General features: G+C 42.0%; 1 protein-coding gene across 2 annotated transcripts; it reads right to left on the reverse strand.

Annotated features, from left to right (window-relative positions):
* Positions 1-735: 735 nt before the first annotated feature.
* On the reverse strand, positions 736-87,093 carry TBC1D9 (TBC1 domain family member 9). Of its 2 annotated transcripts, none has more exons than XM_081077567.1 (21): positions 86,104-87,093; positions 48,910-49,020; positions 38,773-38,891; positions 34,087-34,315; positions 33,400-33,661; positions 31,447-31,654; positions 26,457-26,663; positions 25,397-25,567; positions 24,653-24,803; positions 21,533-21,747; positions 19,557-19,674; positions 18,031-18,316; positions 17,615-17,744; positions 13,493-13,591; positions 13,252-13,320; positions 9,282-9,522; positions 6,857-6,922; positions 5,948-6,034; positions 3,921-3,992; positions 3,726-3,829; positions 736-2,842 (listed from the first exon to the last, which is right to left on the reverse strand). In XM_081077567.1, the coding sequence occupies exons 1-21, from the start codon at positions 86,231-86,233 to the stop codon at positions 2,114-2,116; spliced, it is 3,804 nt and encodes a 1,267-aa protein (XP_080933693.1). In that variant the 5' UTR covers positions 86,234-87,093; the 3' UTR covers positions 736-2,113. The 2 variants fall into 2 exon arrangements, with proteins under 2 accessions (XP_080933693.1, XP_080933692.1); XM_081077566.1 differs by having other exon boundaries at positions 3,921-3,995.
* Between the last annotated feature and the right edge of the window lie 28,640 nt (positions 87,094-115,733).

Below are 115,733 nucleotides of genomic sequence, written 5' to 3' on the forward strand. Positions count from 1 at the left end.
AGGCTGAGGAGGAATGAGGCTGTCTGTCTTGTAGCCTAAGCCTGAAATGATCAACGCAGAGACTCAGGGCTCCTCCACAGGCAGTGTTGGGATGCAGTGCAGACTGAAACGCCATTATGGAGTATTTCGCGGCTGTGATGGAAGGCACTGTGACGTGCTTCAACAAATAAGGACAATATTACGACAGCATCAGGAGAGACATATGCTTTCAGAGTTAGAGTCCCTTTCTCCAGGACAGTGGAAAATTCTGGCTCCTCCAATTTATCTAGGGCTATGTATTTAAACACAGACTTATTCCTCTCCCAAACCCATCTTTGATTTTGGCAAGGTTGAGGTGGGTAAAAGTATCAGATTTGAACAGAATTATTTCTCGAAGCATCTTTTAAGTGACTTTAAAGAAGGAAACTCATGTTAAAATAATGTGTAACAATTTTAGGGTTAAGTCAAATTAATAACTAGTCACTCAGTTAAATATATACCAAATGCTATTACATATGGTATACCAGTAAGGATGAAATGGGGGTTTTCACCCTGTAATCACTTATGTAGGGGAAGTTAAATAGTTGCATAACTGATAAAAGTTCCCTTGTTTTAAATATATTCACACACACATCACTACATATTGTATTTTTTCTCTCAAAAAACGGCTGCCTAATATAATTTCGCCCGCAAAGGTGTCAAAAGAATCATGGTATTGCCCTAGGTAGGAACTGAAGCACCAAGATAAAAACCATATCTGAGTATCTGATGTATTTTATTTGTTCACATTTATCCTATTTGAGGTTAACACTACTTCATTTGACAGTTTAAAAATCATTGTGTAAACAAAATAAAAAACGGCAGCAACAGCTAAAAACACAAAAAGGACACAATGTATAATACAGGAATGCATCGAAAGGAATATTCTGAAGAGGCAAAAGAAATGTGACCATGATTATGAATTCAACAATAAGAGAAAAAAACTCCCAACATCTGTACAAGACAAAATGATAACAGTAATAAAAAAGAAGCAGGACTCCAAAGTGCAGGTGTGCTAGTTCTCATTCCCACATCCATTCAGGAAATAGATAGAGCATACGATTCTTTTATATAAAGTGACAAGTTCTGCTTTAAAACATTCAGTTATGTTATCTAGCAGGGTTTTATTTTTTCAGTTTACATTGTCTCTACATTACATTGCTTTAACCAGGAAGATGGTCATATGGGATACATGGTATAATTTCTTGAATCTATGGAGAGTATGGAAATGGTAACGTTTATTTTTTGCTTTATTTGTAATAAGTAACAAGAAGCTGAAAATCCAGTACCAGAAGCATCAGCACTTTCATTCTCTCCCTCCTCTCCACCCCCCAAAAAATCCTGAGCCCTCTGTCATCTTTGTTGCCACTTTCAGATTCTCTGTAACAAAAGACTATTTATTCATTTTCACTGAATTCCGGCAGCTGACGTAAATAATCAGAACCGGTTTCTAATGCAAAATTGGTCTGGGATTTGTCCGAATTGACCAAATAGAAGTGTTATTCTGGCATCACATAAAAATCACACTTTCATAATTGTTTAGCATCTCAAATGTTTTCTTTCCCCTTAGAGGAGAATATCTGTTGAATATGATTTTTGAATAAAGGACTTTTATGAAATATATGTCAAATCTTAAAAAATATTTTTAATGCTCCCCAAAGTGGTCTAGGATTTACCCCAGCTGACAACGCCCATTCCATTTAAGAACCTTTCCTTTTCCTTACAGCTCTGATTTTGTTTCAAAAGCCCAAATACACAAATGGCTGCTGCTCTATTTGGCACTAAGCAGCACGGTTTTTTGTTTGTTTGTTTAAACCACGTGTATAGAGCAAGATCGAGAAGTCATAATACACACATATCAGGGACAGGTTCGTCCTTGTTGGAATTCACTGAACAAACTGTATTCTGGTAAATCCCGCTTCCCCAAACCAGAGAGTGGACTGTCCCTACAGCGAGGTGGTGAAATATTTCTCCAGCAGTTTTCATTGTTTTATAGTATGAAAACACTAGGCTTCAAGCCAGGTACTAATAAATATTTAATTTAAAAGAAAGAAAGAAACCCCAACACAACATAAAAAAGACCCTGTGGGCGCGCTCAGCCGGACATCGCGGAGATGTCGTAGTCACTGGCCGAGGGGAGGGCCTTGCCCATCATCCGGATGTTCTTGGCGCTGGTGATCCTGGCCATCATGCACACGGGCTTGTCAAAGTACTTGACCAGGGCGGGCTCCGTGAGGAGCGAGGCCAGGAACTGCTCGAAGGTGATGGCCCAGTCCCGGTCCAGGCCGGTGCCCCGAGGCAGCGCCGCGGGGCCTTGGCCGCTGCGCACCAGGACGGTGTCCTCGCCGATGTCCTCGCACTGCAGCTTGTCCTCCTCGTGGGAGCCGGCGCTCAGCACCGAGTAGGACGACATGGAGCTGTCGTCCTTGGTGTCGTCGTCGGAGATGAGCATGGAGGAGCAGGCCCCGTTGTCCCGCGGGGAGGAGTCCTCCAGCTTGATGTCCTCCATCTGCCCCCCCAGGGAGTGTTCCTCGCTGTCGCCCGCCAAGCTGGCCGCGTGGGGCTCCGCGGACTCGACGCCCACGCCGTAGGGCTGGCCGGGCCCTTTCTTGGGGAAGAGCACGCCCGGGATGCCCTGGTTGCTGGACGGCCCGCTGCCCCCGCCGCCGCTCTCCTTCGCAGGCTGGGTGACAAAGAGCTTGCCCACTTCCCCGATCTCCAGCAGGAGGCTGGTCACCGCGGCTGTGGCGTGGTACAGCTCCTGCTCGTTGGGGTCCTCGCTGAACATGTTGTACATTGTCTTACACAGCTCAATAAACTGCCCCTGGAAAAGTGATTTGGAAAAACACAAAGAATGTCACCATCTCCTGGGGAGCAAAGGTGGCACTGAGCGCAGAGACATTTCCTATTAGGACCACTAAAGATCCGGGGAAAGCCCTACTAGATACAGCGTGGGCTGATGTGTTATTTGAAGTCTCCTTATGGATGGTTGCATTTTTTTTTTCTTTAATTTGAAAAATTTCCAACATCCGTGAAAGTAGAAAGAATGAAATAAAGAACATTTCAGGTACCCATCCCCTAGAGGCAAGAATGACTATGACACAGTTGCTGCATGAACACTTTTATCCTTTGTTCAATGACCTTAAGTAAATCCAGACCTCATCTCATTTAACATCTCCACACTTCAGTATGAAGGTCACCTTTTCCAAGGTAAGCTCAGAGCCCCTCTCCCATGACACATCTGCTGGTGACCCTGGACAGAAGGAATGCCGTCTACGCCCACCCCCACGCCTACCCAGATGATGTATCGCTTTTCCATTAGGAAGGTCAGCATCTCCATCCTGTGTTATAATTATTTATGTTGTTTTATCTCCCTCATATTTCAGCTTTTTATGGAAAAATATGCCAGACGTTTTCATAGCTGAGCACAATGATTTGAAAGCAGCGCAGTATCTGAGTATATGCGGGTGTTTTTAACGATTGGGATGAGACGTGTGGACTCTAAATGGAATATTTCGTGATTCACCTCTTCTGTGAGGAGGTCATTTTCTCACAGCCAAGCATATTTTTGATGCACAAAATAGATGCAAACAGATAGTAAGTGCCCCACGCTACCATTATCTTTGCATGGTATTTATGCTACATTTATCTCTGACTAGAAGAAAACAGCTTCAAGGTGTGAAAGGAATGAACTGTCGGGCACTTACCTGATTCAGTTTGGGTAAATCCTTTGCATTCTTTGATTTTGACCTATTTTCTGGATTCCAGAGTCTCAGATAATTACGGTTTTCTTGAGAATTTGCCCTCTTCCCTAAAACCCAAATATTAAGAAATAAGTGTTCAAAGGTCAAGAAACCAGTGTCCAACCAGCAGGAAGGAAAACATAATAGAAGAATCTGTACCTCTGTCGGGCTTCAGACTCACGGTAACAAAGCCATCATCTGAGCTGTGCTTGCTTCTGCTATCCAATCCAACTACTACCAAGAAATATTCAGAAGAAAAAAGCAGAGTGTTATGGAATAAACCCACAGATTTAGCATTTGGTAGAGTTGCCTGATTTAGCAAAAAACAAAAAAAACAAAAAAACAAAAACCAAACAAAACCCCAGCACACTGAGTTAAATTTGAATTTAAGATCAACAACAAATCATTTTTTAGTGTAAGTGTGTCCCAAATAGTGCATGGGACATACGTATGCTAAGCAAATTATTTTTTGCTTATTTGAAATCCAATTATACTGGCAGTCCCATATTTTATCTGACAAGCCTATTTCGAGGTGAAGAAATAACTCCCCCCAGAATTCTTTGTCACAAGTGGGGTTTATTTAGTGTATAATTAGGAAATAAAGAGATGATGTCACATCATCTTCAGTACTTAAAAAAACAGTAGTGCTTGTGCCAGTGAATGTTGATTTCCCTCCCACTTTTTATATTGTCATCTTAATTTTGCATACATGAGATTGATATTCTGTCAGGCCCCACAAAAGATCAAAAACTCACTTTCTGAAAGGAAATTAAAATCTATGTTGATAAAAGAAAATGAATGTTACATGCTACAAAATTCCTTCAGAATTATCCCTGAAGGAGTTGCTGAAGCATTCTGAACAAGTGAATCCTTTGCTGAAATGAGTGTCCACTAAGAAAGACACGGCTAACATTTTGCAGCTAAAATACGATTGCTAATGATGTTGAGAATATTGTAGGGTGTGCTAAGGCACGATGTTAAGAGCCTTATTGCATTATCTCATTAAATCCTTACTACACACAAAATGACAGCTATCGTCTCCATTTCCCACAAAAGGAAACTGAAGGCCCAAAGACAGGGGAACCTGCTTGAGGTCTCCTATGTAACAATACCCAGAGTTAAGATTCTGTCCCAAGCTCCGACCCTCAATTTGTTGCCAATAATGATAAGACTGGGTCTGGCTCACTCCTCTCTACTCAGTCGCTTAGGTGCTTGCAGTTTAAAAGGAGGTCTAAGCTGTGCGTGTTTGGGGGTGGCAAGACTTAAGAGGCAAAAGGACCCAGGAGCAACCCATGTTTACTTCCAGACTTAGGTGAAGCCATGAAGCTGCCCTGATGATGGGTAGGTAAGTCAGTGCAGTCACAAGCTGAGACGTTGCTTAGACCATACACAAGAAAGCAGCACACGAGTCAATATATACACCTGGAGATACACACAATGAGTTAGATCACGTCTATGTAGACCTAACAACCACACAGAACAAGGGTGAGCAAACTCTTTCTGTGAAGGGCCAGAGAGTAAATATTTTAGGCTTTGCAGGCCATACAGTCTCTGTCTCAACCCCCAATCCTACCACTATAGCATGAAAGCAGCCAGACATAATGTACATCAACGAATAACAGCTTGGCTGTGTTCCAATACAACTTTATTTATAAGCACTAAAGTTTTAATTTTATACAATTTTCCCCTGGCATGAAATATTATTTTACTTTTGATTTAAGAAATGACATTTAAAAATGTAAAAGCCATTCTGGGTCCACAGGCTGTATAAACAGGCAGTGAGCGGGATTTGGCCAATGGGCGGAAGTTTGTTGACCGCTATTACAGAGCACAGCCATATAAGAGAATGCTTTCTGATACAAGTCCTGGGGCCCATTGTGGATAGCAGCATAACAACAGGATGACATTCTTAATGAGCCTGACCCTAGCAGGGAGAGGGGGGCCAAGTATATAGCTTTTCAGGATGTTTTTTTCTAAGCCAGTGGGACACAATATCCATGGTTCCTTCAGTTGGCGGAAGTACCTGCTCCCAGTAATTGCCGCCCATCTTCAAAAATTTGTAAAGTAACATATTAGGCAACTGTATCCATATACTTTGACTGACTAGCTATGTAGGCAACTTTTTCCAATAACGGGGGGATCTGTGGAAAAGAAATATAGTACCTCTGGGGAGGAAAGTCACTTACCATGTGTGCATTCTGGGGTGATATCTTCAAAGAAGTACTGAGTTGCTTCAAAGGCAGAATCTGGCTCATCTTGATCAGAAGATGGCTCTAGAAAGGGGAAGAAAGAGAATTTGCATATTGGCTGGGCCAGGACTCATGAAAGTGTATTTTACTTGTTAAAGAAATGACAGGGGAAGATGAGAAGCTAAAGTTACAAAGGTGAGGTAGGGTCACATCCAATGCCTACTGCCTCGAAAACCTTACTGGGGGAGGGGCACACTCCATTTCTAATTCCACCCTCCTTCTTAATGACCCTGCACCAAAGTGTCACTTTACATTTTCCTAAATCCGGTGGAATGGTGCTTTACAAACCAAATTTTAGAAACTTGTACACTATAAAGATAATTCCCAAATCTATATTGTTACCCTGTCTCTATCCTAGTGCCAATCCCGTGTTTTGTTTTTTTTGTTGTTGGTGTTTGTTTTTTTGTATTTGTTAGATATATCCCAGCTGGAAGCTAACCTTATTTAAAACTTAACTTACATCCTCACCATTTCTCTTGTTTCTATCAGTGGTAGAACTCCCCCCTAGACTCGGAATCTGAGAGTCTCCTATTCTCTTCTCTCTCTCACCACCCTGGAATCCCATGTGTCACCAAATGCTAGTTATTCTTTCTTTTGCAGAAGCCCGCTCTTTGCTTTTGACACAACTCATAGTTCAGGCAGGTAAATGACCATAGACTCAGGCACAGGCTGACTCAGGAACTCAGGTAGAGTCATTATGCAGTTCATTATTAGTGACCAATGGGCAATTTTGTATGTCAAAAAGAGGCCATCAGGTCACACCAAAGAGAGTGAGAGAGATTGAGAGATTTCAAACCAGGTTGTGGTTACAGGGGCATGTGCTGCTGCTCTGGGCGGCTCACTTACCAGGCAAGACATGCATTTTGTACAGGAGTTTGAGTTTCTCTGTGAGGTCCCCATGGCATGCGGCACCTAGAAGTCACAGAAGTACCAATGTGAAATGCAATGTGTGTGCTAGGAACCCCTCCGGGCTTAGCATTCTCCTGAGACGTCTACTGTTTACAAATTGAAAGCAAGACACCAGGTGACAGAAGGTCTGGCCAGGGCATACGTGGATTAAGAGCTCTGGATTCCTAGATTCCTGGTTTCAAATCCTTCGTACTTAACTCTGTGATCATGGGACAGTCGGCCTGGCTGTAACTCCATTTCCCCTACGTAAGGCAGGATGGTAAGTAAAAGATTCTACCCGTGGTCTCAACATCAGGACCCAGACCTGTGAGAACTCAATGTGCTGATATGTATACAACATCGAGGATAGTGCCTGGCACATAATAAACTGTTATTAATTAGAAAGATCATGTGAATAAACCTCAATGCCCTAAATAGCTGTTAGAGTTCAGAAATAATCTCAAAATATATTTGAGACTGCTTCAAATTACTCATTTTAGAAATCCTTTTGTTGTTTTGAGTTCTCCTAAATGTTTCTTCACTTTAACTTATTCTAACCCGCCATTATATCACCATAACTTCAATCAAAAGAATCATGTTCCTTTTTTCCTTTAACGTCCATATGTATACCGGGAATCAGAAAATCCTTTGTACGTATCTATTCTCAGAGCACCTACTTGAAGATCAGTTAGATTTGGAATAAGAAGAAAAAGAGGAATTATAGAATCTGAGTTGGCAGAGACATCGGGGATTATCTTGTCCAACCTCCCACTTAGCGTAGGGATCCCACAGCCACAAGGTAGGAATCTGCTCGAACATTGTTGGGGACACGGAGCTCATGACAACCAAAGCATCTCATTCCACCGACATACTCTCTCAACACCGGAAGTTCTGTGATGTTTACTTTAGTCTCAGGACCCTTAACCTGCAGACTCAGCTTCACAGACACCATAGAGTGTAAAACTTTTGTCTACGTGCCTACATCCTTTTTTGGGGAAGAAAATGTTCACAGTCCTTATGCGACCTCAAAGGGTTACTTAACTTTTCTGAGCTTCCATCCCTCTAACTGAAAACAGAGATAACAAAAGTAAGCAGGTAGGTGATAAAGCAGAATAGTAACGACAGAATAGTGCCCCCAGGGGGTGTGGGTTCAAACTATGGCTTTGTAGTTGTGTGCCTTTACACGCTTTAAATGCACAGAAAGCATTAGGGCATTAGGGCCGTGCCTGACACAGAGTAAATGATATACATGATATAAACAGTATAAATGTCAGTTATCATTACTGTTGTTACCCCAACGGGCTGTTGTGTGGATTAAGTGCAAATTCTAAGGCAGCACAACAGTGCCTGCACTTAGCAAAAGCTAGTTCCTCTGCATATTTAAAAAACTAGTTCCTTTGCATATCCCCCCTTTGAAGCATATTTATGAGTACTTTATACAAGTACTTCTTCTTACCTAAGAGGACCCATCTACACCCCATTTGCTTTTTAAAAACCATTAGGTTCCTCTGGCCTTGAAGCCTTTCACTTGTTATTCTTAAAGATTCTGGGCACTGTTTGGGGATCGTTGCTGGCTCTATCCTGACTCCTTCATCTGTCCTTGGACATGTCATTTTAAAGTACATGGCCCAAGGTCACAGAGTGGCACAAGTAGAATAAAAACATTTTTTCCTTCTTATCACACTCTGGCAGACTGACCCAATGCCTGCTACGTGCACAACCTCGTATCAGTGGGCCAAGCTCAACTATGATGTAGCGTGTGTTTTTTTCTCAATTATAGATGGAACAAGAGTCCAATAGAATAGAGGGCGGGGAATGGGTCAGACAGCAAGGCTGAGGGCGGGAACTGCAAGCTGCTGTGAGGTGTGGGTGTGCGCTCTCAGGGTGGACCGTCCTTCCTCCCAGCAAAGTAGAGAGGAAAGGCTTCCATCGAGACCGCCGAGCTGTGGTGGTGTTTTTCAGCCCTTTATTTAAAACATCACAAAATGTTTTTACGAAATTTTATGAAACATATTACATATAATAGAAACATATATATTCTTTTTGCCAAAGAAAAGCAATCCATTCAAACATTTCTTTTTCTCCTATAAAGTGACCACATAGCTGGTTTCAGCGTTCAAGTTGGCATTTATTGTCTTGCGAATTCTCTGATAATGTATTTTTAACCAGTGCCAGAGACTATCTAATGTAGAAGGCGATGCTTTAATCATATAATATATCCATGAGCCAAACACGGATTTTACAATCAGTTTGCAAACCATCACACGCACTCCCGTGCCCTCTGACCCCAATCTCCTGAGGCTGTGCGCCTGAAGGCAGCACTGAACCCACTGGGGTTATCCACCAGCCCCTCCCAATTCATGCAATCACATCACATCCTTACTTAGTCCAGAGACAAACTCTCGGAAGTTAATCAGAGAGTCTCCATTTTCATCTAATAACTGGAACAAGCGGGAGGCCAGCACGTCAGAGTGAGTTCCACAGGCCCAGGGAAAGAGAAGAGCAAACATCCCCTTGAACTGCTCAAAGTCGATGCGATACTGTTCGAGGTAAGGCAGGCTGGGATCGTGCCTGTCCAGGGCATTGCTGCTCCCGCCCCAGTAGCAGCTGGTTAGATGCTCTGCCTAAAAAAACAAACAAACAAAAAACCAGGATGTTATTGAGGGCTCTATCTCACAGCAGACACCAGGAAGAAAAGACCCAATCGCAAATGTGGAAAAAGGCTTCTGGTCAACCCGTGTGCATCTCCAGGGGCCCTGCTCTGGTCTCAGCACCCCTCTGTCTTTTTGTTCTGCATAGGTCTCCACTTGACTATCCTCACCAGCTCCATGGCAACCACCTCTGCAGTTAACATCGGGCATGCAAGATCCAGTTCAATTACTGGAGTAGGTGAAGAAAGAAAACAATCCCCCCCCTCCATTTTCTTCCTCCTAATACACGTACTCCCAAGCGTGCTGAGAAATAACTGCCATAAAGATAAACACTTTTTTATTTATTTAAAAGAACTAAAGAGAATGTTAATCTGAAAAGGATCTGTAATTTAGGCCATGAGACCACCTTGTTCTCTAGGTGAAGTCCAGGGGTCAAGTGGCCCACACAGGTCATACAACCCCTTAGCCAAAGCAGATCATGAGGAGATGGTGCGTTTCCCGATCCTAGTTTAGTTTCCCATAAACCCCTTGCCTCTTGTTCACCAAAATCACATACATATCATCATAGCCTTACAGTATTCAAGCTGTAAATGTGTGGTCCCCCTTTTATACACATCTGAAAATAGCTCTAGAAAAATTACAAGCAGCAGCCCCTATGGTGAGGGATCTGGAACCTATTTCTATCCGTGGAAACAAGGCAGCCTCTTTACTCATGAGGTCGTATTGATTCTGGTAGAAACAGTTGCCCATTCTAGGAAGACCACAAAGATGAAACATGTAAAAGGACTGGAAGGACCCTCCCCTCCACACCCGGACATTTACAGCTAGCTCTGGATGGTAGGTGGGGGTGAGGAGAAGGTCATAAAAAGGGGGACTTTAGTTTTACTTTATTCCCCATTGTACCAAGTATTTCATTACGAGCATGTATAAATATTGCAATAGAAAAACAGCACTTTCAGAACAGATCTCTCCCCCTCGTCCAGACGTTCTGAAAAAGGGACAGGGAGTCACTTGAGAGTGCGTACCGTTTCCGTTTTGCTCTCACTTAGAAAGGAGCAGAGAAGACCAATGTCTTTACCACAATGGTTTACTGGGAATTGTAGCTAAATGACCAAAAAAAAGAGAGGACTGGGAGTAGGGAGGAGAGGAGGAAGGAGAGGTGGAGAACACAGCCAAAACCAGGTTTTCTGCAGCCTTGGAAGAATAACGGAAGCCTGTCGAAATTCACCGGGTAGGGAAGTGACAGTGGGGAGGCCGGAGGGAGGGAGGCAGAAGCTGAGCTCCCAGGGGCTGCATGGGTTGAGCTGTATCCTGAATTATCACCGGTGATGCCCAGCAACCCTCTCTGAGAGGCGTGTGTTGTTGACACCTCCCTGGGAGGGGTCCACTTTACGTAACATCAGTGGATAAAGCTTATCCAGAGCATTTCCTCTTAACTAAAGCACCCAAGTGATTCTGGAACCCTTCTGAATGTGATAATGGCACGTTCATGGTGCTCACAACCATCAGGAAAGACAAGCCATGGGGATCATCTCCCTGCTCCGTGATGAGACTCCATGCTCCAACATTGGTGGTGGTGGTGGTGGGGGCGGGGGTCAGGGGCCCAGAGACTGCAAAGGGACTGAAGGACTAATTTGGAAAGAGTTCAAAAGAAAGTAGGGCAAAGGGGCCCTGGATCACGTTTTCCACCAAATCTGCCTCAGGGTGGCAGCCTTTCACTTTTTCCAACAAGTTTTAACCCAAAGCCTTGGAAGACGACTGCATCTTTCCTTTGTATCTGCAGGAAAAGCCCCAGAAATTGGCCTTTTAAAGAACTACAAGGTCTGGTAAGGTGGGTGTCTGACATATAGTAATGTCTCCATAAATATTTGTTTAAATGGATGAAAGTCAATTGAAGTGTTCAAAAGACCCGAAAAAGAGTCCAGAACTGAAGTTTTTATCTTGGTTCCACAGTACCAGAGACTCCTTCCCCATTCCTCACACCAATAAGGGTCTTGGGTTCTTTCTCAGGGGGCTCAGTAGACTTGAGGAACTAGTGTTTGTCAACAAACACTTGAGGCAGGGTTTATGAGCATAACTTGCTTTCTTCAGGCAAATCCTGAGGGTACAAATGACACACCTGGTACCCGGAAGTGCACAGGCAAGAATGGCATGATGCCCAAGTGAGAGGACATGGCTTCAGCGATCTCTGGATCAGGGACTTCTGCACAACCCACCCTGGCCCTTCCTTTCCTCGTACCCCCAAAAGCTGGCCTCTTCTTTCTAATGTCATAGCCTTTTCCACTATCCCTCCATGCTCTTGCTACTTTCAGCTGCTACGCCCGTTTCTGTTTAGTTACTCCTGGCCCTACTTCCTCTCCACCCTGTGAAGCAGATTTCTTCGGGTCCTCAGCATCCCTTTAAAATGTGATCTCAATTGGATCATTATTTTTTGCTCCAAGCTGGATCATTATATGTTTCCTTTATGAAACAAAGAGGGACCCCTTCCTTAAAGACAACGTACACGGAGCAATTAGCTACAGGGCTTTAGATGTATGGATGAAACATGAGTGAAATAGTACACTACAGAGACTTCACCCTCCAGTGCTGAATGGAGGCTGCTGGGGCCATTGGTGTCCACGCTGCTGGTCACGCCACTGGGCTGACGAAGAACACCAACCGGCTCTGAAACCTCCGTGTCTCTGCGCCCAATCAGAAGCATGCAGAGGGTACTAGATTGATAACTGATCACGATTTACCTATGTACTCAACACACGTTTGGAACTCCTGCTGGGTACAGACAGTATACTAGTTACCAGGGAAACAAAAATACGTAAAACAGTGGTAGCCAACAGGCAAGTGGGAATATTAGCGATAACATTCCCAGCGATCACCTTCACTGATTCTAAGATCTATTCGTGTTCAACTCGGATCTTTATGTTTGTGCCTTTACGGTTTGTCCCTGTATTATCCTTGCCATCCTCGATGCAAACAAGTTTACTTCTGGCCGTACAAGACACTCTACACAGGAGGCTACCCAATTCGAGATCATGATAAAATTGGTACCTGCCTAACAGGCATCTTTTAAAATTTGTTTGCTGTCAATTGCCACATTTTTACTTACGATGTTGATAGTGAGGGTTATGAATAAAATATTTTTTCTAGAAGAAAAAAATTCTACCTTGCTTTATTTACTAACATAATATTTTCTTATTTAGGAACAAGATTAGTGTGGGCTGAATTACGAAATGGAAATTACAAAAATTTAACTAATTTGGCTTTGCCTTAGCCATCTGAACAGCTTTATTTGTATTTTAGCTAAATACCTCGTTTTAAGGATATTTTAATATAGGTTAATATAGGAAATTACAATCTACAAGGCAGAATTTAAAGTCAATTGCCATTGTTCCAATGAGTACTAGAAAGTACTACTCTATTTGCTTAAGACTAAGGAGACAGCTAAAATATCATATGGAGTGGAAAAAAGCTAAAACATCAACTAAAGTGGGTTATAAGAATATGTTTATTTTTTCACATTAAGTAGAATGTGTTTATTTTTTCACATTAAGTATTCCATTTTTATATTCTCAGCTCTATCTTTCTATTTATGCATGTTGAGACTCATGTCATCCCTTGATGATTTAACAGAAAAATCTAGAACTAAATTATTAAAGTGAATTCTTTTATTCCCCCGAATGTACACGAATTTATTTGGAAACTCACCTTGAACAGAGCATAAAGTTCCTCTAACTCATCAATGGTAAAGGAAGTTTCTGTCACAATGGTTCGTACCTATAAAAAGAATAAACACCATGAATTTCAGAAACTCAAAAATGCCTTGTCGGGCAAATTCCTGGTCTTCTTTTAAATCATCTTCAGTCTGTCAAGCCAGAATTTATGAGCTGGTAGGAGTGCAGGGAAGGAGGGAGGAAGAGGGCTACACGCCATTTCTCAAAGGACTTACCACATTCCGTTTCGTAGTATCTTCCAGTGTCTGGATCACCTTCAGTCTCTGTTTGAATCTCATCTGCTCAATCAGATCTGCCCGGATCGTTCCAAATTTCTGAAAGGAAGTAATATTGGTATTTCTGAGAAATCTGCTAAAGTGCACATGCTGTGTCTGCAGGATTGATGGAGATACAACCCTGCTACATATGAGAAATTTCTGGTCACATAACAGGTATCCTAGACTATACCTTTATTTACTCTATTACCTTTATTCATTTTAAAGCCATTTAACAACCATAAATAAATAACAGGAAATTCTCATGCTTCTGAACTGCTGAACTAAATTTCAAAGCCAAATGAGTCTTCCTTAAATCAATAGTTCATGAGGGGAAATAAAGGAATTAAATAAAGCTACAAGGGCCATTTATGTACGGAAAAATGCTTTAAAAGAATACTTTTTTTTTGACAAGGAAAAAGGAAATATCTAAAGCTAACTATTAGACTGAGAGGTTGGAAGAAATGTTGATGTGAGGCTCGCTGCCCATGATCTCTAGCTCAATACCATTTTTCTTGGTCCAGAAACCCACCGTGTTTGTTTCAGGATGGCAGACATGGTGAGCTAACTATCTTTTCAAACTCCAAAACACCCAGCATTGCCTGAATGTATGTTGAACTAAATTTTAAAAGCCAAATGAGTCTTCCAATTTGAAGGTAGTAAAAGAATATGTAAGATGTTATGTGTCTTACTTGTGCAAAAGAAAAACAAAGACACTCTGCTTAAAGTATGAAACTTAACTCATGGAAGCAATGGCTGCAATGGCTAAAGACATTAAAGGATAAAGGAAAAGTTGACAGACAATATCAAATGTTGACAAGGATATGGTGTAATCAAAACACTCATGTGCCGCTCCTCAGAGTATCAACTGGTACAACCATTTTGGAAATCTGTCTGGTAGTAGCTAAATCTGAACACATATATTCCTATTACCCAGAAATTCCTCTCCTAAGTACACACCCAAAAGAAAAGTATATACATTTTTACCAATAGACATACAGACATGTACTAGAATATTCGTAGTGCCACTATTAGCCAAAAACAAGTAACCACTTAGATGCACATCAATAAATAAATCGTAGTACTGTTACACAACGTGTTACTATGCGGCAATGAAAATCATCAATTTGGATAAATCTGACAATCATAATGCTGAGTAAAATGAAACAGAACCACAAAGGAACAATTTTGTCTAATCCCATTTACATGAAGTTCAGAAACAAGCAAAACTAATTTTTGACGATAAAAGTCAGAAGAATGCGTAACGTTGGTTGCATAGTGACAGGAAGGGGACATAGGGCACTTCTGGGGTGCTGGTATTGATCTGGGTAACAGTTACATGGTACGTTAAACAGGTTTAAAAAGAGTGCCTTTGTACATTGACACTATGGAATACTATTCAGAAATTAGAAAACAAAACAACTGTTGGTATATACAGTGACTTGGATAAGCCTCAGAGAAATCGTGTGGGATGAAAAACGACAAATCTCAAAAGGACATGTATAGTACATGATTTTATTTTTGTAATGATGATGCAATAATGTAATTATAGAGATGGAGAACAGATTAGTGATTGCCAGGGTTAGAATGGGGTGAGGGCGGGTGGTTGTGGCTATAAAGGGGGTCACATGCCATAGTTTCCTGTGATGGTTCAGCTGAAGTTGTGTGGCGGAGACGCAAGGCTATGCATGTGGTATAACTGCATAGAGCTGTCTTGGGCCTCATGCCAGAGATTCAGATTGAACTGATCTTGAATGGAGCCTGAGAATTTATATTTTTAAAAGACTGGCTTTAAAATTTTTTTGAGTGATTTTAGTGCACAGGCAGGATTGAGAACCACCAATTTAATGGTTAGGCGAGGTGGGGAAATGATAGGCAAAAGTTGGTGGTGTTTCTCTTTAGGGGGACGCGTATGGCATTGCTTGGAGAGCCACTGGAAATTTACGTGCAGGGCGATGATACTAAGCAGAGAGGAGAAAACAGAAAAGCAATCACTGTGCATTGCAAGACCAGGCAACGTAGGTTCTGATGATAACAAAAAGGCTTGTTTTCCCAGCCAGAGGAAGGAAACTGCTGTGTCCTGCCATAGGATATTTGGCAGCCTAACGGCCACTATTAGGGATCAGCCAGACAGCATGTAAATTGAAACCAGCCCTTGGTCTCGTCTCCATTCTCTGCTCTTGCCCATTAAAAATGGGCCAACTGCTGATTTCAGCATGTTAGCTTACCTGCTGTCAAGAATAAAGCTGAGTGTCCACATACTAAGGTGTATCACTTTGGTCTAGAATTCGCTTAACAATAAAGGTTTCAGGTGATGCCTTTAGGAAAACCTACAGGTATAATAACTATTGCCTTTAATCACATGGACTCTTTTTCTGGAGTTTTCTGGAAGAATCATCATCCAAAATTTCCGATAGGATACTTTCCAAAAGTCTTGGGGCAATGATTGTTTTAAAAAATGCCTTATGATGATGAGTTTTGGAGAGACTAAAGTGAAACAGCCATTCTCTGTTAGTGAAAATATAAATTGGGACAATCTTTGTGAAAACTGGACAGTGCGTGCCAAAAGCTTGGAAGCCATCCACACTTTTTGATCTATTGCTGTAAATCTATTCCTAAGAAAATAATCATAGATGTGATATTTGTGTACGAGTTTATCATGTAATATATATCATATCATACATGTCTAATAACACCATATAAGTTTGCCATGTAATACCAAAAATTTGGAAGCAAGTAAATGTCCAACAAAAGGAGACCAGCTAAATAAATGTTGGTACCTCATTAAAACAGAATACTAAGAATGGATTGAAACCATTCCTTCAAACAATATGTAATAGCGTAGAGAATGCTTACATATATTTTAAATGAAAAGGAATGCTACAAAGCACTTTTTAGAAGGAACTTAAGTGTTTACTACAAATATAAAAACATACTTGAGGGAAATATAAAATGCTCATAGTGTATATATATATTTTTTCTTCATATTTTCCCACAGTTCCTACATTTTTAAATAACAAACATGCATTAATTTTATGATTCTAAAACATACTAAAGTGCTTTGTTTTTTAATATACCTGGTGTGTCAATGAAAAAAAATAAAACAATAAATTACCATTCTTTCTCCCATGATGAGTTAAAGACAATCATTTCTGAAAAGATTTCTGGATCCATACCATTTTTTTTTAAAGCACCAGTTTCTTGACTCTAAGAAGGACTTTCTGACCTCAGCTTGTCCCTCACCATTTGTCCCTGACCCAGGTTGTTGGGAGTTGGAATGCTGACAATCACCAGTGCTATAATCCTAAAACATCTGTAGAGGGCATAGTGTGCTCAGCAGAATATTCATGCTCTTTCTTACTGATCATTTCTGTAAAAGTCTGCAGAGCCAAGGTCAGCTAGTGAAGAAACCATGAGGAGCTACGGGCACAGAGTCCTTGGGGGCTCCACACACCAGTAAATGCTATGAGACACATGGCACCGTGGTTCATTCATCCCTAGAAGCTCTACTTTGGGATTCAAGACCAGGTCCAGGGGAGTGAAGAACCAGAAGGCCCCCTCCCCCACCATGTGAGGCAATTCTAGAGGAATCCTAGGCCTGGCTCTTCTCTAGAATGGTGCCCGGTATTCTCCATGTCTTGGACTACAGAAAATTGGCTTATCTATGTCAGAGGAGACCTAAGTACTCGGCATGAGAACAGGAAGTGAACTGATGTGTGTGGGTCAGCCTCCCCAGGTCTGCTCTGATCCACCCTTCCTCACTCCACCCAGCGTTGAATCTGAGGCGCTATTCGATCGGGATTCAGGGTGGGCATAGTAAAGAACGGCAGGGCAACAGCTTGTCATGCCATTGGCTCCATGGCATTACACTCAGCAGAAGTCATGGACCCCATTCAGTGTCCATCTCTGCAGCTCAAAGCTGTCAGCTGGCAGGTGGCTATTTGCTCCGGCAGCTATTCTCAGAAGGGAAGAGGAAGCAGGCACACCCATGGGTTAGCAATGGCAGTGTGTGGCACCCCTCCAGCCGAGCCCCTCATGGCAGGCCCAGAGCGCTGTGACACTCTGCCAGGAAACAAGACCTACCTCATAGGAAGTTCTGATGAGTCTGAAGATGTCCACCTCAGGGTAAGGCTCCACGTCATCGCTGAGCAGGGAGTGCAGGTGAGGAATGGGAGGCAGCGTGCTGTCTTTATTGGTTACACTGTCTAAATACCTGGAAGAAGAATGAATCAGAAGTTTTGGGGAGTCTCCTCTGGAATTCTCCCATTAGAGTTCTCCACCCATTTTCTGCAAACTCTGCATTTGAGAACGAAAGACTAGAATTTCCTTAAGAACAAAATTAAATTCCCTTAACTTCTGAAGGCAAAGCAGATGAAAATAAATCCTCAGCCACAGAGAGAAGTGGACATCATGGTTACCATCGAGCCAATTAAGACCCATGAAACCAAGAAGACAGACAGATGAGAGTACAGGGTTTTCGAGGAGCCTTAGTACACTACCTTCCCAAAACGGTCATGGCCTCCCCGTCGTCCTTGCAGTTCAACAGTTTGTCCACATTCGCATCCAGCACCGCCAGCGCCAACTGGAATATCACCTTGATTCCTTCATAGAAGAAACAGTCGACCACCACAACTGCACTCTCAAAGGGCATCACGCTGAGAAAGAGGGTGAGGAACCAAGACAGGGAGATGGTGGAAATCACGCCCAGGTCCTGCATGCAGTCATACAGCTGTGGGACGTAGTCTCGTGCCAGCTCCTCGAAGACACCCTGGTCCACCAGCGCACCTGCAGCAGGGGACACAAAGGGCCCTGGGTGAACCACCTACACGTTCTTATTAATGCACCCAATCACACGGCTCGACTAAAACAATCCAGTTCAGCACTGCACTGAGACAGAACGCTGCTCCTTCTCTCACTGTTTGCTGTGACTAGTTACTAGTTACTATGTTACTAGTTACTATGTTACTAGACCAAGATGTCATCCCGTCCTCCGGTCACTAGATCAGTTCTGGCTACAGGTTTCCTTCCTGGCATCTTCCTGCCCTGCTTTCCATGCCATAAAAAGCAATAATATGACAACTATGAAGGTTGTTAAAGTCAGTGTACAAAGACGGCATGACATACAATCAGTTATTTTGTTAGCAACATAATGTTTGATTAGGCATGAAATGTATATCTAACTAGCTCCATTTCTTGGCACATTCTTATTAAAAAAAAATCAATTCATATGCATGGCCCCCACATATTGTTTTTTGAAATGGTGTTTTTAAGCTTTAAAGTATTCCAGCTGTATTCCACACCTTCAAGATCAATTTACTGACATTTCTGGAGAATATTTTCAATGAATTAAATTAGGGTGCAAAAGTTTAGAAATAAAGACAGAACACAAAAGGGAAACATAAAGCATGCCGAAAAAAAAAAAAAAGGTAACACAAAGCTAGTCCTGCTAAAATGAATGTCTAACAAACACTTGAGGGGAGAATAAGAAATAATAGCAATAATTTGTTTAAATGCTCCTAATCGTTGTTTGCTTTTGCAATGAAACCAGTTCTGAAAAATCCCTTAGAAACTTAGTTCATGATAAACCGTTATAGCTCTCTTGTCCACTCCAGATAGCACCTCCCCCCCCCCTTTTTTTGAATACTTCTGCTTTCCACAGATTCCATTCTCTTCACAAAATAATTTTTTTTTGTCAGACCCTTTTCAGTTGATGGTTGGTGAGCTTGGTGCAGCTGTCACATGTCACAGAGTGACACCCATATCAAATGTTTTCTAAATAAATTTCTGCAGCAGTGACACAATGTATGTTCTCTTAACATGCAACGTGTGTTCAGTTTTCCACAGGGCTCCTGTGTATACAATCCGTATCGACGGAAGCCCTCTCATTTCCACTTTGGAAAGCTGGAGTAGTCTGAAACTCTTTTGGCCCATGGTGACTGGAAGTGCTGTTCTAGCTGGTATGGTGGCTCTGGAAACATTTCCTGAACGAGATACGGGTTCCAGTGTTCACTACGTCCCCACATACCAACAACTCTGGTGTTGTAGTAATCAGGAAGCATGCGCTCACACAAAGCCACCAGCAGCCAGAAAGCCTCCTCCTCCTTGGCATAAAGCAGCAGCACTGAGGTGACGATATTCATGGCCTAAAGGAGTCAAAGGGATGCCATCACACACATTTTAAGGAACAGGCACTTGGTTAGCCTAAAGAAATTACTGAGTTAGTCTCACAGGGGCCAGAAACCTTTCTCTGTAAAAGGCCAGATAAAACATATTTAAAGGTGCTGCAAGCTGCACACACCTTTTGTTTACAACCCTCTAAAAAGGCAAAAACCCTTGATCCTTGAGCCAGCCACTGGTGAAGATCTCCAGGAACACCCATATCCACCAAGGACTGAGACAGGCAAACCCTCACTCAAAAACTTTGCCCGAAGTTTATTTGACAAAGCCTTTGACCTGCTAAAATCTCAGCGTTTTAATCCCTAATTCAGTGACATAAATCCTTTTTAACCTACCATAATGGCTTCTATAAACAAGTACATAAGGCATGAGGTTCTCCTCAGAGAACAATGAAGTCTTTTAAACTTAGAGCAATTCCCATTATTTCCACCTGGATAAGGAAGGCAGTGATAAGTACCAGGGGCAAATTATAGAGTGACCTACTTTATTAAAAGATATTATCAGATAGCTCATAAGGATACTCAGGGATCAACTACTTTAATAGTCCTCGTAATTAAAAAGAGGAAGATCAAAAGATAAATGTGAACTCTATTATACCAGAAGTCAACTAATTTCTGTACTCTTTGATCTTCTAGAAACCAGTAATTGTTCATCAGACTTCTATATAAAAGAAGACTTCTATATAAAAAAATCCAAAAAACGGATTTTGGTCTAACAGGCTCTTTCTTGTAAGTGTTACCCAGTATTTTTCCCAAGTGAAATCGTTACTAAAATTCCACTTGAGAATTCACCGGCCAATTCTAGCACACGAGACACGATCGTGCTCACGGTTAGTTCCTTCCTCATCCAGCCAAGATCAGTTTTTTTAAGAGTGTATTTTGTAATGGGCTCTGGACTAGGAATTGGGATGGGAAGAGGAGAACACAATGGTGACAAGTCTCACAGGGCTTAAATATTGGTGTCAAAGATAGAATGAAGATGTAAAGGTTAATTAATTAATTTTTTGGTATATTTAAGTGCTATCAAAAAGATAATGCAGTATAGGGAGAGCTGGAGAGCTGGAGAGAGAGAGAGAGAGAGAGAGAGAGAGAGAGTTTATCCTGCTTTATTTAGCTTTTAGCTGGACGGACAGAGCAGGCCTCTCTGAATATGTGGCTTCTAAAACTAAAGCTCACATTGTTTGGAGCTTCCCCAGTCGTGGTATATGTTCTAGTGCAAGAGATAAGAGTTGGTATGTGGGCAACATTTTTTTATAGTGAATTAAGCATTTATTTTAGTGTGTACTGCCATAACCATAGCATATAAAAGTTATATTGTCAAGGGCATTATTGCATAGAAGAATGCAAAGTAGGAGCACTGTGAGACCCAAAAGGCAGAGGTAAAGGCCTGGGGCTCAGGCATGCACCCGTTACTCCAGGAAGGGAGGGGGATGGACCGGAGAGTGACCAGAAGGGACTTTCCGAGGTCCCCCAGCAGGACACTCTCGGCCCTCGGCTCCTCTGCTCAGTGCACGGGTTCTCATGCAGGGAGATTTGGCTGCGCAGGGGAACCGTGGCATTTGTCTAGAGACGTTCTGGTTGTCGTGACTGGGAGGTTCTACCGGAACGTAGTGGGCAGATGCTATTAAACAGGGATGCTTTTAAGCACCCCACAAAGCACAGGACAGCCCCACACAAAGAATTATCCAGTCCACTAAGTTCGCAGTGCTGAGGTCAACAAGCCCTGGTGGAGTGATCGTTCTGTTACCCATAAAGCCTTTCTTCTTTCTATTTACTGGTGAATAATGTTGCTTGTTTTTCAGTATAGACTACCTGTGACATTTACCTGGCAGTACCCTATGTTAGGATTTCGAAAAGCATAAGCTGTTAAGACTCTCCTCAGAGCGGCAATGCCCATCTCGTTCTGGAAGGCGGGGTGCTCCGGGAGGGAGCGGTGTAAGTCCCTCTCGATCTCCTCGGTGGCGAGGTTGTACTTCCCCATGGACTTCTCCACCAGGTCCTCGTAGTACCCAGGGTGGGTGGCCTTCTCGTTGATGGCACCTGGGAAACATCAAAAAGTGGAAGCCCTGTCCTTGGTCTGCAGCCTCAACTTACCCACCCGGACCACTTCACTTCCCAGACCACGCAAAGGAGGATGAAATCCCACAGAGGATGTGCTGGGTTACAATCGCGGCTAGACGGGCACATTTACTTGTGGCCGCCTTCCCTCTCTCAGCTCCATAGTAAGCTGGCTATTTAAAACCTCAGAAAGTGGAAGTTTGAACACTGAAATCTGTGGTCCCAGCAACTTTTCACAGACCGTCCTGAGGAGCTGCTTATGAGCTGAGGAGGGAGGTAAGCAAAGCAAGCCTAGCTCAGGCCTCAGCCCTCCCTTCCAATCTAGCAGCTTGGCTTTCATTTTATTGGGGGGGGGGGTCCTTAAGATTACACTTCAAAAAGGAGATTCTGCCCCTCAAACCAAGTTTGAAAACTGCTTGCTAAAGTGTAAGCTCTGAAGGGCTTAAATAGCTGTACTGAAGAGTATGAAGCCATATGAGAAGGAGGTAATAGACTATGTGGAAAAATTTTTAAAATTACAGGGGTGGGGAGGGGACTCCTAGCAGTGGGGAGCCGCTGCTATCCACAGGAGCTCCTCAGGCGGTAGGCAGGTGGGCTGAGAATCACGGCTGGAGGAAAACTGCATTTTAGGGTTCTTGAAGACAGAAAAACCCTGCACACAAATATCTAAATCTAATTACATATAAGATACTTTCTTGTAAGTTATATAATATTTTATGTAAGTTAGGTATTTATATATAAATTGTATGTAAGTATAAATTATATATGCACATATATACATATACTATAAAAATACATATACATATAAAATATATACATACACATAGATGTGTATGTGTGTGTTTGTATGTATGTACATATATATATATATATATATATATATATATATATATATACACACACACACACATATATATATAAATTAAATTCGAGGGTACACATTCACATTTCACTGTTTAGAAATCAGAGTCCCAGTGCTGGTCCAATCCTTCTCCCCGATGGTCACCCAGAGAACCAGTCCTTATCATTCACGTGTCCAGGAAAAGGCAGTCTGGCTGACAGCCACTTATCATTGGTTTTTGCTCTGTTCTCCAGGGAGATTTGCAAGGATTCCTGCCATTTGGCCTGCATATCCCTTCGGTGGGTACAGTGAGCCAAGTCCTGGGGCAGAGGCCCTCAGGGTCATGGGAATCATGTCAGGATCCAGGCAGGGCTCCCCTGCGAGGAGCTGGGCTCGCCCCATGGGCAATCTGGCTTCCATATGAACCCCACCCTCCGTGAACTGTCTGGAAATAGAGGCTCGGGTACCTACCCCAGGGAGGCAGCATACAGACCACTTTACCCTCTGGCTTCCCATAGCCCTTCGTGGGTATAGAAAACATGGGGTCTAATTCAAAATGTCTGCAACGGGGCTGTGTGCCTTTGTACACTGCTTCCTGGTGTTTGTTTTGAGTTTCATTTCTATCTAAAAGGTGCTATAAATAACTTCTAATCTGAATAAGGAAGATGAAAATGGAATTTGTTGTTTACTCTGTGAGCGATCAGAATCAGGTTGTCAAGGTGACTGGTTCACCAAACACAAGCAAAGCAGAAGACTGGACGGCAGCATTATATTGGGCTGGGTTTGTAATCAGAGATAAATTGACTCAAATCTGGGTTTCTAAATGAGGAGCTATGGTTGGTCTACTTAAGGAAAATGAAAAGCAAGGCATGCGAATCAGGATAGAACAAACTAGTTTTACATGGAATACATAAAACCAATTACTTTTCAGGATTCTATCACCCTACTTTTGAGATGTTAACACATCTCATTATGGGCAATTACCATTGATGTCTACTTTTAGAAAGAACTATGGGGTTTTTTGGTGTTTTTTTAAAGGCTTTTCTGTAACTCTGGAAACTATTTAATTTTAACGTCATTTTTTAAATGTAAGGTTTTAATAACAGCACTGGAGGCAGGCCATCTTAGGTTTAAATAAAAATATTCACATACACATATTTCGAATGATTACATTTCAGGGCTCTCACCAAGTAGAGAAAGTGATTTATATATTAAAGACTGGCGACATCTGAAGGCATGCCCTGATGTTTGCGACAGACTGGGCTGGGAAGAAGGAGTGGGGGCTTGGCCTGCAGGACCTCTGGTTTCTGACTCAGGGCTCAAAGGTTTGACCTGACAGGGTGACGTTCGGGCATGAGCCTAGCTTGCGCGCCAGTGAAAGCGGACACATCTTTCCCACGTGTCCATGACACATCCCTTTCTACCCTTTCTGACATCTCCAGGTTGGGGCCTAAGTATTAGGTTGGCACAAAAATAATTGCAGTTTAAAAGGTTAAATTGCAAAAACCGCAATTACTTCTGCACCAACCTAATACGATCCGGTGAGGCTTTTGGTCCCAGGGCAGACTGGTCTCTCCTCCATGTCTCGAGTGATAACCAGTGAATCCAGGTAGTGGCAAAAGTGAGGGACCAGGCTTTCTTGTTCCTCCCCCTTTCTCCCTCTCTCCACCCCAATGACTGCTATGACCATGTGCCAGCCACACTTCAACACTCTCAATGAAGTTGGCACCGCCGGGAAAGGAAAACGGGACTCCAAACATCACAAAAAATTAAACTCTTTTCCCGCGAGTTCTCTTTTTCCCTAAATAGTGTTCATGAAAACAACGCAATGAGGATGCGAAGGTGGTGGCTTTGACATTTCGGCCGCTGAATATGTCTCCCGTATTTTTATGGAGGGACTCCAACACTCTGGCGAGGAAAGGAGATATAGCTCTGAATTGGGGTTTGGTATCTGAAAGAGCCCCAAGGCATGATGTGGGGGTGAAGGGGAGCCCCAGGGTCCCCGCCGGCTCTGGAACCAGCGCTCACTCCCCAGCCCAGCCCTACCTGACAGCAGCAGCCACAGCTCGCCCCGCATGCTCTCCGGGATGCCCTTCAACACAAGCTCCCGCGTCTTTTCTGTGCGGTACATGCAGATCCCTTGCCCATACTCAGCAAAGTGAATCTTCCAGGCTTGCTCTTTCAAAAACTCTTTGGCCTGAAAGGAATAATGACACAAGACTGCATCTCAAAGTATACTGATGATGGAGAGGAGAAGTTCGATGGGAGGTCAGCACACTTCCCCCTGTGCATAGAGCGGCAAAGTTCTGGACAGAACTCAGAAGAACAAAGAACTCACAGTTTCTGGAGTCTTCCCTAAGTGGACCCATCCATCTATCACATCCTGTGGTCCTGTCATGAAGCTTTCTGGCCCTGACTCAGAATTCCACTTCCCTGAGACAGTTCAGCAGAATACAAATGATATTCTTGGCTTTATGTCTATAACTCCAAGTTAAAGTGGGTTCTGCTGTTTGTTTTTTTTTTTAATGTTGCCTGGGAAATGATGTACTTATTTGTTGGTTGACTTAATAGTTAAATCAAGTCCAAAAAAACGTCACCCGTGTCCTCTCTAACGCTTGTCTCCTTCCATGAGAAGCCACTCTGAAACCTAATGACATATTTAGACAAGATCTGGTTTACTTATAGGAAAATAACTATTGACCTAGATATGGGTTTACTTTTATTAAGGAATGTTTCAAACATGACCTTTCTCATATGGAAAGTTTTGGGGGAAGAGCAGGAGGCACCCACCAATTTCGGGTTGAATTCCTCAGGAGACCGCCGCCGGTACATGGTCATCAGGGTCTGCGTGGCTGTGGGGACGCTGTTGCCATTGAGGTTGAACTGGCGCTCTCCGTCGGCATCGGAGCTCGAGCTTCTCTGGGGGCTGGAGGAAACGAGGCTGCTGGGCCGAGAATACACCTGCCGATGCAGAGAGAAACAAGACATTGGAAGGGTTTGGGCAGCAGCCAGCCCTTCAGCGTCCTCTACAGATAGCACGAGCGCTGTCCTGTTCCCAAGATGTTTCTTGCCATGTGAAGAAACAGCAGGAGGGCAGCAAGCCAGCATTTTGGTGGGGTTAGACAGGTGCATGGGTCATAGGCCACACAGCTCAATCCTCAAAGTAGGTTTCTGCCGTATTTTAGCCGCATTTTTGCAGCAAACTGGTTGGCCATTAGTCTCTCTCGTTAGCATGCAGGCAAAGCATGGCATGGTTGAATCAGCTGCGTATGGGATCGCTTCCCTCACCTCTTGTCTAGTTTCTGGTGCCTCAAATGCTCATATAAGCTCATATAAGGCAGGCAGACAGGGACAGGGATGTTACTCATGGGGCCATCATCTTTACAATATGCTTTAGCTTCCAGTGACTTGCTCTGTTACTTGAGCTAGTCACATATCTTCTGGGCTCCGGTTTCCCTGGATATTGGTCTAGGTGTAATTCAACAGGGACACAGTACTCATTTAGTCATAGTAAAATCATCATGCTGATATTGTGTTTCAGGTCTGAGACTTTCGTGAGCTCTATACCATTCCCATCAATGTCACTATAGGGACCAGGGTCACCGGCCGTGTAACCAGGACAAATTACTTAATAATTCTTCAACTGTAAAATCAGAGGGTTGGATCGGATGATCCGATAAGGTTCTGCCCAGCATGAGATTTAAATGAGACATTGCTCTGGGCATCAGGGTAGGTGGTTTATCTTAGCACAGCTGCAAAGCTTGAAGAGCAAACAAAATGGGCAAGGAGGTGAACACTTCCGGCAGAGTAACAGGACCAACCAAAACACCCGCAGGTGTCTTCCACTGACCTCGTCGTCCGAACTGTTGTAGCTCCCAGCAAACTCTTTGTCCGAGTATATTTTGGAGGTTGTCTGTTGCAGGAAATCAGAGATCCTCTGCACTAGAAAGTCTCTGTCTTTCAAATTGGCAAACAGGAAGGTCATCCTGTTCCTGGTGCTGATGGATAAAGGACTAGGGAGTACGCTGGAGCTGTCTGCCTTTTCTACAATTGTCACCTGAAAAGAAACACGAAACAAGGAGCCTTACTTTCCAAGGATTACTCACAGCAGCCGCTGAGCAGCACTAAGGACAGGTCACAGCACTTTTATGTTCTGTAGGAAGCACTCCTATTTTATTGAGGCAAATTGAGATCCTTTGACTCTGTTCCAATGAAATAAAGCAGCTCATAACAAATCAAATTGGAGCACACACCAGAAGCTAGAATCATCTTGCTAGTTTTTCTAAATCACTAGTTATAAACTGGGAATGATTATGCCCCAAGAGGCATCTGGCAGCATTTGGAGGTGTTTTTGTCACGAGTGGAGGGTACCACTGGCATCTCGTAGATACAGGCCCGAGATGCTGCTAGCCATCCTACAGTGCAGAGGACAGCCTGCCTCCAACAAAGCCGCCCAAGACGTCCATAGTGCCAAGGCTGAAAGACTTGCTTGTAAAGGAATTCTTTGATGTTCATTAAAATTTCACAGAGCCATAAAAGGGAGGACTCCTAGCTGCCACATTATCCATAAGAGACAGAAAACAGCCCTGAGACTGGTTCCTTTAACCAAGTTTAATGTCAGGATGGTTTTCAAAACACTAGCAATCTTTCAAATGTTTCATTTGGACCCCAGGACTTTGCATTTTTCACCTCGTTCCATTTCAACATTTTAAAGGCTTGATTCTGAACAGACATGATGTAAATAGCTTAACTGCAACCCTCTCTGCACTGGCTGTGTGTGTGTGGGGGGGGGGGGAGAGGGCTGAAGTAAGCCTATCACATAGGGAGAAAAGTACAAAAGGGAGACATCCATTTTAGCTTTGAACTGAAGACATATATTTGGTGGTTTGTAATAGGATTTTCATCAACTGGAAACTAGGATAAATGCATTAGAAATTTTTTCTTTAGTACATTAGGGAAAAAAACCCTCAAGGCAAGCCCTAGATAAATGGTTTCTTTGCAGCGGCTCTGACTACATAATTCAAGTTTCTTTTCCCCTCTTCATTTCTACCTGTAAGCAGTCTAGACAGGCCCAACTTTAACCTCTTTCTCAGCATTTTCATGCGAAATGCATTTCCTTCAAAGCAGAACCTTAAAAATGTTCTGTCCCTCAAGGTTAAGAAACCTATTGGAGTTGCCTAAAAGGTTCACGGGCCCAAGTGCAAAGTGCTGTGACTGGGCCATAAATGGACAAACTGCAGGACCCGACTTCTGGTCTCAGATTTTATAAATACATGTATTTAGATGTACTCTTTTAAAGGAATCCTCTGAGATGCCTGGAGTTGCACAGAAAAGCTTTCTCTTTCCCTAATTAAAAAAACAAAAACAAAAACTAGAGAAACAAGAAAATGACCCCTCCTTATCATGAAAAGAATTTTCTCATAACACTTAAGAAATGTGTTAAACAATGCTTATTTTTAAAAGACTCATCAAAGCTCCCTTTCTCACCACAAATTTTTTTCTGATTCTTTTGACCATCCATCAGGTGTTGGGGCCAAATAACAGATGCCAAGGGAATTAAAGGTTTAAGCTTTGTGCCTAAAACCCAGATAGCCATGTGGAGCTTGATAAAATCAAAGTGGAAAGTCCTTTATCTGGCTGGATCAAGAATCCAGGAACAACCAGGAAGCTACCACATAAAACATACAAATGCTCACATGGTTACAAAGTCTTTTTCACTAACAGATTTCTATCCCATAAGCTCTGTACCACCAGGAAAGGGGTAGAGCTACGTTCGAGTATTCTACAGTTTAATGAGACACATTTTCATTACCACTTTGGGTTATAAAATAGACTGGAATTTAATTAAATCTTGGAGTTTAATATGGAACATTTACAAGGTAATTTATGATTGGAAAAAAAAAAGCCTTCATCTGGAATTTCTAATGAGGAACCTGATTAGTTCATTTTACCCTCCTGCTTAGCTGCCTCAGTAATTTCTTTAAAATCTATAGCAACAAGATTCTGTGTAAACATTTAACATCTGTCAATTTGGTCTACCTTAACTCTATGTGTGAAATATGTTAATTATCTCCAGTCAATATTTCAGTTTATTTATAAAAAATTAAATAAAACAATTCCTAATCTATCTAGTGCTAAAAATGGCCATTCCAAATAGGATTTAACGTTCTCACGGAGGCCCCTGCTGATCAATCAGCTTAACTCAGTTCTGAAAGGTACCCAGTCTACAGAGAGACCACTTTCTACTCAGATTCCAGAAGGAGGGCGGTTGGCTTTTCTGTCATTATCGTTACCTAAAGGTAATAAAAAGTCCATTAAGTCTTCTCCTTTTTCCATTAGTCGGGTGAGGGCACTACCATCAACATATCTCAGAGGTTCCTCAGGTGAAGGGAAGGGCACTGCTGTCTCACTGAGCATTTCTTGAAAGCTGCATCCTCCAACCAAAACATGCTTTATTTCTAAATGCTGCCACCATATTGTCTCTGCTCTGATTCCCCCTGAAATCAGACTGTGTTATCTCTGTCCTACTACCAGTTAGGGAAACTAGCAAGCAGAAGATGAGCTGAGAGTATCAGTCACCATTCTCTCAATTCCCCTGGCTCTCACTATTGTATTGTAAATCGCACTAAAATGAGAACGGAGCTAGCTGGACCGCAAACCTTGGCAGGTGGTGAGCAGGGGAGCAGATGTCCTGGAAGTGCTTCCAGCCCTTCTCTGCTCCTCCTTTTCCTCTGGATAAACAGAGTGAGTACTTGCTCAGCTGCACAAAGACCACGTGCACGGTACAGTCCCTACCCCAGAATGGGTTTCCTTAGCTGTTCCAGGTAACTTTGCTTTTACTACATTCAGGTAGTACTTGACAAAGGAAATGTAGGCAGCAACCGTTTATGGCAAAGAAGCTACATTTGCTGGAAACGTTAGGAAACCCATTTCAGAGCTAAATGTAAGGACTGTTGAGTAATGACGCATCTCAGAATTCACCACCAACAAAATAGCCTGATCTCAAAAAGTGTGATAATACCAGTTAGCTCATCCTACAGGAGGAGAACTAGATTGGTCAATTGCCTGACATCTTGCATTCTTCTAGGAATTCATAATTTAGAGTTAAAAGAAAATTATATATATATGATTGGGAGAAAACTAAAAATGATGCAATGGTCCAACCATAGGTAACTGAATGAATAGTCTATCTATCCACTTAATGGAAAATTTGCAGTCATTAAAAGTTACATTGGAAAAGAATACTTAATGATATGGGGGAAAGTTTAAAACATACTCACTGTTAAAGGAAATAAGCAAAAAATAAAAATTCCCTGTTTTATATCTAAATAATATCAGTGAGTACATACAATTCAAATTATTGGAGTAGCCTACTAAATGGTACAGCAGAATGTTAACAGTGGTTTTCTTTGAATGGTGGGCCTAGGGGTGAATTTTGTTTTCTTTTTATTTGTCTGTACTCCTGCTAATTTTCTGTGATAGTGATGCATTATTCTTTTAAAAAAAGAAAAAAGAACAAAACAAAGAACATTTGCTTACATAAATGATTTTTTTTTTTTTTTTTTTAAAGAAAAGGCAGAGGGAAACTTGAATCCTTTACTATAGGGAACCTACCAAAGGGTCAATCTTAATAACCAAAGCTTCTAACTACCTTCATTCTCTTCTAGAAAAGGAGCAGGATAGGTTGAAAGCTTCCAGGTTAGAACTGACAGCCCCTTATATCCTAACCTGGGGTTCCTTCTCAAGCCCAAACCGCTTCACAGGGCAAGACCACTGTGAAGATCTGATAGAACCCCCCCCCCCATTACAACAGGAATGTTTCTTAGTCTTTATCATGCATGAGAATCATTCTGGGACTTTATCAAAATATAGATTCCAAAACTTGCAGAGATTCAGACTCAGCAGATCTGGGGTGGGCTCTGGAATCTACTGTGGCTGGCAGTCCCGGTGGTCCCAGGGCAGGAAATCGGGGGACCACATCTGAAAAACACTTGGCTTTCTGATTCACAACCTAGACCGTCTCCTTTAAACCAAGCTGCTCTCAGGCTGTGAGCCAGGGGTAATAACTACATTTTCTAGTTTCTGTATTTGATGCTTTGACATTTAGGGGGCCTTTGACATCTCTGACCCTGGTAGGACCCCCTCTCTAGAGTTAGCGAACTCCTAGAGATAGTAAAGGACTCCCCCAGGCAGTAGGCCTTTCATTTGCAAACCAACCCACCTCCTTATCTATCTCTCACACTCAAGGCCATTATTCACCTGCCCTAATCACCCTAGGGCCAGATACCAGATAACTACGGACAGCCCCATATCCCAAGAGCCCCTTGAAATTATTCAAAGTAGCCAATATTAAGCCTGCTTACCCTGCCCTAGCAGTTCCTTCTCTGAGAAGCCACAATAAAGACTCTCACCTCGACTTCCCTTGCCCTGTCTGCCTGCTGACTGACCCTGTTGCTTGCTCATGTGGCCCCCAGGACTCCTCCCAGTGGGATCTGTGAGCAGAACAATCTGTCTTTTCAATGGTAGTCATCTCCTGACCTGTTGTTGGCCTCACCATGCCTGGATAATAATAAAATTTCCATTGTAAAACACTAGGCTGCCTGTGGAAGAGCTCTCACAGGTCCCACAGTCACTTAGACCAACAGCAACACACGAAAGGGTGGCAGGAGCCACCAAAGAATTATAAACATCCATTTATGGTTAAAAGCCAGCCAACTGCTGGTAAAATAATAATAATAATAATAATAATAATAATAATAATAATAATAAAAATCCTGGTTCACAAAGAAAAGTGTTACGAATGAAACTCTTTAAAATACTTGTTTTCACCTGGCTCTTACCTCCCGGAGTGGGATAATGAGGCTACACAAGTTCTCTTCCTTGCTGGTAAAGCAGATGTAATTGGTGGACACAAACATTTGCCCCAAAATGTGCATTTTGTTAAATGGAGTCCAGAGGGTGCAATCTGTGTGGCCATCTAATTTTTCATCTTTGGGCAGCCGGAAAAGTGCGCGGTACCTCTCACTCTTTGCCCTGGCATCCAGATCACTGGAAGGCAAGAACAGTAACTTACCTCATGCAAAAGAAATGTGCCAATACCTTCTAAATGAGGCAGCAATGGAGGTTCCCCAGCCCATCTTTCCCCTCCTTGATCTTGCTAGACTTATCCCTACCTCCTTGGCTTTCTATTGGAGCTAATGCCAACCTGTGACCCATAATGAAATTATTGTAATGTAGTTAGGTACCTTGTGTAGTCATTGTATAATCAACATCTGCGAATGTTCATAAATCTTAGGCAAACTAGGCCTGGACAGGAAATTCATTCTTTTTCTAAAGGAATACAATAATTTCTAAAGTGATTATTCCATTTACACTTATCCAGAGCCACTTTGGGGGACCATATCTTTTAAGAAAGACCTAATGAGAATGAAAACGAGCCTCATGAGTCTGCTGGCTATCACTGTCAACCCGAAACAGACAAGAAGTTACGTGAAATGCAGGAATACCTCTTAGGTAACTGGTTTCCAACCTTAGTTGGGTCCTCTGTTGATACAATCTTTTCCTTAATGACTTCCTTTTTTCCTGTTGTTAAAACCTCTCCCCTCAAGCTCTACCTAACCTTAACCCCTTGACGGTCTAGTTTCTGGCTTCACAGAGCAGAGAGAGGCTAAGAAGCAGGGGCGCCCTCCAATTCCCTCTCAATCTCCAAAATTACCTCCATCCTCACTACTCTTACTTCTTTTCCCTGTTTCAAAGGCAGAGATCTCAACACACATAAGCATTGTTTTCCATGACCTATCAGATGTCACCTTTAAAATTATTTGTTTTCTTATAGCTTTATCTCTATGTTCTCTCCTGTCCCTCACCTACCTTCATCAACAAACTCTTCCCATCCTATCCTATGTTCAAATCTTCTCCATTCTAAAAGGAGCAATTCCCTTCCTTTACCATTGAATTTCTTGGAAAAGCAGTCAATACCTGCCTAATTCCCTTCCTTGCCTTTCATTTGCTGTATCATCCACTGCAGTAACCCATTCATCCTCCACCACTCCATTGAAACATGTCTCAAATCACCACACACATCTTCACTGCGGTTACCTGTTGTCAGGTTCCAACGACCAGTTGTACGCCAGGGATTTCCAATTCCGTGTGTGTTACTGATCTGGTCTCCAACTAACTGCCCTGTACCCCACTCAACTCAACCTGATCAAAACTGAGCTCTCACATCCCTGGACATGCTCGTCCCCCTCTCACTCTCCACCTCAGTTTAGGGCAAGCCCACGCGTACAGTCACACAGTGGAACATCCCGGTGCTCTCCCCCTCTCTGGCTCTACTCCATCTTCCAGGCTTCTTGGCAGCCTCTCGCCACTCTGTGCCCCGTCACCTTCCAGATGTGTGATGGATTTCCTTCCCTCTGTGCTTTTCCTTTGTGATTCCCCCCATCATGTTATTCCCTCTACCTGGAACAGCCACTCTGCTGACCCTGCAAGGGTAACTTCTATTAACACTACCTCTGAGAGTCCAGCTCCAAGCAGCCTCCACTCAGAGGCCTTTCCAACCCTCAGCCCCATCTCCCCACGTGTGTGCCCGTGGCCCTCTGCTCACAGACTCAGAAGGGCTCCCGTCACACTGTACCCCTCCCTTTCCTGTGCAGTGAGTACCTCAGGCAGTCTTTTTCATCTTTGTATCTATACCCAGAACCCTGAAGCTGTTCAGAAAATGTTAAATTTCGTGAACAAATAGATGGGTTTCTCATCTCTAAAATCTGTAAAACTTAGCCTCTGTCACCTACCGTTTCAGAGCAGACACTTTTTTAGGTGATTTCTTTTTCAGTTTGGGCAGGGATCGATCTTGTTCAAATCCCTCATTGTCCAGGAGCTGCCTCATGGCTATGTTGGCCAGCTGCTCCATTAGCTTGAAGGTCTCGTTGATGTTGAGAAATACGGAGAAGAAATGTTCGCTGGACCGTGTGCTCACTTTGATCACGTCAGGCAAAAGCAGCGTGGCATTCTTCTCGAGCTGAGTGATGTCCACCCACCGGATTACCAGCTTGGCTGAGCACAGGGAACAAGGCTGGGTCAATACCTGTCTCCTTAAAATCCCTTCAAGATACTGCAATCACACACCCCAGCCCCCACTGGCGCGGAACTCCTCTGACTTTGTGTGTTCATATTTATTATAGTTCTGTTTGTTAGTTAAGAGAGACAAATTCAGACCACATCAATCCTGAGTTCATTAATTATTAGGGACTTAAGTCCGTGTCTACCTTTGGCGAATCTTTATTTCTTAATGACCTTTTTTTTTTTCTTTACAAATAGTGAACTGAAAATAATCAAATTCACCTGTTAAACAGTTAAAAGACAGTGTTGACCCAATTATAACTACAGATTTGTTCTTGGTATTTTGATGTGGTTTATGAGTTCAGGGCAAACCTCAGTCGACTTCACAAAGTTTCCCTCTGAGATTCTAGACAACTTACCTTCCCTTCCCATAAGAAAAGAATAAAAGCAAAGGTGATTAATACTGAGGTACATCCAACCCTGACGGGGGACCTTGCCCTTCCAGTAGCTACAAGAGTAATAGTTGACGAGTTTCTCTTCCTCGGGCATCCCAAACAGCCTATGGAACTTAACAATGGCTTCTTTAAACTTCTCTGTGTCGTCATCTTCCTTCACATCGTTGATTTTGTTATACTCTGCAATGACGCCCTAAGCAGGGATGAAACACAAAGCACACCACTGGTGTTACTACGACTAGAGCTGCTTTTGTTCTGCAGGCCATACATATAGAAAGGAAAAAATAATAATCTCTAAGGCTAGAATTTTTTTTAAAAAACAATGAATTCTTTTTCACAGGTAACCCCCCAAATTTTAAGCTACTTACCAAATAGCATTTGTGTACAAAAAGATTTTTAAGTAACAATATAGATTTTATGATTATTATCTACATATTGGTGCTAATCCTTTTATTAAATTCACTTAAAGCCCATCATTTTATTTTATAAATGAGGAAATGTAAAGATGTTTCCAGTTCTGCTTTTCCTAGCTTATTATGATACAGTCATCCCAAAGGTCAATTTCTGCCTTTCTCAAAAATCAACAATCACGAATGGACAAGGAAGGAAAGACCAGAATGCATGTCACTGACACTTGGCCACAAACCGTGTCTCAAGGGCAATGAATAACATCAGGGAACCCAGAGAAAAGGAACAAGCAGCCATTTGAACAGAAAAAGGGCAAATATGAGAGCAAAAATTATATCAGACACACAATTTTTGGTCAGTTGGACAAAAAATGAAATATTTGTACAGCAAGTGACTAGCTTAATCTACTGTTTAATCATTTTAGCAACGTGAGAGGCTGTTTCATTGTTATCCAATGCCTCCATAATCCCTGAACACTGGCGTCTCTTGATGGAAAGTGCTCCTTTGAATCCCACCTTTGACTTTGTAATCATCAAATCTCCCTCACCTCATCTTCCTTTCTTCTGATATCAAGGTAGCACTGGAATAGCATGAGCTTTCGAGCATGACAATTTTGGCATCAGGTCCCAACTGTGTCACTGCATTGCTCTGCAAAGTTGGGCAACCTTTTAGATTCTCTTTGACGTGACTGAACCCTCCAAACTCAAGAATAGAAAACTGCAACTGCCTCATTCCCAGAATTCCTGCCTTTGGGCAATTATGCTGCTAGTATTCCTGGATGCTTCCTATAAATTTATCTTCCGAAGACTAATTTTGACTATAAGACTCTTATTATAAGAAGCCTAAGTGGTTCTCTACTACTAGCAGTATAAAATCCAAAATTCTAGACCAGGTACTTTTTATATCCACTATAGTAGATTCTTACCTAACGTCAGAAGAAGGAGAATATTAGAAGAGAGCAATGTATAACAAACCAAATGATACCCATAAGTTTTAAGTGGAAAAACATTAAGTTCAGACTATGCCATTTACAGATCTCCTCAACACCACATTCTAGAATGCTCATTTAAAATTTAAAAAGAAAACATTTTTAAATATGAAAGGATTTATGAGGATATAGATCCATCACTCTGAGACAGTCTGGGGTCTAATGCACTCATATCAACAGACAAAACCTTCCCAACTAGTTTCGACAGTAAGGATAATGTCCCTTATAATAATCCCTCCCAACATGCCCACACTTAAGAAAAAGAAAGGCTCAGAATATAGAATCTCTCCTTAGTTTGCTGTAACTTTCTTCTTAGTTTGCTGTAATTTTTTAGCCAGGTGAGCCGGATGATGGAACAAAGGGATAGAATATCTCCTTCCTATATGTTCTACAGGTTCCACATAATGTAAAATAGGTCACCTGGTTCTAGGCAACAGCTCCACATAACTTTGGAAAAATTCCTACAATCCAAATATGCAAGGGACACTGACAGGCAATTCACAAAAACAGGAAAATGAACTTAGCAAACATGAAAAAATGTTCAACCTCACAATCAATCAGAGACAGAAAATTAAACCAGTAAGCTTTGACCTGTTCAATTTGAAAAACCACTTAAACAACTATAATAATGAAAGTAAGCAATGGTGTAATAGCATAGGCATTCCAATACAATGACAATATCTACTAAGGTCCATTAAAAATGTTTAAACTACTTAATCCATTAACCAACATTTTGCAATCTGTCCCAAGGGGAAAAAAGCAAAAAGTACAGGGAGTTATATGAACAAAAGTGTTCACTGTATTATTGTTTGTGCCTGACCCCCACTAGTCTAGAAACCAATGAGACATCTAGAGAGAGGAACGTTAAAGTCAATTATGAAATAGTATTCAGTTATTAAAATAATAACAAAATTATATAATACATAGTGCATACTGGTCAAATAAAAAAGACATGATACAAAATTATATGTACAGTAAGACTATTATGATAAAATACATATTAGAAATCTAGAAAGAAATATACAAAATATTATCTATGGTGTTTGAATTATGGCTGCGTCTGTAGTTCATTATTACATTTATAATTTATAAAAGTCAATTAGATCTCAAAGCAAATAAATTTATTGGTTCTCTTAATTATTGGACAATCCGTGAATGCTTCAACTATTCATTTGCACATGAATGACATTCACACATAATTGTATTAATAGCAATTCCTTCCTCATAACTGGTTTCAGGGGAATTTAATCTGACATTTTTGGTGTAATGAAAACGATGAAAAGAATGGCTATTTGACATAATTCGTCCTTGTTTTGTTTTCTTTTTTTTCCTTCTGGCTGGTGTCACTTCTAAGCTTCAGTATCTTCCTACAGCTCTTTATTTGTACCTGTTTCCCTAAGACGATAACAGGAAAAGGTAACTGAGAACCTCAGTAGTGGCCCCTGGATAGAGAAGATGCTTCCTGTCTATGTTTCCCCACACCCACGGCCCTTCCACTCCGCCCCTCCGACATGATCACATTAGGAATCCTGACTCACTCCATCTACTTTACTTCCCAGAAATTCAGATACATGACTTAGAAACAAAATGAAGACATTATAAAATCAGATTGGTTTTATCAACAAAACAACTCTCAATTATTCTAGAATAATGTGTGTGTGTGTGTGTGTGTGTGTGTGTGTGTGTGTGTGTGTGTGTCTGGGGGCTGCCATTTCCTCTTAGCTTCACACTGATCCTTTGCCATGTCTCCCCCTCTCACTTTTATGCTCTTTACTACTCTTATAGTCTCTTTATTAACGATGGAGAAGAAATTTATATCACCAATCTTGAAGCAGTGATAAAATATTCATTTTGAGGGGTTAAGGGTGGCAGTAAGGAAGCACATTATTACATGTGCTCCTGGTCTTCTCAGTCCTAACTAATTTTTTGTGGTCCAGTTAAGATTCAACTCTCTCCTTCAAAAACATCAGACTCTAGAGAACAATGAGATTCCATTTGTATTTGTTCCCTTCTTTTTCTGAATATGAAATTACTACATGTTCATGTAAAGGTTTAGTAAAGTAAAAATAAAATACAATAAAATAAAAATTGACCATTCTGTAGAATTTGAATGAGAAGCACGTCAGATCACGTCATAGAATTCCTCCATCATGTAGGTATAAAGAAAGGCTTTCTCATTGTGAGTAAAACTCCAGATGTTATAATAGAAAAAAATTACTAACTTTGAATAAAAAATTTAAACTTTGCATGGCAAAAACTGTCATGAGCAAAGTCAAGACAAACGACAAATGAGAGAAAATAACCACACCATGTAACATTGATAAAGGGTTAATGACCTTTACATAAAAAGAACTTTTACAAGTTAAAGAAAAATAAGACCAAAAGTTCCATAGAAAAAATAGGTAAAAACATAGGAGCCGACAGTCAACAGTGATATAAAAGTGGTCCTTGAACATATGAAAAGATGTTCAATTTCACTCATAACACTACAGACAACACTAAAATATTTCTCTCCCACCAGATTGGCAAAAACTCAACAGTTTGATAATCCACCTTGTTGGTGAAGAAGAACGACACATGCATTTACCATTTGACCTGAAAATCCCACTTCTTCCAGTTTATCATAAAGATCCGTCCCCCCGAAATACAAATATATTAGAAAATGCTTAAATGTCCAAGCATAGGAGAATGGCTGAATTATCTATGGTGCATACACACATAATATGCAGCTTAAAACAAATAAAGAACTAAATGCAACCTGGTGTCCTGGATTGGACCACGGAATACAAAAGGACATGAAGTGCAAACACTGCCACAATCTAAATAAAGTCTGTAGTTTAGTTAACAATATCATGTTAATGATAGTTTCTTAGTACTGATAAATGTACCACGTTTATATAAGATGTTAACAATTAGGGAAGCTGAGTGTAGGGTCTACGAGAATTTTTTGCTCTGTCTTTGTAGTTCTTCTGTAAATCTAAAAATCATTTCAAAATAAAAAAACAGAACTATTAAAATTAAACAACAAGAACAACATGTGAACAATCTCTATGAACTTATATGGAGTGTTATCCAGGACTTACGTGTAAAATGAACATGCAAAGAAGTATATATATACCTGAGGCCTCGTGTGGAAGAATTAAAGAGAAATCAGAAAAGTACACATATCTGCCTATTTTTACAAATTTTCTGTAAGTTTTACGCTATGGCCAATTTAAAAGTTTAACAACAAAACAAAACAAGACATCCTCTACCTGTATTTTTCCTCTCACAAACGTGGTGATATCGTTCTCATTTTCAAAGATGGAGAGTGTCTGCAGTAGATTCTGCTCAAGCCATTCCCAGTGTTCAGTGATTTCTTTTCTGGAACCACCTGTACAAATGTAAAAATAAAAATAAAATAGATGTCGGCATTTAAAAGAAACCTAAAAAACGAGGCACATGTCATCTGTATTCATGTCACCAAAGCAGACTATTGCTTCAACAGTGCTGCTTTTAAATGCTTTCTCTCCTCCAGAGGAGACACACAGAAGACACCTAAAGAAGTGGAAACCCAAGAACAAGGACAGGAAGTCCTCACTTAATGTGTTCGATAGGTTCTTGGCCTTCAAGGTAAATGACGTATAATGAAACCAGTTCTACCATAGGCTAATTGATACGAACAAGAGTTAAGCGCCGAGAGTACCTCATCGACATTCAACGACGTTTTAACAAAACGGCGTTATTCAAGGACCTGCTGTACTGTGTTACAGTCAAGTCTGATGAGGTGAATTCAGAAACTTTTAGGCCACTTTCAGACTAGAAGGCAGCAGCATTTCTTCCATTCACTTTTCTGGATTGGGAGGTCAGCACTGCCCTTTTCTTTCCTCTCTTCTAGAACCTGCACCTCCCAGGGTAACGTAGATCTGGTTAGAGTACTAGGTTACAGTTGTTAAGTTGCAACAGTAGGAAAGTTTCGGTATGCCACTGGAGATCTGATGTAACCACCTCTTATCATAGGCAAAGAAATGATCCTCACTCACTTCAATTATGAATGAGATGTGAAAATGGACTATCGCTCGGGAATAGCCGCCTGGCTCTCAGGAGCACAGCTGCCTTGAAATGTAATGGGATGAGGTCATCCTCACAGCTGCCGACCAAATCACTACACTTGGGCCAGTCAGAAAGAAGCACAGGTCAACTCACTTGGCAACCTCCAATGGAAGCAACCCCAGCCTTGTAGCGTATGGAACCGGCACTGGTCCTACTCACAACCTCAGGGCATAACGGGGATGTGGTCAGATGAGGTAAGATGAGACCCTGGAGTAAATTCCCTTCCCTTTTTGTCCTGCTCTGGGATTGTTAATGGCAGAAAAACAGTCTTATAAATCATCTCTATATGATAGATATAAGTTGTATAGATATCACGTATCATATCATAGATATGTATAACATGTATATAAACTGTATGCACTACTCATTCCAGAGTTACAGAATGATTTTGTGATTTCACTGATTCACCCTTCAGGCCTCTCCTTAGATTTCTAAGTAATCTTTCCATTGATTTCTTTACAATGTCCTTTCTCTGTTCTTTGTCAGCAGTAATTCAATATATTTCAGAATCTGACTCTGATTCCTGACAAAGAAAGGTGGGAGACAAATGTTTTTACAAATGATACTCACACCTGTGGGAGCAGAACTAAAATCTCTTAGAGAACGACAGTTAGGCTTGAGGGGTTTTAGACCGCGTGGGGAGAGGCAAAACCAAACCAAACCCAAGTTTATTCTCTTTTACTTCAAGCCTGAACACCAAAATTGCCTACACGGAATGCTTGTGTACAGGATGAAAAGCAAATTTCTGAGTGGAGAGGCAGCCCTATGAAAATGCTAAAAACTAGTAGATGGTCTGTAGCATTTTCTGGGCATTTTTTTATGGCTCACTCACTTGGGGTCACAGCCACCTACATGTAAAAGCAATCGATGACTCTGTATTACGATGTCATGGCAGGAGCTAGAACTCCAGATAACTAGCCCCCCTCCCTCTCTGCTGCCAGCCAGTTGGGTGCCTTTAGACAATTTGCTTCATCTGTCTCTGTCTCAAGTTCTTTACATGTAAAATGGAGACAAATGAAAAACAAAACAAAACCATTACCCATCTCAGAGCAATGTGGCAAAGATTACAAGGAATAATGTCTACAGATTCCCTTTGGAAAGTAGAAAACACTTTTCAGATGCAAAGCACAATGCCACATTTAGGGAATGAGCCATTCTGGAGTTTACCAGAGAGCTTTAAAACATTTTAGACTCAAAATTTTAAAATAATCATTGGGAAAATTTTGTTTACAGACAAGGAAGAGTGCTGTATGTTTTTAAACTTTTTTGATGACTATTTTAAATTTAAACAGTTTTAGAAACATACTGCGGCCTTCCTTGTGTGTAAACAGGTCACCACCATCAACAGCTGTGACTGGCTATCATGTACAGAGAGAGCCCTGTCCAGAGTAAATGCCAGCTGTGCACTGCACCCTCCACCCCGCCACACCATCTGTGTGTCTTTACATGGATGAAGGCACTGTCACATATATGCTCCTTAGGACAGAGGCACTCCTGGGGACCCATGGGATGATTGCACTTCTGCAGACCCATCGGGCACAATTCCCAGTCTCTGATTTTGTCTCTCCTCCGTCCCTGCCTATGGTGACCACAGATGTCCTTCCAGAGGCTGGTTTTCACATGAGCCCTTGGCTCAGCCAGGCATCTCACCATGCTCTGCCCTTTACCAGGAAGTCACACTGCATACTTGACTTTAGAGTCCCTGTTCCACTGGTAATGGAATCCAACCACAGTTCAACCTCCCTAGACAGAAAAGCCCATCAGCTACAAGACCTGGGGTAGAGATATGCCTTCAGCTGTGCACATGCTGCCTTCAGTTTTCTTTATGCACATATTCATATAAGTACACCCCCCACACACATACACACATCCAGGGTAGAAAGGGTATACATATGCATGCGAGCATTCATTCAACAAACATTTACCCATACCTTCAATTTTCATGGTTTTAGAGGAAGGTTGACATGACTGATCTCCATCTTCATGCAGCCATCTGAGCACTGTTATATTGAAGTTTAGATTTACTATCCACACTGTTTCCCCGCCTCCTGCCTTCTCTGTGGCCCTAGGACCTCCTGCTCTCCACCCTGTCCTACTGTCCATCATTTCCATTAGCTCCACTTTCCCCCTCCCAATACCATTTGTACCACTGGTTCTCCTCCCTACTCGCTGCCTGGGAAGTAAGTCCCCCCATTTCTTTCTTCTATGACCATCACTGGTCTCCCCTCCTACTGCAGCTGTGTGTGCTGCTCCTCTTCTGTTCTCCATCTCCTGTTGCTTCTCCCACACCTGTCAGTGTCACATGAAAAGGCTGGCTTTTAGCATTATCACCAGCCACTCACTGCCCCCCATGTGTAGGAGAGGAGCTGGGAGTGCAAATCTCAGTATCTTCAGATCTGCAACTCTTTCAGCTTACTCAGTGCTCTGGGCCTGCAGCTGGGCTACCAAACAGGTTTTGGAGGTAGAACTCTTCTCGTTATATCCACACCTACGATTCCAAAGTTCCAAAAGGCTGGCTTCTAGACAAGGAGGAACTTTGTGTTCCATTCTATGCAACCATATACTATTTGAGGAAAGACACAAATGTCAGCAGCCAATGGCAGTTTTAGGAATTAACTATGGATTCCTATCTATACCCAACAGATAATTCCAGAGCGAGTAATGAAAATGTGCCTTTTACAATTATATTTACTGCACAAATGCACCATACTTTCTGCACACTTCCCTCAATGGACAAAGAGTAAATGAGGACATGTATTCATAGCTCCAGACTCTGGGGTCTAGAACTGTGAGGATACCCATAAGGCATAGCTGGGTTCATCCCCCAGCAGATGAGACAAATTCCAAAGATGTCAATTTAGTAAAAACTATTTCTAAAAGCAGGTGTCCACTTCTGTCCACTTTTGACCCCAGAACAAACAAATGGTCCAGGTTACCTCTCAGGGATCACAGAGCCAATGTCCCGTGAACAGTTGTAGAGCAACTGTCACTTTTGCCAGACCACGCTTTGGAGACCAGCAAAGACTCCATAGGAAACATGTTGGAATCCTAGCTATTCCTTCTAAATGGCTCTTTCATTTCTCAAAAAAATAAGTACGAGTGCTGCAATATCTAGGATCTTGGAAATCTTCTTTTGTTACTGCTTAAAGTGAGATAACGCGAAGCTCCTTTGCCCTGACTCTGACCCGCAGTTTGAGCAAATTGTGTTGGACGCTCAAAAGAGAAGGGAAGGGCTTGGCTGTCGACTTTCTGGAAAGGCCTCATTTACAGAGATGCAGTGGGAAAAACAAGCTGACCCAACTGTGCAATCAGCTGGAACAACGAAGAAAGCTGGTGTCATGTATGAGAATACTTCAGGAAGTCTAAGTGAAAGCATCTGCTGAGGTCAAAATCAGATCAACCCTTGATGGGCTTAAGGTAGTTAGAAATTAATTTTGTAAAAAGAGAATCCAAATACCACTCAAAGTGGGTTTTTCTAAAAAGCCGTAGGCCCTGTGCTTTCATCTGGGCAATTTCAACATTATCTATGATGATGAAAAATACTAAATCATCCTCGTCTAATTCGTCATCTAGTTTGAAATGTACCTTAGAGCACATGCAGTCAACTTGAAATAAAAAGGAAGAAGCATTGAGATGGACCCACAAATTGATTCCATCATAGCTGGCCTCTGAGGTTTAAGAACAAAGGCTTGAGTCCCCACTGATAGATACTCAGTGCATATTTCTTTGTGACACATGATTAAGAATTAAATTTGGTCCTGAGACTTCAGCACTAAATTCCAGGATAACTTAGATGGTAAATTCTCACTGATTAAAAATGTGTGTATGCACATGTGCAGGTATATATTCGTGTGTCTATTTGTGAGAATAGGAAACCATTCATGACACAGCAGGAAACAAAACAGAGCAAAGCCTACCCACTAAATCGCCTATGAATTACAAAGCAACCAAGCTAGTATTTTCAGACCAGGATAGACTGGATCCCAGAGCTGATCCAGTTCTCAAATGAATAGCCTGAATGAACAGCCCTGGGGGCTACTTAAAAAGGGAACCAAATGACGGAATCAGCTATTTTATGGCCTTATCCAAACAAAACTTTAGTTATAAAGGTGATAATTTTGAAATTTAAATACCAAATGAAGGCAAGCTTAATACCCAATACACTAGAGTAGCACCTGCTGTCCCTGTAGTATTTACAAAGCCGCCACCATGTACTCTCTACTGCCAGGAAAACGACACACTTGTATTTGGAGAGGGCAAGAGATAAAATCACAAAATACTGTGGTGATTTAAAACATTCTTAGGAACAAAAGGGAGATTTGTGGTTTAGAGATCTAAATATAATTTACTGAAATGTATTTAAAGCTATAATTAAAAACAGGTTAAAGGCAATGATAATGTTATCTATTACTTGTTTGTACTTATCAAGGCCGGAAGCCATGCTTAACTTCAGATATTTTATCAAACGTAATCTCAACAGCAATTGTCTGCGTAGTTCCAGCTATAAGCCTTTTATATATGAGGAAACTGAGGCTGTCACATTTCTGTAAGATCAAAGCCAGATTTTTCTAGTCTCTAAAACCTACACTCTCAATTGCTACACTTTACCACCTCCTGACATATTTTAGAAGTGGGGTAAATATGATTAGAGATTAGATTATCTGGAGTGATAGGGAGCCTGGTTATCAGGGAGATGGAGACGATATTACACAATGACTCAGACCACAGACTTTATCAGAAAAGTACCCCTGGTTTGAAGCCCACCACGCCATATGGTAGCTTTGTGACCGTGGGGAAGTTACCTAACCTCTCCGTGCTTCAGATTCCTCTTCGTAATATGGAGGAAACAACACCTACCACACTGGTTTGTGCTGGGCATTAAAGATAAGACACGTGAAGTCTTTAGCACAGGTCTAGAACATGAACAGCACTAAGTAAACAGAAACTTTTCTTATCATCATCATCATAAGCAACGCAACACAAAGAGCTCATCCTGAAATGTGACACAGAAGATACTTCTAGAGGTCCCGACACTAAGATATCAGCTGTTCAACTGTTGCTTGACTAATACAATCTCAGCAGAAATCTCTCTGGCCCTGGCATGACAGTGTTTGAACTGCAAAGTGTATGTGTTACTGAGAGAAGGCCTAGAACAACTCCTTGTGTAACTATTCTAAGCTTCTTACATAACTCTGCTTATAATCTCTTACAGGTCATAACAATATGCGCATGGCTTTATAATCACTTTAAGACCAGAGAGGCTCAGCTAATTCATCCAACCTTGGCGTAGGAATCAGAGGTTGATGTCCTTATTTTACGTAAGTGCCAAGGTCTTGTCCTACCCTGCTGGAGAGAATGCAAATGGTTATCTCTCTAGAGGGCAACTGGGAGAGAGACACTACAAGTTTTACCTTTATGGATATGCTTTGACGCAGCATACCTACTTCTCTAAATGTATCCTAAGGTGATAATTGAGGGATGTGATAAGGTTTTGTTCACAGGCTATTCACTGAGGTTGTTTAAAGTGCAGTTAAGTTAGGGGGAAAACCCTAGATTTCCAACAATAGCCTATCAGTTAGTTAAATTATGTTATATACACAACAAAATATTATCTACCTATTAAAATTGACAGTATAGAAAAACGTTTTATTGACATAGAACGTCTATACGTATATATGTGTATGTATAGACAGCATTATATATGTATATAAAGCCTGGAAGGTGATTTATGATATATTACTGTTTTTTAATTTTTTAATTTTTTTTGCTTATCTACATTTTCTAATTTTCTGCAATGAACACATATTGCTTAAAGAAAAAAAGCAAGTTGTTTTTTTTCTTAAGCTCCTCTGTTCCCAACGATCCAAGACTAGTTTGTGAGGTCCATAGACCAAGATAGGATTATGAAATAGCAACCGAATTCCACTTTCCATGTTTCTTATATGTAAGGCAACTAAATTACCCGACATTTTTTCTATCTACTTAGAGAAACAGCAGAAGCAGAACCAATTAGCAATCTTTAATTAAATTCTGGGCCTTACCAGCTGCTGACTGAAAGAACGTTTAATCCTACAAGACTGCACAGTGCTCCTGACCAAGTACCGGGTTGGGCACGTGGGAGACCTGAGAACTTGGTCTCAGTTCGGCACTAACCGGCTATGATGAGTAATATGAACTTGGGCATTCACTCTGCCTCTGTATCCCATTAAATTAATAGTGCTGGACAGGACAGTGGCTGACAGCTTTCAGTGCTGCATACAAATGACCATTTAGGTCCAGAGGAGATTCTAGGCTGGTAAAGAAGAAGGAAACTAAGTCAACAGGCAGCTGACTCAAGGCAGTGTTCAGGACTGTGTCATCGGTGAGGTGGCCATCAGACACATACCCTCCACCCCATTTCCTTAATCAGGCCTGTCCCAAGGTCAGATGTATCCAGAGGAAGTGTCAACAGCTCCTCTTTCTGTTTGGAACTCTCCTCCCCAGCTGTCCCCGAGCTCCTCTTTAGACAATTTGGAATTACCTGCATTTCTGTGTCCATATTCTCACTGAGGCTGTATAACCCTTCTTACTGTTAGAACCTTCTAGTTGTTCTTACACGGAGAGCCAAATGGGTTGCTTTCTACTTAAGTCCACGGAAGGCCTGGGAGGGGCCTTCCAAAGGACGGGGCTCTCTCCTGCCTTTGGGGGCACCAAGTACAAGCACCAGTGGTTGGGGAGAGACCTGTAGCTATTTAGGACCTTAGTGAACCTAGAGCCCCAGGCAGAAAACCATCGGTCTATTGTCTGGTGGGGGAAGAGGCAGAACTGTCAGAATATATAACTAGCTCAACAAAGTTGGCTGGACAAATTCCTACAGTACAGCTTCCTTACGTTCTTAGAGATGGCAAAAAGTATCATTTACTGCACAAACTACAAAGCAAAATAAAATTCAGTGAGACTAGAGCTGATGGCACAATGGCTATCAATGAAAGAGAATGGTGGCTTCATTTTGGGTCGTAGTGAAAAGAAAGTAGAGTCATTACTTAGGAAAGTTGTTTTGGCTCCCCTTCCCAACTAAAGGTCTCAATGCCAAGAAAAAGGAAAAAAAACAAAAACAAACAAAACAACAATTTCTTTAAACTAATCTGGATACAGACTGTTAGAAGATAATAAAAAGAAGCACATGAAAATCACGTTTAACCAAATAACTTGCTTTGTTCCTTCGTCCCCTTCCTGTATGGCTCCTATCGCCCAGGGCAGGTGATTATTACGTTGGCAGTAAGTTAGACGCTGGATCCAAAAGACTCCACCTCTGGCTAGTTTCATGTGGCTCACGTAAGCCCAACCACATGAGTAGGATTTGCTCCTCTATAGAACGTGGGCCATGTGAAGACGCTGATTCTAGACACTCCCTTGAATTCACTTTACATGTAACGAAGGTCCACAGGGCTCGTGGCATAGAATAAGGTTGGAATCCCAGGTATTCTACAGGCCACTGAATTAGACACACCCAATTTCCTGCTGAAGCTTCTCTTACAGCAATGAGTCATGCAATTCAAGAAAATAAACAAAGCTCCCAACATACTGTCCCACCAAACACCAAGTTTGTAGCTTACGAAGAAACAACATTAAAATCACAAACTGAAAGGTTAGCATATCAGAGAAACCGCTTTAAGGTAGCTGCTTCCGCTCTTAAAAATCTTCTCATGAAGGGAAGCCAGCAATTTGGAAATTTAAATGGAAATCAATGAGAAAGAACAACTAATGGGTGAATGGGACTTTCGGCATGATTGTCACGTCCGTGGAGTCTTCCACAAGGAAACTCTGGAGCTATCTCTATGGGTAATCAATAGAAACAAAAGCTAAAACTCAAACTGTTCTGGGTTTATTATAATGAGATCATACAGTTGTGACAGGCATTACTTACTGGAAAAATGAAAGTGCTATAAATTACGGCACCAGCATTTATTGCCTAGTGTTCCTTAGCCTTGGCTCGGCAAAAAATTCAGGAATAATCCAGCTTTGTAACTCTGGGCTCTTTCCCACATGAGCATTCATAGGATCTGCTTCGTAGAAGGGTAAAGTCTCAGAAATAGGCCGAGTAACCATGTCTGGCAACAGGGAGAAAAAGGTTAGGGCTGAGAGGCCAGAGAGAAGTGGAGTCACAGAGGCCCACACCTGTGGCTCATATCACTGTAAATGTGCACTGATCTGGGAATGAGAGGAGCTGAGAGGGCCAGGGGAAGTCAGAGGGTGCCAAGCTCCAGGGGATTTCAAAAGCCTCTGGCACAAGTGGTGGAACTGCTGGAAGGTGAGTGAGAACGTGTCAAAGTGTTCTTTCCACACCCTCATTCATTAGAAATCTGCCCGATTTCTAATGTCCTTCCTTTTTACTTCTTCACTTGCTGGCTACACTATTTTAACACTATTCTAGATTGTTGGCTAGCGAAATGTGACACTTTTCCAACCAACTAGCTCAGGGTACTTCCCCTTCTCCAGTAACTAGCGAGTCTCTCCCTTTGCACTGAATGAACCACAAGGGGGGCTGGGTTGCTGTCTTACTCAGCCTGGGCTACACTGGTAAGTCTGCCTTCTTTGGGGTCCCAGCTTCCCTTTGACTCTCACTCCAATCCCCATCCTTCACTCCTGGGTGGTTTTTTCCAAGTCTTGAACCTCGATGTCAATCCTTCATTCCCCAGAATACACAAATGACTGATACATTCCATTGTTTCTCATGGGGCCGTTTGCATCTTAACCAGAATAACTTTAAAGAGATGCAACTACATGCAATGTTAGAATTATTTCAGGAACTATGAAGTCCTCGACGGAGTATTACTAGGGCACTGGAACCTGAAATCACCCCCAGATAACTTGCCCACCTGTGTACAAGGCAAACCAAGAGTCCTGCATTCAGATGGGAGCCCCACAATCTACTGGCACTGGTGGTGCATGTTCACGCTGCACTCTAATAGACTATTTACATGTGTTTGCAAGGGCAGAGATCGGATCTGACTATCTTCCAATCTTCAGACCCCAGCACGACAACACTTCCTACTAAGCAGAGAGCAATTTAAAAACGGTCCCAGAGGGTGTCACTACAGATAGAGGAGGCCACAGGATCCCAACAAGACTTCACCAGAGTGAGAAAGAAGCCTTTATTGTGCTAAGCCATTGGGGTTTGGGGTTCACCTATGGAAATGGCTATGGTCACTTACCCTAAAATACCAAGTGATTGCATTCCACAAATAAATGTTCCTTCTCTTCCAACAAACTGCTGTTAATCATAGCATTTATTCATATTTCCAAATCCTGCTACTTACCGCAGGCGATGGTCCAGTAGACCAAAGAGTCCGGAGTCTGGTAGAGAATTCGATAAGGAGCGACCCGGGCACTGGAGTCCAACACCACATCGAGGGTACCCACCAGCAAGCCTGAGAGCAGGAAAGAGGGAGAAATGCATAAGGGTTTCCTCAGTGCTTTCCCATTCCCAGGCAGTGGGGAATGTTAACCTGACGTACTTAGGTTGCATGCTTACTAAGGATGGCTTTGGGATGGAACTGATGGTGGCTGAGGTTGGAAGGGGGAAGCTAAAGTCCCCCAGCCTGTCTTGCTCTGCCACTGTGGAAAATAAACAGCACACAGGAAAGCTCCAAGCTCAGTGCCTGCCCCCAGCAGGCTTTTCATGAAGTTCTGCTGAATCCGAACCACAAGATCTGAAAGTGTCACCACCCATAGCTCTCGATGTGTCTGTCGTCTCATAATAATGGCTGGAGGTTTTTAATAACGGCTAACCATACCAACTAAGACCTCAGTATACACAATTCCACTGCAATTCACTTCCTCCTTGTCTGGCAGGTTGGGGTCATGGAAAGAGCCATGCATGAGTTGACTAGAGTTCAGAAGAGCGCAGTTACGGCTCTGACTCCATTATACCCAGCTCTGCGGTGGGGACAGACCACTTAATTTCTCACTGCTTTGACTACCTCAGTTGTAAAGTGACTGTAGCAGCATCTGCCTTCCTGAACCAGGGTTATTAATCAAGAAGCCTAACAGAGGTTAACATGGGAAGTCCTGCAGTTGTCCTTGGTCTTTGTCAAAGGACAGGAATCCATTTAGGCTCATTCCAAACCACAGTGACCATTAGCTGACCTGAAGACACCAGGAAAAACAAACTTTCGCTAAAGTGGAAACTAATTCATTGGTTTGCTCTGGACTGCATGAAGTACAATAAAAATAAAAACCCTTAGAGCCTGCAGAGTTTTCCAAGAGTTAGATTTCCACATAATGTCACACACGTGTGCATTTTTGTTTACTGTGACTCAGATTTGCTGCAAAGACCTCTCATTACTTTTGAATTATCTGCAGCTAGAAAAGTACATTAACAGGAAAAGCAGAAGAGTGCCAGCTAAACTGGATCCCCTTCGACTGGAAATAAATGCATCCCCCATGATAACTGAACGTTTATAATACTTCCCTCTTCTTGAATCTAAAGAAGAAATAAAATGACGTAAATACCGGAAGCGTCACATATGTTGGTTCTAAGGCACACAGGTGTCAGTCTGGGGTTAGGGAGTTTCAATCAAGGATTGGAACCTCTAAAAGAGTATCACCGGAGATAAGGATCTTCCAAGGGCAAGTGTAGCTCTCTGGGCAGAGCAGCTAACAGAGACTGTTCTGGTTCTGGAATTCTTCACTTCTGGCTCTGCCACGTCCCAACTTTCAGACCCAGCCTCCCTGAGCCTCAGTTTCTCCATCCTTAATGTCTCACTAGACCTCTGTACTCTGTAGCACCCAGGAAGGAAGACCTCTGAAAAGATCCAGTCAATCCACACATCTCGACCACTACAAATGTCCCCAACTAAAAGCCATCTCCGACATCCATTATTCTCATTAACAAAACCTCTGGTGTCACCCAGAGATGAGGAATACCGACTTGCTTACAGTAGACCCCTCCTGGAGTGAGAGCTTCTGATTGGATGCCAGCTCACCCACTCTGAGTGTGCATTCACAATGGGTGTCACCACCTTCTGCTAAGATTTAAATGGAAACTAACAGGTACCTACCATGGGGGTCCATGGTAAAATATTTTCAAGTTACAAACAGTATAATAACACAACACTCACCTGAGGTGCACATAAAATTAGAAAATTTTTGTGACCATTCTTCAAACAGTGGATAGCCAAACAGAAACTAATACCATTTCCTCGAAAATAAGACCTAACTGGACAATCAGCTCTAATGCATCTTTTGGAGGAAAAATTAATATACGACCAAGTATATATTATATTATATTATATTATATTATATTATATTATATTATATTAATATTATATTAATATTATATTACGTTATATTATGTTATATTATACAAGACCCAGTCTTATATTATAGTAAAATAAGACCTTATATTAATTTTTGCTCCAAAAGACGCATTAGAGCTGACTGTCCAGCTAGGTGTTATTTTCGGAGAAACACGGTACTGTGACTTGCGGTATGCAGTTGGCCATTCAAACCAATAAACACACACTTCCACATTAATCCAGAAGTAGCCTCTCCCCCGGTAACACTGACCCGTGTTTTCCCCCATTTGGAATGTTGTGCTTGCCCATCAACTCTCACTTCCCACTGCCTCAGATGACAGACTCCTGATTACCTCATGCCACCTCTTTCTAACCCTGATCTCCCTCCAAGTTGGGCTTCTGTAACACCTGCTACATTTATTTAAAATGACTTGCATGTTTTGCTTTGTTCCATTTCTTCTCCTCTCTCCACATTAGTTGCTCCTTGAGGACAGAAGCTAATTGAATCCGTCAGACCCCGGGGCCCTGCACTTTGCTGGCACAGTAAGCTCTGAACACGTGTTGGATGAATGGACAAGTTAGGTATTTTTAGAAAAAACTAAATAATAAGTTATTGCCATGCTGCCTAACCTCTACAGATACAAGAAGTCGAGACTTTGGGAAAGAGAAACTACTCTTCTATCCTCTGTGCATACAGAACAGTAGAAGATGGTAAATCTGGTCTAGAGCACGCCCCCAAAAGAAAGGCAGCAATTAGGATTTTCTTAGAAGTCTGATTACTCATACCTCTGAAATGGCTGTCAAAATACTGAACCTTTCATCGTTTCCCACACAAAGTGTTGTTCTAGTCAAGCTATTTCTGGTATTCAACAATCTTTGATTGCCTGAGATAACTACATTAAATTATGGTCCGCAAAATAACTTCTCTGCCTCTACCTGTTACATTAGTTTGGGGGCGTCTGGTAACATAAAAGCACTGTTTTCGAGGAGATTCAGAAAAGACTCTGCAAAATTAGGCTTCCCACCTGGCTGTGGGCACTAAAGGGTGTGTGACACATACAGTTACGTCTCCACGCCTGGGCAGCCCCTGCTTCTGGGGCGGAGATGTGTCGGGAGAGCGCCAGACACACAGCAATGTGCCCATGACAATGGCCTGTCCACCTACTGGGGATCTCGGAACAATTTATGTGAAAGTGGACAGAATCCTAAAGGTCATTCAGCCTGCCTGTGTTCCCTCAGCCTCACAGCCAGGTGGACATAAGGCCGAGATCGACTAAAACCAGGCCAGCGTGGTCCGGGGAGTGGGCACCGTCTTGGGCTGGGTCCTGACGTGGAAGTGTCAATAGTACCCACTTAGAGAGTGCCCGGTGTGCACTAAGCACTGTCGCTTAATAAAATCTTTAGAAACTACAAAAAAGTATAGGCAATTACAAAATACATGGACCACCACTGACTTTAACATTTAGCCTTACCTCCTTCAGAGCTGTGTTTTTGTTTTTGTTTTTTGTTTTGAAAGAAAGCAAACGTAACACACACAAACAGCAAAGGTCCTTTTGTGCCTCCTCACCCCCATTTCCCTCTCTCCACCCACCACTCTCAAGCTGTGTAGTATTCTGCTTATCCAGGTCCTTAAACTTCTATTGCCCCATATGTAAGTAAGCACATGAATATATATATAACAATGATGAGTGTTTTACAATTTACATCAATGATAAAGAGTAGATATTGTTCCATAACCTATTTTTCTTACCCAAGAACATGTTTCAAAAATGTACCCAGGTTATACTTGTAAATCGATTCATTCACTTTAAGTGTTGGGTAATAGTCCACTGTATAAACACACTATAATTTATCAATTTTACTAATAAAGGACATTTGGGTTTATCTCCAGTTTTTTGCTATAATAGACACTGCGATCATTTTCTTTACACATGATCCTTAAGTATGTGAGCACACTGTTTTAGAACGGAATGGTTGGGTCATAGGGTAAGTGCATTTGTAAACCTTGTTAGATATTACACAATTGCTCTCCAAGTGGTTGTGCCAATTTATACTCTCACCAGGCAAGTGAGAGAGTCTCTATTTCTCCATATCTCCAATACTTAGCATTATTAATTTTTTATCCCAATCTCAATGGTGAGAAATGGTATCTACTTGTTGTTTAAATTTGCATGGATCTCATTATTCACGAGTTTAGGTGTCTATTTCCTGTTTATTGAGCATTCCAGTTTCCCGTTCTGTGACTTATTTGTCTCTCCTGTTGTGCTGACATTTGCTGAGAGACCCAGGCCAGAAATTCAGAGTTTACCATGAAGAGGCTTCCACTAATCTATACACTGGATTTCGATTTGTTACAGCAAATATACGCTGATCTCTCTTAAAGCCAAGATGCAGTACCCTTGAATTTCCTTCTTTATAATCTTCGATGTATATATAACGCAAACATTTTGGATCATCTGTTTCCACCTCGTCCTTCGGCTAGATGGAAATGGTTTATCCCCTGTGAGTCTTAGCACTTACATGGGCTGCATGATGTGGGGCAGAAAGCAATTAAACAATAACATCCAGAAGCAGCTGCTGACAGAGGTACAAACTCCAGGCACATCATAATTTTACACCTCTCTTAATAAAACTGTTTTCTTGTTTGTTTTTAAAGCCTTCAAGGCCTTACACCAGTCATTTTATTTGATTGGCAATGTCCTTTCTTTTATCTATTTCCAGAAAATGTCTATTTCTCTCAATGTTCAGGTCGAGGTCACCTAACACATTTGTTCTTCTTTCTTTCAACACACTCCCCATCCTTCTGAACACTCAGCCTTCCAATCTCTGGCAATTAACTCTTCTCTTTTCTATCATCTGCCAACCACCTGGCACTTCACGTTACTAAGGTAATTATCACATTGTTTCCTACTGGAAAAAAAGTACGGTTTCCTCCCACCAGTCTACAAGCTCCTTGAGAGCAGGCACAGCCTTATTCACCTTAGAATTCCCTGAGCCGACAGTCAGGTCCAGTACATTGTGCTGAATATTTATAAAAGGGGCCACAACGTTTTCAACTTGATGGACCTCGGGAGAAACTGAGAATTGTTTACAGAGCTTATACATCTTTATACCAACTACCCAACATAGTAAGTGCTAGCAAGTTAGCCTTAAATAATTAAAATTGTCTGAGAATGTTACGGTGAAAGGAGGTGAAAAATAACACTAGAAAAAGGCTGGAAGAGCGTGGGAGGTAATGCAGATCAAACTCACATCTGAAACTTTGCACCTTGGGAAACCAATTCTCTAATTTTAGAAGTAATTTGTCACTTTTTAATGAATATTGAGATTTGTCTGGAACTAAGTTGGTTCAAAACAGATATTTAGGGAAAGCACAAGTCTTTGTAGTCTCCTACTTTTGGAAAGTCTGGTGATTAGCAGTTGTCAACAAACAAGAAAACCCAAAGATTTAATTAACCAACTTAAACTCCTGCGTCCAAAGCAGATTGGTAAACATTAGTTTGCACACCATTCTAGCCAGAGGACCAGGTGAGATTAGAGAAACTGTCTTGTATGCACAGCCATGAAGGGGAAGGCTGCAGTTGCCAGGTGAGGGTCAGCCCCGTGCCTATAAATGCACCTGAGTTCTAGTATCACCGTAACAATGTGAAGGTACATATGGGCTATTGTAGGCCAGCCACAGCATGTATGAGAGAGGAATATGGGTGTGGGGATAGAGCCCCAGAGAGCAGTTTCCAGGCTCTCGGCCTCACATAGAAAGGTGCTGGCTCAGGTAGTAAATGGCCATAAACTGTGATTGGATGGCTATCAGCTGTGGCTAGTTGGCCGTCAGCTGTAACCAGTGAGCCATTGGCCACTAATATAACTGCCGTGGCTTCGCTAGCAAAAAGATGGGGGCTGGCAAGAAGATGGTGGCTGAGCTAGGAAGCATGGATTGCAGCTAGCACGGCGGAGTGCGGGTTGTGGATTGCAGAGAAGTAGACAGCAGGTTGCAGACAGTGTGGGTCCTGCTTCCCGTGTCTCCAACCCAGTTGCCAGCGAGACTATAGTGTTATGACTCCTTTATCTATGGCTCAGTGGGTGTTCCTTTTTGGCCTCACCATATCCTGCGTTCTTATGTGGGGAGTGGGACCAGAGACCCTGAAGGCCGCCCCACACAACAATGGGCAATGGCTGTGTCGTGTGGGGTGGCCTGCGGGGTCTCAGCTCCCACTCCCCACATAAGAACGCAGGATATGGTGAAGCCAAAAAGGAACACCAATGGAGCCATACGTAGGGGAGTCATACCACCACAATCTCACTGGAGGCTGGATTCACACGACGTGCGACCTGCTGTCCACTTTTCTGCCAACCGACAGAACGACTCTCTGACTTCCCTCAACTCTCCTCCCGACTCCACTCCCCAACGCAGCCGCGGCAGTTATATTAGTGGCCAATGACTCAATGGTTACAGCTGATGGCCATCTACTACCCGAGTCAGCACCCCCCCAGGTGAGGCCAAGAGCCTCAAAACTGCTCTCTGGGGCTCTGTCCCCAAAGGCTGTTCTCTGCATAAGGAGTTGAGGACCTGGGAAATTTGTTGGGAGAGGTAGCTAGAGCTGGAGATGGGAGCGATGTGTTTTTTTCAAGTTTCATAATCTCAAAGAGTGTAACAGCCTTTCTCCAGAATGGGTACTACTGGCTTCCAATAGTGGGATTCCACCTTCAGTGAAGAATAGACTGGGAGTGTTTTTATTTTCCTAAGTATTGCACATTCTCTGACCTAAAATATCTTGGTAAAAATGGTTTCTCAACTATTGTTCAAACCACTGTTGTTGGTTTGAACAGACCACCCATAACACTTTCCTTTCAACTTCAATAGCTGCCTCTCATGATATCATTCCAGCCAGAAGTATATCAGTATCTCATGGCTGCCTTAAAATGTGACAAGTTACTTGAGGGGAGGGAGTCAGACTTACACACACACACACACACACACACACGTCACTCTTTGTGAAAAGATGAATGAGAAGTCTAGTAGGATAGAAAATACATTGCCGACTCTGTCCATTAGGATGGTACTTCTCAAACTATTTGTGGTTAAGAATCAGTTTCTGTTTGTTTTTTAATCTGCAATCTGTTGCAGACTGCTTTTGTAAAATATGGTGCATATGAAATACTAAAAAAAATCTATACGATGTGAAAAAAGACAAAGAAAATGCAAGCCTCCGATGTTTTAATCATTTAATTCTGTAACTTGCTCTTTCTGATTTAGGTTTCTAAATGCTTAATCTCAATATCTGCTCTTTAGCTCAAGGCTGGAACAACGAGGTGGCAAGCTGACACTTTAAATAGCACTAAATTAGGGAAGGGGAGGCCGAGGGCACTAATTTATCAGGGACTGTGTTTATTAGAATCATATGTATAGTTTAAAAGGAAGATTCAAGTCTGTAACATAAGTTTTTATTTGGAAAGTGAAAAAGATATTGTTTTCCCATTACAAACTAAAATAAGACTCAACAAAATCATTTCTCAGTCGAAGGCAGGAAGACATGACTAGGGGAGGCATGAGGTTTTTCTTGGATATTTATCCCAAGGGGCAATGGTGTCATGTGCAGAGAAGCTGAACTAGTACATTAGGTAGTCCCTGAGAGACCCCTGACTCCTTTCTTACCAAGAGGGAGCCGGCTCAAGGGGCCAGAATGACAAAGCTCATTCTCAATTTTTGTAGCATTTCAAACTAATTCTGGATTGCAGGGTCTTTGAAAGTTATACTTCTAAAAGACCCAGAAAATTAGGGCTCAAAGGAGAGAAAGAAGCCACGACTTTCATATTTTCTACTACAAAAGATAAAGGCTGGTTTGTTACTTAGCAGACAAGGCAGATGACTGAAATCTGAACAGCATTTTGTGTGCAGAGCCTTTGTCATGCAGCCAATTAGTATGTACTGAATCTCCCCAGCCCCCTAGAAGGCCAGGCATCCATGATCTGCTCCATTTCACCCTGCAGGCCAGTCTCTTAAAGTCACAGGCACCTTCTCCTGCAAAAGGGGAGGCCAGCTGGAATGGATTTTTCCTTCTCTTTGGGGTGTTGTCTGAGAAGGAAGCATCCAAATATTTTCTTTCTACTTTACTTTGTACCCCAGTTAGGACCAGCTACATGATTTGTGAGGCCCCACGCAAAATGCAAATGCCAGGTCCTCTTACTCAAGAGTTTTTAAGGATTTCCAGAGAGCCATAGAACATCTAAGTCTGGGGCCCTTTTAGAAAGTGCAGGTCTTCCAGCAACAGCATAGGCTACATACTCAATCCTGACCCCTGCGGTGCAGTGGTGACTTTGTCCCCACAGACCAGGGTGTCGTTCTCAGACCTTTGGCAGGGATTCACGTCTGCTCTGATAGAGACCAATGAAAACAATGAACCAAATGTATTCAAAACTCTTCAGGCACCTGTGTGATCCAATTCCTCAAATGAGCCCTCCCCAGTAAGAGGATGGTAGATGTGTTCTTGTTACAGTTACCAGTGTTTCCATTTATGCAACAGGAAGGTGTATGATTCTAATCTTGTCTCTAGAGGCAGGTCTGAAAACCTGAAACTGACAGGGCTGGCCAAGGTCAGCCTTGAAAGCAAGAATGGAGGAGCCCTTCCGGTTCTGGTGGGAATGCTTCATCGCTGCACAGCCCACCCTTAGTGTGGTTTCTAAGAGTGAAGCCACACCCACCACCCAGAGAAACCCAGACACACAGAGAGGATGGCCCTCCAACCCCTTCCCTCAGGTAGAATTTGCAGGAGCCACTTACTGCCCACAGCTGACTGCCAACCCTTTTAAATCATGATAACTGCTCCACAATGAAATAACATTATGAAATAGAAACAATTAGGAACCTAAAATTACATTTAGGAAATGACCTAGAATATCTAAATAAATGTCAGCATATCTCTATGACGATATGTAGACATTTAAGATTTTAAATGTCCTCAAACAATGATTTAATGACATGGCAAAAGCATCTAGTATGTTATGTGAAAAAAAGAAGCACAAAACTATAATTTTTGTTCTACATGACTCCAATTTGTCAAAATATATCTGTAAATTATAACATAAGCATTATTATTAAAGATTACAAAAATTAACATATTGGTGTGTCCAAATGAGACCTGGAATATCCAAAAATCCAAAATGATACTTTTACTTTCTTTTGTGTTCTTCTGTGTTTTCAAAAATTTCTCAAATATACATTCAATACTTTTCTGATGTATTAATAAGAAACTTCTTTTTTTCTCAATACCTTCCAACATTCTACTCTGGGCTTCCTTTACTCAGAGAGAGATCATGCCATCACAAAATAGATGGCTACTGTGTTTACAATAAAGCTGCTACTTCATTTCAGATACCCACAGGTTAGTAATCTTTTGCTAGGACACAATATGCCAAAGAGGGGTCAAAATCAAAATGAGTGGTACCCTCTAAAGCACATTTTAATGGAGAAGGACCTGGCCTTTGCCTTTTAGAAAATTTTTTAAGTTCATTGTTTTTTCCTCTAGTATAGGACGCGCATTAATGCTATAAATTTATACAGATTCATATACACAGCACCTTACTGCTTACCCCAGGTGATGGGACAGGGTGCTCAAACTATCTTATCTTGAGTCAGGAAGTTGAAAGTCCCCAAATAAAAACTACAAAAATTAAATAAATAAAATCATTCGCTAAGTGTTCATTTTATTTGTAAGTACCCACGGTGTTGCCTTTGGCTATGTATAAGCAGAGGAAAAGCATATATATGTGCTTATATGCATGTAGGTACTGTCTGGAAGGATGTCCATGACACTGTTAGTAATGGTTAGCTCTAAGGAATCACACCAATATGGGAGACACTCCAGAGCGAAGAAATCAGAGACTCTTTTGACTATGAGGGCTATATTTTTAAAAGTCATTGTTACGCTCTTGGAAGTACGTTATAAAACTTTGTACTCATAATTATTTACGATGCGTATACACTACAATAAAGTAATAATAAAAAACTAACAAAAGGAAAACAAAAATCACAATGAAGATCTTGCTATAAGATTTTATAAAATAGGCAACTATGTAACCAATCAGCTGCTACTTCTTATAATGGGCACTGGCTACAATAAGAATTGGTCAGCGTCAGCATGCTGTGTTTGGGAGTGGTGAGAAAGGATGTCACATTGTACAAACTAAAGCTGCCTTTCACCAGAGACTGTGGTCAGGACAAACACACAGGGCTCAAATGTGGCCTAGAGTGAAAGACGAGAGTCAGATGGAACACACCCTTTCAGGGGAATGTGAGCTGAGAAATGCTAAAAGTCAAGAAACTATAAAGGCAGAGCTGAAAGGATTCCATGAAAAGGGATATTACAATCAAGCCAGATTACGTGGAAGTAGAAACACTGAGGTAAAGATAGAAAGCAGAGGCTGTGAAAGCCAGTTACCAGCAAGATGAGAAGGAAGCAGAAATGTAGAGGGTGGACAAGCAACCATGCGCTTCTCAAGGGCTGAGAGGGGAGGAGAGCGGCTCCATCCCTGCAGCTGTCTTGCTGCCTTCCTGTCAGCCTTTTGGGCCTGGTTCCATTTCCCATGTATCCTGACCATAAAACCAGGTACTTAAAGTAACTTGAGTCTCTGTTCCTTGCAACCAAAAGTGCCCAGCTAATATGCTAACTAACCCCCCGCTGCATCCATCTAAGATGGATTCTGAAAGAACAGCCCCTTCTGTGGGGCAGTGAGACAAGTGTTACATAACAAAGTATCAAGGCATTAACAACAACTTAATAATATGCTTTCCAGCTGTGCATCCAAATATTCCAGAACAGATAAAAACATGGCACTACATAACTGTAATTAAAACAATCATGCTGGTTACAGGGTACATAGTAGTTGGATTAGTCTGACCTTATACCATTTTGTCTCACCTTATATCACTTTGAGAGCATGAAACACCACTCGCATTCCCTATCCAGAAGAATTCCAGTTCTAGCTTAGCCTTAAGTCACCTGGCTCAGACCAAGGGATATGTCACAGAGACATTTCAGTTTGTAATAGATCAAGTGAGAGCAGATAAGGTCCAGATAAAGCCTTTAAAACGAAAAGTGAGCTGGGAGGACCTGAAAATAAAGAGAAATCATGGCACCAACAAGTGGGAGACATCAAACAAGGAAGCCAAAGATGGTTTGACCTCAAAGCTAGGTGTACCGTAGCAAGGAAGGCCTTTATTTTGTCAAATTGTCTATTATAACATTATGTATTTTTCAATAAATGTAAACAACCCGCAAATGTAGATGAGCCCTTTATGGAATACATTAGCTCCAACTGAGATTTCCTAAGAAATAGTTCAGGTTTGGACTAGAAATAGCTTCTAAACTATTCTGAAAAGAATCAATAACAGATGGAAAAAAAGGGTGACTGGCAGTAACAAAAGCAGTGTACTGGAGTAGAGGCCACTTCTTTGCAAAGTGATATCAAAGTCATTTCCAAGAAACTGTTCTGTTTTCATACTCTAAACAATGTTGTGACGTAAGACACAGAGCAATACGGCGACCAACAATCTGACAGCATATGTCACTGACTTATAGAACTTCAATTAGAGACAGATGTACAAAGATAAAAGGTGGGGGAAATTATTTTTTACATTATTATTTTATTAACAAATGGGAGAATTAACGTGATGAAGGTCTTGTTATGTTTCTTACACCCGGAATTACATTTTCTATACCTAGCTCCTGAATCTCTAAGCTAAATAACACATGCACACATACAAGTATACACACATATATAGTATATGTACATATATATATATATATATACATACATATATGAATATACAATATGCTCACTTAAAACATGCTCGTTTAAACTGAGTGTAGAGTAGTATTGGCTCTAAAAACCCTCATATTTTGGTTTCTATCTTTGGATTTAATGAAATACAATGATGCAACGAAAAATAAGATTATATAAAAATAAATATTTAAAAGCTTTTTAAAAAGACAATCACATGCAAATATTCCTTTCATGCCAACGTTTCTGATCCAATACACTCCTTGAATACACATAAAAGTTTCACCCTCTCCCTCAGATTCTGTTAAGCCACACTAAACATCACAATTCTGTAGCGAATCAGCACAAGTTCTCCGAATCGAGAAGACAGATAAGATTTTTTACCAATTTTCCTTTCTGTCATTTGTATTGGGGGACGGGAGAGGGAGAGAGAGACACACACAGAGAAACAGATAAAGAGAGACAGCGAGAAATAGGGAAATAGAAAAAGCCTAAGTTTTTGGTTATTGTTGTTTTTTTAATTTTCCAGTTATAAATTAACAATATTTACAGGAGCATTTGAGCTCTTGCTCCCTGGCAATGTCATCAGTTTGGCTCAGATACACTCTTATAAAAATTCTCCACAGGTTTGTACGTTTCTTATGGCACCTGATTGGTGGAAGGCAAAAACAACAATAAAAATCAGTATTTAAGATGATTCTTCAAACTGCACAGGCATTCTTGTTCGACAGCTATGACATAAAGGATTCAAGAAAGCCAGTGATTTTTTTTTTCTTTAATGGTTAATTTACCATCCTTTATCCTTTTAGACATGACTCCCCTTTTCCTGGTGTGACACCATCATTCATGGCTATCAAACTAATTTCCCCACAGCATGTCAGCTATCACTACTGTGGGAAGGAAGATACTGGGTATGAGACGCTGGGGCAGCTTCTCTGCTTAGGACAGGCTTGGGCAGCGTGAGGCATCTCATCCTAGCACTTCCTAGCTTCAGAATTTTTCCTTTGCTGGCTGAGGGCCAGGGCCTCTGTGAAATCTAGAACACAGATCAGGAAAGCAGATTCCTTCCACAGCTCAACACAGTGGGCCTGAGGATTATGCGACTGGGAGAGGTGTGTGCTTCAGACACTTGGGGCTTCACAGTGTGCAACTGTCCAGTCTATGAGAGAGACAGGAAAGCTGGGCTCCAGGGGTTCCCAGGCGTCCACCCCATAATTCTCTGCATCTATTAGGCCATGGCTTTTGAGTGGTGTACTAGGAGAGGGTGACAAGTGTGGCAAAAGATTCCTCAGCCCTGGTGGGGCCTTACCCCAGGGGTCCTGCAAATACTACCATTTTCAAAGTGTGCTATAAGTGAAAATAGGTAGAAAGCTCTGTATTATACTAAACAAAGCACAAAGAGCCTTCCAGGTAATAATAGCACATTACAAAATTTCTATACATTTAATTTCACTGCACATTGACATCCTTCAATTGAATTGAAGAATGTCAGTTTACTATAAAGTTACACTAGATATGCTTTACTTTATTTAAATGAATTATACATATTTTTAATAAGAAAACATACATCTAAATATGTGCATTGGGTGGTGAATCTTGTGACATTTATCTGACCTTTGCTTCTCTTTGTGCTAGTTCATGGAAATTTTTCTAGAGGCTACACAATCTCCTCTTTATAAATCTTTATAAAAGTTTTAGGATCTCTGATCCTTATTCCTCGCTCCCCTAAAGGACAAGAGAGTCAGGACTACCCCCCACATAATCCACGCCCAAGGTCCCAAGACCCCTGGCCTTCCCACATAGTCCAATGAATACACAACCACAAGAACCAAGCCCTTTCACAATGAGCAAGCCCAGTGATGAGGGAATTACCAACAGGCTGATTTCAAATAATTTCCAAAAAGATCATTGGGGAAACCCCTAGAAAAACTCAGCTCTTTTACCTTAAATTTGGGAGAGTACCCAGCAATCCAAGCGAAACACTCAGATGTTTGCACTGGTCTAGTTCCTTGATGGAAATAGGCACATTTCTGACACCCAGGGTTATGCAAAGTAATCAGAGGCGGTGGATTCAGGTTCCCACTTCCCCACTTCACACAAGTCACTTAGCCTCCCTAAGGCAAAACTTCCTGCTACTAAGTCAGGGGTAATTTCTCGTCTCTGCCGGTTTCCTAGGGTTGTTGGGAAAATCAGATGACACTCTGTGTATGGAAGTGCTACCTAATCTGTAGAATATTTCACCCATGTAACCTTTCTAGTTTTTTAATTTAAAAAGAATATTTTTTTAATAATGCTTCATGTTAGAGCGGGGGTGCTGCAGGTCAGACACTGCCATCTCCTTGTGTTACAGAGAAGGATACCGAACGTGAGATGAAACAGTGCTGGCTAAGGTTATGTTTTGGATCTTCTACGTGGTCACTATGGTTATTAGTGTCTGGATGATGTGAAGGAATTAAGATTGTCTCCGTGCTGATGGCACGTGCTTTGATCCTTATCATCATGAAGGGGACACTTCGCTGGGCATTGGAAATACAATCTATCTCTGCTGTCTTGGAGGAGAACAGCGCTGGTTGGGAAGGCAGACACCACACTCACAGGCAGCACATTAAAAAGACCCTCAGTTAGTTCACGGGTGCATATAATGGATGCTGTTTAACGGTTCAAGCGAGTCTACTAGGCTGCCTACATACATGGTGACAAGCACTGTGGTCTGCCACGTGCAGCCAGGGAAATCGAATACCACTGAATTCCTTGGGCAGTAACCCTGGCCACGCAAGGGAGGTGACAAATTCTCAGCTGCTTTTATTTATGGGAAGCCTTACTCCGCTCTCTCCTGGGGGACTAAGCTTTGAAGAGCTAGTTCTGAGGTGACCCATAAACTTCTAACAACTGTGACAAGTTCCAGCCTCAGCAAGTTTAGTATTTTCTGTTTATTCTTCAGACGGGAATGACCCTTGTCACTGGGACCACACACCAGCTCCGTGTGTGCACCCAGAGGGAGCCACTGAGACCCAATCAACAAACGCAACTCTATTCTTCACTTCTAGAAGGTGCTCTCCTTCCGAGATATATGCCCTCACTATAGTTCAGCCAGACTTCAAAGGAAGTTTCCAGAATTACCCTGGCACCTAACTAGCAGCAGATGTGTACGCCCAAAGGGTGGGGCAGACTCTAGAGATCCTAAGGGTCTTGGGAACACTCTCCACATTTCCACTAGAAGCCTTGTGTACACTCTGGCTGGGGAAACGAAATGAAATGTGTTATAAATGCCAAGCCTACACATATTATTCCACTTGACCCTTAAAACAACCAAATATCACTAACCACGGCTAACAGCAGTGACCAGATACCAGCGGCGAGCCTAATCACGTTGTACGCATTTTCTAATCTAATCCTCACACCAACCTATGACATACAGACCGATGACCCCTATGGGGGGATGAGAACCCTGGGGCTTAGAGAAGTAAAGTAACTTGTCCCCATGAGCAAGCAGCTACTTAAGTGGCAGCTTTGGGCCTAGGGCAGTAGCACCCCAAAGCCTGGGGTAGTTTCACTGCATTAGCTTCTAGAATAATGTCTTTAAGAGTGTTAAGGATACTTGGAGGGAAATGGTATAAATTTAAAAAAAGAGTAACAATAAGGACTTTCTCTAGCTTCCAGAAAATTCAATCTTATTTCAGTCCTTATCTACTTTGGATCCCACAGCATAAATTACCCTTCGCATTTTATTCATTTATTTATTTACTAACAATCTATAAAAATTGCATTCTCCTTAACCCCCACTTGTGTGACTGTTAAAAACTTTTCAAAAATAAAGATGTTTCACAGCTAAGATGAGTTACTCACATTAGGCATTGCCTTGGAAACTGTAAGATGTCTGGGCGTACTGCTTAGCCTGTTTCTGACCCTGATTTAGACACCCAAGCCTTGAGCCTGCTGGGGTCCCAATTAACTCCTTCACCCCCTCTCTTTCTTAATCTTCCTACATCCCAGAGTAAGGGAACATGACATACTGGGCTACAGGCTCTGTTTTGTGACAAAGCATGTGAGGAACCTCCATCTTTTCTGCTGGTCTTGTTAATAATGGGATCATTTTGACCCAGTATTTAGAATTACTCTCCAGTGTCTGAAGCCTGTCTCGGTACCTTGCCCAACATCCTAATTCCCTTAGCACCCCATGTCCCTTCTTGCTAACACCCGCTCATCTCTGCCTAGGCCTCACCCGACTGCCTTCGGCTGAGACTTTCTCAGACAACATGCCTAGCCTCCGTGGATCTAAGTTCCTACCTCCAATCTCCCAGGGCTGGCCTGTCCCATCACCAACCCAGCACTGACCCCCTGTCCTCTGTCTTGGATTCCCACAGGCCTGGAGCCTGTTTGTCAATCAATGGAAGTAATAACTGATGCCCAACCCATAACAGCAGGAGACCTTTGGTGGATGAGAGAAGGCTTACTCAGGCCAAACTTCAATAACCAGAATAGCTCCAATGGCACGAAAGCAAGAAAAGGGACGTAATATTACATGGGCATATGAACCAATTATTGTTCTATTAAAGTGACTGCCTCCGACGCCATGACTAGAAAAAGGTGTTTCGTCATTTGAGAAGTTCCACAGGTCACTGATCATTTTTCAACGCATTGGTTTATTCCCATTCCCCAGCAACAGAAAAAAAGCTCAGAAATATGGAAGGAACAGTGACAGTGTAAACTGAGCCCAAGTGTGGTTATTGAAATGCTTTTTGTTAACCTTTCCATCTGGTTCTTCAGATAATTAAGTCACAGTCATAATAAAGCTAGGACCATAAATATCTTTATTTAGTCTGTACTTAGGTCAGAGATCTAAATATGCCTCAAATAGATCATTTATCATTCATCCATTGATTCATCCATCCAGCTAACATTCGCATAGTGACTTCTTATATATCTGGGGTTGGGCTAGTGCATGGCAATGCTATTTCGATCTAAAGAAACCCTTGGTTGAGTGGGGCATCACTAGTCTGGGAAATAATACATGAGAGATAAGACTATGATTCTGGCCCAATGAGAATTCTTAAAAATGATACCATTCTAAACCTTTTACTTTTCAACTATTATTAAAATAGCATTATTTTCCATTCCATGCTGCTATTTGTTTATTTTCATTTACTTTGAAAAGACTCCCTTCACCATTTTGTCTGAAATGTCACTCTTGTCCCTTCCTGGGTGAACCTCTGATTCCCTCCCTGCCCCCCTTTCTTCCTCAGAACATTGGATTCTGCCAATAATTATCCTTCCTTCTCATTGAGTCATGGCTAATTACTCTTTGCTATTTATCTCTCATTCCCTCTCTTCCTCCTCCCTCCCGCCTTTCCTCCCTCTTCTTCATTTCTTTCAACCTCCTTTGGGAGGGGATGAGCTTTTCATTTTTTTTTAGACTATCAAGTTACATTGTATGATGGAAATCACATCTACCTATTCATGAGAGTCCCTTCAAATGAGAAAGGCCTTACTGTGTCTTAGTGATTGTGACATCTTGAATTACAAACTCTAATAACTCCTAGTAATTACGCCTTATGTGCTGTGCATTCTCGGCTTCTCTTCTCAAGACCCTGGGTGGCTGACATAAATAAAAAGGATGTCACAGACCACAACTTTATCATTATGGCCTTCCTTGAAGGGTGAAATACGAGAGACATCGGCAACAGACCTGGCCTCAAACTAACTGATTTACATCGTTATTTCCCAGCCTTGGACAGCTTCCTTCTAATCTAGACAGGCCCTTAGAATTACTGAAATGAGAAAATATTAATATAGGCTCCATAAAAATGTCAAGGTCAATGATCAAAGTGCTACTTTTCAATTATAGATGTAGCATTCCTTTCTGAGTAAATTTAAGATGATGAAAGTCACAAAAATAACAAGCGGTGAGATATTTGTGAAATGGCCTGATTGTCACAAGGTCACTGCATAGTTTCCAGGGTTGGCTGGTCATTTCTGCTTTATCCTTCTCTCTTATCACCCTCTCAATAAGTGCCAAGAAGAAGAAAACAGGATACAGGTGACGGACAAGAGTTGGTCTATTATCAGTTCAATAGGCAATTGAAAATATCCCCATCCAGCTTTGCTCCCTGAAGCTATATTACGGACAAGAACGATGGAGGATTAACTATAGTGCGTTCCCGTATCCCATGACTATGGTATAGCCCAGAAGAGCAACCTCCTCAGCGATGCTGAATAAATGGTTTTGAAAGCCTTTTTCAAAATTCCCCTTGAATCTGAGAGTAGGAAAGCTTTCTAACTATGATTCACAATCCAGAAACCATTTATAAAAAAAAAAAAAAAAGATATACTCTTCCAAATAAAACCCACCAACTTTCTACATGCAAAAATGCCATAAGTTAACTCAAAAGACAAACTAAGAAAAAAAGATGTACCTCAGATCACAGATAAGGAACTTATCTGATATATAATTAGTTCCTAAATATTGGTAAGAAAAAGAACAGCCACCCAATAAAAGTGGGCAAAGAACAATATCAGACAGTTTACAGAAGAGTAAGTAGAAATAGCTAGTAAACATCTGAAAAATGTCCAACATCACCTCTAAGACAAATACAGATTAAAAATACAAAGATACCATTTTCACTTATCAGAATGGCAAGAATCCAAAGTTTGGTGACACATTCTCTTTAACAAGGCTGGGAAAACAAGCCCACCTCACATACTCCTTGGGAGAGTGTAACTTGCTAAAACACTGAGGAAGGGTGATTTGGCAATACCTTTTAAAATTCCAAAGGCATGCACCCAATTGCCCTGCAATTTCACTCCTTGTTATTTATTATACAGACATGTTTCACTTGGCTACTAAAGGACATGTACAAGGCTATTTATTGCAGCACCAGATTTATAGTAAATGTTTGAACATAACATAAATGTCTGTGAATAGGGGGATGGTTAAATATATGGCATTGACAATATGTTTGGGATAATATATTGGGATAATAGCAGCTATAGAAAAGAAAAAGAATGACGACATTCTATGTCCTGATACAGAAAGATATACTATTCACAGAAAAGAGTACGGTGCAGAAAAACCTTTCTTTATAAAGGGTTAGGGGACGGCTGGGATAAAGCCACGTACAGTTATTTGCTTGTATATGCAAAAGAATCTGGGGAAGATATACAAAGAACGAAGATGGTAGTTACCAAGAGTGGGTAACAGAGCTGAGAGATGTTCCCACTGTATACCTTTTAATATCACTGGATCTCTGAACCACATAAATGTATTATTATTCAAAACTTATTTAAATTTTAAAAAGTGTCTTTGTAACTGTGCCAATGTTCTTTGCTGAGAACATTAATATGTAAATCATTAACCTCAAGAATTAGGGAGCCTTAAGGGAGACCTGCTAAGGGTCTCTTTTGTAGTCTGTTTTCTCCTGCAGTTTCCTGATTCTGAACGATGGACCTTAAAAGTAGAAATCTCACCGCCCCTCCCAACTACCTTTCCTTACACTGGTATTATATACATACAAACATAAATCCAAGTATAAACTTCTAATGCTCAAAACTCCTTTACAATTAGAAAACCAAAATGTATTTTCAAATAAAATACAGAAAGATTATAAAACCAATAAAAGTATGAAAACAATTCATTAACTTATTGTGAAAGGTAAGGTTGTTTTGTTGACACTAAATTGTCACTTGGGTCGGGAACACTGTACAGATTCTCTGGAATTCAGCATATGTGGTATGTTACCTTTGGTTATGCAATGTGGTGACTCTATGGCCATTTTTCTCTATTCAAATTCAGGAAACCTTTGTATAGTGTGTTGTACAATTAAGTGACCTTTTGGCCAAATGCCTCTTTTGTGTATTCAAGCTGCCTCTGCCATGTTCTCAATGGCTCAAAAACAACTGATAGGGAGCCATCAAAGTCCTAAACGCAAGGGCTGGCTTGCGCACAAACACTGGGTGTCAGCCAGAGGGCGGTGGTCATTCCGATGGCCCAGAGTAACTTGTATGAAGATGATTTTTTCCTATTACTCATTATTAACATAATAGAAATGAAGTACCGGATTTAAAAATTATGGAGAACTCAGGCTGAGCGTGTCCACATACCTCCAGCAGTTACAGAGCCTAGTATTCAAAACACAGCTGTAAGTATTTAATACACTTGAGAAGCCTCTATTCAATGTCCCAGTTGAAAACTGTCTTGAATCCGGTTTTTAAGTCTCTGAGGGGGTCTGACTCAGTGGACCCTGAGTCTGCCTTCACCTTCAATTCACTCTTTGTGTCACTGCCCACATCTGGGGGGGAGGGGGACAGCCTGGCCCCACTCCCAGGCTCTCAAACTAGTCTCAGACCACCTACAGCCTAGGATGAGAATGCAGAAAATCTGTGAGGACATAATCCACATTTAGCATAGATAACAATTCTCCATAGAGGGCACATACATTTCAGTCTGCATTTCAAAGCCTCTCTCATTAAGCCTCAACAAAAAACAAGAAACTAATTTCAGTCCTAAACATCTGTGCAGATTCTTGCTGAGTTCACTCTCTCAAACATAGGGATGATGTCATATATTTTTGCATCTTCAATAAAAAACAACAACATGGCAAGCACCTAATATCTATTTGATGGATGAATGAATAAGTGAGTGAATGGATGAATAAATAAACAAAAGGGAGATGAATTAGCCAGGGAGTCAAAATAGGGGAAAGGCAAAGAAAGAGGAGACTACACCTGAGATATCAGCTGGCCTCTCTTTGTATCTCTGACACCTCTCTTTGATTACACAGAAGCAGTATTACCCTTTCTCATTAAAATCCTTCTCCACATACAACGTTCTTTAAAAAAAACAGAATCCACCAGAAAAATTTAATGAAGTTCTCACATGCATGTATTTCTAAAGCATTTGCAGGTACAGAGTGGGGAGCCATTCTGCTATCTGGCCTGTCGCCAAGGCTGAAGCTAAAAACTAGATTCTACTGCACTTAATAAAGAATGTAATGTAGGAAACACTTTCCCACCAAATGTGGACAGTGATTATAAAGGTCAGTGGCTGCAGACATCAGGCACATTCTTTCCATACCATATTTAACATCAGTCAGGAATGTTGGCCACCACCCAACTTAAGGGGAAAAGGAAACTTCTCGCAAGTTTAAGCAGTTTCTGAGTTACATGAAGGTTTTTCTGTTTTTGTTTTTAATACTTTAAATGCTAGAAAAGTAACAGTTCTGCCAAAGCTTTCAATTAATTTGTCATCCATTTTAGAAAAGGTGGAAGTCTTCCTCTGATGAAAATGCGGGCATATGTAATGCAAATAAATGGAAGCATTTAGTGCCATTGTGGGGTCCATGCTAGAACCCTCCGGCATTGCTCTGTTCTTCTTAGAATCCTTACTTCTTACTCTTTCTCTTTTTTGAATTTTCTCTATGTCACACTGTCCTAATTCACCACAGCTATGAAATTGCCATTAACTGGTCTCTCTCTTTCTCTCTCTCTCTCTCTCTTTCTCTCTCTCTCTCTCTCCATTTTAGGTTTCATGTATCAACACAGTGAAACCACCTAACTGGATTTCAGAATGTGAAGCTCTCATAAAGTAATGACGGTCAAGGTGTACCTTAGCTATTTCGTTTCTTTTAAGATGTTCAAGATATACATGATTTGAACAAATCCCCACAGTTTTAATGAGATGTAACTAATGCGAGAAGATTCTGATGATGTGAAAATGGCATTGCATTCAACTACATTCCCCAAGTTCAACTTGTCCATCACAACAGCAAATTGCCCGTTGCAGGCACTTAGAGAGACGATGACTTCAGTTTCATAGAACAGGCTGTACTCTCCTTCCTCCTGGTTTTCAAAATAGAATAAAAAATAATGATGCAACAGGGTTTTTTCCCTTACATGTTCCTTTGTAAATATCCCCCTTTGAGTAATTATTTCATTCAAATCTGAGCAAGCACTCTTATTTTTGAGGGAGATTGCCACTAACTTGCCCAGACGTTTTGTTGTGGCCTCTACGGGGACAAAAGCTCAGTGTTGGTGAGTGGCAGGAATTATGTCTTATTAGGATCACTAATTATTGTGAAGAGTCTCACTTCCAAAATCCAGATATTTTCTTTTAAGCCATTAAAAAAAGAAAAGAAAAACTTTTGAAACCACCAAAATGACTGATTCACAAAAGCGTAAATGGATTGCAAGCTGGTATCTGTCCTGTGGAATGCATACCTGGTCTAAAACCCTACGCAACCTCAAAGTAAAGCTAAACTAAACATCTGCTAGTAGTATTTCAGTGCACCCGGATTCATTATTCAGTTGCTCTTAGCAAAAATCTTTGAGGGGCAGTTATTTTTCTCATCTTATTCCTATATGAAAAAACTGAAATTGGTAAGAGTTGGGATTCAAAGCCAGGGCTTCTTATTCCAAATCCTCTTCTCTTTCCATCACACCATGAAATGACGATGTTTCTTAACTGGTGCTTTGGACCTCAAAGCTGAAGCCAGCAAGAAGCCTGTCTATTTCGATCAGATAATGGAAACTATCCTTTAATATGAATGGAGCCGAGGGCCATCGATTGAACCTTCCTACTCTCACTCCTTATGCTGTAACTCCTCATAATAATGGCCATGACTTCTTGAGCTCTTGCTAGGCTCGGACTGCTGTTCTCAACACTTTCCATTTATAAATGTAAACCACTCTAGTATCCAGGCACAAGTTTTACCCTCATTTTAAAGATGAGGAGACTCAGGCAGGGAAATGTAATTTGCCTCAAATCACAGCAGCGTGGAAGTGAGAAGTGGATTTCAAACTTCAGTGGAGAGCTATTCTAGATCTCTGAGCAGTGTGTGCATTGCAGAAAGGTACCTGGACAAACAGGAGGGGTGATGCTGAAATCCAGTCCCAGATCTGCCTTGGGGGAGCTGCGCCTTCCCCAAGGCACCGCTCAGAAGGGACACTGTTTTCTAAGTGCACAGTGCCCTGGATAGGACCTGCTCAGATGGTGGCTCCAAAGCCATGCTCTTAACCACCAGTCTACACTCTTAAACAGTAGACTGCTGTCTCTAGAGGTAGTACCAGTTGAAAATATAAACTCAAAAGACTAGTGATGAATGTATGAATAATGTATGATATGTAATGGATTCTAAGTTATGAAAGGGGAATGGGACTTAGCAGTATGGGGTAGATTATACCAGAATCTTCTCCAGCTGACTTCCAGGACGGCAAATCTCCATGGACATGACAGTTGCTTGTCTTTGTCAGACACCTGTCATGAGTCTTGTTTAGAAAGAAAACCATACACTAACAGATACCTTTGTACAGTTGCAAATATATTCAAACACGCAAGTGCATTCTGCCTTAGCAGCTAGATACTAATGTTAAGATCTCTCAAGTACAAGTACGAGAAGACTTTTGGGAAATCAGCACTCCTTTCCCCAATTAGGACATTGTTATTGTTTACTTGCCCATGTTTTCAAGCTCTAAATAAAACACTACTCAGTTCTCCTCTCATCTCATTAAGTGCTTAATTTAACTAATTAAAATGAAATCTGGTCTTGGTCAGGGAACATCAGCGACACTGCCACCAGGTATAACCAGTTTGAATATGGAACTCAAGTCTTTCCAGAGCCATTTACACCATGGGCCACAATACTCCACCCAGAATTCTCTTCCTGTTCTGAGGAAACCAGGTTTTCTGTGGAAAGTGTGATTACTTGAATCAGTAACACTTTGGGGCTAATTTCAAAGACATTGAATGGATGTCAGGGAACGACCATTCCTATTGCTACAGTCCAGCCAACAGCATATATTTGTAAATTATAACACTATGCATCATGGTGACACACTACAATACAATTGCCAGTGTAAATAATAGCTATTTCTATAGTGCGTGGACTCCCCAATTTGCCCGGGTGCCCTCCCTCCTCATTGTCTCCCTGACACTGAGGCTGAGTGCCAGTTTCCATTTATCACCTTGTACTCTTAGAAAACTATAACTGTTGTTCATAGTAACGGAACGTATCTCTATAACCATAAACTGCATCTCTATCAAAGCTGGAAAAGCAAAAGACAGACTGAGAGGACATGTTTAAAAATATCTGAGGAAAGATTTTTCTTTGTGCAAGAAAGAATATTCCTAAGTGTTTAACATTTTAAAAACTTGACCTTTATAATATAGGCAATATCCCTTTCCCCTCAGTTCCCTCCTTCCCCTCTCCCATTCACAATTAATCATTTGAGTTTAAAATACCAGGAGTTATTAAATACCCAGGTACTAATCCCTCCTTTATTCAGCTAGTGTCAGGACCAGACTTGCCTGGGAAAACAAGAAAAAATTTTTCCAGAGAAATTTCTCTTTCTGAGAGATATTTTTAGACCCTTCAGGGTATTTTTAGGACTGTAAGTCCCATACTTCTTAATGCTTGCATTTTCATTTTCTCTGTTAATTACAACAAACAACCCTATAACTTTAAATTAAACAACATTAAATTCTTATTATGTGCATTCACACACTCATTTCCATAAACCTAGATTCTTCCTGATTATACCTAGGCAACCTGGACAAAAGGCCCCCCAAGAACAGTTAAGCAGGCTTTCTCTCCACTTCCTACTTTGGATTGTCCCAGAATGAAATCGTAACACAGCACACACAATGTAAAGGTACATGAAATATCAAGGTACATGGAACTGTTTAATTCTGTGTGTGATGTAAAAATAATGCATTATTCTACTTCCAAAGAAATAGGGAATTCTGTGTGTGATGTAAAAATAATGCATTATTCTACTTTCAAAGAAATAAGGAATAGTCAGTCAGTTTCACCTAAATTTAAAAAACAAATGATGGCCTGACAATTTACTATCCCAGTTACTAAAACCAAACATTTTTCATTTCCTTCCTTTTCTCTTCTGTTTCCTTTTCTTCTTTTTTCCTTTTTCCTTTCCTTCCTCCTTCCTTCCCTTCCTTCTTTCTAATGAATATCTGCTCCTTGTGGGTGAGGTTGTTTTATCTTCACATTATTTTTACTTGGTTCATGCTGCCGTGATGGCGGCTGGGCAGATTTTCAATACTGCCACTGCAGTCAATCCCGATTTTGTGGAGTAGGTGAAAGACACTTTGTTAAGAGAGGACTTTGGAAACAGCATCTTAATATGGAAACAGCATATTAAACCTGGCTGATGCTTTGGCTTTCAAAGGACTTGCAGTATCTCATTTGACCCTCACAATAAATGTGAGGTGGGTCCGGGGGAACCATCCCCATTTTCAGATGAAAAACAGTCTCAAAGAAGTTAAGTACCACGGTCACACATTTAGGAGACAACATTGATGTGTCTCTTTCCATTCCAGAAAGTCCTTCAAGATAGCAACCACCAAAAATGTTTAAACTCCTTCACCACAAATATAATTTACAATGAAAGACAGAGAATTTCTTTCTCTCAAACTCTTTCTGTCTGCCATAAACAATTTCAAATAAAAACAGATATTCTCTTTGACATTTACATTTTATTGGAAGGACATTTCCAAGACCTTTTCAAAGATGGTTATCCCTATGTACTAAGCTTTCTGAAAATACTCTCCCCATTCTGTATGAGCATTACAGATCCTCTAAGACAAAGCTCGAGCTGGCGAGTCATAGCAAGGAAAAAAGTATTCCTCTCAGGACTTTATAATATCCCTGTACTCACCTAATGCTTAAAAAAAAAGTGGGTTATAAGCACAACAGAAATAGAACACAATAGAAATCTTAAGTGGCCTTCCAAAGCACACGTGCTAACATTTAGTGTAGCTATACCATCCAATTGTCCACAGTCTCTGTGAAAAACTGAGATGTCCCCAAAGAACAAAAGAGGAAGAGGTTACCTCTACCAGCCAAAGTTTTGATTGGCACTGAGAAAAGGGGAGCAGCCACACACAACTCATTATAGATATTTCTATCAAGAGTACAACCTAAATTATTTAAGTTGTGAAGAAGTCACGGAGTGCCTCCTTAGTCAAACGCGTCCTAAAATTGGCATCAGATGGCCAAGATTAGCAGGGCTCTGGAAAAGCAGCCCATAAATTGATGAAGCTTTTCAAAAACAAAACTGCATGATGCCTTTATGACGACTCCATGGAATTTGCCATGAAAACGGGGAAAACTAGCTTTTATGGGGAGAGGGTGAGGGGAAAGGGGACAGTAGGCTCAGATGAGCAGGCAAGGGGCACATGGCACCCTCTTCCTAACACTCATGCAGAGTCATATTTGAAAGGCTAGAGGTGGTCCAGGCGTAAAACACTATAGGAAGAAAGAGGGGATTGCCATTCCTATCCTGAGGGTTAACTGAGGCAGTTGACTGTGGTCTGTCACGATCAGTTGTGCCGTCCGGTCAGAAATGCACCGTGATGAGGCTGAATTCTAGAGTGGGGAAGGCAGATGTCAACTCACTGTTCTGTATTCAGACCCCAACTTGCTCTCCATTTGCCTGTAGACAAGGAGCATTAACAAGGGAGACCAGGGGAGTTACCTGTCAGAGCTTCATGATCTATATTGTGGGGGGCGCTGGAAGGGTTGGGGGGCTCCCTGAGAGAACCATCTGCAGGGAAGGGAGCAGCCAGAACAACATCAGTCCTCAGACCCTCCACCGGCTTACTCCACATCCTCTGCTCCTTCCCTCACCACACACACACACACACACACACACACACACACCCCTATTATCTGCCCCTCAATGAGAAACTGAGAACTGTAGTTGAAGGGTCCCGCATCTCGGTCTCAGGATAAAAGCAAGAAAGAAGCACTAACATTTTACCATTGTGTTTAAAGACAGTGATATATTCCCACTGTTTAAACACTATATAGTGAACTATATATTTAACTGGTCGGAAGGCTAACAGAAATGGTATAAGACTTCGTACGATGTATAGTGATCCTGCTGCATGTAACAACCACGAATTCCTGAAATTTGGTGGAAAATTCAGGGTTGAGGAAGGTACGACTTTAGGGTACTGGCTCTTCACGTGTTTGAGTCACAATCCACATTAAGGAGCTGATGAAAGTGGCAGGGCCTCAGTGCCAGAAAAATACACACTCCAAATTAATTCCAGAAATCTTGTATGTGATTTCATGTCGGTGAAGGACCTCCTGAAATTCTCCCTCATTTAAGTATCTCTATAAGAAAAAGTAGTTTGGAGAGACAAACTATTGTAATGTTCCTATAAAAAGATCAATCTTTTTATACCCACAAAGAGAAAAGAATCAGGTACTAAACAAAGTCTTTATGACGTTTCACACAACTTACATTAATAACAATCAATATTGTACGTCAAATTTACATTTTTTTCCTCCTTTCATAGCCAGAAACTTTTAAAAATTGACCTCCTCCACAATAAACATGGATTTCTATTTATTTGTTGTTATTAATTGTGTGTGTGGGGGGGTGTCGTGCGGGGTGTCCGGCGGGGCGGCCTACGGGGTCTCTGCTCCCGCTCCCCACATAAGAACGCAGGACATGGTGAGGCCAAAAAGGAACACCCACGGAGCCATAGGTAGGGAAGTCATACCACTATGGTCTCACTGGAGGCTGGGTTTACACGACGTGCGACCTGCTGTCCGCTTTGCTGCCAACCGACCAACTCTCCTCGACTCTCCTTACTCTCCTTCAGTCTCCTCCTTCACTCTCCCCGGCTCCCCGTAGCCGCGGCAGTTATATCAGTGACCAATGGCTTAATGGCTACAGCTGATGGCCAACCAGCCACAGCTGACGGCCATCCACTATCTGAGCCAGCACCTCTCCACATGAGGCCGAGAGCCTGGAAACTGCTTTCTGGGGCTCTGTCCCCACAGGGAGGGAAGGGAGTAAGGGGTGGAAACCCATACAAACAGGCTTTACCCTCCACACAAAGGTTAAGTCTTTGTAATTGTAACCTGGAATGGTTCCATATTGTGGCCTCAAAGACAGTTTAACTAGAAGGCTGAAAATGGGGAAAGTCTGGAAATCTTTTTTTAGGAAAATCCAAATTCCTTTTCAGATTTCCTCCCTGGCATACAGAGTCATGTGACTGTAATTCATGACAACACTAGCCAATCATTTCACAACAATGACATCACAACATGGGAGAGGGTACAAAGCTGCTCTGCCTACACTCTTCACTTCCACTCTCAAGACTACATTTCTAAGACCGAGATTCACTTTCCCTCAATTTCCTTTAGATTCCCAAAGGATGCATTCCAATTTCACCTTCCATCTTTTATCTTGCCTTTTATCCTTCTCTTTCCAAATTCAGTCCACCTTAAGTGCAAATCCAAGCTCTGCTTGTTACTAGCAGGGTCTCCTTAAGGTAGACACAACTTCTCTAAGCACTCAGCTTCCTCATCTACAATAGAGGGAAGAGTGTCTAACTTACAGAGTTGGTATGAAAATCAAATCAGTGCTGTATGAAAAGTTCTCAGCAGAATGCCTGAACCACAGAAGGAGTTCAGGAAAGGTTAGCTCCTGGGTCTGTCTGGTCTCTCCGTACTAATTGTAAATCAGTAAAAAAACATATAATCAAGCATTAATAAACTAAGACGACCACAATAACAAAGACGTTTTTGAAATTTAGCTTTAGACCCCATAGATTTGAAAATTTATTACAAAGATGCTTTTTGAAATAATGCATTTTACATTCTTCATTATAGTAATAGATGTGTGAATGTTATAAAAAGCCAGTGGCATGAAAGAGAGTAAATGAATTAGTAACTTCTTCTTTTTAGGCTTTAATTAAAGAGTTCAAATTGACAATTTATTAAGTCCTGCCAAATTTTATTAGAGTCTATCTTGGTTCCCAGGCTAACACAAAGATTTTAGAAATTTATCTGGACTTCTGAAATGTAAATCGTTTCCCTTATTAAGGAGTATTAAACGCAATCTAGAAAAAAACTGAATCAGATAAACAGAGTTCACTTTTTTGTTTAGAGTGTAAACAGACCTCAAGCCCTCAGTGTTCTTCTACTTGACCTTCCCTGTAGCAAATACTTGCCCAGCAAGCCTCGGAACAGAACACTGGAGCTGAAAGGGTAGGAGTGCATTTCACAGGCCTCACCTCAAGGGCTAGACAGCTATTCACCCAGCTTTGTGCAACCTGGACCCAAACAAAAAGGAGAAGAGTTGATTCATTCAAATGAAAATTGCTAATCCTGATCTCCCACGGAAAGTTAGAAGGAAACCTGACACGGATCTCTGGAATGGATCCCACAGCTAGGAAACTTAGTTCCCTGAAAGGCTGTGGAAATGACCTAACAGCAAAACTGTGAAATACCCTTTGAAGCCAACCAGATGCCAGCCGCAATTTCAGAACACCTTAAAACACCACGAGCCTATCCTCTGAGCTCTCTAGAACAAACATCCCATAGGAAAGGGAAAGAAAGAAATGGGGAAAGTGGGTTAATGACCTTTTCAGAGTTCTCTGGTTTAACTACAGCCATCCCTCCTTATCCATAGGGGATACGTCGAAGACCCCCAGTAGATGCCTAAAATCATGAATAGTACCGAACCCTATATATTCTGTTTCTTCCTATACATACATACCTATGATAAAGTTTAATTTATAAATCTGGCATAGTAAGAGATTAACAACACTAATCATAAAATAGAACAATTATAACAATATACAGTAATAAAAGGTATGTGAATGGCTTTGGGGCCATTAGTAAATAAAATAAAGGTAACCTGAACACAAGCACTGTGATATGCAACAGTCAATCAGATAACTGAGATGGATGTTAAGTGACTATCGGGTGGGAAGAACATATAGCATGGAGACAGCTTAGACATGTGGAGATGCTGGACAAAGGGATGACTCATTTCGCAAGTGAGACAGAGTAGGATAGCATTAGACTTCATCATGCGACTCAGAACGGCGTGCACTTTAAAACTTAGGAAATGTTTATTTCTGGAATTTTCCATTTAATATTTTTGGACCATGGTTGACCCTAGTTAACTAAAACCACGGAAAGCAAAACCATGCGTAGGGAGGACTACTGTGCCAGAACCACTGTTTCTAAGCTACAAATTCCTGATTGACTATCTATTTATATCTATATATAGCTAAATCTATCTGTATCTAAAAATTAAGGGAAAAGGTGGCCCCTCCACTGCCTTCTACCCAGGTCCTCTCTCTGGTAGTCCTATTTGCCACTGACACAGAGAGTCATTTGTACAAGGAGAGAGAGAAGAGGAAGAGAAAGAAGAGAGAGAAGGAGAGAAGGGGAGAGAGAGAGAGAGAGAGAGAGAGAGAGAGAGAGAGAGAGAAGGGAGAGAGTACAGACGGCTCCTGATTGATGATATTTCAACCTATGATATTTCAACATTACAATGGCACAAAAGTAATACGCATAATACATTACATGAGATATTCCACACTTAGTTATAAAATAGCCTTTGCGATATGGTTAGCACACTTAGCCCTACTAGGGAACTTTAGAGTCCTGTGTAGAACACACGTCCACAGTTATCCCACACTAAAGGGTGCTAGTAGGGTCAATTATGGGTCATGGCTGCCCCTGGGGGATGTTAATTCCCCAGCACAGCCAGCCTGACATCTGGGTGGACATCTGGGCCCCTGCCCCTCCAACATACATACATACATACATACGTACGTACATACGAGTACAGACATACATACCAGTACATACATACATAAAATAGGCTTTGTGTTAGATGATTTTGCCCCACTGTAGGCTAATGTAAGTGCTCTGAGGACGTTTAAGGTACACTAGGCTTAGCTATGATGTTCAGTAGGTTAAGGGTATTCAATGCATTTTCGACTTTTGGTATTTTCAATTTACGATGGCTTTGTTGGAGGTAAGCCCATTGAAGAGGAGCATCTGTACTGCTTATGGGCAGAGCTTTCCAAATGTGCATATCCAGGTAGGGAAAGAGGGAGGGACGAAGGGAGGGAGGAAAAACGGTTGGTATGGAGAAACAATCTAAAGGTGCTGACCAAAAATTACCCGCTCCAAGAAGTTTGAGTATTTGACTTAACTTTTTAAACCTGGTTAAATATCAAATAGCCGTGTGCTTTAACAGCACCCTTTAAAAGATGCAATGTCTCTGTAAACCGCAGAGCTCTGAGTTGCTCACACACTGGTGTGAATTAATCAGAGCCAGTCCCCTCCTAACACCTACATGACATCATCAGCAATGGGAGAAAAATGGTGGGAGGCATCTATGAATGGCTCTTTATGTTTCCTGTGTTTTACATAAGTTGTCTCACAGAATCCTCACAATGGTTACTAAGAGATTACTAAAGCATCATATATAAATATATAGAGATACAGATAGATCCAGATAGATAGATATATCTCAGAAAGGAAGAGAAATTTCCCAAATCACATCTCTTGGTAACAGATAGGCTAGGGTTTAAATCCAGTTGTCTGCTTACTAAGGGATGAACTGACAAAGAACAGAGCCCTGTGAGGGGTAGAGAACACAAAGTTGTGCAAACAGCAGCCCTAGTGACTTTCCAATTTGTTTGTGGCACTGTCTGCCATGAGCCATGAAGCACACATGGGCCCCTGACCTCAAGGTGGTACTGACCTCAGCTATTAGCATTACAAACTGTCTAGTCCCAAATTACAAATTACTGATTTGTGCACTATGAGACAGGATTTTGTGTGCAGGCCTGGGAACATAGTTTAGAATCTGATCTCTTCAGGAAATGGGTCCTCTCTGTTCACTATGACAGCAAAGCAGTCAAAGTGTATGCAATGTCCCCAGAACAGGAAGTCAGCCTCAATCCCTCCGACTTCTAAAAGGGGACTTGGAGTAAATTTTCTCTTCCCTACTTTTTTGAGAGACCAGTTTATGAAGACCTAGAAGATGTTAAAAGCTATCTTAAATCCTCCACAAATTCTGCGTCTTCATTTTTACAGCTTCTTTGTAGAGTAAGGTGAAGTCTCAGGACAAAATGGGATGGGTAACTGTGAGAAAGAAAAACTACTCATTTATGCCAATCCTACTCATTTATAAGGATGCAAAAATTCTAAATATTAACAAGTGATACTAATTAAAACAATAATGTATCATAACCAAGTTGGATTATTTTATATATGTAAGTTTGGTTAAACACTTGAAAAATCAGTTAATATAGGTCACCACACTAACAGCATAAAAGAGAAAAATCATACAATTACGTCGATAGACATAAAGAAAGGCATTTGAAAAAATTCAGCATCCATATAAAATTAAAAACTTTTGGCACACTAGGAATAAGAACTCCTTAAAATAAAAAAATAAAAAAAACATTATCTGCAAATCACTACAAGTGATGAACAAAGGTTGGAAGTCTTTCTTTTGCCCCTAGAAAAGGACAAGGGTATGTACAATCAACATATTTATTCAACATTATACAATTTGCTTGTGCAAATAAGCAAAAAAAAAAATTTTAAGCATAAAGATCAGAAAAGAAGAAATGAAACTTCAGTATTTGCAGATGACTATTGTGTATGTAGAAAATACCAAAGAATCTACAGATAAATTACTAGAATTCATTTCACAAGTTAGCTATGTTATGACTGCAAGGTCACTATTAAGAAAAACACACAACTGAAAAAACAACAACTATATTTCTACAGGTCAGCAAAAACATAGAATTAGAAAATGAAAATTTAAGAAGACACACTATATAGTAGAATGAAAAAATATGAAATATCTAGGAATAAATCTAATAAAAGACGTGTAAGACCTCTACACAAAAAGTTGTGAAACATCATTGAGAGAAATTTTAAAAGATCTAAATAGAGGAATATACCATGTTCATGGACCAGAATACTCAATATTATAAAGATACTAATTTTGCCCAACTTTATTTATAGACTTTAATCTCAATCAATGTTCCAACAGTTTACACATTTTTGTTCCTGCTTTTGTTTTATTTTGGTGGGACTTAATAAGTGAAGTCTAAAATGTTGTGTAAATGTAAAAGATGAAGAATGCCAAGAAACTCTTAAAGAACAAAGAACAAGAGGCTTGATCTAATGAATATAAACTCTTATTACAAAGCTACAGTGTGGTAGTGATGCAAAAATATCCTAATGGACAAAAAGAATAGACTAGGGATCCCAGCAGATCAACAAACATTTGGGCACTTGATTTATGACCAAGGTAGCCCTGCAGAACAGAATGGATTTACTAATAAATCATGCTGGAGCAACTGGCTGTCCATACATTATTTTTTTTAAATAAAACTTGACCCCTGTCTCACATAATATGCAAAAATCAATTCCCAATTAGTTGTAAATATAAACCTGGGGGGATAAAACTGAAGATTCTATAATAGAAAATAATATAGAGGAATACCTTTACAACTTCAGAGTAGGAAAAGACTTGTTGAACAGGATACAATACAACACTAACCGCAATGGAAATAGAATCTACAAAGGACTTAGACATTAAAATTAAGAAGCTCTGTTCATCCTTAAGAGAGTGCACAAGAAAGAAACAGAATATTTTGCCACACATATAATCAGCAATGAACTCAAATCCAGAATATATTAGCAATGCCCACACCAGAATACTACCAGAATACTCAATATTATAAAAGATACTAAAAAGACAAACAGCTCAATTGAAAAGTGGGCAAGAGACTTGAACAACCATGTCACAAAATACTTCAAATGGCCAATACACATGAAAAGGTGTTCAGCCTCATCAGTCAGGAATAAGGAAATTAACTCCACAATGTGCTATTAGTAAAAACCCCCAGAATGGTTAAAATTACAAAGACTGACAATGCTGGCAAGGATATGAAGCAAGGTAAATTCCCATATGCTGCTGGAGGGAGTACACTGGTACCTGTACTTTGGAAGACAGTTTGGTATCATCTACTGAAGTTGATGAGACACATAACCTGTGAGCTAGCAATTGCTCTCCTGGGTATACACCAAAATAGAAATGCGTGCCCACAGGCAAAGAAACAAGAAAGAAGAATGATCGATCATAGCTACCTTATCCATAACACCCCTAAATGGATCATCCAAATCTCCACCAGCAGTGGATAAACTCGGATACGTGACTGGGGTATACTCTGATAATAGTTTACTGTACAGCACAGGAAAATGAATAAATCACAGCCACATGCAACAACATTCAAAAATGTCACAAACAACACTGAGCAAAGAATCCCAACACATGAAGGCATATTCGGTGATTCCATTCATCCTTGCTCAAAAAAACAGGCAAAGCCAAAATAGTGTGTTTAACGATTTGTTTTGTCTGAAAATCTAGAAAGAAAGGCATAAAACATCAGGATAATTTTTCATTTGTTCATTCATTTGTTTTCACCTTTAGGAAAAGGTCACGGGGGGGGGTGACCTTGTAGCATTGGCATTGCTCTATTTATGCTGGTGTTGGCTGCAAGGTGTCACTGTGATAAATCATTGCACTCTGCATCGTTATTTTGTGCAGTTTTCTGTATGTGTATGAAATTTTAGTTAAAAGAGGTAAAATAATAAATCAAAGACATAAATAATAAAAGACATTATTTTGTCATACCTGTCTATTGCCTGGAATCAGGAAGAGAGTAACTTTAATTCTTTTTAAAAAGGCAAGAGTCCATATTGTGGCCCATTATTTTTTACAGCTTTTGCACTAACATGTTCCCAAGCACCACGGACCACTAAGAACTCCTGGCTTCATTCCCACTCATCTAGCATCCACGGATGAGTGGACCATGGTGCATTAGTCCAGTGTTATATATATATTAGTATGCAATTAGTATGCAATTAGTCCATATTATATATATAAAGCTCCTGAGATCGTCCTGAAAATCTCCAACAATTAATACCCAATTAATTAATTGATTAATACAATTAATACCCAACACTTGAGCTTCCCTCCACTCCTCACAAGCTGATCTTTTCTTTCATTCTTGGTTCAAGTGTCACTTCTTCAGGGAATCTCCCCTTGTCCTCAGCCGTACCCCCATCCTGAGTGGTGTAACCAACATTACGGTTGGTTGTTTTCATTTTGACCCACCTCCTAGATCCCTCTTTGGAGGCCGATCCTAGGGACTAGATTCCCAGGACCCCTGTCCACCTGGCTTCTGTTGGGTTCCACTGATGAGAGGCAGTGGCAGAAGCTGAGAAGGTGAGAGAAGAGAAGCGTGTCCTCCCCTTTCCCTTCTTGCTGTGGTCTGTTTCCAGGGGTAGCTGCTTCTCCAGAGGTCTAGCTCACATGGCCTCCAGTGCCATCATTCCTGCTGCCTAGGGTAGTGACAGTTCCCCACTGCTGCGCCTTTCACTGGCTCTGGTAACACTGCTTCCACCTTTCTAAATTGTCCTTTCATTAAACTCCCTTCATTTGAACTAGGTTGGATTCTACTAGGTTGGTGCAAAAGTAATTGCAGTTTAAAAGGTTAAAAATAATTGCAAAAACCACAATTACTTTTGCAACAACCTAATATTTTCTGCTGAGACCCTGAAGAGGAGCAATTTTATATTAATTTATTTATATGATTATTTTATCAACATCTGTCTTCTCCCACTAGGTTGTAAGCTTCATGACACTAGCACTTCAAAAGTTGCCAACAAGTATTTGTTAAATGATTTAGTGAATTAATGAACGCATGAATGAACTCATATTAGAATCAGAATATACTATACATAGTAACGAGGATTCCTAAAATGTTCCTGCTACATTTGATGTGGCACCAATCTGTCAGAGCAAACGTTTTTTAATCTGTTGGTTGAAAATAGCCTTTGTTGGAACACTTTTACTCATGACAATAATTTCAATTAGTCTGGCAATAAGTATAATGGCTGTGATTTCGCAATTAAAAAGATATAATTTTATCTACCTGAAATGTCATCAATGAAGAGATTCCGAGTGGACTGTTGTCATAGCTCTAAGAGTCAGTAGGAATATAATAAAAATGTTAACTAGAAAAAGAAGACTGCATCTCTAAATTTTTCATAACCCATTGTAACTCACTCTAGAAAATAAATACTTAGTAGTTACATGATGCAGGAGGGTTAACTGCAGGCAGGAAATGTTCCTTGTTAATACAATAAACTATCTACTCCACATTGTGGTTTTGGACTTAAAAGACAATCTAGGCTGATCCCAATATCAGACATACAAGTTACATATTGATGCACATAGTTAGGCAACTTCTACAAAATGAACTGGAAAATTCTGACTCTAGGCCACTAATCAGAATTTCTAGAACCAGGTCTGCAGCTCTGCACATTCCCTTCTCTTTTATGGTAGAAAAAGTGCAGAAAAATCAGATTACTTATAGGCTATCTGATGCACTACCAAGATCATTTAAACAAGTATATGCCATACAATGTGACACTTGGATTTTAATCTAGAGAAAACTAGTTCATAAATTATAATCACAACTAAATACATACTACATCAAGAATGTTTTGTCCATAGCAGGGCTTTTTGAAAGAAACAATTTACCTAGCATGCAAGCTCTAGAGAGTGATATATTCTGAATTCTGGAGAGGTCAAGGGTCATCTTTTTTCTGCAGTCTCTTTCCTGGTTGAACGTCTCCTGTTTCTTCTGCTAACTTTTTCATCGTAAAAAGTATTCCAGTTCTGTTCATTCTAACCAACAGGGAGAGGGGAAGGTCCAATATCTCTAATATGGTAGGCATTCAAGATTTTTTGTAACCTCTCACCAGGCAAACTAATTAGTTAATAAATGAAGACCTTTTTACTATAGCAAGACTTGGGGTATGGGTGTAATTTTATAATCCTGAATGATATGGCATGGTTTTAGTAATAGTTACAATAGTAACCATACCTTGTGCGGGGGTTCTGGGAGGATGTGATTAAGTTAAAATAGTTAAAATTCAGTTAGACTGCTAATTCTTTTACAACCAGATAACTTGCTTTGCTATGTCTAATTCAGTGCAACAGAAAAATTCCTTTTTCCTTATTCATTCTCTCCGGTGGTAACTACTGTAGGAAATGACCACACCAGCTTCTTACTGATAGCTTCCCTGAAAACAAAAGAGCATTTTATACCTGATCCTGCCATTACCAATCAAGAGAATGAAGTAAAAATGAACCATCCCCCACCGCTCTTGCCCAGGTGTAAAGCGATATTGTTTTTAAAGAGGGGGGAGGAACTACCGCATTCAACTCCCAAGGGGTGACACTCCCTGCTCCCGGCTCGCCCATCTCCAGTCCTTTCAAGGGCTGACACTCCCTGCTCCCCGCTCGCCCATCTCCAGTCCTTTCGCCATCACCCACGGATGGGCTGCCCAGCCCACGACGGGCCCCACAGCCTGAAGGTTAGAAAAGAAGCATCTCTTTCCCAGTCTGAAAATCACGACTCCGGATGCGTTCCCAGCCCCAATGCGGGGAAGGTGGCTCAGCCCGAGGAGCGGGCGGCGTCGCGGGCGGCCACAGCCCAGGGCCGCGGGAGGCGCCGCAGAGCTCCGGCCCTCCCCCCCCCGCCCGCGGGGACCGGCCGCGGGTCCTTACCCGCCAGTCCGCCGCCACCGCCTCCGTCGCCCGCGTGCCCCTTCCTCCGCTGCAGGATGAAGTAGGGGTTGGCCCTTTCGGTGACCCACAGTGCGTTGGCCAGCAGCACCTCTTCGGGGTTCACCCACATGTTCCCCGTCCCCGCGGGCGGGCGGACGCACAAAGGGGCGGCGGGTCGGTCCTGCACACACCGGCGCGCACGGGCGCGCACCCCCGGGCACACGCGCGCCGCCCGCCCGCTGGGTGCGGCGGCCCACGGCGACTTCAGCGGCCGACGGCCTGCGGCGCCGGGACCACAACAAAGCCCCCGCGGGTGGCCCGGGACGACGGCGGGGACGCGGGCGCCGCGAGCAGCATCCTGTCCACCGCGCCGCCGCCGCCCGGAGCCCGCGGCCGCAGACGCCCAGGCCCCTGGCTCAGCGGCGCAGCCACGGCCCCCGCGGCGGGAGGCGGGGGGGAGGGGAGGAGGAGGAAGTGCTGTGGCTCAGGCTGGGGATCCGGCTGGGGGCGTGCGGGGCTGCGGGCGACGCGAGCAGCCTCGGCCCCGCGGGGGGCGCGGGGGGGCTGGGGCGCGGCTGCTCCCGCAGCGCCGACCGCAGCTCGGGGCCACCTCCGTCTCCAGCCGCTCCGCGCCCTGGAGGTCACCGCGCCTTAACACTCCGCGTCGGGGCCACTGGCACTTGCAGCAAAGCCCAGCTCCTCGCTGGAAGGACGCTCCGGACACTGCGAATGAATGACGACAGCGCGGCTCACTCGGAGCGAGCCCGGGTGGCCGCAGTTTCCACGGGCGCGGGTCCTCCGTGGGCTCTGCCTGCCGCGATCCGCCGCTGCGGCTGGCTTCGGGGGGACCTTCTGAGGACCTTGTGGCAAGCACTCGGCCCCACGCCCATCCCAGCTGGGAGGACGCTGCCAGGCTCCGTAGGGGGCGGTGTGTGTGAGCAGCGAGTGTTTAGGGTTGACGCTCTGTGAGCTAGCGCCACCCCTCTTCCCAGGAAATGTGTGTTTCAAGGTTCCAGACTGGGAGCAAGATACTGTAGTCGGAAGTGGACGCAGCCAATGGCTGTGGATGTTTTTGTTTCCTGCATCCCTAGGACAAGTCATGTGCTAAATTTGTCACTGCCTGTAACCCCTCCCCCCTCGCCTTTCCATTGTAATTAAAGTGGCTAAGTGCATTACGTCACTTCTTTCCTTGACCTGTGGGGCATGAGCAATAGCGAAGTTGGAAGTTGCCCAAAAGCTTAGACCAACGAACTCACACCACAGCTGTTCCTATATCAGGCTTTTGGTGCTTCGAGGACCAGGCATGGCAGAATTCTGGGGTTTATCCATACTTAATAGATGGATTAAATTTTTTTTTAAAAGCATTGAAATTAGAGACACACAAACCAAAGGAGCTTTATCCCTAGATAGTTTTGCTTTCTCCCCTAATACTTCGAGTCTCTTGTGGGGATCACAAGCCTTCTACCTACATATCTGATGACATTTTTCACCTCCTTTTGCATCCAAGAGATCTGCACGCAGATAACTCAGCACAAAGGGGCTCCTCTTTCCAGATGGGAATTTACCAAGTTCTGCTTTGTCTTGGAAGTTGGACAACCCTATGGAATTTTCCTTTCCATAAGAGCAAAGCAGTCAAGAAATGAGACTTTCTTGGGTGAACTTCTAATTTTCTACTTATGTAGTAAGTAGAAAATGGCCGGGTGAGCATGTCCCAGCCATTTTTATGAGGCTGCCCCTGGACCTGTTGGTGTCCTACTCGGTGGGTTCACCAGGAATGAAAGTTTCCCTTTCCTTTATCACACTGACTGATCTTCTGCCTCTTTAGAAAACATTTAAGACCTCCAGGCATTTGTGCAAACTTCATATATTTAACAGACTCAAAAATGTCATTTGACACAGAACCTTCAATAACAAAATCGATTGCAAATAAAAACCAATAAACAATAAGATTGCAAATCATACATATGTAAAATTTGTATTAATATATTTATATAACTTAATATTTTTGAAGTGTTTCCATGAATATTCTTTCATTTTATATAATTAGCATTTTTTAACAAACTCTATTAAAGGGCCTTCCTTACTATCTTTTGGAGTGTCCTTATACTGCTCCATGCTGGACTTGACACTTCTCTTCTAGCCCTAAAATGTGAGATTAGATTAGCATTATGAAATCCATTACTGCTAAAATGCTGCTTATTTATATAATTCATGCATGCATTCATTCAACCTGTAATTATTGAATGCCTGCTTATTAGACCCTGGGACTAACAAGTGAACAAAGCATTCAAAGTCACTGCCTTCAGGAAGATTAAAATGTAGAATAGATAATAAAAACTAAAACAAATCTACAAAAACTTGTTTTGGGAACAAGATTGGACACCAAGAGGAAAGAGAAATTAAAATAAATGTCTAAATAGATGAAAGAAAGAAAGAAAAAAAAAGAAAGAGAAAATGTCCAGACCTTCACTGTCCTGTAGAATATTCAGAATGTCTAGTGTCCAGTGCTGTAGAAGAAGAGTGGCAATTGGGACAGGCAAGAGTAACATTGTTTTAAAGATCCAAGACTTTGCAGAAGCTTTGATATCTGATATAGAGACCTTCACAGTGGATCAAAGTTGCTAATCCTGCAGGAAAAACTAGATCAACCAGTCACCACAATGTCTACTCTGCAAGTAATAGAACTGATGATACAGATGTCACAGTTTGCTACTTTCCATTCAAGTGGCTGAACAGATCTGCAGCCAGGATCATCCTTATATGCCGTGTGATTTGAGGGAAAAGATCCCTCAAGTAGTTCTGATCTATAGTAGTATTACCTTGCATCTGTTTGGTGAATCACTCTACTTTTTGAATTCCGAGATGCTCTGGAAATCAAAATGAACAAAACATTATTTCTATTTGTGTTGGAGAAACTGTGGCCAGATGACCTGTGTCAAATGCATCTGTGTTCCTGGAATGAAGGAAAGAAGACAGTAACCTCTGCAGAGGGAAAAAAAATGAAGCAAGGTATTAGCAGAGATTTGTTTCCTGATTAACTGTTTGTCATAAAAGAGGGCAAATTTCAAGAGCTTAGACCATAGGAAAGAGTAGGGGGAGACACTTTGCCTATTTCAGAATCTCCACTGCAAGTTCCCTGAAGGCCAAGACCAAGAGAAGTTCCCATTAAAACTCCAAGCTTCGTACCAGGCGTCTGTACATGCCCAACAAGGAGCTGCTTACGTGACTGTTTAGAATTTCTTCTATACTTAAGAAAGGCTTAGAGATTTAGGAAGGAAAGGGCCCTAATGGACCCTGATTATAGTTAACTGAGCTCCTTGTTTTATACACAAGGAAACTAAAGCTCAGAAAAGGGAAGGGACTCGACCCAGTCACTTGGGTAATTAATAGCAGAATTGGAAATTGGTCTTATTATTTAAGAGACTATTATGGCTCCAAGTCTTCGTTGCAACTTTTCCTTCTTTCTCCACACATTATATGTCACGTTATGCTCAAGAACTAAGAGTCCATATTTATGTAATGCTTCCATGGCCATTATTTATCACCATGGTCTGTGTGTTAGGATCCACCGGTTGTCTAGACCCTAGTCCCATCTCCGCCCTAGAGAGGTGGTGACAGAGGGCAGGGTAATGGGCATGGGGTAGTTCCCAAAGGAAAATCAGGGAACTTATCAGAATAAGGTGACAAGGTTGTGGGCAAGCCTGCACAACAGTCTACTAGACAACCTACTTTTGACAATTTGTTTTTAATGACTATATCCTCTTGATTGCAATTTTATATTAAATAATATACTTAGTTTTGTTTAGTGGTAACAAACCTGGTGGTTTGATTCTTTTGATAATTAGGGTGAGAGATCACTTAAGTTACATTTTTTTAAAAAAAGAGGTTATTGTAAGGCTTACATAGACCAAACTAGGACAGAAACCTTCAGGAAGCTCTGGGACCAGTCTGTTTCTGTCTGTCTGTCTGTCTATCTGTCTCTCTGTCTCTCTCTCTCTCTCTCTCTCTGAATCTCTGCTTCTCTCTATAAATTTGTTCTAGTGTCTTTTCTCCATTGACTCACCTTGTTTTCTTATGCATAGTTTCTATTCCTCATCCGTTAAGCATGCACTTGACTCATGTGAGCCTTTCTGGTTCCATCTTTCTAGCATTGCTTTCAAACTGTAGCTCCTACCATTAAATAATACTTTACCTAGGTATTTCTTAGCTGTTATTCAGAAAAGGGAAATTGATTGGCTCACTTTATTTTTTTGTACAAGGACCAAGTTGTGTTATTGCCCAGCCTATGACTGGCTGCCATTTGGTCAGCTCATCAAGACATGGCAGCTGTGTATGTGTGCATATGTTGTACAACTGATACTCCAAAAATTCTAAGTAAAAGTTCATTTCTATTATAAAATGAGTCATTCGGAGAGTTAACCCATTACGTGGACTTCAAATACTTTACTAGTTGGGAAATGTCTGAAGTCTCCCCTTTTTTACATAAGCCACTCAGACAATAAGGCAAGAGCTCTTTGATGTGGTGTATAGTTGTGGGCTTTGACGATTGTAACATAGTCTCCTCATTCCTCTTAGGGATGAACTTTTTTCCCACAGTCATGTTGTTCTTTTGCCAGTGACTCATTTGTCCATTTTCCTCTCTCATTAAAAACACAAACAAATTTCCGCTCAAAATGGTAGAGTAGGTAAATGCTGTGCTCACCTTCTCTCAGGACCACATCTAAATTACAACTAAACCACAGAACAACCATTATTGAGAATCACCTGAAGTCTAGCTGAACCAAAGCCCTGCAACTAAGGACATACTGAAGAAGCCACCTCGAGACTGGTAGGAGGGGCAAAGGCACAAAACGAGGTGGTCCCACACCCCCGTGAGGCCATTAAAAATCGGGAGGGATGTCTTGGTTGTGGAGGTCCCCCACGGAGGAACAAGGGGTCCCAACTCCACACCAGGCTCCCCAGCCCAGGGTTTCAGTGCCAGGGACAAAAGTCCCTATAATTTCTGGTTCTGAAAACCAGCAGAGATTGTGGCTGAGTGAGACAGAGGGTGGCTTCAGTCCCAGACTACCCCGTCCTTCACCACAGCTCCTTCACTGTAGCCTCGGCCAGTCCTCACAACCAATGAGTCTGATGGTCAATCCCTCCCATTGACATGCAAATGGAAACCAAGGCTCAACTACAACAGGAGGGCACACACAAGGGACACACCTAGAGCACCCAGCTATGGTGACCAGGGAGACTATACCACTGGGTCCCTCAGCACACCTACTACAAAAGGCCACTCTGTTAAGACTGGGAGACATAGCAGCCCTACCTAATAATACATAGAAACAAACACAGAAAGGCAGCCAAAATGGGGAGACAAAGAAACATGTCCCAAATGAAAGAATAGAACAAAGCTCCAGAAAAAGAACTAAACAAAAACTTGTGTTTGTTTCAAAACAATATTGTGAACACATCCCCAGATTTTAAAACATGTACGTTTATATCATTACTTGTATTGACTGCATATTATTTAATGATATGATGTACCTTAATTTATTTAACTCATCTGCCATAATTACTGGTGTCTTGAAAATATTACAAACAAATCTCTGATGAACATGTTTCATTATATACCTTTGCACATTTATCTCATTATTTTGTTTGTATAGACTCCTAAAAGTCAAATTTCTGGGCCATCTAGGATGGTCCTTTTTAATGCTCTCGATGCCCATTGACAAATTACTCCCCAGAATGATCATATCCAATTCTTTCCCCATCTCCATGGAACAGTGCCTATTCTTCCACAATCTCACCCAATATGTTTATATAAAAGTATCTTTAATTGGTTTTTATCTTGGGTGGAACATAGTAACGTGACCGCATTTCACTGCAATTTTCATTACATTGTAAGGCTTTCAACAAACACAATAACATTTTTTCTCAAGATTAAAATAGTTTCATTTTTCAGATTATAAAAATAATAAATGTCTGTTATAAAAACATCATCTATATATCATAGAACTTCTTTTAACAGTTCAAAATATAAGCATTTAATGCCAGTTTAATAGTTTTTTCCCCTAACTTATTTGTTATGATAGGTTTTTCTTGTCAAATGTAGCTTTGCCAACCATGGTACTTTTATGGGAATTACTGTACATGACATTGAATTTTTTAAATGAACTTTTTTTCCACCTTGGGTCTTAGTGGGATTAAGTCAATTGTGTGTGTGTGTGTGTGTGTGTGTGTGTGTAGGTGTACGTGTTTTAAAGTTTATATTAAAATATAACTAACATACAACATTATATTAGTTTCAGGTGTACACCATAGTTATTCAACATTTGTATACCTAAAGAAGTGATCACCATGATAAGCCCGCCACCATCTGACATTGTACCATGCTATCACAATATTATTGACTATATTTCCCATGCTGTACATTACATCCATGTGACTTATTGGTTTTATATCTGGCAATTTGAACCTCATATACCCGTTCGCCTTTCCCCACCTTTTTAGTTTTTCAATTACAGTTGATAATCAAGATTATTTTATATTAATTAGGTGTACAGCATAGTGGTTAGACATTTGTATAATTTAAGAAATGAGCCTCATAACTAGCCTAGTACTCACCTGGCACTATACATAGTTAATACCATATCATTGAGTATATTCCCTGTGCTTTACTTTACGTCCCCATGACTATTTTGTAACTATCAGTTTGTACTTCTTACTCACTTCGTCTTTGCCTCCAACCCCCTCCCATCTATCACACCAACAAATGTAGTACCCATCTGACACCATACATAGTTATTACGATATTGTTGACCAAATTGCTTATACTATATCCGACATCCCCATGATTACTGTGAAACAACCAATTTGTACTTCTTAATCTCTTCCCTTTTTTCACTCATTCCCACCCTCCTCCCATCTGGCAACCATCATTATGTTCTCTGTATCCATGAGTTTGTTTCTGTTTTGTTTGTTTATTTTGTTCTCTAGATTCCACATATAAGTTAAACCTCATTGCATCTGTCTTTCTTGTTTGACACTCCACTCAGCACAAGTCACTCCAGCTCCATTCATGCAGATGGTAAGAACCAATTTCCTTCCGTGGCCGGGCAATATTCCATTGTACATATGTACCCCCTCCTCTTTATCCATTCGTGCATCAACAGACACCCAGGCTGCCTCCACATCTTGGTCATTGTAAACAATGCTGTGGTGAACATATGGATGCGCATGTCGCCTTAGTAGTATTTGAGTTTCTTCAGATAAAGACCCTGAAATGGGTTTACTGGGTCCTTCTTTGTCTCTTGTTATAGCCTTTATTTTAAAGTCTATTTTGTCTAGTATAAGTTTTGCTACCCCAGCTTTTTGTTTGCCTGTTTTAATTTCCATTTTCATGGAATATGTTTCTCCATCCCTTTACTTTCCATCTGTGTGTGTCTTTCCACCTGAGATGAGTCTCCTATAGGCAGCATATGTATGGGTCTTGTTTTCTGATCCTTTCAGCCTTCCTTTGTCTTTTGAATGGAGCATTTAATCCATTCACTTTGAAAGTAATTGTTGATAGATATGTAGCTATTGCCATTTTATTATTCATACTTTTGATCTTTTCTTTTATTTTTCCATCTTAAAAAAGTCCCTCTAAAATTCCTTGTAATACTGGTTTGGTGATGATAAACTCCTTTAGCTTTCTCTTGTCTGGGAAGCTCTCTATCTGTCCTTCAATTCTAAATGATAGCTTTGTTGTAGATAATTTTGGTTGTAGGTACTTGCTTTTCATCACATTGAATGTTTTGTGCCAATTCCTTCTGGCCTGCAAATTTTCTGTGGAGAAATCAGCTGACAATCTTATAGGAGGTCCCTTATACACTACTAGTTGCCTTTCTCTTGCTACTTTTAGGATCCTTTCTTTGTATTTAACCTTTGCCTTTTTAATTATAATGTGTCTAGGGGTGGGCGGGCCTCTTTGGGTTCATCTTGTTTGGGACTCTCTGTGCTACTTGGACTTGTATGTCTGTTTCCTTCACCAGATTAGGAAAGTTTTCAGTCATTATTTTTTTCAAATAGATTCTCAATTCCTTACTTTCTCTTTTCTTCTGATACCCCTATGATGCGAATGTTGTTACCCTTCATGTTGTCCCAGAGGTCTCTTAAACTCTCCTAGTTTTTTTGTATTCTTTTTTTCTTTTTGCTGTTTTGGTTGGGTGTTTTCTGCCATGTTGTCTTCCAAATCTCTGATTCAGTCCTCTGCTTCATCTACTCTGCTGGTGATTCCTTCTAGTGCATTCTTCATTTCAGTTATTGTATTCTTCACTTCTGACTGGTTCTTTTTTATGGTTTCTATGTCCTTTTTTAATGCTTGCTATCTCTTTGTTGAAATCCTCACTAAGTTCCTTGAGCATCCTTATAACCATTGTTTTGAACTCTGTCTCTGGTAGGTTGCTTGCCACCATTTCATTTAGTTCTTTTTTTTTTTTTTTGAGTTTTCTTCTGTTCTTTTATTTGGGACGTATTTCTTTGTTTCCTCATTTTGGCTGCCTCCCTGTGTTTGTTTTTATGTATGAGGTGGTTCTGCTATGTCTCTTAGTCTTAGCCAGGTGGCCTTATGTAGCAGGTGCCCTGTAGGGCTCTGGTACAGTCTCCCTGGTCACCTGCTTTGGTTGCTCCAGGAGTGCCCCTTGTGTGAGTTGTGTGCGCTCTCCTGTTATAGTTGAGCTCTAATGTGCTATTGGCACATCAATGGGTGGGATTAATCCTCAGGCTGACTGGCTGTGGGGTTTGGCCACATCCACAGCTTACAGGCTGCTGTGCGGGGGGGCTTATCCCACTGAGTGGGATTTGCCTCAGTAGGCTCTGGTGCCTATTGAGACCACCCTCTGGGTGTGCTGCTTGTGGGGCTAATGGGTGGTGCTCTGCTATGGTCTGAAGCTAACCTCTAGGTATGTTTGCTCTGGAGCCTCCTTGGGAGGGGCTCCAGTGCAGGCCCAGGTCACCCATTGCCTGTGACCAGCCAGGAACTACCTGGTAGGAGCTAAAAAGTGATCTGCGTTTTTTTGCAGCCTGTTCTAAACCTAGAAGCATGTGGGAAAGACCATGCTGTAAATTGAGGACGGCTGTCACAAGTACCAGGCCTGAGGTAGCTCTGCAAAATCCAGGACACCCCAAGTCCTGCTGCCACCTATCGACTCCCTTAAACTTAAGCTGCTGATAAAGCCTCTTGTGGTATGCAAGTTGGGTGAGGCAGGGTCTCAGAGAGTCACTACAGTGGGATGTGTTGTAGTCACAAGGTTAATGTAGACTCTGGTTTGGTGCCAGTGCTGAGCCTGGAGCTACTTAGGAAAAGTCTCGGAGCACACCGAGGCCAGTCGTCTCCCACCTGGGGCCCATGGACTCCATTCTAAGAAGGAATGCAATGTGAGCAGGGCTAGCTGCTCATGGAGAAAGTGCCTCCAGTGTTGGGGGAGTTGGGTGGGGCAGGTCCCAGTGAGTCAGCAGGGCAGAGCTCACCAGACCAATCAGATTCAGATTTGGCCATAAGAATATGTAAGCAAGGGGAGGGCTTAACACATTAAAGATGGCTGCACAGGAGAAGGACTCGTCACAGGGAAAGTGGACTGTCCTCAAAGCCATACACCCCCCAACAAAGTTACCTTTTTTTGTTACTGCCTGTGGGGACAGAGCCCCAGAAAGCAGTTTCCAGGCTCTCGGCCTCATGTGGAGAGGTGCTGGCTCAGATAGTGGATGGCCGTCAGCTGTGGCTGGTTGGCCATCAGCTGTAGCCATTAAGCAATTGGCCACTGATATAACTGCCGCGGCTATGGAGCGGGGCCGAGGAGAGTGAAGGAGGAGACTGAAGGAGAGTAAGGAGAGTCGAGAAGAGTTGGTCGGTTGGCAGCAAAGCGGACAGCAGGTCGCACGTCGTGTAAACCCAGCCTCCAGTGAGACCATAGTGGTATGACTTCCCTACCTATGGCTCCGTGGGTGTTCCTTTTTGGCCTCACCATGTCCTGCGTTCTTATGTGGGGAGCGGGAGCAGAGACCCCGTAGGCCGCCCCGCTGGACACCCCGCACGACGGCCCCTCAGCCGGAGCCTAAGGTTAGTGCCTGCGAGCAAGTGAGTCTGTGTGCGGGCTGTTTAAGATGTCTGGGTTTTCCTGTGGCTTTCCGTCCCACCTGGATGGTTGGAATCCCTGTTGTTTTTCATAGTCAGATTTTGTGGTAGCTCCTCTTCCCAGCACCAGTACTCTGGTCTGGGGAGGCTGGTGTGGGGCTAGGGTCCCTTGTTCCTCCATGAGGAACACCCTTTGCTGAGGTATCCCTCCTGGTTCTCAACTGCCGCTCAGAGGTTTGGAGTTAGCTAGTTCCACATCTCCGTCCCTCCTACAGGCTCGTCGTGACTTCTTTATATCCTTAGTTATAAAAATTCTGTTCAGCCAGATTGCAGATGGTTCTCCAGGTTGATTGTTCTATAATTCAGTTGTAGTTTTAATTTGTTCAAGGAAGGAAGCAGGCACAGTGTTTATCTACTCCGCCATCTTGGATCTATGTCTGTTCGGATTAAGTCAGTTAAGCACAAAGTTTGAATATATTGGTGGAGCCCTTAAGCATTTCTGCGTGAATGCCCTTGTTTTTATCAGAGTTTTGTAGCCTGTGAACCGTAATACACTGAAAGTGACCTTGTGATAACATACAAAGTGTCTGGGGAAGAAAACTTGATTGTCTAATCTGGCCACGTTTTTGCGCCCAGTGATTTCCAAAGCATGGTAAGGACACCCAACATCCATGAGAAATACAAGGAGGCAAAGGATGAGGAAAAACAGGTCAAAGTAGAGTCAGAGGCCACGTGACAACTCAGACGGGTGCAATTGGTCCGCCTTGTCATCCTGTGGTGGTTTGCCACAGCTTTACAAATAAAGTCTCAGCCTTGTCTATAAGGGCCTCCTCCCATTCTATGCTCTGGCAAGACAGAGCTGCTCTGATGACTGACATCCACCCACTTCATACTGACTCCAGGTTCTTTGCTTCTGTTCAAGCTGTACCCCAGCCTGAAATTTCCTTTCCACATGTCTTTGCTTGAGTAGAGTTACCTAAGCAAAGACATCAGCATTCAGTGTAAGAGTCATCACCTCCAGGAAGCCTCTTTTAAGGCCAGAGGCTAAGTACCTCCTTTCTGTGCTTCCTCAACTCTGGTCTCTCTCACCCCTCACCCCTACCCCCCAACTTACTTTTGCATCTGAACCAGCTGTTATTTCAAAAAAGAACACATTTTGAATTGAACAGTGTAAATTTAATAATTTATCTCATGTACCTGGTATCTGTTCACAGCAATCAGAACTTTCCCCTAGTTAAACTAGTGATGGGAGAAAACTAGAATTGGGACTAGTGGTGGACTTTCTACATATGATATTAATACTCGTTAGGGGTTCAGTGCACAGTGGTGCGCTTGCTTACCTGTCTGGTGGCTTGCTTTCTGTAAATAAAACTAGAGAAATGCTTCTTCACAATATGAGCAGTAAGAGAGCAGTTGGAAAGCCAAGAGCTTTTTACCCTGGAAGCTGGGTAACACTCACTCATTCATTCACTTATTGCAACCTTACCTTAAAGCAGGCCTGGTCTACCTGCAGGAGACAAGGTACAGACCCTGCTCTCCTGAAATTCACAATCTTGTTTGGCTGATGAATGTGTAAACACACCCAGCTGCTCCTTCTCCTCAAGCATTTAAAATTTACTGTTTTGACCTGAAGGCACGTGATAGGTAGTGATTTGTCTTTCTGCTGAGGCCTGAGTCTCAGAGAAAATTAACTCTTAGCCAGTGAGTGAGTTGAACCAACAACCCAACATCTAAGCCTATTTGGCTGTACTCTTCTTTATTATTGTCTTCGAAAATTGAGGTTGTTACAGTTTAATATGTTCCTGAGGGTAGTAAATTAAAATTTTCACTCTACTGCATTTTATAAGAAAAATACGTTCTACCATAGTTTTTGAGACCTGGGACATTTGTAGAGGAGATTTGGAACATCTGTAATTACTATGCCCTGTAATAAATACATATTTAATATCTTAAGGCTGTTCCTAGAGAAGAGGTGGATGTGTAGTAGAGTTCTGTGAGGAAAATAACAAATAAAGCCAATATCTCATTTCAACATGAAAAGCATTTCCTCTGCTCTGTGCAAAAAGATCAGACTCCTAACAAGACTTAGTAATGTAAATTTTGGCTCCTAAAGAGGAGATTTTTCTCTTCAAAGTGTGACTTAGGGCTAGCTTTAAAATCTAGGGCACACCTTCTTTCAAGAAACACATTCTTCACTCTAGAGAATAAGAAATGTAACCCCACTGAACTCTTTAGCAGGCTCTGGTCCCTGGAAAGTTCCATGGTACAGTTGAGGGAAAAGAAGAAAAAAAGGCCAGTTGGCAGTCAGGGCTAAGGGTGGTGTGAGATTAGAGATTAGGGGGAAGAAACCTGGACGAAGTTTCCAGATCCTTCCTCTGTTTAAAATGATTCCCCAGGACAAGGGCAGAATGGCTGCCTTCAATGGCATGCCTTACATTAAGCCAAGCATATATGAGACTATTGTAGTTACATGAAAAACAGATAAGAGCGTTGCTTTGCGTCCTACTAAAAATGTCATCTGACCTATTATACCATAGAAGCATAAGGAAAAGACTTTGTTTTGAATGGTTCCAACTAGGCAATTTGTGAGTATACAGCAAATTGAATATTGAGTGTGAGTTGTGTAAATTTGGGAAATCTTACATAAATTGTGGAAGTTAGATTTCTTTGCCTTGAGAAATGTAACTGTGTGTAAGGCCGGCATTTTTCAGCACATGTAACATTTGTAGTTGTTTGAAGACTGGCACATTTGTATACTTTGTTAAAGAATAAGAAAGGGCAGCACCAACTTTGGTAAATTCTACTCTTTATAATTAAATGAGTCATAGATGTTTTCCCTCTAAAACATCCTGTGAACTTGAATAGTACTGAGTTCAGTCTAATATGGTCTCCTGGCTTTAAAAAAAAATTCTCTGTCAATAGTCACTTATTCTGGAGGTTTAGAATCTAGAGATTTGATAAAATGAAATGTAGTCTGGGGAATCCGATTCCATGAATAATTCAAATGGCAAATCTGGTTTTCTTTTTAAAAATTAATACTTCAAAAAATAAAATTTCATTCCTAAAACTGAGTGGAGTCAATTTCATGCCTTTTAAAGAAGCTTAATGTGTACATGTTATCTATCAAATCCCATATTTACCCTGAAAATATGTCAACAATTTATGGAAGGATATTTGCTGTGAATGAGATTGTCTTTTTCAAACAGTTTTTGAGTTTACGTGTGAATCAGCTGTTTTGACTGATAAACTCATTCTTATTAATCTAACAACAAATTGATTGAAATAAATAACTGGCTTGATTGATATTCGTCATTGAGTTGACTGCTTAAAACATTTGGCCAAATAGACTTCTTGTTTTGGTATGTAGTAGTCACAACTAAAGAACTTCATTAACTAAACCATTTTAAATGCTGATGAAATATCAGTACCTTTCTAGCACCATGGTGCACTGCTTATCAACCAGGTGCTTCGTCAACTTGACCAACAATTTCAGAACATTTCAGCATGTACCCCTCCATAGTTGTTGACATATTTTCAGGGTAAATATGGGATTTGATAGATAACATGTACACAGTAAGCTTCATTAAAAGGCATAGAACTGACTCCACTCAGTTTTAGGAATAAAATTTTATTTTTTGAAGTATTAATTTTTAAAAAGAAAACCTGATTTTCCATGTGAATTATTCATGGAATCCGATTACCCAGACTACATTTCATTTGACCAGTCTAACCTTTAGATTATTGACAGATATCTAGATAAGCCAAGAGGGCCAGCGTGATCTTATGATTTTAAAAATGACTCCATTACAGAGAGGAAATCAGAGGACAAAGTCAGGTGATTGTCTTCCATAATATGTGGAGCACAAGATTTCTTAAGGAGGAAAAACCGGAAGTGTGCTATTATGTTGCTAAAGACATACCAGGTGGTTGCCAACGTTCTTCAAAACTGAAACTTGATTGCTCATGCTTACAGCAGATGCTGTCATTGCACAATTCAATGTGCGATGGGCCCTTCATAGCTGACTATGAGTCTGTGAGTGTGTGTCACCCAGGCATTCTGTGTGACACGAGGCACAGTGCCACATCCCTTCCTGGTCGTTCTAATAACAGTGGAGCCAGATGATAACTGAGGGAAGGAAGATGAAGCCTAATACATGATACGTTTTTAAAAACGGTGTCTTCTATTTCACCTGCTTTCCTTTTTGTCTTGCATGTCAGCATGAGAAAGAATGTATGTGGTGGAATTTGAATTCGGCTTCTCTTTTCAAAGTTGGTCATTACCTTAAATAAGAGTGTTTTTATGCTTTGGTTCATCTCTCAGCAAGGAGGAGAGACATGGGCGAGGAACATGACTGGCATCTCCTGAGCGCTCGTTTTGTGCCAGGGGTGGTGCTGGGCGCTTCACCCATGATATTACTCACTCAAAGCAGCGGGACGGGCAGTGTCAGGAATGGACGCCAGGGGTGGGCTCCCTGGTTGGAGTCCTGGTTCTGCCATTCACGCCTGTGAGTTTGGACAAGTTATCTCCTTATTCTAGCAACTAACACTCAATGAGCTTTTACTCTGTACTAGGCAGCATGTCAAGTATTTTAACTTTTTGTCTTCATAACCGTCTTATACTAAGATACTATTATTTTGCGGACATTGAGGTAAGAGAGGGTGTAAATTTTAAAAGCATCTGGTTCTAGCGTGGTACTGCTGGTGTGGACATCCCAGCTAGACCATTTATTAACTATGTCAGTTTAGGCAAATTATTTAACCTCTCTTACAACATGTGCAGCATACTTTGAACAGTGCTTGGCACATAGGAAAAGCTTAGCAAAGGTCAGCCATGATTGTGACTCAGTGAAATGGCAGGCATCCCTGTTTGTGAAGTACATTTACTGCTTCGTCTTGAGTAACCAAGAGACGGAAGAGATATCTTGTTTTTAGGACACTGATTTGGGGCCAGTCACTGTACAGACAGACAGGTATTTGTATGTGGGTACTGAGAGCTGTGCACATGCTCTCTGGTCTGCCTCCACTTCATCGGGTATGTGTTCCCCTTTCAGTTCCCCTTTGGGGTTGAGGTGAAGATGAGTGGGAAGGGGAGGGGTGTCATGCCCTGTGATGTCTCTGAAGAGCAAATCAAGGCTGCGGTAATGGCTGTGACTGGGTGCTATGACTCGCCCAAGGCAGCGGCCACAAGCATTCCGACAAGGGTAATGTCTGTGAGGGGTAGCACGCCCAACAGAAATAAACCTCATTAACTCAGAATTCTGTTGGGGTGACTCTTTATTTGTGCTCTAGAACTTTATTTTATAATGTTTAGAGGATTGTTTATCTCAGGATTTGTGAACATAGCAAAAGAGACTAGTTTAAAAGGTGAAACTCTCTCTTGCAATGAAAAATTCATGAACAATTTATTGATCCCAATAAAATGATGATTTGGGTTTGTACTTATTGTACTTATTGTATGATTTGGATTTGATGCTTATTTTCAATACTAGTTCTTAAATGTTAAAAAGAATTACCTTTAATTATTGAACCATTGAAAACTCATAAGGGAAGACAGCCTGCATAAGGGCAGTTAACTTTAAAAAAAAATAGAACATAAAGAAATTCATTCATGCTCCTCCTTTATGCATTGCTACTCGTTCTAAGATTTTAATTTTGAAAGAGCTGTCAGCTCTGATGGCTGCGTATGCCACATACCTCTCCAAGAACCAGCCAGGTGCTCTGCTGCTCTCACAATCTAAGGAGTGAGGTCCTGGCCTGGCAGCCCCAGAAGGGAATAAGCCACTAAACACCCATCATCAGGCGTGCAGTTCCCCATTTCTGTTTTGATGTTGCAGCTTCTTTCTTTTCCTCAGCCCCTCACCCCCCTTCTCCAGATCTGACCTCCATCCACTCTGTTTTGATATAGGCTTGTTACCTAGAACAATCTCCAGATGGAGATTGAATGATCTTGGGAACAAAATGGCCTCATCATTTGAATGGTTTCCAGGCATCTCCATTGGGGATGTTTGATTGAGTGTCTCCTAAGCAACCTGAATGGTTCAAAATGCAGCATTCAGTGTTTCCTATTTGACTATAGGCAGGTCTCGTGAGATCACCGTGGCCATCTGCTCTGAAGTGTATAAAAGGACGTGTTGAAGGCCAACTAGCATAGAAAAGGTGTATCCCAGGTTTGGAGGGTAGACTGATATCTGTTCCCCTCCAAAGGCAACATTTTCTGCTTCCGATGTGAAAATAGATACACAAAAAATTTAAATGAGTTGATAAGGATAATCAAATAATGTATGCAAAGTTAAACAATGACAATTACCCAATACGTTAAATCATAAATAATGCTTGCTATTACCTTAATAGTGTGTTCTGACATAAAAAAAAAAATCAGCTTAAAAAAATCCTATAAATATAAAAACAGTAAAATAAAATTATGTAAAACAGGGTGAAATTATTCCCTAAAGATCAGAAAGAAATAGAAATAAAAGATTAAACTAAATAGGTTTAGGACGCAGCTGGTGCTATAGATGGAGCCTAAGGCAGGGTCTACAACTGGCTCTTCTCTCTGTCTCAATGTCCCTGTCCTGCCTCCCTCTGCAACAGACAGGAGGGATCTGAGGAGCATCATCTTGACTTGTGTTGACACTGTGTACATTTCAGTGAGGATGAAAACTGGAATCTGTACCCAGAGTCAGAAACAAAAACAACTCCATTCAGCCCTAAGCTGTGTTCCTCAGGTTTACTGGGTAATATCCTGCTTTGCCTTTTAATAGCTCTTTGAGTTTTTATGTTTGGATGTTGGAGACTGTGGGGACAGAGCCAGGAGTGCAGTTCCAGGCTCTCGGCCTCACGTGCAAAGGTGCTGGCTCAGGTAGTAAATGGCCATCAACTGTGATTGGATGGCCATCAGCTGTGGCTAGTTGGCCGTCAGCTGTAACCAGTGAGCCATTGGCCACTAATATAACTGTTATGGCTACACTAGCAGAAAATGGGGGCTAGCAAGAAGATGGTGGCTGAGCTAGCAAGAGCGGATTGCAGTTAGCAAGTGAGGTTGGTTGGCAGAGAAGCAGACGGCAGGTTGCGGATCATGTGGCTCCTTCTCCCTGTGTCTCCAACCCAGCCGCCAGCGAGAATACAGTGGTATGACTCCCCTATCTATGGCTCCATGGGTGTTCCTTTTTGGCCTCACCATGTCCTGCGTTCGTATGTGGGGAGCAGGAGCTGAGACCCCGTGTGACGCCCCACGTGACAGAGACATTAGGACCAGCTGGGCACCATGAAAACTTCCTTCCCAGGCTGGGGGCTCCGGCAGGTCACGTGCCTCCTTTCCACCACAACAGCCCCAACGGGCTCTTCTGCATTTTCCCAGTTGCCTGTCTTTCCTTTCTTTCTGTACCCAGAGTTTGTTTTGAATGTGACTGTTGCTCACTGCTTTCTTACATGTATTTGTGGCTTAGGCCAGTGCCAGTCCGCTGCCTCGCTCTGCCCTGGCTTCTCAGCTGTGGCCCAGCCGGTGCCGCCATCTTCTCTGAGCTGATGGCAGGAACTTGATATTCACCGAATTCTCTTAGCTGTGAGAAGGAAGGAGCAACAGAAGGAACTAACTTATGTAGGAGAAACACCGCTGAACATCCATTCAGGCAGATCCACCAAGTCTTTGGATCATTGTTTGGGTCAACTTGAGGCTACTGCAGCCACTTACTGTTACCGCAGACTCCAAGGGGTTCTCTTGCCTGGGTGTGTCCAAGCCAAAAGAAAACACCCGCAGGAGTTTGCGGCAAAGAAAGGAAAGGTTTATTTAAGGATTTGGCGCCAAGCCCAGAGACACAGGTGAGCCAATGCTCTCAAGCACCTGGCATCCTGATAGCCTCTAGCAGCCAGGTTATATAAGGGAAAAATCATTAATCATGGTTGCTATGGGAGCTGGGGGTGTGGGCTCTACTGATTGGTTGGAGCTAAGGCAGGGAGCAGTGGATCAGGGTTTCAGGTCCTGGTGTCGGTCTTGGCATTGTTCTTTCAGATTCCCAGGGGATGCGGTCCCTGGGGTCGTTCTGCTTTCATGAGTCTGGAGCTGAAACATAACTGAGGCCAAGATGTTATATCTTTGTTTGACTAAAACCTTATTCTAGTTTGACGTTTGGTTGTTGTATTTTGGTCATAATTGATAAACCTGAAGCTTTATTCTTAAATGAATTTGTTCTTTACCAGAACCTAATGTCCTAAGGGCGTAATGATTAAAAGGAGTGGACATACAGTATATGCACACGTAGGAGGGTCTGGGGAAAGACAATTGACTTACAGTTCTATCAGGATAAACAAAGCGAGCTTGGATTAAAGCAATATGCATGCTTAAGAAATGAAATTCATGTGCGGTTACACTATCTGTCTGAACTACAGACTGTACCCTTGTAGAATAGAAGATTCAAATAACCTTCTACCTGAGATGTCCAGGGAGTCTCAGACCTGGAAAATCTGCCAGGAGAAGTCACAGATTCATAGCTTAATCATAACTGAATTCACACTCTCCACGGAGCCAGCCAGTTATTGGAAGGTCTTCTTGCTAGTTTCTCTTATCCTCACTTCTCATTTTCCCTTTTTGGTTAATCTTTTCCTTCTGCTAATATCTGTTTATGTATTCCTTACAAAATCATTGAATAAAATTATACGCCTGAGGAGGTAAACTTGGCCTATAAAACTGCAGATCCCTCCCTACCCCCAGGCGCGTGCACGCAGGCACACACACACACACACACACACACACACACACACACACACACAGACTTGAGCAAACACTGGCGTGGTTTCTAAAAGCTCCAGGCCACATCCCTAGGATGATTCCAGTCCTGGCCCCCTCACCGCACCCCGACTATTAAAATGCCTGCTTGAGAAAGCTCGGTGCTGCCAGGAGAATGTACCGTTTGTTCCAACCCCAACTGGTAATAGGCAGATAGAGACCCCCTCATAGGGCAGCACTTTTGAAAGCTTGCAATTATAAATGCTTTCTCTGCCCCTTTGAGACATAAATTTCTTCCATCCAGAATTGTCTTTTCAAGGACCTGAGAGCTGCCTCTTTAAAATTAAACATTCAAGGAGATAATGTCACTCTGTTCCACTGAGAATCTTGCTCTGATTTATGTCACTGCTTCCTGTCATAAATGTACGCGTTTGTTTCTCCTCTGGATAAGCCCCCGTGAACAAACACAGATGGCCTAGTCCAAAGGATCACCCCCTTCAGAACTCTAGGTGCTTTTCCTGAGTATACCCAGCCTTCAAAAGGGCTCTGGCCTCTGTTTCAGCCAAGTTGAGTTCAGTTCCTGCTGGACTCTTTCCCAAGGCAATGGTTATTATTGGATCAGATATACCCTGACTGCTTTTACTGGAGCCCAGTTTTGCGGGTCCTTGATGATCAGTGTTGTTTTTATTCAGCTTTCCCTGATCTCCTCTCATGGTTCCCATTCTTCCCACGTTTTCATTCTTCTTTTTCACTGAATATTGGAAGTGTAACGGTCAGACTCTCCTGACAAAGGACAAACCCTCCTGACAAAGGACAAACCCGGGTGACACTGAAGCACAGTAGAGGGTGTGTGGTGGCACCTTGGGAGGTGATAGTCATTAGCATATTATCTGATTTTTTTCCGAATGACTGACTCCAGTGTTGGGTACGATAAAAATGCATTTGCTCTGGGTTCTTTTCTTTCTCTGTCCCTCAACCTTCTCTGTTCTTCCTTCTTATTCTTTCTACACCAGAGTGTACCCAGAATGCTGCTCTGGGGGTCTTCAGTTGTATTTGATGTATGAAATGAAATGCATTTTCCCAGCAAGGCTCTACTTAACTACAGCAAACCTCCTGGGCTCTAATCAGCCCCTTTCCAGCCAGTTCAGGACAATGGAAGGAAGGCCCAGGGGGGACCTTCCAGGGACATTGCTCCATTTGAGATTCAGGGCAACAGCTAATATTGTCAGTCAGTCTCAGTCGAGGCCAGAGGTGACTGGGTTTCTTACTGATGCTTCGTGAGGATCTGCGTTGGGTGGGAAGACTTTACTGGATGCCTTGCCAGCCCAGGTATGGCCCCTGTGGAAGGAAACCCAGTGTTCTCACTGAGAAGCTGGAGGTTTGGGTGAGTAGCCCATCACCCATTCGCAGTTCAAGTCAGTGACTGTGGCTCATCCAGATGTCCCCATCCACACTAACAAGTCCATGCGGGGCTGCAATTGTCAAGGACAAGCCACCAGGCAGTCATCTCTACCTGCCAGGCCAGCAAAACAGATTGAGGAGTGTAACACCAAGGACAAAATCCTAAGTCCAGGAGGGACAAAATTCTTCATCCAGAACCCATAGGCACCTGCAGGAAATGGGGGCACTGCAGGACATTTAAAAAAGTGCATAGTAACCCCTCCAGTAAATATTAATTATATTGCAAACACTGTATAAACATTTCATTTAATCTTCTCAAAATCTTCTGTGGGTAGGTTCCATTACTACCTGTATTTATAAAGAAAATAAAGAGCTGAGAGAAGGTAAGTAATTTGTCTAAGGGCAAACTCTTAAAATGTGGCAGAGCAAGGATGTGAACCCATGACATGGTCCCTCCCCACCTCTCTGATTTTGTGTCCTTAATGGATGGTTTCTTGGTCACCCCACTGAGGTCTTGCCCCAAAAGCCACTCATACTCTCCGTTAACCCTGTGCGCATGCTGGCCCCTCTGCCTGGACTCTCCTCCCCTCAGGTAACACATGAGTTTTTCCCACCTTTCACAACGGGCCAGAGGACCCCATCCTCTCTGGGCTCCATCACCTTTCTGACCTCGGCTCCTGGATAACTGGAATCAATAACTGCAAAATTTATTAGAAGATGGAATGAATTGATAGCACTCATTCTAGATCTGTTTGTTCTCTGTCTTTCTCCACCTTGAATGCAGAGACTGGCACATCGTAGGTACCCAATAAATCCTGATAGGATGGCTGACCGTCTCAGTGGACTCAGACGATCTGACTTTCAAGCCCATGTGCTTTTCCCCCTACATACTATACCCTAAAACAGATGGACTTGACCGTCCCCTGGTTTTCTGATACTCTTCGAATCCCCCGACCTTTCCAATCACCATTTTTTTTTTACTTCTGTGCAGCAATTCGATACTATATTCGCCTGCTTTTTTCTCTTGAAAGAGATGCCACAGTTTTGTGTATTTCTTCTATGCTAATGGTTACCAAGCCCAGTGTTTCAAGTTCCAGGCCCGGATTTTAAAACAGTTGCTGTGGTGAGGCCTGGTCCTTGAGAACGAAGTGAAAAAACTCATGCCAAGTGGCAGCATAGAGGGTACAATCAAGAAAGGTCAGGTCCCTGTCCTTTCTCAGGACAAAAGGGCACACATCAGTTCAGCTTTAAGCTGGGATGCGGAGGCAGGTGGCGGGGACCCAGGAGAAACATGACTGTCTGTTTTGTTTTCTGCCTGCTCTGCATACTCTCCCTGATTTGCATCAACCTTCAGAATGTGGAAGTGAAAATCCATTCCTGCCACCCCACAGCCCCTCAGGCCCTTCTACTTCCTTCCTCTTCACTGTAAGAACAGGTGCTGTTCTCTCTGGAAAAGATTCTCAGCTGAGGGAGCCATGCATGCATTTGGGGGCACTGTCCCTTCTTGAGTGTTTCAGCGGAGGGAGACTTCCAGCCACACCCTTTGCCAGCTCTGTGAAGAAATTCACACCTCTTTTGTCCTTTTAGTAAACGGGTTCCTCATCTGTAGGATGGCTGCATTCTTTGCTCTGCCTAAGATTGTGAGCCCAGGGCCCCATCCCAGGTCTACTGACTCACACTTTAGGGGTGCTTTTGATATCCTTTGTATAGGACTTTGTGTTTAGGGCAGAAGAACTGAGGGCCTGAACAGGGTTTCTCAGAGAATACTGATGTAAAGGTTAATCAGAACTTATAATTTCTCGCACTTGGCAGCCAGTTGGGTGTGACATATAAAGAAGAGGGAGGTTTCGTACATAACGGTATTTGCCATTGTCTTCCAGGCCTCTTACCACCTGGGCAGTGCTTTTGTGAGAACTGAATAAAGTTCCCCCTGAGTACAGGCTGGATTTCAGCCCCCCCACTGGCCCCTCTACCGGGTGCTCTGTCTAGTCATCAATCTTACATTGCAGTCCTGATGTCACAGTTGGAAACTGGAGGCCCAGACAGCACAGGAGAGGGCTGCTTAGTAAAGAGACCGGTGGGTTCAGTTTGGGTCACGGTGTGTTGATATGTAGTAGAATATCCACTGATCTGCAGGCATTCGAGCAGATAAGTGGAAATGGAGGGCTGCTGCTTGTCTAAGACCAGGTGGAGCTGAGAGCTATGAGCATAGTGGCAAAGGTCAAAGGCCGGACATTTTTGACATAGCCAAAAGGAAAATTATAGATAAAAAACAGAGTTCCCTGTTACTCAAGTGTAATTGGTGGCAGTTAAAATTAAATGCACTGGGAATAAACAATCACTTAGATAATAACCAATAGTAGAACAGAATTTCCTCCTCCAAAATTAAAAGTTATTTTCCTACAACTTAGCCTAAAAAATAGTAAGAAATTCTATGGTTGGGTAACTGAAGGCCTTAGGGGAAAAATAGGACAGAGGAACTGACCTTGTGGGAACTTACAAATATGATCACATTTTCTAAACTCAAACAATATGTGCTCACTTCGGCAGCCCATATACTAAACTCAGACAATGGAGGGCACGCTCATTAAATAGACTGTTGGTGACACGACACCGGCCTAAATGAAAGGGTCCTGGACAGTTCTGTGCCATGTGCCATCTCCTGCTTGCTAGACACTTGTCAGGATTTCTCCCCCATTTAACTGAGATGGTTAGAAGTTTATTTTGCAGTCTCACTGATAATCTTTGTTTGAATTTTAAGATACGTTTCCTTTTTGCTTGTGTCTGATTTCCAGCTCATTTGAAGTTGTTTTCTCTTGCTTCCTAGAATAACTTGTATGTTTGTGAAGGAACATTTGCATAAGTCAGGAAGTTATGTCTCCAACTCCACTTACATGCAGGGTCATGGGCACTTCATCAGAAGAAAGCAGAGCATTGCAACCTGCCTCAATTCTCTTCTTCGGGTGCGTAACAGCTACTAACATAATCAATGCTCGGCCAACATGTCTATGCACCATGTAGGGCTCAGTGCTCTACATCTGTTGTGCTGTGACCCTTACGATAACTTTGTGAGGCGGGTATGATTATCACCATTTTAGAGAAGGGGAAACTAACCCTTAGCCTAAAAAGTTTGGTCCATTTAGCCTAAAAAGTTTTATCACCTGTCAGTGACCAGTGAAGTTGGTAGACCAGACACAACACGAGGCAGAGTTTATAGCCGGAGTCAGGGAACAAAGCCAGGAAATGGAGGAAGCTTTTACGGAAGGTCACGCGATCAAGGGAACCTGAGCTGTGGTCCTGCCCTGTGGCGCCTGAGCTGTGAGCTCAGGGTCAGAGACAGCCCATAATATTACTCCGAGAGTTTTGAAGGGCAAGTGGGAGAAACTACTATGATAACGGACCTGAAGTTCTCCCCTATGGCAGTTTCTCGCTACCTTGTTAGCCTAAATTGGTAGTGAAGCGAAAAGCCATCCTAAAAGGGTGGCTATTTTTGCTTCGATCATTTTTCATTCTTCAGGAGTGTTTCTACCATGATCTGATTTCATGTATTTATGCATTAGGAAATCCACGTTTTGGTATTAGGATCAATGTCCCCTCGGAGTTTTTTAGGCCATGGGTGGGACGTTTTCCTACAGAATTCACAGAATAGGAAATTGGAATCCATGGGAATAGATACTAATTTTGAAATAAAATAAAATTTAAAAGCAGGTTTACCTGACACTTTGGCTGCCTGCTACTCTGGCATCTTAAAAGCGCTTGCCATCATTCCCCTCCTCGCTCCCCAAGCAAGAGAAGATTCTCTCGGGGCTCTCCTCCACACATCCAAGCCCAACCCATTGTTCAAGATGCAGTTCAGTGCCAACCCTTCTAAGAAAGCTGCCTCTGCTGTCCCGGCCCCGGGGCTTCTCCCCTCCTTTCTCCACACTCATGCATGACTTGTGGTCTCTCCCATGTGAACACTCTCCTGACTCATCTTAGACCCATTAGATCACACATCGAGAGGGATCCTTTGCTTCCTGTACTCTTCAGGCATTTCAGGCGGTGATTGTTGACCCTTGAGAAGACTTGAGTGCACAGATTCCTTGTATTTTGTGTTCTGTAGGCAGGTCCGGCCGAGTTCTGGGCCCCAAATTGATCCTCAGAAATGGCTTGTTGGCTCGGGCAGGCGGTGCACCAGGAAATTTGGAATGCGGGATCTTTCTGCTCTTGTCACACCTCAGTGCCAACGTGGAACCACATGGAGAGAGGACACTGCACGGGCTCAGGACACTTTGTTTTCCATGTTTTTAGTTAGGTCCCTCCACCGTGACTTTCTAAACCACAACCAGAAAGAGAACATTCAGAATGGGAAAGTTTGGGGGGATTAGAAATAGAATCAACAGGATGTGTATAAAGAGGGTGGCAAAAAATGTATGCACAGTTTAGGAAAGGAAAAAACGGTATTAAAATTATAAGACTCAATATATACCGATAACAAAAGATGAATACAAGTCACGTGTATGCATTTTTTTGGCACCCCAGTATATGTTGTATATCTATATCTACTTCTACATATCTGTCAATATCTGTCTCTATATTATCTATCTATCTATCTATCTATCTATCTATCTATCATCTATCATCTATCTATAGAGATACCTATTTTAAGGAATTGGCTCACAACTGTGGGGGCTTGGTAATGCTAAAATATGCAGGGAGGGCCATCAGGTTGGAGACTCAGGGAAGAGTTGCAGTCCAAGTTCAAAGGCAGTCTGCTCGCAGAATTCCTTCTTGCTTGGAGGAGGTCGGTCTTTGTTCTATTAAAGCCTTCAACCGATTTGACGAGTCCTACCCACACAATGGAATGTAATCACTCCACAGATTTAAATTTTAAGCGCCAAAGAAACACCCTCACAGAATATTCCAGAACATCTGAAATAAGGTTTGACCAACTATCTGAGCACCTATGGTCCTGCCAAGTTAACACATAAAACTGATCGCCACAGTGGGGAAAAGTGGGGAGAGGTAACACATTTCCTTTCAAACGGGCGCTTCACCACTTGCTGATGGACTAACACATATAGAGTCTTTCACAGGCAAGCCTCCTTGAAATATTTCCTCATGAGATTAGAAAACAAATAAACTGAGTTCTCCAAATGGGAAAAGGTCAAAAGGGAGAGGCGCCCTGCAGGCCCAGGCTGTCGTGTTCACAGGAAGATGAACAGATGGGAAAACCTCCTGCAGAGACATAAAGCACTTCTCCCAGAGACAGCTGTTGAGGGAGCCCTTGTACCCCCCCAGACCTAGCGGGTGGGCTCCTGTGCTGGCCTGTTGTGCCCCTGCAGGCCCTCTGCAGTGCTCTTGCCTCTGGGCATTCAGCCAGAGAAGCTGGCTTGGGCAGAGAGTGCCTCACACTGGGCAGAGCCCCAGCTGTCCCGCCCCCTTCTGGGCTTTCGTCCTCCTCCCAGGCATATCCCCTTTGCTCTTTTTCATCCTGAGGACACTTCTTCACATCCTCAAGGTGCAGAGTGAGCTGAGCTGACTGTGAGGTGTGTGCCGAAGCCTCTAGCCTACATGTATTTCTTCTCCGTGTCATTGTCATCGTGCTTACCCTGAGTTTACGTGCCTCGCTTCACCAGGTGTGATCTACCACAGTCTGGGGAGGCTTAAACAAAAAAACATACTTTTTCACAGTTCTGGGGGCTAGAAGTCTAAGATCAAGGCATCAGTAAGGATGGTTTCTTCTGCGGCCTCTCTCCTTGGCTTGTAGGTGGCCATCTTCTTCCTGTGTCTTCATATCATCTTCCTTATGTCTGCGTCCAAATTTCCTCTTCTTATAAGGACACTCGTCAGATTGCACTAGGCTCCATACTAATGATTTCATCTTAATTTAGTCATCCCTATGATCACCTATCTCCCAATAAGGTCACATTCTGAGATACTGAGGATTAGGGCTTTGACACAAGAATTTTTGGAGGTGGGGAGGAGGACACAATTCTGCCCCTTATAGTGTCCTTGGGCGAGTTTCTCAACAGCCCAGTTTCTTCACCTGCAAAATGGGGATAATAATGACTATTCCATAGTGCGTTTGTAAAGATGAAATGAGTTAATGTATGTAAGGCAATGAGCATAGTCATCATTCAATAAACAGCAGCTACTCTAATAATAATATTTAACGTTATTTACTCAATGTCTTATTTCATAATTTAAAAATAGTTTTAAAAATGTAACACTTAGAATTGTTCTCATTAAACTAAGAATTAATAATGAGAACACCAGGTTGAAATTGTGGGCTTTGGAGTCACGCAGACATGGATTCCTGCCTCCTATACCGCTACCTTTGAAATGAAATAGCTACCTCATGGAATTTTGTAAAGATCGAATGAGCTAATGTATAGAAAGCATATTAACCATTCAATAAATGGTAGTTCTATTAGTGAGATGAAAAGCTCACAGAGACACCAAAAGCGCTGTGCTGCAAGAAGAGAAACGTCTATCTCATGTAGCAGTGAGCGGTCAGACTGAGCAGGCAGCTCTGCCTCACAAGGTCTGTGGTATCTTAGATTGCTTCCCCTTTGTTCTCTGTCATCCTAGGGTATTGTCCTATCCGCCCGTAGAAGGGGGATTGCCTTGGGGTCCATGTCCCAGCCAGTGCGTAGGGGAAAGAGCAAATCTAGGATAAGAGACTTTCTTTTAACTGACATACAACTTTTTTCATCTTTAGTTAAAATTTGATCACGTGGCCATACCTAACTTCCAGGGAAGCTCAGAGAGACAGTGTCCGGCCTGGCACCCTGGGCTGAGCCAGAATTATCTGGTTAATTTGGAAGAAGGAGAGAATGGCTTTGGTGGGGAATGAGGAGTTTGGCAATACAAGCAGTCTGCAATAGTAGTTTTCGTATTATTACTGTGGGGTTCAAAAACAAAACTGATGTGCCTGCCAATCTCTTAGCACTATAATTATACTATGTGGTCTTTGAAGGCAGGGGTGTTGCCTACCACTTCAGTTCCCAAGCCACCGATGTATTTTTGCTAGTTGTTTTAATAAATTCTCGGACTTAGCTGTATGCGTCCAACTATACAGCACTAATATAGTTAGGCTTGAAAATCAGGTATCCTTACTGTCTGAAAGTGATATCTTCTAACTATGTTGTCTGTGAAGTAAATAACATTTTTCTGGTACTTCCATTACACAATTTTAGCAGTGTTACTGATAGAAGAAACCAATCTGACTAGTACAGAATAACGAAGGCCACGCACACGTTGTAAAAGGATGTGATGTGAAAATTATAAATTCCTTGGTTGACAAGTAAGAATTTAAAAATTGATATTTCATATACAATTATTTTAAAAATAGTCCAGCAATAAAATGTAACAGGTGTTTCCCTCTGTCCCTTACACGGTGCTGGTATTTTCCTTAGGTTTATATGTCTCTTGTTTCCATCTATGTCTCAGACCACAATTTGTCCATTTCTTTTTTTTTTTTAATTTATTGGGGTGACAGTTGTTAGTGAAATTACATAGATTTCAGGTGTACAATTCTGTATTACATCATCTATAAATCCCATAGTGTGTTCACCACCCAGAGTCAGTTCTCCTTCCATCACCGTATATTTGATCCCCCTTAATTTCTTTAACTCTTATTTTTCTGTACACTTCCACCAACATTTTTCTGCGGTCACCAAGATTTTACCATTCATCCTCTCCCTTTCTTACTTTATTCTTTTTAGGTGATCTCATTCATCCACATACAATGTTTATACCCAGGCTCATGTTTTGTATCTAATCCCAGCTTAAAATTTCCAAGTGCCTGTCAGCCATCTGTATCTGAATGTCTCACAGCTGGCTCCAACACACCATGTCTAAAACTGAGCATGTCCTCCGACGTGTCAATCTGTGTCATCCCTTGTGTTACCCAACTTAGTGAAGAATGTTACTATCCACACTAGACTCTGGGCTACGTTTGCTCGTTCTTACCGTTTGTCCTCCCTAGAATCTAGTTGGTCATACCAGTGCCTGTCATTTCTAACTTTGCAATGTCTTTTGACTTCTTTCACTCTTAATCTTTTCTATCACTGCCGTGTGCCTTTTTTTTTCCTTTTTCAAACTCGTCTTGGGTAATATGATGTTATTGGTTCTAGGCTTCACCCAGCTGCTTTCTCAGATACGGGTCTGAGCTTGTGACTTCCCTCAATTTGTTTTGTTTTGGTCTGTTTGATGGCTTTCCATGGCCATTAGGGGACTGTGTAAATTCTTTGGCAAGAGATTTAGTAGTCACCACACCCCGGCGTATCTTTTGCAGTCTTATCTCCTGTATTACCTATTACGCAACCCACAATCTGATCTTTTGCCTATTTGGCATTTCCTCAAATTGCGCTATAAAGCCCTATCACTGTATCTCTGTTCACGCTCGTCCTTCTAGCTGGCATACATAAGAAAACCTGCAAGCGCTGTGAGGGGCAAGGAAACAGGAGTGATCCCCATTGTTCGGTATCATCAACAGAACATTTCTCTGGAGAGATGGAGCTGCATTGAAGAATAACATGGCCTCTAATGTTGGCTCTTTACGGTGGGGAAAAATATAGGTGGCACTACCGGGGAGAGTTTGTAAATCCACACTTTAAACCATGTTGGACCATTTAACTTTGGGCAAACTCCTTTATCTCATAGAACCAGTTTCACAACTAAAACCTGGGACTAGAGAGCATTGTGTCAGCTCGCAATAATAATGCCCCTCTAGAAGAGGTAGTGGGTTAGGCTCTCTGAAAGGTTGATGCTAAATGGAAAACAAACCCACACAAAACCAAGCACAACCCTCCATCCTGCCATTGAGGAGCTTTAAGTTACCCGAGTCAATGTTGGAAGCAGACAGGCCTGGAGCTGAGCGCATTGATGACTCCAAAAAAGGTGTCAGATGAGTGTGGAAACCCAGCGGCTCCTGTGGCTCCTTCTTCCCCTCGGAATGCCTCCATCTTCTGGACAGCGATTACCTCTTCTGCAAGGCAGTGGAGTCAGCATTTCCTGGGCAGCAGATGGCTCCCACAGAGCCCCCCTGGTGGTGACGAGCAGCTTGGGGATATGATGATGGAGCACTTGGCAAATATCCAGGGAATGATGACAGCAGCTTCTGTTACACACACTGCAGTATACTTTGGATATCGGAATGGGCAAAGGGCCAATGGAATGATTCCCCACGTTCGTTCTTCTCCCTAATGCTTACTTTATCTTTTGGTCACGATAAAATGTAGGCTCTAAACTGATGTCCTGAAGGAATTTGCTCACATCATTCAGAGCATCATCCTAATGCCAGGGGTATTTGATGGTCCCGGGAATTTTGGTTTGCACACCTTAATATTTTTGATTGGGGAAAGAGATGGACTCAGAATCCACTCTGGCTAAGTGCATACAAAGAACTGTTTTCGA

The sequence above is a fragment of the Rhinolophus hipposideros genome (genome assembly GCF_964194185.1).
Source record: "Rhinolophus hipposideros genome assembly, chromosome: 16".
Lineage (NCBI taxonomy): Eukaryota > Metazoa > Chordata > Mammalia > Chiroptera > Rhinolophidae > Rhinolophus > Rhinolophus hipposideros.

Excerpts from the sequence above, each read along its gene's own strand:
- TBC1D9 (XM_081077566.1), bottom strand. The coding sequence starts at position 86,233 with ATGTGGGTGAACCCCGAAGAGGTGCTGCTGGCCAACGCACTGTGGGTC. Across the intron at positions 26,664-31,446 it reads TCATTATCCCACTCCGGGAG|GTGACAATTGTAGAAAAGGC; the intron begins GTAAGAGCCAGG and ends GTTTCTTTTCAG. Across the intron at positions 24,804-25,396 it reads AGGAATTCAACCCGAAATTG|GCCAAAGAGTTTTTGAAAGA; the intron begins GTGGGTGCCTCC and ends TATTCCTTTCAG.